General features: G+C 38.6%; 8 protein-coding genes and 1 long non-coding RNA gene across 11 annotated transcripts; 5 read left to right on the top strand and 4 right to left on the bottom strand.

Moving 5' to 3' along the window:
- The first annotated feature begins 4,827 nt into the window (after nucleotides 1-4,827).
- Nucleotides 4,828-19,679, top strand: LOC129359045 (uncharacterized). Its single transcript, XR_008605859.1, has 2 exons — nucleotides 4,828-6,043; nucleotides 18,899-19,679. It is a non-coding gene; the product is annotated as an uncharacterized LOC129359045 (long non-coding RNA).
- A 15,932-nt stretch (nucleotides 19,680-35,611) lies between these two features.
- On the top strand, nucleotides 35,612-43,359 carry aipl1 (aryl hydrocarbon receptor interacting protein-like 1). Of its 2 annotated transcripts, none has more exons than XM_055028407.1 (6): nucleotides 35,612-35,684; nucleotides 38,999-39,178; nucleotides 41,125-41,313; nucleotides 41,427-41,603; nucleotides 41,687-41,828; nucleotides 42,870-43,359. In XM_055028407.1, the coding sequence occupies exons 2-6, from the start codon at nucleotides 39,077-39,079 to the stop codon at nucleotides 43,067-43,069; spliced, it is 810 nt and encodes a 269-aa protein (XP_054884382.1). In that variant the 5' UTR covers nucleotides 35,612-35,684; nucleotides 38,999-39,076; the 3' UTR covers nucleotides 43,070-43,359. The 2 variants fall into 2 exon arrangements, with proteins under 2 accessions (XP_054884382.1, XP_054884381.1); XM_055028406.1 differs by lacking the exon at nucleotides 35,612-35,684 and adding an exon at nucleotides 38,080-38,282.
- Nucleotides 43,360-45,450: 2,091 nt separating this feature from the next.
- On the top strand, nucleotides 45,451-59,811 carry trarg1a (trafficking regulator of GLUT4 (SLC2A4) 1a). Its single transcript, XM_055028408.1, has 3 exons — nucleotides 45,451-46,396; nucleotides 56,911-57,043; nucleotides 57,968-59,811. Exons 1-3 carry the CDS (start codon nucleotides 45,986-45,988, stop codon nucleotides 57,976-57,978), a joined length of 555 nt encoding a protein of 184 aa, XP_054884383.1. The 5' UTR covers nucleotides 45,451-45,985; the 3' UTR covers nucleotides 57,979-59,811.
- Nucleotides 59,812-62,336: 2,525 nt separating this feature from the next.
- gosr1 (golgi SNAP receptor complex member 1) lies at nucleotides 62,337-75,828 on the bottom strand. The gene is made up of 9 exons (XM_055028916.1): nucleotides 75,763-75,828; nucleotides 75,084-75,195; nucleotides 74,103-74,190; nucleotides 73,872-73,979; nucleotides 73,047-73,138; nucleotides 68,856-68,930; nucleotides 64,788-64,817; nucleotides 63,153-63,235; nucleotides 62,337-62,960 (listed from the first exon to the last, which is right to left on the bottom strand). The coding sequence occupies exons 1-9, from the start codon at nucleotides 75,794-75,796 to the stop codon at nucleotides 62,836-62,838; spliced, it is 747 nt and encodes a 248-aa protein (XP_054884891.1). The 5' UTR covers nucleotides 75,797-75,828; the 3' UTR covers nucleotides 62,337-62,835.
- A 1,266-nt stretch (nucleotides 75,829-77,094) lies between these two features.
- Nucleotides 77,095-97,227, bottom strand: cpda (carboxypeptidase D, a). Its single transcript, XM_055028099.1, has 21 exons — nucleotides 96,437-97,227; nucleotides 95,151-95,398; nucleotides 90,781-90,923; nucleotides 90,501-90,670; nucleotides 89,708-90,108; nucleotides 89,400-89,591; nucleotides 87,953-88,120; nucleotides 87,689-87,798; nucleotides 87,265-87,367; nucleotides 86,793-86,935; nucleotides 86,535-86,704; nucleotides 86,147-86,443; nucleotides 85,563-85,758; nucleotides 85,096-85,231; nucleotides 84,828-84,974; nucleotides 84,539-84,637; nucleotides 84,376-84,440; nucleotides 83,706-83,837; nucleotides 82,669-82,854; nucleotides 80,691-80,793; nucleotides 77,095-79,609 (listed from the first exon to the last, which is right to left on the bottom strand). Exons 1-21 carry the CDS (start codon nucleotides 97,075-97,077, stop codon nucleotides 79,383-79,385), a joined length of 4,077 nt encoding a protein of 1,358 aa, XP_054884074.1. The 5' UTR covers nucleotides 97,078-97,227; the 3' UTR covers nucleotides 77,095-79,382.
- Nucleotides 97,228-99,197: 1,970 nt separating this feature from the next.
- cryba1a (crystallin, beta A1a) lies at nucleotides 99,198-102,027 on the bottom strand. Its single transcript, XM_055028102.1, has 6 exons — nucleotides 101,821-102,027; nucleotides 101,394-101,460; nucleotides 101,155-101,273; nucleotides 100,907-101,048; nucleotides 100,550-100,692; nucleotides 99,198-99,734 (listed from the first exon to the last, which is right to left on the bottom strand). Exons 2-6 carry the CDS (start codon nucleotides 101,430-101,432, stop codon nucleotides 99,587-99,589), a joined length of 591 nt encoding a protein of 196 aa, XP_054884077.1. The 5' UTR covers nucleotides 101,433-101,460; nucleotides 101,821-102,027; the 3' UTR covers nucleotides 99,198-99,586.
- Nucleotides 102,028-103,666: 1,639 nt separating this feature from the next.
- Nucleotides 103,667-108,430, top strand: crybb1l3 (crystallin, beta B1, like 3). Its single transcript, XM_055028100.1, has 6 exons — nucleotides 103,667-103,793; nucleotides 104,959-105,032; nucleotides 105,106-105,224; nucleotides 106,102-106,234; nucleotides 106,502-106,644; nucleotides 107,552-108,430. The coding sequence occupies exons 1-6, from the start codon at nucleotides 103,667-103,669 to the stop codon at nucleotides 107,718-107,720; spliced, it is 765 nt and encodes a 254-aa protein (XP_054884075.1). The 3' UTR covers nucleotides 107,721-108,430.
- Nucleotides 108,431-109,669: 1,239 nt separating this feature from the next.
- On the top strand, nucleotides 109,670-126,272 carry unc119a (unc-119 homolog a (C. elegans)). Its single transcript, XM_055028479.1, has 5 exons — nucleotides 109,670-110,194; nucleotides 121,154-121,267; nucleotides 121,376-121,466; nucleotides 122,605-122,777; nucleotides 122,911-126,272. Exons 1-5 carry the CDS (start codon nucleotides 110,071-110,073, stop codon nucleotides 123,021-123,023), a joined length of 615 nt encoding a protein of 204 aa, XP_054884454.1. The 5' UTR covers nucleotides 109,670-110,070; the 3' UTR covers nucleotides 123,024-126,272.
- Nucleotides 126,273-127,271: 999 nt separating this feature from the next.
- On the bottom strand, nucleotides 127,272-138,702 carry foxn1 (forkhead box N1). Of its 2 annotated transcripts, XM_055028477.1 has the most exons (10): nucleotides 138,562-138,594; nucleotides 136,786-136,910; nucleotides 134,202-134,343; nucleotides 132,010-132,306; nucleotides 131,748-131,843; nucleotides 131,539-131,669; nucleotides 131,301-131,397; nucleotides 129,115-129,322; nucleotides 128,551-129,015; nucleotides 127,272-128,140 (listed from the first exon to the last, which is right to left on the bottom strand). In XM_055028477.1, the coding sequence occupies exons 3-10, from the start codon at nucleotides 134,322-134,324 to the stop codon at nucleotides 127,851-127,853; spliced, it is 1,707 nt and encodes a 568-aa protein (XP_054884452.1). In that variant the 5' UTR covers nucleotides 134,325-134,343; nucleotides 136,786-136,910; nucleotides 138,562-138,594; the 3' UTR covers nucleotides 127,272-127,850. The 2 variants fall into 2 exon arrangements, with proteins under 2 accessions (XP_054884452.1, XP_054884453.1); XM_055028478.1 differs by lacking the exon at nucleotides 136,786-136,910 and having other exon boundaries at nucleotides 138,562-138,702.
- Nucleotides 138,703-143,158: the final 4,456 nt, after the last annotated feature.

The following is a 143,158-nucleotide window of genomic DNA, read 5'->3' as shown; positions in this document are numbered from 1 at the left end:
ATTGCAGTGAAAAGATGATAATTGTACACTATGTGCACAATTATTAGGCAAGTGCGTATTTTGGCCATGTGATCATTTTTAGCTCCAAACTTGATAAGCTTACATGAATTTAAGCATGGCAGGTGATGTGTGTAATGGAAGAGGATGTGGCCCAAGTAGGTCAACATATCATATAAAGGTGTGCACAATTTGGGCAAAATTATGCACACCAAACAAGAGATTCCACTGATTGATTCATCAAAAATGACCAAAACCCTCTCAGAAGGATGTGTCGCACACTCTTGAATATGCTCAGACATTGAGGCTTGATCACAGAGCCATCAAAGGTTTTGTCACAAGGAGGTAATGAGGTTGCAAGAAAATGCTGACAAAAAAACAACAACAAGGATTTGAGAAGAATCTGGCATGAAGTTACTAGGAACCCATTATTCTCCAGCTTTTAACTGCAAGATAATATTGTAGTAATTCTAGACATCACTTGGAGCATCTACAAGTACAAGATGTTCAGTGCTCAGAGACGTAGCCAAGGTAAGGAGGGCAGAAACCCAACTACCACTGAACAAATATACAGGCTGAAGTTTCTAGACTGGACCAAGAAATATCTGAAAACAGATTTTGAAAGGTTTCCACAAGGCGGAAGAGGGGTAATGGTATGGGCTGGTACTATACAATTTTAGCTGATAAGGCATTTTTGGGTTGAAGATGGATTCAAAATGAACTCCAAAACCTACTGCCTAGTTTTTAGGAACCTTAAGTAGTTTCTAAAAAAACTACTGCCAGTTTTTAGAAAACACTTGAAGAAAGTATTCCTGCTTCCTGAAGTCTGTTTCTTTAAAAAAACACAATGATGTAAAACATAAACTATGTTTTTGTGGAGCAAAAGGAATTGCTGAAAAAAATTACTATTCACAAAGTAATAGAGAATAGTTTGAATATTTGCAAGCAAAGAAACAGTTAGGTACTGTAACTAAGTGATATTTTCTAATCTCCTAAATGTTAGGCACCCACACAGATATTTGAAGGCAAAGGATCTGCTATGTTGTGGTAACTGATATCAATTATTGTTGACTTCGAGATTGTAAGATCAGAAATGTAAGCCTCTGCAAAAATATTTCCTTTACTATTACTGAAGTATTATAGTGTGGTCTGATGACAACATTAACTCACAGGAGCCACCATGTCATGAGAAATGCAGGCCAAGGCTTCACTGATATATTTGTAGAGTACGGTATGGCCTGCTTTAGGCTAGGAAGTGTAAGACATCTCGCTTGCAGTTTGATCGTGAGAAAACACTGGACGTCAAGCTTCGAAACTTACCAACATCCCAAGGTTTAAACTGTGTGTTTGTCTTGCATCTCCAATCCACTTCCAGGAATTAAAGCACCTTAACCAAAGACAACACAGGCTTAAAAGGATCGAGTGGTATCCTTTAAGTGGGGTTGTCTGAGGCCAATGTAAAACTACTGTGAAGAAGAGTTTTGAAAACTGTTTATTAAACAGAAAAAGACAAGATATTATCTTAAGTGTGACTGACCATCAGTTGGACTTTATCAGTTCAATATATTCAGTTTATGGTTTTATGTTTTTATCGTAACATCACAGTGATGTTGCTCCAGTGTAATATAAAAAGATTGCTTCCAACTTTTGTCTTTTAAAAAACGCTACACTCAGTAAGTCGTGGAAAACTTTAGCGTAGTTGTGATTCAAAACAAACTGTTTAATCTTGTCTGTAGTAATCTAATAATATAACTCAAATGTTTCAGGAAAGAAGCTGTAAGAAATTAGTTCAGCTAAATTCAAAATGAACTTATCTTGCTTCTGACCTCTTCTTCTCTTACTGTTAAAGTAGCAACATTGCAGAGGCACATCCAGTTCTTGAAAATGAAAGTAAGTACAATTTGAGTCATTCAAAAATGTGTTAATCTATTCCTGGCATTTTTCTTTGAATTTAAATGCATTTATTCTTTGGTGAGATATGATGTACTGTTGTACAGTTGAGTATCTTTGAAACAATTTTCACATATGTAAAATGCGAGTGTAAACATTGACTTGGGGGCATGGCCAGCAGTAATTTATTTGGATTTATAGTAACAACAGGCTCTAAAATAGCTTATTCTGAAAGGAAGTCGAAATAGGCCAAACTGAGCAGGTGAAAGTTCATTATTTGAGAATAATGTTGTGCAAAAAATATAATTAACATATTTTTTTACAGTTGATAGACCTAGCCCATATTATCCTAGGAAGCATGATAACCTTTAAGCCACGTACCATCCCAGCAACAAAATATTTTGGTCAAAGAGACGAAATGTATTTTTCAGCATTTACTAAAATGTACAATGATGAAGTCAAACTTGGGCACGAATAATCACCACTACAGGGTCACTTGAAAAAAAATCTATACATTTGTAAATTTGAGCTTTGGGACAAATCTACTTTTCCAACAGGGCTACACAATAACTTCCCTTTAGCGATAGAGCTAAAGATGAGCAATTCATTTCTAGTTTGACTTTTCTCTAAGTTAGTTGACCAAAGCTATGTGTTCAAAGTGAGCTCAAATCTATACAGTCAAAGACAGAGGGCACAGACACAGTGTACTTGTGGAGGGAACAGTCAGCTCACAGTATGAACCTGGTCTGTACAAACCAGTTGAGAACAGGAAGGTTTGGTTTCCTGAATGCTGTGTGCTTGTGCTAACATTCCTGTCCAATTCCATAAAAGCAACAAACCATACATTTACGCAATAAAGAAAGCTGTATCACGATGACAAGGCTGTGATTCTGCTGTTCTTTAAAACACAAGTTTTGACAAGTTACTGAATTTTAAGTACTCACTGTATTAGCTGCAGAGGTTTAAAGCGTTTAAATCCAATGTTATAAAAAAGATGGGTTGTCAGTATTAAAGATCACATACTTTAAGTATCAGTGAAACCCTGCTTTCAGGCTCTGTTGCTACCGTATGCTGAATGTAGAGTGCAACACATCATGTAAATCTTTATATCAACTTCAGTTCCCAAGAGAGAGCTACATTCACAGCTGGTGAACAAATGTTTCTTTTTTTGCTGGGATTTAAAAGAAAAATGCAGCACATTCCAGTCTCTTTTCCAAATGTAGAATTGTGACTTCAACAAGCTAGCCTCCAATTGAGGTTTCCACCCATAAGAAGGAGCAGTCACTTTGTGGTGGTAAAGTCTGACTCTAACTCTACTCCAGACCACAGAAATGTGGTGTTTGTTTAAAAAGAATGGAAAGTTGAACCCTGAAAAACAACTGAAATGCTTAAGGGGTTTTAGTTACTCACATACCAGAGTTACATATTTGGGGTTTATTTTGCAATGGAACCCACAATTTCCCTGATGTAGAAGTAAAAATAAAAGATCAGGTAAACCAGTGTGGTTCCTTACCTGTGGAATCACAATCAATTCATATCAGAAAGCGATATGTCTGAATTTGCTCATAGACATCAGTCCATTTGTGTTCTGTGATGTTGAAAAGCTAGACTAATTCATAACAAGTTTAACATAAAACAATTTTGAAGTAAGTTCAATGGCAGAAAAATACAATATAATTTATTAAAACTAATTAAATGCATTTAAATTAATTCCAAATTCAGTTCAGACCACTAGACAAGAAGTCAATTGCTAAAACTACAGGCACACTACAATTGTAGAACAGAGCAGAAAATCATCTGACCAACACCAGCAGGGAAGGTGGAAAGTGTCTCGCCCAAGGACGCAAACAATGAGGGCAGGCGGAGCACCGATTGTCATTTATTGATTGGCCCTGTTGAAATTTTAACAGAGAAATCAAGATAAATAGGAGAAATCTCAGACAGAAGATAAAGAGACATGAGAATAGAGAGGAATTTCATATAAGCTAATGACCAGGCTAACAACAACTAGTAAAGAATCCTCAAGGAATATGTCCAACAAGTTGTAGAACAGAGCAGTTGTTATAGGCATTCAATAATTTAATGTTATGGAAGTACTTAGTAAAAATCTGGACTTAAATCTAACTGAACTGCTGGGATGTGACTTTATATGAGGAGTTTATGCTGAAAAACGTTTGATTGTTGTTGAATTAAAACAATCTTTCAAAGATGATCGGCCCAGAATTCCTCCAATATAAGAGACTCACTGAGAGTTATTGCAAATGCTGGAGGGGAGCTGCTCCCCATGGTGGTTCAACCAGTTATTAGTAAGAGATAAGGAAGTCTTTAGCAGCACTGTACTGCAGGAGACAAATGGTTTTTAGAAAAACTATGAAAGCTGATACCTGAAATCAGAAAACTAGAGCTCAGGTGGCTTATCAGTTTCTAAGATCTAATCTAACAAAGAGGCTTGCCTCTGACATTTGTGTAACACACTGGATTAAAAAATAGGAGCCTTTGTGGAATTTATATATCTATATATTCCACAAAGGTTTCATTGCATTTATTTTTAAATAAATATATTCAATACCTATAATATCAATAGCTTTTAATTCTTCAATTATGTTGTATTTTTAATTTGATCTGTTTTCCAAAAAAAAAAAAAAAAAAAAAAAAAGTTATTTCTGAGTACTTACCAATACCTAATTGGCCCACGGAAAAGACGCCTGCTTTGGGCGGGGGTACAATCATTGGCTTAGACTTCTTAGACCCGCCTTAGTGTTGAAGTGATCTTAAATTCAATTGGTCGGTTCAGCTGATCGTCATCGTGCGTGTAGAGCGAAGCTCAGTGACGCTGTTTTCACTTCGTCTCTGATTGGTCGCAGGGTGTGCAGACGTCAGGCCGCTGCCAGCTGATCGGAGTGAGAAGCCGGTTTGAAGAGAGGAGTTGGGTCGAGGAGAGAGACCCGGGAGGAACGTCGAGCGGTGGAGAGGAGCCCGGGGTGGGACCATACAACCGGATACACACGCACACACCGGAACGCTTTTTTACCTGACGTTTTTACAGGTTTTAAACGTGAACGTCGAAGAGTGTAAGGGGGGCAAAGCGGCTGTCTCGTTGGGGTTAAAGCTGTGTGTCGTCGAAACCTCTGGAACTGACAGAGAAAATGATTGAGAGTTAAGGTGTGGCTGAGGATTTTTTTTTTCCCCCTAAAGGTTACAGGACTGAAAATGTTACCAAACCCAGCTGGCTTCTAAAAATGCATTCATTATGTAATAGCCTAATAATTTTTAAAAAACCACGCATAACAGATTTCAGGGACTGAGATACATGTTGATATGCGCACCTCTTTATCGCTCAAGTCCCGCACGGCAGCTGTGATTAACCGGGACTGTTGCGTAGTTAAGAAGTGTGTGTCCTGTCATTTGCTTCGGACTGCTGCGTTTGCAAGTGAGATGTGTGACAGACGTGGCAACTTTTCTGCTGTCAACCCCGCTCAATATGACTAACTTGGCAGCACGAATTTCGCATTTTATTACAACAGTAGGACTTGTGTGCGCCACGGACGAACTAATGGTCTGACCTGTGTTAAAAGTAAGTGCGTCTGTCCAGAAGATTTGAGAGACTTTTTAATGAATATGTGGAATTGATAATCAGAAGGCTAATTAAAGAACATTTAATTTGTGTATTTTCTACTATTGAAATCCCCCCTCAAAAAATGCTAAAAAAAAAATACATGTATTTTTTGTGCCTTTTTTTCCTACTGTCAAGAGACACGAACCGGGTGTATCCCGAACAAGGCTCGCTGCTGATTACAGCCACAGAGGAAGTAGAAGTTGCTCTATTTGACAGTTGTCCTGTGAGAGCCTCGGCAGTGCACAGGTCCGGCTGACCCCGCGTTAGTCGTGTGGGAAGCACACAGAGTGCATTCCTCAAGGCCCCACCCTTTGCAGCGCAACATGGATGTGAAGAGTTGCCCCCACCGCCTCCCTCTCTTCCTCCTCCTGGTTTCTCTCTCACTCCCCTCCGCGCCATTCATTTCCTCTTTTCAAGCTTGTCTTCTGCTGATTTTTTTTTTTTTTCCCCTCAGTATCTCCAGGTGCCCGCTGCAGACCTCAACCAGGCACAGTCCCGGATCCTCTTCCAGAAATCTACAGTTGTATTTGACTGATGAAGGTAAGAGTGGTATTGTATTTGTTTTTAAATCTGCTCTATTGAGAATGTTTTGTGAATATGGAAACTTTTAAAATTTGCCTCTCCCTTTCTATCTTTTTACATGCCTCATGATAATAACTCTGTTGAACCTGTTGCAAGTTTTTTTAAACTCGCTGTACTGTGTGACCCATTTTCTATAAATTCTTGAGCCAGGGATTATGTAATTTTTAAAGGCCTTCTTCGTAGCCCTCCTACTCTGCCTTATGCAAGCTTGATTTGAAAGTTTGCACATTAAGACAGGCAACAGGGTGAAATATGACAACTTGCCTATTTCACATTTTAGAACTCAAATTCCTCAGCCAGTGTAGATGTATTTCCTCCCACCTGTATACCATCTGTGCAGTTCAGAACTTGTTCTGGACAGATTGTTGCTTAGAGGCAAATTTTAGGAACCCACTCGCATCCGATAAGAATTTTGTGTTAAAATACCACACGGCAAAAAAAAGATGAAAACAGAAGTTGTTTAGTTGCTTTTATTTGAGATAGAAAAGCTACAGTTATTAATATTTATTCATGATTATTAATATCAGTAGGATGCTATCTATAAAATGTATTTATCATGTTGATTTTACAGAATGTCACACTTTTTTAAGTCATAATACAAGTGATGAATTAGTCAAACTGTCTGCCCATATAGTCAGATATGCTCCGCAAAGCTTAACAAGTGCGATTTTTAAAGCCATTGTATTGTAAAAATTGTGACCAGTAGCGCTCTTTTGCTTATTCTCTTTCCACATTTTGTCTGTCCGTTGAAAATGCTCCCAAATGCATTAATCTGAGTTACTACTTGGTGAGAAAACGTTGGAGGAGAGTCTTCTTCCAGCCAGTTGACAAGCAGTCTGCAGCAACAAGTGCAGGCGGGGGGAGGGAGTGGCAACGATCTGCTCTATACTGTGTATATCTTTCCTTCCAGTACTTTCTCTGGCATCTCATTATACGAGTTCTGTACCTGAAAATTTAAGCAGTTTTAAAAACTTAACTTTATAATACCTTACTGTAAGGTGACTCCTTTTGTTTGACTCTGTTTTTGTGATAAGAAATATATTCAGTGAGCCTCATGTGTAAAGCGAGATAAAGTGTCATATCCGTCTTTCAGCCAGCTGACCTGTGTGTAAAGTAAGAAATAAGGGAGGGGCATCATTGCTAGTCCCACTCGGCCTGAGAAACGGGCCATCACTTTCTCTGGCAGCTCTGTAAAAATGTTTGAACTGTAGGAAAGGCATGATGGAAAAATCCTATTCATTTCACTGTCAACCTCATGCAGTGCTTTTATAAAATGTCTTATTGACATCGATTCACTCCTCAGCTGTGTAAGACTCATGTCTGATTTTTAACCTGCTGCAGTCGGCTTTCACTGACCTGCGAAGCATGAAATATGCATTATTTTGATGGGCTGGACATGCCATCCATGCCCAGGGTGATATTTTTAAAAGATTTAGCCGTGCTGTTAATAGAGCCGGTTCAATTCCCACCCACACATCAATCAGGAAGTGCGGCGTTAAGAGGTAGTTCCAGTTATATGGGTGTAAGAATGTAATTATAAAGTCTGGTTGACTTAAGTAGCAGATTAAACTCTTACGTGAAATAGATTCGTTGTTTTTTCCTCATGTGCTATGGATTTTCCAATTGGTCTGTCTTGTAGGAGTGTTTTATAAATCATCTTCTTGCCTTTGGTCTCTTACGTTTGACATCATGCATTAATATTTGCTTGGTTTAGATGCTCCTTGTTCAGAATTACCAACCTGTCTATCTGTGTGTGTGTGTCAGCAATTATTTGGCAGGGACATTATCGCTGTAACGCTGGATTTGATTAATGCAGCCGTCCAGCGGTGACGTCCGTAGCACCACTCCCCTGACACAGACACACACGGAGAGAACATGTGAGGGAAACCTTGCGTTTGATGTTCCGATCTGTAATCTGCAGTGAAATGTCAACCAAAATGCCACAGTTTTGATGTAATTCTCTAAACATATATTTAATTATCTTTGTGCATGGAGGGAGTTTTGGCACATTTTAGTCAAAAATGATGAGAAATTGAATGTCAGGCAATCAGCTGATTAATCAGCTTTTCAAAATTATAATGTGCTAGTTCTGTAGCTGTCCTGCCTCATCGGTGTTGCCGATTTATGAAATACAGATGTATTTTTATTAACTTGCACTCCTGAATCATCTGTGCATTAATGAACTTGGGGTAAACTGTGCAGGCTTGAACACTGACCGTCACCTACAGCCCATTGATGAGGGGATGATCTGCGGTGGAAATGCAGTAGCTGCAGTGAGGTTGCACAATCCTAAGGCCACACCCAGCCAGCTTCATGGAGCAAACTTTTGAGCAGATCTGTTTTTTTGGGGGTTTTTTATTTTTCATTTGTTTTTTGTTTTGTTTTTTTGCAACTGATCTCTGCATTTTTGCTTTAATTATAATTTCCTAGTCAAAATAATGCCTGCCACTGAACTGGTATTATGACACTACATGTTAAGAGGTATAGCACAAAAATATAGAAATTTGCATAAAAGGTGCTGTTGATGCAGAACTAACAGTGTGGGCTAGTGCAGGGTAAAGTAAGTGTCACTTCAAAACTTCAGTTTTTAATACTAATCATGATTAGTATTCAATGTTGGGTTTACCGAGCAAACTTAAAATACTTGTAGAGCAGGTGTTGCAGTTATGCTCACCTGCTCCAAGAGATATTATAGCTTTAGAAAATAAGATGGATAATTGGTAAACGCTGATCGAGTGGTATTGGTACGCAGCAGGCTAGACTAGACAGGTTGAATGCTTCACCCATGTTCTGAATAATTCTCCTCAGAACTGGAATGTCAATTTATTTTTTACACTTTTTACTGAACATGACAAAAGTTTTTCTTTTTACACATAAAGTCATTTCTACACACTGGGAACATGCTCAATCAGCCTGAATGGAAAGAAAGAGAGCTCCTCAACCTGGTTAGTTTAGATCTGCAGGCTTTAATACGGCAACCTTATCATGCAGCCGCTGCCTGAAGTATATTAGAAGACTGAAGAAGTCAGTAGCATGCTCAGCTTTGAGCTGGTCTCTGCAGGGTCGGGCTGGCGGCTAGGAGCGCTGGGCCTCTCATCAGCCCGGCAGGAATGTGCACCATATGTAAGAAGCATCCCAGGAATGTAACTCGGCCTCGCTGAACTGACCAACCTAAAGACACGGAGCTGGATAAGAGGGAGAAAATGAAGGCAGCGTAGGAGAGATGATGTAAATGGACAAAGTGAATCATTGCAGGTAAAACAAAGGCATAAAGACAGTAGACAGTGAACTGCAGTCCAAGGAAGCGCTTGTCTCACAAAGAGGAAATGAGGAGAAATATAGAGAGGGAAAAATCTATTTACTTTGTGCTGTTGAAATCATTTTTTGTGTGTGTCGTCCAGAACTAGTGTTTGTGTGGGATGCGGTTTGTATTTTTTAACTTAAATAATTGAATAGAAACTGAAGGATAAGCCAGGAAGCTGCTAAAGTTTTGAGTTTGTTGCAGAAAATGGATATTTTGGGAAGAAAAAGAAATTGTCTCAAGCTTGCTGGCTTTTGTCTGAGTAAATGTGTCAGTAATTACAGTCTAGTCATGAGGCTTCCTACGCCTTCAGCACAGGCTTAATTCCAGACTAAAAGAGGTTGGAGACCAACACCATGTCATGTCTCATCTATTCAGTACACACCTGCAGTGTCTGTAGGTAATGAAACATGAACTGCATCACAGCTTTGCATCAGAAGTTACTTTTGAGCGAATCATAGATTTCGTTCTATCCTCCTTTGGCTTTTGGGTGTAACTAAGATCAAATAACACAATTTTAAATTAATTTCCCCTATTTAAACAAAATACAATAATTTAAACTAATATCCGGTGTATAGACCTACCTACGTTTTCATAGTAATTATTGGGTGCAAAAACATTTTGTTCTTGTAAAAACATCTACCAAATGTCACAATATTTCTTCTTAAAGTAAAGTAGCTTTTACGAAAAGTAATTTCGAGCCAGTTGTTTTCAGCAAGTGATTCAAGGTGGTCCTAGATATGAGTAAGGGCTCCACATATAACAGAGCTTTAAGTGTTTTACCCTGTTGGACATGTGGTTGACAGATTTTTCTAAGTAAGAAAGGAAGTAGTTCTGTTGTAAAGCAGGGTCAATGAAGAACCTCATCTCATTGGGCTCTCAACATTCTGCTGGATACGAATGTTGCTGACCAAAGGTACATTTTTAAAAATTAAGAAACTGTGATAGTGTCAGAGCAAATGATTCATAAGCACCGCATGAGCACAGCCACTGGCTAATTGTTTTCCTCCAGAGTTGGTGTTTTTCTTTGTAGCCTCTTATTATTGGTAAACTAAGGCTGGACTAACGATTAAAATGTAATAAGATTGGATTGTAAAAACCTGAAAAGGATAATCCTGCTAAAAAGAAAATAAATTGGAGAATGAATGTTAAATGAATGAAATTGTTATTCTATTGGCAAAATCTAAATGGAAACATTTTATTTGGCATAAGGACCACCATAGACTCAAACAAGGATAAACATCATTGTAAGGACTACCTATATTACATGCTACAAACTCTTAAAAGCATTTTTTCCTCTTCATAATAGTAAAATATATCCCCCAAAAATCCTGCAAAATTTTGTAAACCTAATACCTCGTGTTAGATGTGTCCTTTGACCCTGTGTAGTACAGTGTTGACAATTAACTGTTGATGCAAATTTGCCTCAGACATCCACACAACTAAAAAGAATATCACAATATGCCTCCAATATGTTTCTTCATATTGGAGGCAATGTCACATTGTTTACTGGTCTGACTTATGTCTAATTTCACAAATTGGCATAATTGCCTTTATTTATCTCTGTGTGTGTTAAATTGAAATTAGGAATCTCTAATTTAACAACTTTTTCCAACAGCAAAGCAAGTTAAAAAAATAATAATTCTATCATTAAGCTCTGGTTTTTGTGGTTAACTGTGAAAATTGCCCTGAAACAGTCACTGCATGTTATGAATTTAATTTTAAAGAAGAGAAGTGTTGAGATAAATTGGTCCAGGCCAGCAGGACGTTGATATAGGTCACTTTATCCCTCTACCCCACGTTGGAGGGATGACGAGCAGAAAAGGCCAATGGTCCATCTGCTGAACATATTTACTTCAGGTATCCAGCAGAACATAATGACTTTGACTTTTTTGTTTGTTTATTTGGAAAAACCAATATATTCCTCATATTTAAATGTCTCTAAGAAATAATCTTAGCATGAATTACAGCTTGATATTTTCACGTGAATTAAAGTAGAAGGAATTGAAATGTAGCCCTGCCTACCCTTCATTTGAGAGAGGAAGCCGCTTCATGCTTCCCATCTAAAGATCGTAAATGTTGGTCTCTTCGTCAAGAGTGCGCCTGCAGGCAGAGGTTGTGAGGGCCATATTTACATTTCACCAATCACAGCTCAGCAGTGATTTATCTTTCAAATTATAATTTTTTTACAGTATATTTATTTGTATTTGAAGTATTTATTCACCAAAGGAAAATTAGAGTGATTATTGGAGATATGTCTGATCTGTTTGTGTCACACTCTCTGGTCCTTCAGAGGCCGTGCAGTCGGAGGTGAAGGGGCGATTCTGTGGGGATACTCTGGATTCGTACCATGCATGGGCAGCTGCCACTTCTTATTCATTCTCCCGACAGGCATTTCCTGTCTTTCTGCATTCTAGCTAAACTGCTAGTTTGAGGGGGAGGGAGTACGTATATTCTGAGGGAGAGAGGAAGGATGTATTCATGGGGACCAGAGAGGCATTAAAGCTGAGCATAAACAGGGATGGGCATAAACAGATACATGGCGAGGAACAATGTACTCTTTGACACACTTCTTCCCAGTGGTGGGAAGGAAGATGACGGCCGGAGGAAGCACACAAATCTTTTCTTTATGTAGCTCTTTATCCAGTGTTCACACTCCAGCTTCCACTCATTTGTGTCAGGGTCTCGCTTCCTTGGCCTCTACATTGTCTTCAGTGGGAGAATTTTTTAATTTAATCTCTGTGTTTTGTGTCATCTCGTTTCAAACACCTGAAGAAGGTTCCTGTGAGATGACATCACGAAGGCAGACACACCTTTCCCAGCTCACATGCCAAACTGTTCCCGTTCATTTCTAGCTGCAGATGCTTTGGATTGAATCCCCATAGAAGCTCCGCAAGACTTTAATGAAAATACAGCTTCCTCTTCCTCGTTCCCACCTGTCGGTTTCCTGCTACCTGACGTCATTGTCTTCCTTCAGCAAACAACACGGTTCTTTTGAAGAAAGTCAAGCTGTGCACTCCGGATGAAAGTTTTACTCTAGTGCGAGTCATGTCTGTGGCATAATTGTTGTCAGGTTGCATTCTTGGAGCAAAAATGCCCAGTTTAATCTGTGGCTTTGTGTGTGCAGTTTGTACCTTCTTGATCTCCAAGCTTAACCCCCTAAAGAGAGAGACCTCTTATTATTGCTGTTTGGATCTTGCCTAAATGTTTACTGAATGTGAACCAGAGAAAACGTCTTATACAATCTTGGTATTTTATGGGGTCTGCTCTAATGAAGGCCTGTTTTCTACTCTTCTCATGATTTCCACACAGCTTGAAATTTTTGCATCTTCTAGTTATTTTCTATTCTGTTATTTAAAAGATGAAAAAAAAAAACATAAACTTCAGAAAAATTGTATTGCATTTTGCTTTGATATGTGTGTTCATATTTTGGTCTTGATATTGGATATGTTCACCACAATTTTACTTTTTGCCAAAACTGTTGATCATTTTGATATTTTTTTTTAATTATCAAAAGATAAATGCATTTATCTGCTGATAAATGCACAGATAAAAAAATAAAATTAAAAAGGAACTTCAATCCACTTTCCCAGAGGTCTTAAATTGAACTCAAGTTCATTAATATTGTCATTTGAAACTGACTGAAACATTAGCAATTGATTCTTATTGAACACTAACTAAAAAATAGCAATAATCTTGTGTTTTGCAGTTGGATGAATATTTCAGCTGCTGCTAATTTCAGTTTAAATCATTAATTCAAATGTGAATAAATGACAGCCGCCGGGTACAGTATGTAATATGTTCGAGCACAAGGACAAGCTGCTCTTTTGTTCACTTTTTACTGTGTTTAGTTGTATGTTAATACTTCTACATGTGGATTCTATAGGGAACAAGCTGGTCACTCATCCATATAACTGTGCAGTAAAACAATGCATATATTTGGTCACTGGGTGTCTCATGAATAAGGGTCCAGGTGACAATCCGCTTATTCAACTTACAGAGCAAAGAATGTAAATGATAAATCTTCTAAGACAAGGTGTTAATGTTTGCATGCATTCCTGCAGGTTAAGTTCTTGGAACCTGAAAGGTTTTGGCAGAACTGATATTTATTGAGTTTCTATTTTTTTTCCCCTGAAAAGCAGCCTGTTCAGGGGAACAGGGGATTGGAAAGTTGTATTCTAATATGTGATTAATTGCCAAGCTGGCTCACAGTGACTTCTGGACATCACTTATTCCAGTAATGCGTATATGAGTGTATATTAGTGTGCATTTTGGAGGATTTCAAAGCATCTTTTTGTGCATTTTAGTTTCATTTGTCATCCAACCTGATTAAGGTAAAGATACACGACTGAAATGACATGAAGCATGAAGTAGAGCTTTGTTCATAAGAAACCCGTTTTGAATGGCCTCCTCTAATCTATTGCAAAGGTGACAAAATTAGCTTTAACAGATGGCCTGACTTATTTAACTAACTTAAGTTCAATATATAAAACCTCACAAAGATCTGGTATCTGTATTTTTGTGTCTTGATAAGTTTGGCTCATGCCAAGCTTTGCAAGTACTTGGACATTTCGGGCTTCATGCAACTTAAATTGATGTACATGAACTTGATCAGGTTTGATTCAACGGCTTTTCACCAGAAAGAACAAGCAGCTCAATGATTTAGACTTCCAGATGTGTTGAATAAAAAAACTTGTCTGAGGTGATTCAACGATCTTATTCAAGATGATGGAATGAAACGAGAGCTTGGTTTTAACTCATAACTGGTTAAAACCAAGTTATGAGGAATGGCATCTCAAAACCCAACACCTCAAAACACAAAGCAAGTACACGATGGCAGCTGGTTTCTTGGCGCCCAATAACAATGGACCATTGTTTAAGCAACTCAGGATTTGCTGAACTATCAATACTCAGTCTTCTGATGGCTACTTAATGCAAAATGAAGCACATTTTTCTTTAACATGGTAGTAAGTTCATCTCACTAGATCTCAATCCAACAGAAGAACCCTTGGGATGTTACGGACTGGAAGATTTACATTATGGATTTGCGGCAACAACTCTTTGGCGATTGTTTGTTACACCTTGTGGAATTTTTTTAGAAATTAAGGCATGTCTACTAGATTCAATGTATGACTAGATTAAATGTCATACTTTGAATCTAGTAGGTTGGATGCTTAACTAAGAACTCAACTTGTTTTAAACTCTACAATAACTCACATATTGCAATTACCTTTTTTTTATCACCATTTCTTGATAACCGCTTTCTTGCAGTGACTCATGGGGCTTCCCATGCTGCTGATGTGGCAAGTCATTCCCTGCACAAGCCTGTGTGCTATACTGTTACTGGAAAGCTTTTGTAAATGTGAAGCAGTCGATGTGTAAGATCTGCCAGAAAAGAAGATTAGGCCCAAACCAAGTCCTCATCTTTCTTGGAACAAGTTGGGTGTTAAGAATGAGTTCCTTTGAGATCATCTGACAGAAAACCTGACCGTAATGCCTTGATTTAAAGACGGTAGGCCACATCCTGCTGGATTTAAATTTGCTGTGCCTGAATCACTTGCAAACACAAGCGTGCTGTTTGAGTGTTTGTCCGTAGACGTTGCACGAAGCCATTTTCAGCCTGTTGCTCAGGCTGGCTGTAATTGTCCTGGGAATCTTCAGCACTGTGTAGTAAATCAGCCCTCTGGTACACTCTGTTCTCCGCTGTGGGATGGCCTCAGTGTACGTGTTGTGTGCATGCTTAACATAATGTGAGCTGAGAGGGAACATAGCTAAGAAATAATAGGGGTTGGAAATTATGTTTGGAGGGAAGGAAACGACAGCTCTCTGTGACATCAAGCTTTTCATTTGCCAGAAGCAAAGCACTTTCTTTAAAGATGTAAAGAAAAAAAAAATTACTCATGCATAGAACTGGTGACATTGATCGTCTTTCTTCAACTTTTTTCTTGTTTGTAAATATGAGATGGCTCTTTCTTCCTCTCCAGAGTCACATTGCAAGTTAATGCTAGAACTCAGAACGAGAGTCACTTTCTTTCGCCTTATTTCTGTTTTAATCTGATCTGACAAGCTGTTAGGTTTTAGCTTGTTGCCAGAGGGAGACTTGTCTCATTCTGTGTCATATTAGGGTCACTCCGTGGTCACCAGTGTGTTTGCTTTTAGCAGCACTGACCTCTGAACCTGGAGAACTTGCTGCTCTCTTTTCACTGTGACACTTTTTATTCCTTTTTTTTTCCATTGCAGTATTCTACTCCATTTTCTGTTTCACCTTGTTTAATTTTTTTTTTCTTGAAACACATAGCTTTTTTGGTTCAAACAAATCCTCTAGACTTTACACACTTTAGCTGCTTAGGGTACTCTAATCTGAGCCCACTTGCAAATCAACCTCAAATCTTTTAAAATCTTATTCCAATCTATAATGTGTAAAATGTGGTTTCATTAAAGTTTTATATATACAATTTGGCTAAACTGAAATTCTAAATATTTTTTTTTCAAATACAAACTGCATTTCATATTGAATTAACAAAGCAGTAAACAACTTAAAGCCTCAATAATATTCCAACTATGACTACTTGCTACGATTTGCACCTTAATCAAATAATCAAACTTTTATTTAATAGTATTTTTTACTATTTTATCCACTTTTTTTTTTTGGGTGAGGAGAGAAATTTAATTCTTTTTAGTAAGATATCGATCCAAGAGGTGCAAGTCTGTTCCAGTTTGCTCAGTAACAGTAAAGTCAGTGTATTCATATGTATTAGCATATGGGCTTAGCTTACCAAACAGAGGGCACGGCTTTTAAACCCAGAGCATGAGTTTCCACTGAGCTGTCTTGTTTTCTCTCTGCCTCTAGACAGATTTCAAGTATTAGACCTATGCGAGTGCGATGCTTCTTTAAGCTGTTCTTGTACACCTAAACTTTTCTGCTTTGAATTAAGGCAAAATCGCCTTTTGAATTTAGTTTCACAGACACAATATTGTTGTTTGCAGAACTTTACATGTTGGTGTTGAACAGAATTATGTGTATTATTGAACTGATCAAAAAAAAGCTTTAGAATGAATTAAACTTCATTTGACTTAATATGGTAGAAAGTTCCTGTGGAGGTTGGAAAAGTTAAGAATTTTTTTGGGTTTGATTTAAGTGTGGAAAAACAAAATGTAAATATGTTTTTACAGGTTTATTCATCCACAGTGAACATCTGTTTAATTTTTAAAATGGGCTAAGGACCAATGAATTTGGTGCATTAGTTTTAATTTTTGCCCTCGACTGTCATGACTCGCCAGGCTTCCCACTGACGTTTCCTTTATTTGAGGAAGTGCTGAAATATTCGATTAACAAAAGCACATGTTGGTGTCAGGTGCTCTTAGTGTAAATTTACTCAGTGAGCACAAAGAAGGCCTTTGCCCTGGATCTCATCTCCAACGCTGCAAACTCACAATGGATCCCTCTGGATTCAGTACAAGATCAAGGCCAACAGCCCCATTCACAATTCTTCCTCAAACCAGTCTAAGTAGAAGAGGACCATGTGGTCACATTGTTTGTGTGTGTGTTCTTGCTGTCCAGAGCTTTCCAGCGTTGCTCAGAGCAGCGTGGGGTTCGTTGAGTTTCTAGGGGTTGCTGGGTTCGCTGTGCTGCTCAGAGCTAGCTTGCCTAAAGTCCTGTCCTTGAACTGAGAGAGAATATGCTGCTAGGGAAAGGCTTTTCAGACAGACTGACTGCAATAGTTGAAGTCAAGCCAGCTGAATTGAAGCCAGGCAAGACAAATCCTGGACTAGTAATCCTTCCACAGTAGCCAGCTGATAGTTGACGTTATAGCGGCATATCATAATAAGGATTTTCTTGTCACTTTGAATCTCTGAGACCATAATAGTATATTCAGAATTTCTCCTGCTTTCCAGCACCATTTCTGATTACATTTGATGCTAATTGACTTGGTTTTCCCTAGGTGAAATAAGATAATACTTGACATGCTGGTGGAACAACCACCCACCCAGGGGAATGGAAATGTCTAAACTGCAAAGAAAATGTCTACATTCAGCCCTTTATGACAGCTGTAAACCAAACTTCCCTGAAGGACCGGAGCTGTTTTCTATCAGGGGTTCCAGGCTGAAAGCCGGGGCCAGCACATACTTCTGTCTTCAATTAGAGCAAAAAACTTAAAAACAGTAAGCTGTGATTCTGAGTGTAGGCCAGTTTTATGGGGTTTCATAAGCACAACATGCTTGTTTATGCCTGCATTAATCTTGAAGCTCAGTTTAAAATGGTAAAAGTTATTTCTGCTGCTGCTGCTAGAAAAATCTAGCATGTTGATCATTCCAGTTCTAATATTCATCTGTTTCATTGTTTTGGTGTATTAAACTTAAAATTTTAAATGAAAAAGTGCCAAATTCAGTAATTAACAGAAGTCTTATAAAGTCTGTGCATATAATATGGGATCCACAATAACACACTCCACTCCATTTGCTCTCTATAGTGGAAAAACTGTATCTCAACCTGATATACAGGTTAACGATATCAAGCACATAGGCTGGGCTATGTGCTTGTGTGGCCAAGTTTTGGACGTGTTGCTTTAGTCAGAGTAATGTGTTGACAATATTTATCTTCCACATCATGACCGTTTCTATTTTTTAAATCTGTAAATATTTCCATTAAGCTTACGTAAAAGTGTAAATGACTTCTGTTAGTCAGCAGTATAGCAGGCAACAGAAAAAAAAACCACAGGGCTGATGCAAGGCCTTGGAAAAAAAAAAAAGCTAAATCTTCAAGGTCCTACATACTGGTACATTTCTGGTACAATCATGAATACAACATGCAAACGGTGTACAACAAAGCTGCTTCAAGGGATTTTTGTATCAAAAATGATCAAATAATTATGTATTCAGAATTAGTTAGCACCAACTTGTATGCTAGTTGTGCTAAAATGAGCTAGTCTATCACCAAAGCTATTCAAGCCTAAAATAGCATCTCTTTTTGTTTCTAAAAATGATTAAGGGTTCCTGAAACACTTGAATGTTGAATAAAATAGCACTTTACATCAATCTGATCATCGCATAACCTAAATGACAGATTAAAAATAACACGTTTGTTGTTGGACTTACATATACACTTATTCAATAATTTATCAACAAAAAGGAGTTTTGAAGAAGATTGTTGCTTTTTTTTTTGTCTATATGGTGTTCAATTACAATGTGATTAATGACAGACTCTGCAGTTAACCTGGTTAAATTTTTTTGTTTTTATCTATCTGCCTTCAAGCTGTCAGAAAACAGACACTTACTGCCAAAGTCAACCCCAAATGTCTTATGATGCTTCAGTCTCGCACAGCACATTTTAGCTCACCAGTTTTAAATGCCTAAAAAAAATTACTGCTGCATTTCTCAGGAAGTTTACTTTTTTAATAACTGATATCCTGTTGGCTTTTCTTGTCTGTCACAGCATCCAGATATTGGATTTAAAGTTAGTAAGAAAAACAATAATTTAACTGCACTAATCTGTTCTACACATGTCTTCTCAGGTTCTGAGACACGTTGCTGCTCGCTGGAAGCTCTGCGCTCATTGGCTGACCCACAGCAGTTCTTCACTGGCAAGCTTTATGTTCTCATGTACCAGCTAAAGCTGCCAGCTGAAGAACTGTTGTGGTCAGCTGTTCCCCTGCCTCCAAGATCGGCACGTTTCCAGGAGCGAAACGGAGATAATGACAGAATAAAATCTCAGCACCGAGTCAGAGAACCATGTCACTTATGCAGCATGTTCACGTGCTCAAATTCGCACCGTGACACCTGCTGTATCATGTAACGAAAGTATTGCATCACGGAAGACCTCTGTCACTCTGGGTTAGTTTTCTATTTCTTTTTTTTTCTTTTTTTTTGCTGGGCATGAGCTTCATAGGGTTTTTATTTTTTAATGAAATGTTTTTTTACATCTACCTATAAAATATCGAGATTAATTGCAACTAGCTTGCATCATCATGCTGTCGTATGTGCCTCTTTTTTTTTCCCTGGATAAGGTTAGGTTGCAATTTGAAATTCCAATGTGTAGATTTTTATTCAGAATTTTACTTGTGAAATGTTTTAATTTGTTTATTGTGGAAGATATATGGCATCTCTGAAGAATCAAAGCTCAAGTAACTAACATTTATGCTTACAATGGTGATTAACTCAGAAATACTTGTGCTAACTTCTGAAGTAGTTTCAGTTTCGATGGGACAATTGTATAACTTTCCTTGAATCATTTCTGCTTTGAAAGCTGTAAAATGCAAAGGAATGCATAGAAAATAAAGACTGAGTGGTGTCTTGCTTGTGGCCTCCAGCAGCCATAAATTGAACTTCAATAGAGCGGGCAGCGCTCGGAGCAGGATGTGAGAGGGAACACGTCCCTTTAAAAGCTGCCAGCCAGTGTGGAACACAGGGAAGGAATGTTCTGATACCTTAACAAAACCAGATGCTTCGGCTTTGCTTTCCCTTCGCACACTTGCTCTCCCTCCTCAAGCTTTCACCAACACCACAGATGGAAGCAAGAACCGGCCAGGCTTCCTTTCAGCATCTCTGACGTACATTTTCCTCTTCATCAGCTACCTTAATGTGGTCTAGCTCCTTTGCTCTGAGTGTGTGGCCCAATCTCTTTATCTGCTTGTCTGTGCCTCTTTACCTACACATCCTTTATATTGGCAAGCCTTTTCCTCATCCTCTCTCTACCCCAGCAATCCTTTACTTGCTGGCACAAACGCAGGAGACGGCGACAGGATTATTGCAGTCTGTCTCCTGTACATCCTCCTTAGGTAGCCCTGCCAGCATCTTGCATTCATACGTTATAAAACTGTATAAAAGGGTTACTTTGTGACCTTGTATGTTGCTTAGGTTTGTTTCAACTCTATGGTGCAGCTCCCTAAGGCTGCTCCCAGGGAATTGGACTGAATGTATTAGGAGGTTGCATGTGGAACACAGCAGCACCAAGATGGATCCACCTGATTTAACTGGCTAAAACTGGTTTGTTGCTGTATTTATTTTTTTTTCTTAACAGATGCTGGCGCAGTGCTAAAGAAAGGGTTTACTATCTAGTTTTGAGTACTTTGAAGTGAAGCTCTGTTGAAAGGTTATAAGTCCTCATAACTTGCCTGCGACTGATGATTCTCTTTAATGTAAATTGTAATTAGTTGATCCCAGAAGCTGAGGGGCATTTCTTGAATTTTTATGTCATCCTCTTGTTTGCATTTTTGTGGTTTTTGATGCTGAAGATATGAGTAGAAACTTAAAGTAGGAGGAAGTTTTCTAAAAAAATGATCCTACCGTGTGAAGCACATAGAACACAGAACTGTGCTTTATGCAGTCTGAATTTAAAAAAAATCTGGAAATTGACTTAACTATTTTTCCAGGTCCAGATTCATGTGAAAAAAGAAAAATCATGAACATTTGGATTTCCAGGTTTTCATTGTTCTGTTGTCTAAACGTCTGTCTTTAAATCTGAGCATCTTCACTTCTATTTTATTGAGGTTTTGTGGTTATTATTTGAAAATTGGCTCAGAACTTTGAAACTGTGTCTTGAAAATACTGATATTTTAACAGTACAAATCTGTCAACTCTGCCAAAATCCAGCAGTTTCTGACTGGAAACACTGAATCTCTTCCATTCATAGATTACTGGTGGTACACCATTAGTTACCTCCATTTCCTCTCTAAATAATCACTGTCTTCTCTGTAAATTTTGTACATTTTCTTAAAAGGGCCATCAGTGGCATTTATGTAAACCACAATGTCATTTTGACATTAGAGTGAGTGGTTTTGGGATGGTAAAAACCCACTTTGCAAACAAGCAATTAGCTGAGGCCTCTGGGATTTATTTAACTGGATTTATACACAACAAAACAGCAGAAAATGTCTTTAATTTTGTTTCTAATTTTAACAGGACTTGAACTGAAACTTTTGAATTATCTCTGGCATTTTCTCAGCCAACATGTACATTTGGGGCCCATATGGGTCAAAAATAGGATGAGTAATGAACCTCAGATGGGATTGTACATGCTTAACCTAATGGGCCCACGTTATTTGCCTCAATGAGTTTGCTGCAGGGCAACTCTGGGTAATAAAAATAAAGGGGAGGGGAGATTTTTACAGATCCTTATGTTGCACATTTTGCACTTTTCATGTACAGGATAATTTTGCCAATGTGGACTGAATCTGCAAACCAAATGGATCCCACACAAAAAAGGCACACTTATTGCCACTCACTCACATGTTGGGAGTTGCTGTGCAGCACATGGCTGTCCCTGTCTCCAGGCTTATGGACTTAGCTAGCACACTTTCTGCTGGAGACATACATTACACTGCCAGGGGCAACATAAATAATAATCTGCTTAAGGTATGAGCTGCTCTGTTGGCAGTAATAGCAAACCCTTAGGAAAGCAAATCACAGTATCTGTACCTGAGACATTAATGAGCACACTATACCAGAGTGTGGCTGTCAGAGCTCTACTGTCTGTAATCAACATAAACTAAACTTTACTGATTACTATGTACTGATGAGACCACAGATTTAGTTCTGATGGCATAAAGCAAAAAAGGTAAAGGCTGCTCTAAGCGTTCCTTAAATGCTTTCACACAGAGATCCGTGAACATCTTGGATCGCAACTGTAAGAATTATTCTCCATGATACCTGACAGAGGTGTCGGCCATCTTTCTAAGACTTCTGATCGCTGTGTTTTAATCAACCTCAGACAGGCTTCTGCTAATGATTTGTTTTCAGACAAACAGCTTGTAATCTGTTTTACTTATTTAAAGGCTTTCAGAAACATTCAGCGACGTGGTGAAAGCCAGGAGGTCAGGAAAGAGAAAGGAATGTGAATGCTTAGGCCATCTATGCTGGCAGTGATTGTTCTTGTTTCCTTTTCATGTTTTTCAAAGTTGATCTGCAAATACTTGGCTGTAAATAGTATTTTAATTATATCACATTATATCAACACTATCCAGCTCCAAATCCTGATAAAATCTGAAAAGAGTGAATACCACTGTTTTTCATTGGCATTATTTTCAGAGCTTTGTATGCAGACAGAAAAAAAATCACTAAAAGTTTTATCTTAAAGCTTAGGGTTGCCTTTGCACTTTGAAAAGTGTTCCACATGTCACATTCTTGCGCAGCGTGTACAGACCTCTGGCCACTGACTTTGACCCCTCGCTGTTAGTAGATTAACTTCAATTCATCTGCCTCTTGCAGAGAAGGTCGCAGAAACTTCCTATCATCTTTGCCAGCACTTAAATCTCACTCTCCTCTTTCTGCTGCACAGATAACATCCCTCTTGACACTTTATTTAATTTACTTAGGATCTAATCTACGTTCTTTATCATTTCCTTTCTTGTGGTCCCCTGAGTGTAATGGCCAGTAGAGACGTTTGGCAGCCTTAAATAATAAATAAACTCAAAGAGCTAATGGAAAATATGTGCAGATAAGCCACCAGTGTTTCTGTATGCACATCGATGATCAGACTTCTTTTGTGGCCACTGTTTTCAGTTGTGGTGTCTTCCCTCTATCCCCTGTTCACCTCTTAAGTCAAAGCAGGAAGAGGATCCAAGGCCAGGTCTGAAGAGGTTTACAAACTCCCCTAAATTCTTCCCTGTGGATGAAATCATGTGAAAGCTGCTTAGGCAGATTATCCCTGCCTCGACGGCAGCTGGCAGCGAGATCCTTGGAAGTGCACCTGACTCAATAGCCGACTCGTGGTGACGCAAACACAGCCTGCGGTGCAGCGTGCTTCCACAATCCCCCCATGACCTTTAGCCTGGAGATGGAGAAGTGAATCCTGTCACCAAAAGCATGCGGGGACTGAACTGATGCATGGGGCAGCACACGATGATGGGATTATGCGCTGTTTAGACATTTAAATTAGCCATAAATTAGTAATTGCAGTAAGCAGGTATTTGTTCCACTTTGGATTTTAGTCTATTCGATTTGTTTGCTTGAGATGGTTATTCCTAAAAAGCAGCTGCACAGAATCCAAGCTGATTGAGATCCAGTGTTGATGGTGAATGTGGTGGCCATGTGTTGGTTTGCTGTGTTTTTATTGGTCTTGTTGAATCACAGAAGTAAATAAACCCTTTGACTATTATGTGCCTGGGGTGTGATGATCTAGCTCCTTGACTTGTTCCATCACTTGACTTTTGGTTTATGTAAACAAGATCATACATCTGTTGTCTTTTACCCCACCTGTGTTGCTTTTCACAAGTTAGAGATGCAGAGCTAATTGAGCCAATGGAGGCCATCCTGTTTGGTGCCTGCCTGGGAGATTACATGAGCCACAGATACAAATGAAATTTCTCAAAACCAAAGCTATGACTGAGAAAACGTCTAGGACACTTTTTGAACAACAGCCACACAGAAAATATAATGATCAAGTAAGATCCTTTCACTTTTAGCCACTCTCAGCATATTGCTTCACACTGGAGTTTGATTAAAGCCAGGAAAAGGTCAAAGTTTATGGTCACAGTAATGCATCTTTTTGTTGTTGTTGTTGATTACTTCTTTTCAAATGTGCTCTTGAATTTCCAGAGATCATTTGTGATGTGTTGCTTTTTCAGACCTTTTAGCCTACTTCATGCTGTCAGAAAGGTTCCGTCGAAGAATTTCTTGTTTAATCAGGACCAGGACGTGTTTTGGAAAACTGAATTAAATGTGAAAAAAATATGTATTTTATTCAATTTAATTGTGCAAAAAATTGACATCAGCGTATTTCATTATTGTCTCTCTTAATATTTGTTCACTCCTGGTGTGTGTGTTTCTCTTAAGTGATAAAATCGCTCTGTCCCCAAATCCTGCCTGCTCGACTCTCAATAGTCGCTGCTGAATCTAGTCCTGCACTGTCATCCAACAATGCGATGAGACGTACTGACCTTTTCTGCCGAGCCAGTGGGGACATGAAAAGGGGAAGTGGGACGCTGAATGTGACTGAAGCGCAGCCGACAGAAAGCGACAGGACCGACCTGAGTATTTCCCGGAGAAAAATACGGCCTAATCTGCTGGTTAGACCAGGTCAAGGGATTAAACTCCGCTGCTTGCCGACCGTCCCGTCTGACCTCCACAGAATTAACCTGGCTCTGTCCTTAAGACAAATTGTCTGCATCTTTTTGAAGCAGTTAAAGCTCTGACGGACTTTCACATTTAAGCTGAATTTTAGATTTCGGGCACAGCAGAAAACTACAAATCATGAGGCTGCACTTTCTCACGTGTTTCAAAAACGGAGCGGCGACTACATTGCTTTGGGAGCTAATCCAAGTTATGTGAATAATGCATCAATAGCAGCCTTACAGTATCACAGTTCACCGGTCAGGTCTGCATGACTGAACACAAACCCAGTGAACTCAGTAGGCTCTGCAGACCCACCCCGGGAGAGATTATCCACACAGAAGTCCTGTTTCAAACCGAATGTCATTTCCTGGCCAAGGAGAATCAGTGGAACAGCCAGACGTTTGACCGGAGAGCCTGATGGCGGCGACGCACGCTCCTGTCCTGTGAGAAGCTCACAAACCTTAACGCGGACCATGTGGTCGGGGAGCAAGCCGGACCGAGCTCTTCCTGGTCCTCGCGAGCAACTATTGACAATTTCCTCAAATATGCAAGAGATGCATACAGAAAAGAGAAGAGGCAGCCCCAGATCCACAAGCACACCTTCACTTTGAGCTCCATTTCAGGAACTCAAAGTGAAGGCTGCTCCCGTGCGAACGCTGCTCGCACATGTAGCTGTTACTGCCTGAACCTTTTCACAGACCAAGGAACTGCCTCCGGTGACTGACAGCTGGCCAAGACATGGCACCAAGGAATGCATCCAGCTTTTACTCTGATGAGCATAATTAGACGGATATGTGGAGGCGGCCTACATTAACTGCTAAGACGATGGAATGATATCGATATCTTCATTAAATAACCTTTATGATCAAATGTTGCAGTCAATTCATTCATCAACAATGAAGAGAGGAATGGCCCATGTTACAACACCGATTAGTTGCTTGTATTTGTTATTATTATAAATATTATTTTGGATGCAGTGAGAAAATGTATACCACTCTCAGAACAAAGAACGCACACAGAGAGGGTAAAAAGAAAAAAAAAGAAAGGAAGATTTAAACTTCCTGTGAGGCGACACTGTAAAATACAAACTATGAAGAGATCCTTTATTGAGCATTAAGGAGGAAAATAAATACACGTTTTAAATCAAGCCAATTATTTTGGAGCTATTTCATTTCTTTCTTTTCTAAAAGTAGAAAACTTGTGAGGCTTCCTAAAATTAAAAGTCTGTTTTTCCCAGACTTTGCTCAGACACACACACGTTTTATGTTTACAGTTCTGCAGAAATTCATCCACCAACAGGGATCCCATGTTCATTTAGATTGTTTCCAAGATGGAATCTCTAGAAAATGTACAACCTCAATTATTAGTTTTAAAACTAAATTAAATGCACATCAAGTCATTCTGTAATTTAAGTTGCGCATATTACAGCACAGGTTTTGTCAGATTTAGTGAATATTTCTGAAAAGGCTTGTTTTAGGAGGAGTGAGTGACTTCACTCATATACATATAAACCTTTATTAACAACAACAGCAGGTCTCATCACACAATATATGAGAGATGATTTGCTGACCAATATTTTATATTTGAGAAAATACTATATTTGCAAAGTTGAAAGGCATTTAGATTAGAAAGAGGTCTTTAGAAAAAAATAAAATAAAAAGCATAGGAGCCAGTGTTGCTCCTTGGTGAAAATGTGCAAAAGTAGCAGGGAAATCTGAGACAGCCCTGCATTCACTGGTCTGCCTCCATCCCTCTTTGTCTTACAAGGGATTAAGTTGTCAGGTTACAATGAACTCTGAACGGCCTGCACCCAGACAAAACCGTCTTAAGGTGTAGACCATTCAGTTATTTATAACTCGGCCGGGTGAGCCCAGGCTCTCTTACGGCCCACCTCTGTGAGTACGCCGACACGGGTCTCTGTTTATAACCGGTTGTGAAAGTGGCGCTAAATTAAAATAAGAAACTGTGTGATGCTGAACTTGTGCATTTTTAATCTGCTTGTGTCTGTCTGCTTCCAGTTCACAGCCATGTAACGAGATTGTCTGGTTAAAGCACTCTGGTCAGACTTTCCAAAGAATTACGTAATGGACTTTCAGTGAAGAACAGCAAACTGACAGGAGCACCAGTCCTGACGTCACCACACACACTTACACACACACACACACACAAGTTTGTATGTCTCTCCTTGTATGGGCATTGCGTTCCTTTCATTTATGCACCCAAATCTGAACCCAGATCACACCTCAGTCTTAAAACATAAAAATAATGTTCCACTGTTTAAGGTCCAGGGTTTGGTTCTTTAGAGAACTATTAGTTCCTACAAGGCGGGTGATTATTCCAGGTAAAGTACTAAAGAGGCAACAAAAGCCAGGTACACACTCACTCCTGCACACAGAAAATTAGGACTGAAGAGTGGAGACTGCAGAGACAGAATCCTCATCCTCTCATCCTTTGTGAAACTATCACACATCCCACACTTCCATCCTCTCTTCCCCCTCACAGTCCACCTATCTGGAACTACCGGCTATTTTGGGAAGCTTGGCTTCAGCCAAGTATCGGCTGAAATGTGCAGAACACATCCTGAGCACCGGCTCCCATGAGACGGGCCGAGATCTGAGTTTGGTGCAGCACTAAGTAGGCAACTTTGTGTTTCCTCAATTTCTGATTGAATGTCAGTTTAGATTGGATCACATGACTACTTCTCATTTACTGTAACACACAAAAGACTTTCAATAGAAATCGTTTTACATCCTCATGCAGTTTAGCTGTTTGTCAAACTGTATTTTAGGCCAAATTGTACTTCTGCAAAAAATAATAAATTAAATGGTGCTATGAATGCCATAGCCTTGTTTGTGCTTTCTGAGCTGGCAGATTTCCCAAGAAAGTCATTCTTTAAAGACTACCTCGGGTCACACTTTATAACATTACTCCATGCTTTTTTATATGCCTACAATGACCCAACATGAACTATAGAGGAAGGACAATATTCTGAACTTTTACCCAAATGATGGAGAGAGCTTGTACAAATATAGGGAAGTGCTACTATTTATCTAGTGTCTTGCAAATTGTTTTCTGTCCACTGAACTTATTCACAGTTCAATGGGCAGAGCTGGGAAAAGGTTCAATCTATTTTGTGAGGGACAAATTAGTGCAGAATAGTTAATCGAATGAAAAATTACATGTTTTGAAAACTTTTCTTTAGTACAAATACTTTACTCTTTCGCACCTTTGTATTCAGTCCCTTTTATTTTGTTAACCCTTGTTAAAATCCTGCACAAAAAATTGCCTTCAGATGTCAACTAATTAACGAGCTCAGATAACCTGTATGTGATTAAATCTCAGTATAAATCCAGCTGTTCTTTGAATGCCTCAGAGGTCTCTTAGAGAACATCAGTAGATAAATAAAATTGTGAAGACCAAGGAGCATGGCAGAAAGGGCAGAGCGAAAGTTGTGGAGAGATTCAGAGCAGACCAGTGTGTCAGAACAATATCTCAAGCTTTGAACATCTCGCAGATCCATCATCCGAAAATGGCGAGAGTGTGACACAATCGCAAACTTACCAATAAATGACTGTCCACTTGAACTGAGAGAGCAAGTAAGAAGAACATTAATCAGAGAAGCAGCTGTGACACAGCAGAGGTTAGAGCAGCCATAAATCTGGTGGAGCTCCAGAGATCTACAGCTGAGGAGGTGAAATCTTTTGACAGTCATACACTGCAAAAATCTCGTCCATATGGAAATGTGCAGGAAGAAGAAGCCATAAAACGGTAAATGTAGTCAGATGAAACCTTGTGGGACAGAAAACACCCTAGATTGTGGCAAAATATGGTAATAGTAGCATCATGCTATGGGGAAACCATTGAAGATGATGATTTTAACAGGACAAAAAGTGGAAAAAGTTCCAGTCGAGAATATTTTTGTTAAGCGGTGTACTTGCTTATTTGGCTCACGAGAGAGAATTTTGCCTGGTTTCTGCACCTCAGGTAACACTTTGAACTATTTAGCTACGGTATTTGACAGAAGAATGTGTAGCGATGCAGAAGTGCACTATTTTTCTGACGCTGTGCATTTCCTTTTTTTTTCATTAGTTAATAAATGAAATCATCTCTTGAAGGCTGCATTTTCTCTTTGTTGAAGTTATCTGTATTTCAGGGTAGAATTGGCTTGATAGCATGAAATATTTAAGTGTATCAAAAAAAAAATCTGTATGGAGGGAAATACGTTTATTTTACAGCTCTGAAAATAACTTTCTGCCTCTCTTGTTTTAAAGGTCTCATCGATTCAGGAAATCAAAAAGTTCAGTTTTATTATAATTCACTCAGTCACAGTGTCAAGACCGAAGGGTGTTTTTGTCACTGAAAACCTGTAGAGCCCAGTGTGGTCTGCTCACTGATCAAAATAAAATTGGATTTGCTGGTTTCCAACAGGCCAGTCATCAAACACTTGGATCAAACCAGTTTCTCAAATTACTTTAAAATAAGTGGATAAGTTATAGATTCTGCTCCAAAGGCTTTATGTCAGATGCTATAATAAACTAATTTGTTCCATGTTTTTACACCTTTGCTAAAACTCTCTTCTACTATGCAGTTATATAATCATTCCTGTGAATGAGGAGGAGCTGTGCCCTGTGCACACTCCTACTGCCTCACATCACTAAATCAACACCAGTAAAGTCTATTTACTTTACTGGGCAACATATCAACCAAAGGATAAGAAGAGGGTCAGCAGGTAAAAGCTCTCCATCTTGTATGGAATACCTTCAGTTAGATAAAGAAGGCATTAGAGAAGTTAGAATATTAACATTTATTTCGGCACAAACCGTGGTTCCTGGGCAGAACAGAAATCGGTCCATCCATGCATGTCAGATTAGGCCTGTCGCGATAAACAATAAATCAATTTACCACACAATAAATGAAAATGAGTATGATAATAAAATGAGGGTGATAATATTGCTTGTTTGTTCTCATTGTGTCTCCCTCGCTTTCTACCAAAGACCATGGATGACAAAAAGCTCAACTCCGGTCTCTCCTATCTCATTTTCTTCGTAACAGCTCAACACACAGGGAGTTAAAAGCATCAGTTTTCCTCCACTCGGGCCGAACCCAACACCCGGGACATGACAGCGAAAACAGTGATGAAAGTTGAACAATTTTTAACTTTCTTGAGAGGCCCGAAGCCCGCGTGTGCACGTCTGCATGTAGGAGCTCAACATTTCACATGAACGACTTTGCGGTGTTCTCCTAAGTGGATTTTGCGTAAATCAGCTTAAAATGGTAATTCTGTAAATGTTAGGTTTCAAAAGTAAGTTTAAAAAGACTACAGTCTAAAGAACACGTTTGAAATCTGAAAAACTGCTGCTTGCCCAACATAATTTGATCTGTAATTTCTCCAAAATCACCAAGTCATCGGTTAATCCGAACTGCAAAGATGCAAATTCAGATATATTATTTTATTTAGTTGTACACAAACTATCCTTTCTGCTTCCTGTCAAACTATCTGCTACAGACTTCAACAGAGCTCTATCATAGCATGCATATGACAGCATGTCTTGAAAAAGAACTTAATAAATATTCAAACTATAATACTTGTATTTTGCCCTAATTTCACCTATAGGATTAACATCTGATTCATTTTGTTGTTCACTTTTAAATCATTTAAAAATGTTACCTTCTCTTGCATCGTCATACTTCTCATCCCATCCTGTCAAATCTGCAGACCAGCTGTTCCTCTCCATCCCGAGGGCAAGATTTAGGCCAGAAGGTGGTTTATGCATTTACCGTACTTGAGAGAATTCATTTTATTCTTTTTTTTTGTCTTCATGAAATGAAGAAATAAAATAATTTCATATTATGTCCTTAGTTTATATACACTTTCTAGTTTGTCTCATTTTGGATGTACAGATATGTTTAACAATTATCCACGAGTTTTCTGGGCCAATTAATTTGTCACAGTTAGGATTACCTGTGCATTTTAATTATTACATAAAGACCAAAGACCCTGTGCATGTGTGCTTATGTGTCATGTGCATTTTGCCCTTTGTCCCTGCTGCTATGTGTTCTGGTATGTAGCTAAAGGTCGAGGCCAGGCAGTGAGGAGGACGGCAGGGGCCCGGTCAGGGAGAGCCGAGGCTGAGAAGAGCTGCAGAGCCAAAGTCCAGCGGCTCTAACAAGAGGAGAGATTAGAGCGGAGGCACGAATGTCTTAACAAAACAATACACATCCTTGTGCAAAGGCTCAAGGATCGCAAGCTTTAGAAAGTGTGAGGAAATAATCAGTTACAGAGCAATAAATACTTAAAATCCCATGCAGATAGTGCAATAAGTAATTCATGAGTGTAATTTAAGCGCATCTATTTGTGGACACAACTCAGGAATCTGAGCTAATGTGTCATTCCAGGAATCTCTTACTTGCTGTCACCTCATGCAAGATGTTCCTGAGAATTATGCAAGTTGGGAAACGCTAATGCACAAGAATGCACAAACACTCACACAATCATTTCACAAGCTCTTTGCTGGCTTCCTGTTGGCTGGAAAAGGTACTGCAGCAAAAATGGGTGTCTTAAAGACGCAGTGTTTTATGTATTTTCCAGGCACGTAAATCCATTTTATAGCACAACCAAGCAACTATGTTACCTTCGATTGTTATGAAAATGTTGTAGTTGCAAAACACAACTTGAAACCAATTTTGCAATCTGGAAATTGGCCCTCTGTCTCTTTTAGAAGCTCCTGCTCTTCCTGACTCTCCCCTTTCAGGACATCATCACAATATTTGTCCATTATGCTGTTTAGCATTCAATAGTTCATGTGATGAATTCAGCAAACTCAGTTCCACCAGATGTTTTCTTATGGCTATGCTGTGGAGATAAATAATGCTAAATACTGTATCAGTGTCTCTCACTTGTGTAGCAAATCAAAAATCAAAATAACTTTTCATTTCATATCCAAATTATAGTCACTGAATTCCTGAGAGCGTCTCTAAAATGAGAATGCAATTTTCCACACTGTTCAGATTTACATTTTTTTATTGTCCATATTAAGGGGGTTCTATAATTACACTTAAAAAATTTTTATTTATGTTTGTCTGCAAAAACAGATTCCTCAAACTTTGTGTTTTTGGGAAAGTCTTAAAACAGCTTCAGAGTTGGCTGTGTCCACGCGTATAAATACCACATCAGCCGGTAAACGTTTGTGTGACTCCCTGTGGGTTCCAACTTCTGAGCTCTGCAAACTACGTAAAAACAAAGCATCAAAGTTTTGGTGTTATGCATTGTTTCGGGAAAAGAGGTTTTTCAAGAAATGCAAATAATAAAAACGATAAAGGACAGAAAAGATTTTTGTCAAGCATTAGGTTGAAGTTTTGCTTAATTTTTACCTTTTAAATCAGAGAAGGCATTCTTCTTGTCAACAGCTTAACACACAGCATATTTTCACCATCTTTCCATTTGTTTATGAAGTTTCTGACTTCACGCTGTCAAAGATCACGCTGTCAAAACCCGGGTCTTTGACAGCGTGTTGCTTCCAAAAGGGAAGTGTAGGTGGTCAAACATCAGTGATTCACCGTGTAATGCCTCATCATGTCACTTCCTATTGATGAATATTTGAGGCATGGCATCGTGGCCTTCGGCTGTAAAGTGTGGGTCAGCAGAAATGCATTCAGAACAGATGTGAATTATAATTTTCGGAACAACGTAAACTTTTAAACAGGTGAAATAAAAACCCAGTGTACGAGCTTTAATGTTCTGCTATTGTATAAACTGCTTTGAATGATTTTGCAGTCATGCTCACAGCCGGGATTAACAGTGAAACTGCTGCAGGTGATGATATCTTAACCGAACTTCTCTCCCTGATTTCGTCCGCCCATCAGAAAGACGTCTGATCTGTGTGGACTTATGTTGATTTGTATTGTTGTTGACTTCACATCAGGTAATTTATTAACACTTTCTTTCCATGCTGTGTGGTTGAAGTTTCGCTTCCAAGCAAAGGTTTCAGTGAACTAACTTGATTGTGTCTTTCAAGCGGGGCTGTCAAATTGTCAATCAGCCACACCGAGACCCGGTGTCAGTGGGAGAACCAGTGGGGGGGTCGGACCCTGCCATTCAGGTATCGGTGAACAAGACAGATTACAGAGCCCGTGTAACAATTGCAACCATGCAGCGCCTGCACCCAGGTGAGTCAGAGCTGGAGTCACAAGCAATTTGTTCTGTTTTTTGTGTCGTTCTCAGAGTTGTATGTGCTCCAAAAACGTTGTACCCTTTGCTGCATATGTCTATTTTATGTGGATGATTCCTGTTTTGTTTTACCTACACCATGTAATTGTCTCGTCTTTGTCAGTGACTGTCATATGCCAGTAATTCATCTTGTATTGCAAAGCAGTCTCCGGAGTAGAAATGTTCATACATCATTTTTTTCCCAGTCCAAATCAGGTCTCAAGTCGTCCAGGGGCAGATCAAGTCTATATTGTTCTTAAATTTAATATATAATATTTGCCCCTTTAGAAGTATGATTTGGTCTTGATGCACTTAGGAAAACAATGTTGAATTTCTGAGTGAATCAAAAACTTTATTTTCTTTTGTACCAATGCCGCTTCTCCACCGGTGTGTCTTTAACCGGTTTTGCCCCAGTTCATCCCAGCCAGATTCATCTCAATTAGCAGATCCTTCAGGGGGAGCCATGTGCTGCATGCAAGCGACTGACAGCAGACTGCATCCCTCGATTGGCCCATGATTTAGGTCACTGCATGAGCGAAGGCTGAACCTTGCAAACTCCAACTCCCCGTTTCAACCATCGCACCGGACCGGCGGACACGCAGTCTGCTATCAGGCGGCTGCTCAGTGTGGAGGAGCGTAATTGTGACTTTAATCTTGAGCAGCACCAGGAACACACGCGTCAACCTTTGGAGCGGAATCACTGTGATTTCGCAGCCCTGCTGTGAGCAGGACGTCTCTGTGAAGAATAGCAGTCCAATAAGGAAACAGTGGAGCTCTGGTCAGCGTTGGACACACAGACTACATAATATTAAAGTGGCTCAACATGCATTTTATTCTTTGTTTGGAATTTTCTTTTGAATAAAGTTGATGCATGGATATTGGTGTCCATCGTTCGACTGCGTGACCTAAGTGACTTTGCATTTTTTGTGTGTTTTTACGATGTAAAGCACTTTGAACAGCCTTGCTACTGATTCATGTGCCATACAAATACACTTATTTGCATGATTTATTAAGTCTTCAAGGTTTCCAATTTAATAAAAATAAAATTGACCCAACATATAGATTTGTATATAGAGCAATTGATTTTAGTATATGTGGATCAGCGATTCATTTTTATAAGACAAAATTAAATGCCTGAGCTACCTGAGATTTTTCCATTGCAATTTGTTGCTGCAAGCAGCATCACAGCATTGACCACAGTTCCTGCTCATATTTACGCCCAAAATAGTGAGCAACAGGCTGCAGTGGAGACGCTCTGAACTGGGCTAGAACCAAACCAGACATCAGGTAAGACTTCTCAAAGACTGTATTCATGTTGTTCAGTCTTTCTTTATGTTTTGCACTAAATAGGATGTGATGGGTTTTCTTCTCTGCAATCTGAACTGGAGAATTTATTGCAATATTGTGGAATATTTCCCTAAATCTGCATTTAAAACCCTTGCTCTCAATTTTAAACGCTAAAGATGTTTAAATTTAAGACATAAATTACAACACAATGAAGGATTACGAGTATAGTAAGTAGACAAGTGAGTGTTGAATTTCTGACACAGAAAGTGCTTTCATTTTAATTACTTGTTTTATTGGAGTTAGTATAGACATTAGAGAATGACAATAGAACGCTATATTTATATTGTTCTGAAATTAGCCAAGGGAATTTAGTGCAGGTTCTATTTGGAGACACAAATGGTGCGGAGTAATTATTTTGAAGCTAGAGCTAACCTCAACAGACTGGTATGAGTCATTAATAACCCACCATTTACCAACGTCATTGACCAATAATCAAACAAAGCCATCACAGAAAAATAAGCATAGTAGCTGTGGCCTTTACTTCAACCTTTCAGGTTTTATTTCAGTGAAATAAAAGCTTTTACTTACATGTGAGTCTCAGACCAAGAGTCCAAGTCAAGTATCAAGTCTTTAGCTAACAATTCGAGTCTGTATCATTTACTTTTGACACGAGTGGCAACTTCAAGTCGCCATCTGCTCATCGACGTGTAGATGAGAAAAGTACCACCTGTAGTTTTGAGTGAATAACTTTTAGAGCCAAAGTTGATGATTCCTCTACTTGTGAGAGAGACTAAGATCGCAGAAATCTGAATCGCAGCAAAAGCGATGAGCAAAACACTTTCTGTTCCACAACCTTCACACTAATAAACATGACCTATTTGAAATGAGAGAGCAGCTGAGATGACATGCATGGACTTAGTGTTTTACAAAACTTTCTTCCTTTTCCAGGCAAATATAAAACACTAAATTAAATTAAAGGTTTTTGAGTTAAGATTGTTAGATGCCATGGACTTCAAACCCTCAAGTTCATAATTAAACATCGATAATAAAAACAATAAATTTCAGTGAGTTGTGTGTTGTTGTTTTTTTGCAGGGTGTTAAACATCAGTATATAATGTTTTATATGATGTCCAAAATCTGCTGTAAATGTCTGCCTTGAATTAAAGAATTAAATCAAAAGTTCTAAAAAGATCGCATAAGACTCTATGTACTAAAAGTATTTTTTTTTATTTCCCATTCTGATTATTGTTCATCTTAGGGAACTATTTTTTTAGTTTTTAGAAATTGTGTTACATTTTTATTTACATAATAGAAGTTAAACTGAAAAACCTAACAGTGCTCAGATGTTATAAATATATATTTTTTCAGCTCTTTGTACTGATTCAACAAACTCATCTTCTGTTTAGGTTTAAACACTTGATCAGCTTGAAATGACAATCTAAAAGAGAGAAGCATTTTCTCCACCTCTGTGCTCGCTTTGTTCACTAAAAAGTAAAAATGGTTTACACATCTATAAACATTATTCTATGTGCGTATAAACCCTGCGTCATGGAAGAAGTTCTCCGCTGTGTGCTATGTATATGAATGAATTGCTTTGCTTTAACACGGTGACTGGCTCCTCCCCAGGAAACCCATGACTGTGCCTTCCACAAATAGAATATTACTCACTTAAAGTGGAACCAGTACATCAACCATTCCTTTATGAAAAATGGACGACATGCATGTATATGTCCATGGTCACCAGATAGCACATTCAGGTAAGCAAAATTAGTTTAAGCTGAACCTATTCTCAGAAATTAGTGTCTTTTTGTGTGTGTGGGTGTGAGTGTGTATATGTGTGTGTGTGTGTGGATGAGGTTAGGCCAACTGGACCATTTAATTTCCCACGGTACATTGTAAATGCACACAGTAATGAGCTATGCACACACGCATGCACCCGCGCATACAGTCAAACACACGCAAAGCACCTCGACTTGCATCGGCGGTAAAGCAATAAGGAAACGTGTAGGCGGTGTGACGCAAGAAATGTGAGTCATTCACGCACAAACCAGTTACAACATACATCAGCGTCACAAGGGTGACCTTTCCGACAGGTCGGACAGATTGCCGCTCCGCTCAAGTATTGGTCGGGGTCACTTAAAGCCACCAGTCTCTGGGACAGTCATCCTTTTCAAATCTCTCTCTCAGGTTTATAAATAAAGGTAGAGGTCCAGACATGCAGGCTGATAAGCTCTTTTTCATTGTTCTTCGGAGATATGATGATGCAAAAGGCTGTAACTATAGCAACTCAAACATGTCATCTGAGAAAAGGACCCTGCTGCATGCTGCTGTTGCAATTATTTTTGCAGTCTCAGGAATCACAGATTTATATGTCAAAATACTCAAAAAGAAAGATTACATGTTTCAAATTATAATGCCTCAGGTCTCTTTAGGGATTTTTGATGTGACAGGTGAAATGTTCAGCTTTATCAACTCATCTACATTTGAAGAAGAGCCACTTCAACCTGAGACTCCTCAAGGGACCATTTGCAAGCGTTTTTAAATCAATAGGATTAGAAAAGGGCCTTTTATATTACCAATCACGGCCACGAGAGGGTGCTAAATCTGCTTCCGCTGTGGAGAGGTTCAAAGAATCGCATGGCCAACTGTTGTCTGACCCTGCTTATTAGATGAGTGGAATATAAAGGAAGGCAAAACGTTGTTATGTTGCAGCATATTTCAGGGATTAAGAGGTTTTATTTGATAGATTGTAAAACAGCAGGCTTACTTCATAATTTATGGAAAAATGTTGATTCTTCCATGTTCTTGCACAGACAGAACGTACAGTTGTGAAAGATACACAATTCGAAGTGCGGATATGGTGCTATTATAGGTTTGTCTTTTTCTGCAAATAGTAAAGAATAAGTTAGTAATAATAATTAATTTGTATGAAAAATTCCAAAAATAAAAAATAAAAAACTGCAGATTTGCCAACAATCTCTGCTGAAGCTGTGCAGTACAACATGTGCACAAACACACACACGCACACACGCACGCGCACACACACACACACACACACACACGCGCGCACACACCCCCCTCCCCACACACACACACACGCACACACACACACACACACACATTAACCAGATGGAAGACAGATGTTTGATAGAAAAGGTCACAGAGTCCATGCAGTAATTGTCTCCTCTGCCATCTTTCAGTATTCCCTGCATTGTTTTACCACATCCACTTAAATCCAGGAAATTTCCTCTGGAATGGAAACCATGTCCGACTCTCCCAGACCTATTTGTGTTTCTTGCCCTGCTTTCTCTCCTGAACTCGCACACATGTTCCAGTGCTGGTACACTGGAACATATTTTAACTCCTAACACATGCACACACGCACACACACAACCACACACACACACGCACACACACACACCCACACGCACAGAGACGTGTCTATTTAAACATACACAGAATATTTGTTTTGCAACGATGTATTTATTTCTCTTCTCTCTTTTCCTTATTCTTTAAAATATCCTAGCTTTGTTTTTTTCATTGTGTGATTTCATAGAAATATATGAGTTTGATGGAACCAAATTAAATCAGCAGTTTAATTGAACAGTTACTTTTTTAGTATATACTTCTTTACATTTTCTTGAATCGTTTTTTTTTTTTTTTTTTTTTTTTGACAAATTGTTAGAAAAGTACAAAGTAACAATACAAACATCTCAGTGTAGTGAGAAATGGGGCAGACTTTCCTCAGTGTGGTGTCAGAGAAAGGAATGAAACGGCTCAGTGTTGTTGCTTAAACCGTAAATAAATCATTTGCTTTGTTAGAGATAAAATCAAATGCATTTGTATGTCTGTAAATTAATACTATTTAGTAGCGCTTTTATTAGCTCTAACTGTGAAGAGGACAAACAGTGAATATTCAAATAATTTTAAAGCAACATATCTCAGTTGTATTGAGATATGGACTTTGAGGAACTGTAACATGAATCTGCAGATCCGTCTCAGTGTCGTTTGGCTTTCTAGATTTTTCCTTAACATTCAGAGAAGCCAATCTGAAGCAGTAAGTAAACAGAGGCCTGCTGGAACAATTGATGAGGAGACGTTTCTAATCCTATTATCTTTGTCTAAACTAATCCATTAGAGGTAATACCTCCGAGACATAGATGTGCATTTGCAGGTTTTAAATAATACATGCAATATATCTGCTCAGTAATTTAACGTGCTTAAATCCAGGGTATACAAACAAAAAAAACATGTCAGATATGCGAGATACAATGCTGACTGGATCAGAGGGAATTAAGAAGACTATTTTGCACGGAGGAACGGGAGATCTCCCCAAATTTATTACTGGAACGAAGGTAGTGTTTGTCTTGAGAACTTTATTGACACATTTCTGAGCAATGCAATTGTGTTGTATCTTGTTTTTCTTGTTTTTCTTATCTCTATGAGGATTTTTCCATTTTCATCACAGACAGTGAAAATGTATCATATTGCTACCTTTTTAAAATAATGGCTTACATCAATTTTTAGAAGTGAAAAAAAGGAAAACACACCACTTCTCTTTTTCACAAAAGAGTGAAAAAGAAAAAAATTATCTTTCTTGCCTAAAGATGATTTAGGCAAGTAAAACAAAAAAAAACACTTTTGGCAGAAAATGACTGAAAATGTTTAGTAAGTTAACATTATCAGGGTTGATAATATCTCAATTTCCTGAGCAGTTTTTAAATTAAATGAGATTCAGGACAATTCAGTTTAATACAATTCAGGACAGAATAATCTTATGAAATCAAAATTAAATCCAGTTTTCTATATTAACAATTGATGAAACAACAGAAAATCTTCAGTCGTAAAAATAAACTTGTTTGCTGGATTATTTATTTTTAACAACAAAAAGCTTGTTTTAGACTACCTAATGTAACCCAATTTTCTCTTTTCCTCTTTAATGTTACATAAGTGTGTTGTTTTACATTTTTCTTCATATTTTCTTTTGCTGACTCCTTATGTCTAATAAATCCCTGCAGGTTTGACTAATGATCATTTCCCCTGAATTTGTTGCTGCTTCCTGTGGGTCTAGGTGACGTTCCACTTCCGCACACAGCTGTGTGATGATGAACGCACGGTGTTAGACGACAGCAAAAAGGTGGGGACGCCTATGGAGATAGTGATTGGCAACATGTTTAAGCTGGACATCTGGGAGACCCTGCTGTCGTCCATGAGGATCGGTGAAGTGTCAGAGTTTTGGTGTGACACCATTGTAAGTGAGGAAAAAAGTCAAGGATGTTTGGGTTTTCTTTTTTTTGTTTTTTAATATCAACATTTGACGAACAGATTCTAAAATGTTTGATGTCATAATGTAGATATATTAAAGTTATATCTACCATTTTCAATTACAGCGAAGAAAAAATAAGAATAATAAGACGATTATGATGTATGTCACTTTTACAACAAGGCCTGAAGAGACAGAGTAAAATGTGTCATCTGGAAAACACGAGCAGCGTCTTAAACTGATTTCACTGCATTATGCTATAAGTTAGGTGTAACTCTAACGGAGAACTGAACTTTTCTCTCTATGCGACTGTATTTAAATTGTATCTTTTCTTTTTTCCCCTCATTCAAACGAGTTTCAAATTATTCTTGTAATTAATTGGCACAATAAGAAAAAAAATAAGCTACACTGAACTGGAACATATTGTGCTTCACACTCAAAACATAAAACCGGTGTCTAAGTGAGAGGACAGGATTCAGAGAGTTTTTCTGTGTGTCGATTAAATTTTCTTTATTTATCCCTACATCATGTTTTATCCTTAATAGTGAGCCACTTATGAATGCTGCCACCTCCCTTTACATGATCTGAAATTCTGCTAGAAATTTGGGCTTCGGTGAACCACTCCAAAATGATCAGCTCCTTCCCGCCTCCCGTTTCTTCTTCTTCTGGTGTGTTTTTTGCATGTGTGCTGCACTCTGCTCGAGACAGATGGGTTCTGGCATCCTGTCATTAATCCACAACGATCTCACTCTCTAATCGGCTCCGACTCCTGCTGAATCAGCTCTACTGACCCTCCTTCCCTCTGATTAGATTTGATGGAGCTTAAAGCATCTTTTTCACTTTAAATAACATGCCTGCTCCATGCATACTGCTGGATATGTTGTGCACTATCTTAGCCATCTGACCGAGGGTTGTGTTAACACTATGAAGAGCAGAAGTAAACTTTAAACAAAATTGGATTTAATCCTTGTTTCATATTATTACACATTATGTTATTATTTCTTATTCCTCTTTAATTCCTGTTTTGGAATGAAAAATACCATTGGATTCACAGCCTTACTTTCTTATTTACTTTTGGTTTCATTTCATTAAAAAAAATGTCAAATAAAATAACCACTGTTTGTAACTTGGTATTACCTACTAGTATTTGTCTGTGTGTCATGAATGGATTGTTGCCGGTTGCTGGTGCCCCTTTTCCTTTTCCTCACACTTCTTCCTTCCACTACATTTTCCATTAACATGCTTGGGTGCAGAACTCTATGAACATTCACCTTCTTCAGCAATGACATTTTGTGTCCTATACTCCTAGAGAAATGTGTTGATGACTGTCTTCTGGACATGATGGTGTGGCCTACTGACCCAGAGTAAGAGACTGTTCAGAGGCTCAGGAAACCTTTGCAGTTGTTTTGATTGACTGGTTGTGACATCCCGAGTTTTCATTAGTGATCTTCTTCACAGTATTCTAATTGTCTGAGACACTTGGGGTTTTTATTTTCTGCAAGCCATGAACACCAAAATTACAAGAAACAGTTGCATCATCATATATCTGATGATTGTACATAATGTGAGGATTTTACTTTCAGAGATGGTTGGCAAAAAAATTGCACTTTCTTACAATATTAAAATTTTTCACTTTCACTTCGTTCACAAAGCAGTATTGCCCATGTCACCGTCATTTAGGAAATATTGTATAATGACCCTTGTGACCTTTCCCTTTTGAATTTACAAAAGCGTTTTTTGTTTGTTTTGATCGTGATGCATGACCAAAAACAAAAGCAAAACTTTAATCCCAAAATGTTTTTGCAGACATATTTTCAGGAGCAAAGTGTTGACCAGTAAAATAGAAAGCTGTTATGCGGTCAATGTTGTTGAGCTAACGCTGAAAATCTGGAAACTCTCACAGGGTCTATCTTGTAATCGTCTCTCCTCTCTAGCACACTGGTGTTTACCCACTGGTGTCCAAAAGCATGCGACGCATCGCCGAGGGCAAAGACCCAGTAGAGTGGCAGGTCCACACGTGTGGTATGGCCAACATGTTTGCATACCACAGCCTGGGCTATGATGACCTGGATGAGCTGATGAAGGAGCCAAAGCCACTCTACTTTGTCCTGGAGCTGCTGAGGGTCAGAAAATAATGATTACTGTGCTGAATCCATTACCTAACAAAATAAAAAAGATTCATTTTTATTGTATTAAATCAGAAATGAAACTTCCTGTGTGTGTACGTGATGGGCAGGTGCAGCAGCCCAGTGAGTACAACAGGGAGACATGGGCCCTGAGCGACGAGGAGAGGCTGAAGGTCGTCCCTGTGCTGCACGGCCAAGGAAACAAGCTGTACAAACAGGGACACTACCAGGAGGCCACGCAGAAATACAAAGAAGCTATAATCTGCATCAAGAATGTGCAGACCAAGGTAGCCACCCCTAACAAATATCAAGTCAGTTTTGTTACTTTCATAAATCTGAGTTTCCACTGCCATCATGTTTTTCTCTTCAGGAAAAAGCATGGGATGTTCCATGGCTGAAGCTTGAGAAGATGGCAAACACTTTAACGCTCAACTACTGCCAGTGTCTGCATCGCATGGAGGAGTACTACGAGGTCATCGAGCACACCACGGATATCATCAACCAGCATCCAGGTTTGAAATGACAAAAGTCTCCCATGGAGCAGTCAGAGGTGTACAGTTTTTTTGACTATACTTACAAAATCAACCCTGTTTCTGAAAGTTTACTCCCACTGCTGCCTTGTGGGAAAGCTTTTTATATAGGTTTGTACATGGACACAGCTGTGAGCAGAAATACATGAACTTCTGTAACATTTTGTCACATTTTATTGGTATTTTATGTGAAAAACTGAAATCAACAGCAAAATGTTGTGGTTCAGGGAGAATAATGATTTCAAAAGATTTTTTACAATAACAAAAAAAAAATCTTAAAAATATTACATTTGTACTTTTTCATTTAATACAAGAAAATGAAATCTAGTTCAACCAGTTTCCTTCATAGAACCACAACAAACAAACTCCACCTGTGTGTGATGTAATCTCTGTATGAAGCCATTTGTTCTGTGAAGTTGTCAGAAATTTGAAAGAGAACATAACTGAACAAAACAGCATCATTAAAACCAAGAAAGTTGTGGAGTAACTTTAGGTTATAGGCGCCAAACTGCAAAGTTGAAACTTAGTGATGGGTTCACAGCTTTGAGGAAACTGTAAATACAGGAAACTATCATTCATTATGTGTCTAACTTTACCTTATTAAGAACAAAAAGAGAAAACCTGTTTTCCAGTGTTACAGTTCAGTATTCCAAACTTAAAAAAAAAAAAAAAACAGAGCTTTGCACAATCGACCATCTGAAAAGATTATACCAGAGCTACAAACGTATCAAGACCTGGCAGCCCATCTAAACTGAAGAATCAGGCAAGCTGGGCATTAATCAGAGAAACTTCCGAAAGGTATTGACTCAGAGACGCCACACTTTCAGATCTATATTTACAAAAGGTGCTGAAAACAACAAACATTACTTCCACTTTCCAATAATGTGTCACTTGTCCAAGTCACTGCAATGCTACCACAAATGTCAAACTCAAGAAGTATAAAAATGTCATAGGGGAAGGTTTTATTCCAACTTTTTATGTACTTTGTGTGCCAAATTCTACCTGTGCCTGATTGCCCTGCAGGCGTCGCAAAGGCATTCTACCTGCGAGGGAAAGCTCACAAGGAAGTATGGAACGAGGCAGAGGCCCGGCAGGACTTCAGCAGGGTGCTGGACCTCGACCCTGGCATGAAGAAGTCAGTGAAGAAAGAGCTGGCAGTGCTCAACATGCGCATGGAGGAGAAGAACCAGGAGGACAGGAACAAGTACAAAGGCATGTTTTGACCCAGAGACTAAAAAGGCAACTGTTTTCATAAAAAAGTGAACACTGACCTCAGCACCACAGGAGCTCTGTAGGTCTGCAGGTACCGACTATTTAAGAAAAAAAAAAAGTTGTTTCTATTTTTGTGTCCAGGGAGATTTAAACATATATACCAAATGCTACAGTTAAAAAGCCCTGAGCGACGAGGGCTCATCTTATATAAGATGAGTAACACAATCTGTGTTAGAAAGTGTGTATTTCTCAAACTGTTGTGCAATACCTCAAAAACTCAATAAATAATACCACACTTTGATATCTGAGATGTTTTATTGCTTTATAAAAAAAAATGTTTATAAACAAATTGAAATTTAAGAGAAGCGTTAAAAATTTAGATGTAAGGTTTCACAAAAACTATAAAATCACAGGCACAGTTCAAACTAACCATAAACAAGATCTGGGAATGAACTCCTGACCTCTGTGGGTCAGATGTATTTCAAACGACAACATAAATGATGTTTCAAAACATGGATTTGGATTAGTCAGATTCATCTTTCAACTTCAACTGAGAGCAATCGTCTCAATTTAGGGGTGAGTCCAGGTTATTTTTTACTTAGGGTTACGAAAACCTAAAAGACAATCACACTTGGGGTATGAGGTAAATTGAATAACCAAATCGGTTTCCTTTACAAAGAGAGTAATGTAACATCCTGCAAAAGATGTCTTAAATCTACCTGTAAATAGGTAGATCATACATCTATCCAGACAAATCTTTGTCTTGGAGTTGCACATACGTTGCCTCACCACAAGAGGGCGCCATGGCTGCAAATCAAACCCATGTCCACCTGAACTTTGGGTGAGAGATTTTCCGGACAGTCGGCCGCTTTTCTTTTTGTCTTACAAAGAACCGGCGGCTGGCGGAGCTTCAGCGACGAGCTGCTTGATCCGTCGCTGTTCTGCGATCACATCCACATCACAACAACGCCATCGTTGTGATGCAGCAAGCTCGATGGAAAACTAGTTCCACAATTTCTGTGGTAAAAAAAAAATAAAAAAATAAAAAAATAAATAAAATGTGTTCGTTTAAACATTCGACAGTCAACTGAGAGCCGAGTTTCATTTGGGGAATCCCCTTTCATCTAAAGGGAGGAGTGCGCCATGCACCCTGAGAAATAAAGCGGGTGATCATGCTGCGTCGTGCGTCGTAATCTGTTGGTGCAGGCATTAAAAAGGAGCGCGTCGTCACCACGCACCAAGTCAATGCAAGCACAGACAAAAGGAGGAATGAGACAACGCTTTTCGGCATGACATGCGGGTCAAGGTTCAGTTAGTCTAATCTAAATACCCTTTTCGTCTTCAGCAGCACATATATGTTGTAGAATCACAACATCGTTTACGTCAATTTCTCGGGGGCCGTTTCTAAAGTCCACTTAGAACAAGCTGATTGATGACACGGGGGTCCAGCCTGTCTGCTGGCGAGCTGGCCGGAACATTGAACTGCAGGAGAGAACTGCATAGCAGCACAATCCTGCTGCTGGCCTCCCTCCATAAACCAGTGGTGCTGATGCTGAGAGGGAGAGGAGAAAGGGAGGAGGAGGAAGAGGAAGAGAGGAGATGGGGGGCCGAGGGGTAGCCCCCCCTTCCGCCCCCTCCTGCGTCTTCCCTTCTTTCTACGGAAGACAAGTTGGCGAGAAAGTACGAGGTCCACACCGGAAAACAGACAATTAATGGGTCCAGAATAAAAGCAACATGAGCCTGAAACGCTTCATTCTTTTTGTTCAGTTTTAAGAGGAAACTAAGAGAATCTTATAGGAACAATACAATTATTAACACTCTCTATCTATCCATCTATCTATCTATCTATCTATCTATCTATCTATCTATCTATCTATCTATCTATCTATCTATCTATCTATCTATCCATCTATCTATCTATCTATCTATCTATCTATCTATCTATCTATCTATCTATCGAAGTAAAAATCTATCTAAGTAAACATATCAATAACTTAGTCACTATAGTTGTCTAAATTAAAATTTCATTTAGAAAAATAAATGCATTTATTTATGCATGCTTGTGTGCATGTATTAACTAGTTAGTTATCTAGTTGGCTTATTATTTTATAAAATACGCTTTTAAAAACACTTTATCTGCTTCACACTTCACAGTAAGTTCAAAGTCCGACTCGGTGGCGAACTGAAACTATGCACGCATCATTTTGAGTCAAAACATTGCGAAATGTCGTTTATAAATAAATAAATAAATAAATAAATAAATAAATAAATAAATAAATAAATAAATAAATAAATAAATAAATAAATAAATAAATAAATAAATAAATAAATCTTTTATTTTGAACTCATCTCCCGGAAGTCTTCAGAACAAACGCAGGAAGTTGACCAGGTCCCGAGTGGAGTAAAGCGCCTCTGCAGCAGAGAGAGAGAGCAGGACAGGGACTCTCTGGGACTGGTCTGAGATAAACATCTGGAAAGGAAAAAGAAGAGAAAGGACAGAAAGAAAAAAAAGACTTAGAAGCACTTTAAAAGAATAAAGTAAATAAATAAACAAACAAATTGAGGCGTCGTAGTGGGACTGGATCAAAGCGGGATAGGTGGATGTATCAGAGAGAAGAGGAGACAAGAGGAGGCTCTTTGGAAATAACTCCAACAACGAATGGTGATGAAGGAGAAGGATGCTGGTTTAGGAGGAGGAATCATTTGCTTTCATCTGATTGATTTCATTCGTGGCGGCTGTCACACCTGAGCTCATAAAGCCCAGATACACCAGGAGGAATCCCTTGTTTAAAGTCAAGGGATCAGTCTATCTATCAAAGCCTGGTTCCTATTGAGAAACGTGGACGCGCTACGACTCATCACAAGCTTCCAGTCTGCTTATCACGTTTCCTCTCATAATTCCTTGACATAAAAACCGGGAGTGGATCATGGCCATCAACACCGACACCGACTTCCTGAAGTCCACCCTGGGCAGTGAGGGCGGAGGAGGCGCCCCGCCCGCGGACCTACAGGAGACGGAGAAACTCCTGACGGTGACCACCGAGCCCGGGGCCGCCGGCATGAAAATGTCCACCTCCTTCACAGCCAACGCGGCCGGGGCCAAGGCCCTGGAGGCCGATCAGAACGGCCACGGCGTCGCCATGAGGTCGGGCTCCATCGGGCAGCTGTCCGCCGCCGCCCCCCTCTCCCCGTCCAGGGCCAGCCTGAGCCGCTCCTCCACCGGGAACGCCACCGTGCCGGAGACCCCCAAGCCCAAGGATTACCTCATCCTGGTCATCCTGTCCTGCTTCTGCCCCGTGTGGCCCGTCAGCATTGTCGCGTTGGTGTACTCTGTTATGGTGAGTTGGAATTTTTTTTTTTTACGGCCAAACACTCCCACAGAAATGAAGCTGAACCTTTACTGATCTTGGAGTAGCTGACCAATTCTTGATATTGTTGAGTCTTCATTCAGAAAGTCTTGGAGTCACCTTCTCAGATTTAAGTTTCTTTATGTGAAACAATGTGTTTAATAATAAAAAAAGTGAGAAAAGCTGAGAAAAGTGAGACTACAATGTTTCCTTAACACCTTCACATGCATTACGAACTGCATGTGAAGAAATCAGAACGTGAACAAATATTTACTTAGTGCTTTTAATAAACTTGTAGAAAGAAAAAATAGCTCTATAGTCTTAGCCATCTGAAACACTTAGTGTATCTGATGAAAAGCCATTAATTTCTATTGAATGATTAACTAACATCTGGTTGTTACCGGCTTTTGGCTCAAGGTCACTGAACAAGTTACAAAAAATGTATCTGTTTTATCCCAGAAACAACATTTGTGATGCCAGCCCACAAGTTTATTTAATGATTAGGTTCAAAGGTCAGTCTGCCCGCCCCCATATCATTGGTCTGACATTAAACCAGGTGCTTCTGGTTTATTGATGGAAACACCTGTTTCAATGAAAGTTTCCATTCAGCATATCGTTGGTCTTTTAATGTGTGTCAGCTGCGGATGTTCCAGATGTTCTTGTGAGCCGATGAGAGAATTCACAAACTCTGAAACAATCTTCCTCTTTTTGTAAATATAACACTTTGAACGGTTTTAAGTCTCTTCTTATTATTAAGCCTTTTCGCTTGACTCTTTTTAGCAATTCTTTACATTTTGTCAATTTTCTTTATTGTACTTGTGTGTGTCTTTTTGTTCATGTTTTGATTGATTGATTGATTGATTGATTGATTGATTGATTGATTGATTGATTGATTGATTGATTGATTGATTGATTGATTGATTGACTGACTGACTCTGGGGAAATAAATAGGTCACACACTGATGTGCCACCATCTTTCTCATTTCTATTGTTTCTGTTTGAAGTTCCAACTTTACAGTCTGGCCATAGAAGAACAATTGCAACCTCTTCAGGAAATGTATTTGTAGCAATGCGACTTTGCCATCTTGACTTTTCATCTAATCATCTGACATGCATTTCTATGTTCTATTTTATGTTATTTCTTTTATTTGATTGATTATTTTGGTTGTTTAAAAAATGCCAACCTGCTCTCACAGCTTTCACAGCAGGTCTAGGAAAACACTTGTGAGTGAAAGAGAATGGCAGAGAAACCTAAAACAAGAATTGGAAGTAGTGAAGGAGTGTAAATACCTCAGTGCTTGTTCCATTTATTACAGTAAAGACCAGGTGTACAAATCTCAGCAGCATGAGTTCATCATCACCTTAAGTTACCAGTTTAGTTTATTATAGTTAGTATATTCCTCTCTTCTCCAGATGTTTTCACTTGAAATCTCTGCATGATGCAGTCAGTCTTATTTTTTAGAACAACTTTTTATTTTGTAATCGTCTATGCATGACACGTAAAAGAATCGGGGTTTTCCAGCATTAGCCGTATGTGTGAAATTTCCTTATGTAAACAAGATATTGCCGGGGGTCTATATTTGTAAATCTGATTATGATTAAGTCAGTGCTTCACCAGATATGAACCCTCTACCTTTCATGAGTGTCATTTATGTGCAATTCCTTAGCCATCTCCATTTTGTAAGCTACTGATAGAAAAACCAACAAGCTCAATTAGATGTAAAATTCAGGTTTGCAGGTAAAAAATACATCTTAGAACTGATATCAGTTCATATGAGCTACTGATGGATGGATGAATGGATGGATGGATGGATGGATGATGGATGGATGGATGGATGGATGGATGGATGGATGGATGGATGGATGGATGGATGGATGGATGGATGGATGGATGGATGGATGGATGGATGGATGGATGGATGGATGGATGGATGGATGGATGGATGCCTTTAGAAAGGTACATTTGTGGAGTATTTAACACAGAAATTACTGATGCTAATGAATTTAGTAAGTCTGGACATGTAATCAGCTCTTAGATTTTTTTTCTTGCTTTACTTGAAATCATGGAATAAATTGTTATGTATCAGAGGACTTAGCAATCCGAGCCATTAGCTTTAGCTTCCATGGGAGTCAATAGTCACTCAACATGAAAAGGAAAAACTGACCCAAACACCAATTCCAGTTTTGCTTTCCATTCAAGCTTTCTGGATTCCCACAAACACACATTTCACACGGCCATCTGTCGTAATTCTGTCACGTTGAAGCTGCTTAACAGCATCTTTCTTTTTACTTCTCAGACTGTGGTAAAGCCAAATTCAGATGCATGGAAGAACAAAGCAAAATCAATGGAGGAAACCCATTAGTTCCTTAATGTCACTCATGTGGCCACTACACACTAAAGCAATATTAGGCAGTGTTCACTGCATTTCCCCAAGCCGTCATGACAAACCTACTGACATTTACAAGTCTGTTACACAGGGAAAGTACTGAGAAGGAGAAGCTTTGACAAAGGGCAAGAGTAAGGAAAAGCGAAGGAGGTAGAAACTGGAGATGGCCGCTAACTCAATTGATGGTGAGAGAAGTCAATTTAGTTTCTGTGCAGAGGGCAGATTGCTGCAGTTAGCCAGCTCTGTGGCTGCCATCAGCATCCTCTCTTTTCTGGGGGAATGAGAAAGGAGATACAGGCTTCCCAAGGAAGATCAAAACATCAAGGGCAGATGGGTGTGAGAGAGACAGCAAATGGCCATAAAGTAGTTTCTATCACTTGATTAGAAAAAACAAAACCTGACTGAGAAATTGCACTGATGTCAGATATAAGAGCAAGTGAGTCAGAGTAGGCTAACAGATCAAATGAACAGTAATGTGGCCGAAACCACAAGGTAAAGCCTCATAATGTAAGTTCACCGCTTTGTTTTGAAATTCCCGTGGCTGAAGAGGAACAGATGCCTCAGAGAAGCATTATAATAGTAGCAATGAAGGGAAGTCAAAGGAACGTGTCTGGACTCTAAAACAGTAAAAAAAAAAAAAAAAAGAATAACGAATGAAGAACCAGGTGCTTTTATAGAGCTGATTTGAAATGCTCTGCTAGTACAATGAGCTGTCTTGGATCCTGCTTAAAGTCATGCTAAGAGGTTTTCTGTTGCGTTAGATGTAGATAATTACAGATGAAACTAGATTCTTATGTGCGCTTTTTAAAAAGACACAAAGCCCTTTGTTTATTCCACATATTGACATTAACACACACTGAACATTTCCTTTTTGGGTCAGCTAGGTATACCAAAATCAATTCTAATTATTTGGCATTGTCGTTTGCTGAAACCCATAATAGTGAGAGATTTCAACATTTTTTTCCAACTTTCTTTACAGCCACTTGTTCGAGTCCTGTCTTTTCCTTCGAATAAAGACCAAAAGAGACAAAAAATTCCTGAAATAAAAATTCAAATCACGATTAAAAAAAATATATATATTGTTTAGAATAATTGGAACATTAATTAATTAACTAACTGATGTATATTTGATTATGGCACTTGACAAAACACAGTGTTTGTTGCTTGTTTCATTATTGGTCATTGCTTGTTTTTATCAAGTAAAGCATTTTGATCTGCCTTGTTGCTGATTCATGTGCTCTACAAAGACATTTAGCTTGACTAGCTGAGGAAAATATTATTTGTTTAAAACTTAAGTTCAAAATTGACCTATCTTGACCATATCTGCCATTTTCATTCATTGCGTTATTTGTTTTTCTAATATCCACCCTGTTGTATCAAACCAGTTTCCTGCAAAGCTCATCAATCTTGCAGGTCATCATCAGTATAATGCTGTCATCAGCATTAACGGGAGCCGGTAGGGGAGGGACTTTTCTTTCATTGCCAGGTTTATTGTATTGACTCACAGACTCGTTAACAACTTACTAAATTTAACAGAGGAATACGAGGAGTAAACACACTCAGAGTATCTACTAAATAGGGAGTAAGTTTAAACATTTAGTTTCAAGGAATCCAACAAAAACAAACATGGTTGAATTTCAGTGTTTTTCAGAAATTCTGAAAGAAAGAAATGTAAATGCTGGTGTCTTATGAAATGACATTCTAGACTCCTGAAAGATGCTCTGGTGCGGAAAGCCAAGCCTGGGAGACACGCAGCCAATTACAGAGGCAGAGATGATAGGTTTTCTTTTTTTTTTCTTTTTTTTTTTTTTACAGCCGAAACTAGACCATCCCGATAATGTAAATGTCTTAACTGCAGCAAGATTATTGCATGCTCTGCAGATTTGCCTGTAAAATATGGACTTGCATATGTTGCACCAGAGAAGTGACTGTGTTTGCGCATAATGCATGTGTGGGTAGGTAAATTACTTCTTATTAGCAGATGCAAAATGGCAGCTTTGCAAAGCAGTATGCGGTGCAGATTTTGAGCTCCACAAAGTGAAAAGCCAAATGAAGAAACAAGTTAAATTCTTTTTTTTTTAAGCTTTTTTGTACGATTTGTACTCATTCTGTCACAAATGAAAAACAAGATATTTGCATCTTCTGTAAATAAAACATGGGTAGCATATTTTTACTGGTTCATGGCTGTTACAATTTCTGATATGATTTCTTTTAAAAAAAAAAAAGCAGATTAAGGAGAGATTTTTTTTTCATTCCTTTATTTACCATTTGGTAGAAAAACTTTTTAAACTCTGACTTTGGTAAAACATTTGAGCATCCTTCCTGCAAACAGAACATCTGTAACTGAGTCATGTTTGTATGGTGACTCTGTCGCTTGCTTTTCTATTGGACAGAAAAGAACTCTACAAGCACGAAATGCACTTTTTGGCTGTGCTCCAACAAAATATCTAAGGCACTGTATTTAAATGAATATTTCACATACTTGTCAATAATATTAAATCACAGTCATTTATTTGACCAGGATGCGTAATTGTGCACTCGTAAATTCAAACTATCAATGGGCTCAAAGTAAAGCCACATCTGCTGAATTTAAATGTCTACACTTTGTGGTGGAAGATTTTGTTATAACGTATCATAAAATATTCTAAATGCTTATGAACTATCATCAAATGAACCTCTGTGAGTTACACACATAAAGCTTCCTTCCTTTCTCGCTTCCTTTTAAACTAAATGTAAAGGGACAATAGATTCCTCTAAAATCCTCTGCAATATTTATGCACTAAATGGAAAACGGGAATAATGTAACATGTAAACGTTTCTGGAGAATTAGTAACATAAAAGTGAAGTGGTGTGAAAAGTTCAAAGATTACAGAAGTTTAAATAAACTCTACTTTATACAGGCTGTCCGTTTACACTGCCTTAGGTTATATTGGTTAATCTGATCTGAAAGTTTTAATGTGTTTTTCAGTACATGTTTAAGCATATCAGAGGTGCAAGCCTCCAATCTCCATGTCCCATGTATATAAGAATTTGTTGCAACATAAATCACCACCCATTTCAAAAGTGATAACAGTTTAAAGATAATAAAATTGTTTGAACAAACTTAAGTTACATTTGTGGGGTTGGGGCAGTTTAAATACAGCAGGAGTCTGCTGGTCTTGGCTTCAGCCTTGGAAGTAAGTCAGTCTGGATATATTCTAAAGAAGGATGCCAACAGAGAAATCTCCTGCCTTTCAAAATCCCAAACTCTTTTCCTAAAAAATGTTGTATGTTGACCTCAGAAGCTAAACCACAGGAGCAAAGTAAATGTACAAGCTTTTTCAGCAGCAACAAGGCATCTTACAGCTGCAGCAATAAGAGCAGTGCCTTTACGGATCTGACACATTTGATCATCTGACCGTGTTAAGAGGTTTAAAACTTTAATGGTGAGTCTAGTGTAAAAAGGCAGAAGTGAAAAAAAAAGAAGAAAAACCTCCTGTTAGCAGTTCAGAGATCTTCCAGACCCAAATAACCAGATAAAAATGTTTTAAACAAAAAAGATCAACACATTATACAGGCTCAATTTCTCTATAAGAACTATACTTACAGTGCAATTCACCATAAACATTAAAAAACATTATATACTCAATGTAAAGTTTATGTTCTACTGTAAAAATATGCAAATAAATCATATTTTATACCAAATAATGATTCCACATGGAGATGTGCTGTGTGACATTGTCATATAATCAAGAAGGGTTTCTTTTGTACGGTTTTCCTTCTCACAGGGCTGCTGGTAGTTCTTCATTATTCATGATGAGAGACAGAAAAAACAGAGCACTTACTGCCTCACCAGCCTCCACCTTCCTGCGCTTGAACGCGAGAGACTGTGGAGTGCGCTGAGTGTGAACACACAGGGAGAAATCGAGGCATTTTAAGGGCAGGATTTCACATCGTGAAAACCAATATCCCCAGTTGTGCCTTTATTTTAATCAATAAAGATATTAATCAAGCAGGAAAACATATATCCTAAATAAGAATGCTTAGACAAAAGCCTTCCCTTGTGTTTTTTTTCTGCATTTTGTCACAGCCGAGAGGAAGTGTTACTGTGTTCGTAAATCTTCCTTATTCCATTGACGTGTTTTCTCTAAGCAGGATGAATAAGCAGCGTTTTCTGAAAGAGACTTGCATTGATTCAAGGTGCTGATGCTGCTCTCCTTTGTGATGCGAGTCCAGATCAATACCGGTTCTGCCAGGAGTTTGTACCGTAGCTTCACAGTCATAGAGGTGAGACACGAGCGTGTCTCTGCATGCAAAGGATGGGAGAAAAAAAAGAAAACACTCACGCACACACACACAGACACACACACACACTTTGGAGTTGATCTATAAAGTATACACAGTCCTGTTCAAATTTCATACAGTCAGGAATGAGTGTAATACATCATTTTCAGGGGTTTTTTTTTGTGTGTGTTTTTTTACATTTTATGTGGTATCATTTACATTTCAAACAAAAAAACATTAATTGGGGAAAATTAATCAAATAAAACAGTAGGGATATTTATTTTTGGTCTGTTAACATCTTGGCACTTTATGCCGTCACATGGACAAAATAGGACACCCTGTGATGGGGAGCCAAAACGTGAATATATCATAGGAAAGTGAACACAATGGTAATAACGTCGGAGCTCAAGTGCCAACATACCGAGGTCGAATAGAATAGAATAGAATAGAATAGAATAGAATAGAATAGAATAGAATAGAATAGAATAGAATAGAAATTCCTCTATTGTCACACAACAGTGACAAGTCACAGGCAACCAAATGAAATAGAATCACACAAAGGTAGAATATAAAAGATATAAAAACAGAATAAAGAATAAAAATACTGCAGAGTTAGCGCAGATTTTCAACATGAATACTGTGCAGTTATTCAAAATAGCTGCTCTGTTCCAAAGAAGTGTGACAGTGGACAGGTTGATTTAAAAGTGTTCAAACTGTGTGCGTGCGTGTGTGTATTTGATTATTAAAAGATAGGCTATTAAAAGACAATCCATTCTGAGAGCCGACTGCAAGATACTAAAAGAAGTTACCAAAAATCCTAAGAACCTGCAGATGCAACACAGCAGTTTGTGTGTTGCATCTACAATCAGAAAGAGGAACCCTTTGGTCTCTAAGAAAACTTGACGGCCAATTTGTCAACATTAGCGCAGAAAAAGACTTTTGCCTTATGTTCTTTACATAGACATCTAAAACTGAATAATTTGGACACCAGAACAGAGGATGTGTTTGACTTAAACCAAATATATCACTGCAGGGTGACGAAGGGAAGGCTTCCAAGATTTGGAAACCTCGGAGTCTGCATCAGAGGCTGTATGTTGGAAATGTTGACCCATCTGTAAAAAAAACAAAAAAAAACAAATAAAACTGAAACAGAGCTGAAATCTGTGACATGACAATGACCTAAAACATACTTTTAAATCCACTAAGAACTGTATGAGAAATAAGAAGTAGAAAATTTTGGGAGTGTTTCCTCCATTTGCTATTTGCACTTTAATGCATTCCTTCTCCTGACTGCTTCCTCTGAGCAACGAGGTCATTTTAATTATTTGTTACAACTCAGCAAACTGTGGCTTTAGATAAAAAGATGCTAAAAAGAACATTTGAAGAAAATCTCACTGGGACAATTGATTTTTATTTCAGCATCATCAGACTCACTATTGTTGGTAGCAAGAAGAAAACATAGAATTGAAAGGTGTTCAAATAAAGCATGTGCAAAACAATGGTAAATGTACAACTTTTAATTGAAAATAGCTGAAGGCATAAACACCGGTCAGCATTTCCAGTGCAGTGATTTATGATTTATGATGGCTTGCCAGCATCGTCAGAGAGGTGGGAACCCCCACCTCCAGAGGCCTGCAGGAGCTACTTCATCAAGCTCTTTTATCTCCCTGTCCTTCTGTAATCCTATCTAACACTGAGCCAATCCCAGCTCTGTAGATTCAAGTGTCAATTAACTGAAGAGAGGCAACACTCACACTCTTGAGTCATTAAGAAAAGCAAAAAAAAAAGGGTTTTCTTAAACTGAAAGAGGCAAAGGCGAAACATGCATTACTGTTCAACCAGTGTTTTAATAGCACTTTATCTTTGAAATTGACTTACAAAAAAAAAAGCTGTGTAATTTAATAAAGATGAGGGGGAGGAACAGCTCTGTTTCCTGATGTGTTGCAAAGACAAGCCTGCATGAGCCGTTCCTAAGAATTGATCAGAGAAGAAAGTCTTCATGTGGAAGCTCTGAAAAGTGACATTTCATGTTTAATTTAACCTCATGACTTTGCTCTGTGGTCTGGTGCTTCAATTGACTAAATGTTGAAGTGACACTTTTCTGTTGTTGTAAACTCCAAAAGCTGTAGCCCACCAGAGTCCATTTTTAATATGCATCGCCTAAGTTGGCTTTTAGTTGTTGTTGAAGGAAAGAGACGTAAAAGGACTGGATTGTGCGAAGTGGAATGGTTCCTGATGTGGGGATGGACCATTCCACATCATGATTGTTACCTTGTGAAATGTTATAAAAGTTTATGTTCTGACCCGACTGTAGAAAGTATTAACAGCAGTGGTGCTAATTAATGAAACACATGATTTTATGCAAAAATGATTCATTTTTGCATGAATCTGGTGAAGAAAAAAAATCAATTATTTTTTCTTGCAAAAAAAGAATCGATTTACTCCACGGCGACAGTGATAAGCGTTCGCCCTGCAATTAGAGGGTTGCCGGTTCAATTCCCTTTCTCTTGTTGTGTCTTTCTGTCTTACTGCCCCAGGGCAGCTGTGGCTACAAACCTATAGCTTATCAGCATGTGAATGGAAATAACTGATTTCATTGTAAAGCACCTTTGAGGGTTGAAAAGTGCTACATAAGTTTTATTTTATAAGGCTTTTTATACATCTTCACCGGAGATGCAAGTAAATCTTCAGAGCAGTATTGTTTATGATTTTCTTTCATGATAATTTCTTTTTTTATTTTCATTTATTGTTTTTTGTGACTATTTTCATGATTTCATATTATTTCAAAAGGTCCATGGGATTATTTTATGTGAATTTAATGTTGATTTAATGGTAAGCTAATAATAGATTAAAAACAGTTGCGAATGAAAGCGTGCATCCATTTACAAGTGACATGAGCATGCATGAGATTAATGCATTTCATTTGAAATGAACATGGTATTTCTGACTCTACAGCTCATGAAACCAGCAGACGATACAATAAGAAGGAAATAAAGGCAGAGAAATTACGCATGCAAGCTTTTCTGTTTTAAGACTCCCAAATGAAACTGCAGAGCGAGGACTTGAGGCTTCCCATTCATCATGTCTCACAAGCATACACATAAATCACCCTGTCTCCGCGTCTGTGGTGAAAATAAAGCGATATACATACAGCATAAAAATGAATTACAGCACCTTCGCAGTGTTGTGCTCTCTTCTGTTCCGATTGGCCCGGCAAGGCACAATCCTCCATCAATCCCGAAATGCCAATCTGAAAAAGAGCATTTCACCAGTGACAGCTGGGAATAGTTTTTTATTGGCATTGCACCCTTAAAGGGTAGTGGACGAATTAAACAGCTCAACAGTGTTGCACTTGTTCTCTTGTTCTCTAAAGATTGAAATTGACGTGCTTAATACTTTAATGTGAAACTATTGAAGAGAAGGTGTAGTTAAGCTGGAACAGTCCCTGGATTTTACAAAGGTAAACTCTAGGTGATTTTTAGCTTGTCGAAAGACTCCAACATGTAAACAAAATGTGTGCAGTGTCTAGCAAATGCATGAATAATCCTACCGTGTCGGGGTTTTCTGGCCAATCAGAGATCATCAATCTTTAAAAAGCCCGACCTGTTGATTTCAGTTTTGGCCGATACCGATTTTTTTCTCCCGAAATGTTGCTAAACATAGCACGTAATTCACCAATTGGTAATAGCGGGGTGACTGCTGTTTACTGTGAGCATGTCGATATGACCTTGTGGGTTGGTCTGTCAGTCAAACTTTATTCATATTTCATTTGTTCTGAAAGTTTCGTGTCAACAACCAGACTGATAAATCGAGGATATTGTTGGATTGAAAGTTTTTTTCTTTTGTGTGTCCCAGTCCAGAAACAGTCTTCAGAACGGGGACGTCGACGGGGCCAGGAGGCTGGGTCGACTGGCTCGCCTGCTGAGCATCGTCTCCATTTTCCTGGGAGTGCTCATCATTGTCGTCTACACCACAGTTCACTTTTCAGGTACACAAACATCGCTGACCCGATATTTCAGAGCCTAATAGCACTCCAACACAATCTAATCATTGCATGAGATTCACTTAGCACAATTTAAAGACACCAACAGGCAACACTTTTTCTATCAAGAAAAGCCCATCTAATTGCATTGATTTGGATAAACATTACATGTGAAATCTTTTCCCAAGTGTGCTTGACATTTGCATACAACTATGTAAGATCCAAATCATGTGTTTACATGTTGAAACGCAATATGATTCCCACCCATGAGTACAACTGGAAGGTTTTACATGTAACGGCACAATGTCATTTCCTTCCTTGGAGTAGTATAAGAACATTTCACATCAAGGTTTTCTAATTTGCTTTTCATGTTTCTGATAAATTAAATTGCGAGATCTGAAACATTATATTATTTCCACAAATGAAAGAGATTATTTGTTGTCTTTTTTAACTTGGATGCCTCACACTGAGTCACACATTTAAAATGTTGTTGTTCTTTTGTAGAAAGTGACAAGGACAATGACGACTCGATCTATATGTTTTAACATGTTGCTCCACAATATAGTTTCCACATACTACACATTAGTTTGCAAATTATCACATGTGAAGTAATATGGGAAACCATTTCAGATGTGGAAGAATGACTCTTCATAAAATAGTTTTTCTGTAATGTTAAGACTAAACAAAAAGAAAAGTTAGCAAAAAGGCAACAAAAAAACATCAACGAAAAAGACCATAAGAGAGCCTTTAAGTAGCCGGCTTGAAAAGATCACAAGACCATGTGACTCAAAAGTTGCATCAAATAAAAAATAAAAAGTAGTTTAGAGCTTCAGCAGATTACTGTATATACATCTCCTGCTCCTCTATAGCACATAGTACGAACTGACTTAACACTCCTTTCTCTTTTCACCCTCTTCCTTTCTTTTCCAGCTCTTAACTGACAACCGTGAGGAACTCTGAGAAAATAAAAACACGACGTCAAAGCCAAACCACAGATATGGAGTATGGTTCCGTACTCTATGCCATGAAGTTACAGCATCAAGATTAACTTCAGTTAGCAAAAAATGTAGACAAGTCATGAATGACTGTCATGCAACAAGTAAACCAATAAAAGTATATATATATCACTGAAAGATGCATGCATTAGATCCCATTATCATTTGCCTGACAGAATATTCTGCTTTTGAATTGTTCGAGTTTGAAAAAGAGAGGAAGGAGTGAATGCAGATTTGTGTGATTATTAAAGGAGGATGGTTTCTCCTGTTTGGACAATGGACTTCTGAACATGAAGAGGATGATTTGTAAATGTGAAGCAGATGAATGATGGACTTTTCTGTGTCTGCGAGGGGGCTTCTTTAAAATACAGTCTTTGAACTTCAGACGGCTCATTTAATCTCCATATATCCGAAATGAACGTCTTGCACTCGAAGTATACACAAGAAAAAAATATATATATATTTGAGGTAAGGGGATCTATAAATGAATAAATAGTTTTGATTTTATAAAATGTTTGTATCCCAAGTGTTGCTGGGCTTGTTGATGTCGACTGGATGACTGCTTCGTCAGCAATTGGAAAGAAGGGGGGGGGGAAAATCGATGTAAATTTTAAGGGTTTGTGAAAGAAAAACATTTTTTTTGTCTTGAATCATTTTGTTTTCCAACTTAAGAAAAATGAGACCAACTGCATGCCTGAATGTAGACATCCCAATACTCTGCCTTCTTTTAGACTGTTATTGTTTGTTTCCTATCCTTAAGGGACGGACAGGTTTGCGCATTGAACCGTGTTTGTGTATTTTGTCCTTGTGGACAGTTAAAAGCACGTCTTGCACCATATATGAATCAAGCCTTTATTACAAACACTCTTCTCCCCCAGTTTCATCCGACCTTTCATCTTTGCAGAGTCTTTTTCACATTTCCAAACTTTTAACACATTTTACATCGCTATACTTTGACTGTTAGGAACCATCCTTTTACCGGACGTGTTACCATTCTTCTTGTATGGCTATGTAATGTATTTATATGGAAAACTATATATGCAATACCTTCGCATGTAAAAGGCCAAGCAGCCTGACACGCACTTATTTTTGTAAAAGAGCAAGTCTACGAGTTTGCCTAAGAATAAATAGCATTTAAAAAGACTTACTCAAAATCATGGCACGACACGTTGTCTGGGTTCGTCACTTTAAGAGAAAACTCATTACTGTGTTTAGACTCATGTAGATGTTGTATTGACATATGACAAGGCTTATGCTCCAAAGCTCAGATAAAAATCCATGAATCATGATGCATTATTCAATAGAGTTGTTTTTCTTTTGCTGTTAAAGTGTCTTTTTTTTTTTTTTTTACCCCATTAAAACTAAAATGCATTTAACTGGATGCCATTTGCTGAATTCTAATGGTCATTTAAGGGCTTTTTACAATTGAAACAATACAGCAAATACAATCCAAAGTCCTTGAGTGAACATCAGCAATGTAAGTTGCAGACTTGAGTCATAGCTGTGCAGAAAAAATAATAATTATTATAATAATACTCCATATGAACATCCAGAAGCAGCAAAAGTCCAAAGACTCCCCATGTTTACTGACCGCAGCTCCCGATTCACTTGAATTTTCTTCTTCTGTGGTGCTGGTGTTTAGGAACCAGCTGTTCACCTTTCACCTCTATTATCACTGTTTGGGTTTTTTTGTTTTTTTTATATTATACTGTATGTGATGGTTTTCACCTCTGTGGTGTACTTTTTGCATGTGAGGAATAAATGTTACCATGCATGGTCTGAGTTTTGTGCTTTGATGATAACTTCCAGATTTAAAAGATGCCTGGACTGCCTGTAAGTTTAAATGTCAAATGCTATATGCATACAGCTCCCTATGCAGTCACTGGAACCCCTGGTGGAGATTTAAAAAGCTGTAAAATAAAAATAAAATATTTCTTGTTGCAGTACCATAATATCACACGAGACAGTTCAGAAAATCACAACTTTAATTTGCAGACATTTAATTATTGAGAAAATGTTTTTTACAACCTCACCACCAGTGGCTCACTTCCTGACTCCTGAACGTTTCATTAATAATAAAGGATTGAGACAACAAAACTGGAGCATTTTTTTTAAGTTTGTACTTTAATCAGATCATTAGAATGTGTTGGAACTCATATTTTAATGGGGTTTTATGTGACAGACCAACACAAAGTAGTGCATAATTGTGAAGTGGAATAAAAAAATAGCACATATTTTAAAACCTTTCCTGAAAATGGACCTCAAAGCTACATTTTCCTTCAGTTCCAGCTTTAATCCTTTAGGGGTTTGTTTCTACCAGCTTTGGATATTTTTGCCCATTTTTACCTTTTGTGGACCTAGATTTTGGTATGGACTTTGACTGGACCATTTTAGCACCTCAACATGCCTTGATCTAAACCATTTCATTGTGTCTAATTTCCTTGTCCTGTTGAAAGGTGGACCTCTGTTCCACTCAGATTAGTTTCAGCCTCGCTCAGATTTTTCCGTCCCTGATGAAGTACGGCTTTCCCACAACATTGTTCTCCTACCACTATGTGCTGCAGGAGTGTCAGAAAATTGAAAAATATAGATGTGAATGTTTTACATTTATGAAAAACTGAAATTCAACTTTATCTTTTAATTTGATCAAAGCATTATGAATATCCAACAAAACCTTGAAGCCACAAAAACATTTTTTTCACCTAGCTGCCCGATCCATTGTTACAAAACACATCACTACTTTTAATATTTTCATGGTAATTTTTCAGACTCAGAACGAAAGGTGCAAGAGGGTTTTTTTGTGCTAAATCCAATATATTTCCATTGCAGACTACTTTAGCTGCAGTCCCGATCCTATGGATTGGAGTACAGCACAAAGCTGCTGCGTTTATTGCATATAACCCTGAACACAAAGCAGTTTCTGATAAACAATATTTATCATGACTGCAAAAGATTCAGATGGCAGAAGAAAGTGAAGTAGAGAAAAATATAATTCATGGCTGTCCCATGAGGGACAGGAGTGGCCTGATTGTCCACCTGTACATAAAACGTCCCCCTTGCTCCACAAAGACACTGACCAATAAATATCGCCTTGGACAAGTGACGAAAGCCACAAAACCAGAAATGCTTCAGGTAAATATCTTCTCTGGAGCTGGCGGGGCAGAACCCGTGCAGGAGCCCGGATACATTCAAATATTTAAGAGCTGCACCTCCGCCGTCATCTTACATCCATGTATAAAAGTCAAAGCTGGCTTTAGTACACGGTTTGCCTCTTAAGAGCACCGTCACGATGTGAATGACATCTAAAGAGTGAAAACCTTTCATAATCCCTCAGCTCGTCTATGTACAAAGAATCTGATGGAGGTGAATAGAAGAATATTTCATTGGTGTTTTATCTAATATACCAACACAAATTCAAGCAACTCATGAGGTAACAACTTAAAAATAAACTTGTTTTAAATATAGAAATCTGAAAAGTGTGGCGTATTCTTACATTCAGCCCTCTTTAATCTACATGTCTACATATAGAGCCCTCTTCTGTTTAAAATTATAGCTGCAACTCTTGGTACATGCAGTAGAGTTCACATGCATTCACACTGAATAGAGAATGTCAGTGAGATAGGCTTGCTTTTAATAAGGAGGGGAAAAAAACAACATAACCAGAAACAATAAGACCGGGTAGCGTGCCATGGTTTCTGAATTGTAACCATGTACCAGAAAGTTATGCGGTAATTCAAATCAAATTTCCTTTTCAGCAACATTATCATTAATAAAATCAGCTACATTCTAGAAAAGCACTGAGTATTTGTTATATTATCAAAAAGCTAAATTCAGCCTAATGTTGCCAGTCAGCATCATACCAAGATTTACATTTGAATTGCCAATTTAATTAACTTAGCATCTGCTTGTCAGAAAAAAAATACATTTCATAAAGAACTGCCAATAACTTTAGGCAGGAAAGGTTAAGAGTCCGTGCTAACTTTTTAGCATTACATGTTTTTAAAGCTCAAATAGAACATTTTGTACATTTTTATACACAGTTGCACAGTCCTTCGGTTCAAAGACTGCTACCTTTTAATAACTGAAAATCTTTTTTGTTGTGTAGTCTATAGTATGACATTCTTAATTGTTTTTATACTTTTATCTTTGTGTGAACCAACAGGCTTTCATTACGACCAGGTTGAGTCATAATGAACAGTATTGAATGTGTTTGTACCTACTGGTACTAAACCTTTGTCAGAAACGGCTCATCTTAAAACAACAAAATAACAATTAACTCACTCCACAGTTTTTAAAACACATACTGATATGAATAATTTATTAATTCACATTTTACAGTTTACAATGAATTATGACTCCCCAAAATTATTAAAAATAACAGAAAAAGAAAAAAAAGAAATCCTTCAACCTCCTTACAAGACAGCTTCAGTCTCTGATCTTATTAGAAAAAAAAGCACAAAGCTTGTCCACAAACAAAAATTAACTGGTCTCACTTGTACTTTTGGTCTCCATTTCCTTGTGGGTAAAAGAAGAAGAAGAAGCGACTACCAGCCCTAAATCGGTCTCGTTGTTAAATGCTGGCTCAGTGGGAACTTGTTGGCCAAATTTGGTCCTGTCCTAGAACAGGACCAGCGAAATGTCTCTCTGCTCTGGATCCTCCGTGGTCCTTCGATCACTAGGCGTGATTGAAGGACACGCCCAGTCCTTCGAATCCTCACCTCTTCTCTGGGGAAGAGGTGAGGATTCATATGCTACAAAGAGCAGAGGAGTCCTGCCTTGTTAGAAATCATCTGACCGGGGAGGTTAATGGGAAGCATAGAGCAGGAGGAGAATGGTGCAGACGCCGATCACAGTGCCGAGGATGAGGGAGTCCCTTCTCTTTCGCAGATTGATTCGCTGGATGAGACTGTTGATAGTTGGGAAACGATCTGAGAGTCAAAATGTCAAAGAAAATATCAAATGAAAACCCACTGTACTACCAGTGCATAATGTCGCTCAATACATTTGATCAAGTCTACTTTTCTGTTAAAACGACAAACAAAAAAACAGGTTGTTAAATAGCAGCAGCAACTTTGTGTTCCTGCACACACAGGGAGACCCGTGTGGAGTGTAAAGGATACTGGCCAGAGTGTTCACCCTGCTGTGTATGGATTTCAGCATGCCCCTCTGTGAGGTCATGTTCTCCTTGGTCGCCATTGCAATGCTGAAGAAAGAGACAAGATAAATGAGCAAGAGGCAATACTGCAACATTTTAATAAAGTGCCATTTTACTGCAAACAACACAAAATTGAATTCCAGTGTGAATTTTTGCCTTTAGAGATGTAAAAGAAAATGTATTATCCTTGATACAAGGAAATCTTTGACCTACCAAAGCACATCTTACATGATTCTGAGGTTCTTTTAAGAAATATAGATACTAATATTTGCATAATATCAAAACCCTTCATGCACTTCTCCTTTAGCTTTTCTGTTCTGAAAATGCTGCTCCCTCTTCCAGCTTGAATGGACATAAATGATCATTTGAAAAGGATCAGAAGTCTCATTTATAAAACTTCTTCTATCGTAGAAGAGATAGTGGAAGTGTACATTGGCGTACACCAAAAAACAAATCCAGATTTCTAAAACAATTAACACCAAAAAGCAATTTTCCCTTTCAACCACAATTGGTCAAAGTAAAGTACTTCATGAATATTGAGGTATATTTAAATGATTCAGCCGATCAACGTTATTTAATGGTCATCAACAAAATGAGCGTATGTATAGGTCAGAGAATGCGTGAGGGAACGCACATTCTCCCATCAAGTTTTGTTTTTTTTTCTTAAAACACAACCTTTGCATGGAAAATAACATACAACTATGTCTTGTCCACACACCACGCATAGAAAGGAGACAGCAGATCTTTTAGTTTCCACCACACCGGTCAATGGTGAAGCCCGATCAAGCATTAATTCTCTGATTTCTTAATGAATCTCCAAACTTTGGAGTTCCACTGCTATTTTGGGCCCCTCTTGCTCTCAAATCTGGACTTCAGCAAGTTTCAAAGGACGAAAGTGCAACTGAGGAAAAGTTTCAGCCAGAGTCTTTGGCATCTGATAGACACACCAATCAATAGAAGACACTGAGCCAGTCTTTGAATCCTTAACTAATGCATTAGAGTTTGGTGGACCAGCCTTGATAAATATTACAATTATATTTATCAGCTATTATTAATTACTTTGGACATGGCTAAATATTTCAGTATTTTCAGGATAAAAATCTACCTCTCCCACCGCAGGAAGACAGATTCATAGAAGATAAGCCCAATGACATCACTGCAGTTGTTTACCTGAAATATTTGTTGTAACCGAGTGACATAAAAAAAACACAGTCAGCATAAATTTTCAGCGTGCAGAAGGAGATATGAGTAGGAGTACGGGTGGGCGAGGTCCCGGCCCCTCCTGTGACTGCAGACTGCTGAAGGTACGGTCCGCAGCGTTGGCCTAGAGGTGTGTTTTAGGGATCATGTTCCCCTAAGTCAGGAGGAAACGCTTTGCTGACTCCAGCAACCTCGATCAGCCCTGATCTGTGTGTAAACCACCTCATGAGAATAGTGACTCAGAATAAGGATACACTATCAAGACTTTTTGCAAAAAAATCAGCCTAACCCTAGCAGCAAAATATATTAACTGTGCAATATTAGTCAAAGCTCATGGAAGATGGGAGAGGTTTTTAAAGCAAAATACAAATTCACACATAAGACAGATGCTGAGGTTTACCTTATTGTGTCATCCATCAGCCGGTCTGAGCTGCAGTTTGGAGGCAGAGCAGAGAGAACGACACTGATTAGATATCATTTTTCTAAAGTAAAAAAATGTAAATTGGCCATACAAATAGCTTTGTGTTTGTGGTCAGAAACTTTGAAGATAACGTCATTATTACTGGATTTTTACCAGTTTGTGATATAAACACAGATGTTATTGGGCGCCCATGACATGATTACAGTGTCTCACTGCTTCCTTTGTAAAACAGATCTGAGTGAAGATGAGGAGAAAATGAAAGCAGTCGACAAATCAGATGACCCAAAATTGATTATGTTTTCCCGATGGCTTATGAAATGGATGAAAATACTTATGTTTTGTCTCCTTAACCATCTCTTTTGCCGTTGTGCTCATTCAAATGGGAATTTCTGTGGTTTTAGCTGTAAGTGGGCTCCATCCGTTTTTACCTCACTAGTTGTGACTGTTTTGCTGCAGTCATTAAACTGCTCATTAGTTTCAAGCTAATTGCCTTTCCCAGCATGATGAATGAACCCAGGACAACCACATGCTTTCCCATCTTTTTCTGCACACAAGCAACAAACTCATGGAAAGATTTTTTTTCTTTTCAAGAACCATTATGGTCAGAGATTTTCATTTTCTTTATTTATTTATTTTTTTGAGTTCTGAAACCAACACAGTTCAGTGACTGCGAGACAGAAAAATGTCACTGCTTGGAACAAGAACGAGAAATGCTTATGTGGCACATTTGTCATCCACGCTATGTCGAGCGGTTGGGTTTAAGCCCGCCTGTGATTGTGTACACACAGGCCCAAAACCCTCCAACAGGACAGAAGAAACAATGGAAACAGGATTTTACAGATTGGCAACCAGAACATCTCAAACTTACTTGAACCAATTAGAAAATAACTTTCAGCTAATAACAAACCAATTATTATGAACATTTTTACAATATCTTACTGGGAAATGCAACTCAGCTGATCATAATGGACAGTTTGCTTTTAGTGCATTAACATAGGATGCCTTTTAGAGCGTTTACATCCTTTTTCAAAACTGAAATGTGTTGGTTTTATGTCAATGCATGTGGAGCACTGACTCCAGCCAACGCTGTGCAAAGTCTGTTTGGAAGTGAAATCAGTGTTGGGATTGTGATGTGACGCACTTCACTGACAGGCTTTTTTCCATAATTTTATAATTATCATCACCACCCATATTTACACCGTCTGGCTTCTTTAGACACAGAATCACAATAAATGTCTGAAGTCCATAAAGGTCAAATGTAATGAGACAAGACCGGTCGGGCTGGAGCCCAGGACAGAAGATGTAACAGGATCAAGAAAAACCCAGATGGAGAAGATTTTTACACCTTCAATGTTTAGTCCCCGACAGTCATGGTAAAATTAATGAATATAGGATCTGTGGTGTTTTAAACACCTCTAGTGGATAAAATTTACATCTGCTATCCTAAAGAGCAGATTGGATGTAAATTCCTGAAGGTAACAGAGGGTTTCTGATCCAATTACATCCACAATACGTAACTTTAGACCAAAACATTTGAACTCATCAAGGCTGTGCCTTGAGAAAGTCTTTAGACATCAGCTCAGATTGTTTTCCTTCAGTCCCTGTTGAATGTTTACAGCCCTAAACCAATCATGTGTAATTTTACCCTCTTCTTCAATCTCCCTTCCATCCTTCCCATACATTATGGGTGGTGGCTTAAATGTATAATTTCACGATCAATATCTTGATGTGTCTGATGGGTTAACAAGAAAGACTAAGTGCCTTCCTTGTGAAAAGGGAGTGTTTAGCACAAAATAGGCTTCGTGTTAAAATATAGTTCATGTTTTTTGAGACTGCTAATTAAACCACAATGTTCACTTTTAGGTTTTAGATGTCAATTTGAATTATACAGAAAATGTTGCCAATTATTTCAACCATGACAGGAAACAACCCAAACAGCTCGAGTCCAAAATAAGCGAACCCAGCATGGTAGTCTTTAAGCATGCAGGTTCATATTGATACATTCCAATAATTTTTTATGTTTCATTTTTTTGCTATTTAGTTCAATTACTACATTTTTCATTTTACTAAATGTTCTTGTTTTAAATTACAACATAAGACCAAAAAAAAAAAGCTTGCAAAGTACAGTATAGTGTGCAGTATATGGCATTGTTTACACTTTGTAAATCAATTTGTGTAATCAATTTCTAAATATGCATCCCTTTTATAATTGTTTTGCTGGAATAGATAAATCAAAATTTGATGGAATTATATTTTGCTGAGATGAACTGCTATTTTCAAATGACCTTCTTTTAAGTTTTTATATTACCATCTTGTTCTTGGGTTTGAGAGTCTAAAAAACAGAAACTTGTAACTAAGATCAATAATTCTGATTAAAAATACAGATTTACTACCATCCAGTGGCTATAAAAACAAAGTCGAGTAAATCTTTTACTCAGTATTCCTCATCACTCCCACACATCAAGCTAAATAATCTTCTTAAGTGTAGATAATATAGGATGTGTGCTTCCCAATATTTCAGATGTACTTAAGGGTGTTTAAGGCTGTAGAAATTTGGAGGAGTGTGTTTATTTAAATCAAGTAAACTCTTTCCCAAATTATGTTTGCACCAAAAGCAAGTCTGTCTAACAAAATTAAGACTTTGGTGGGATGTTTCTTCAGTTTTAGTTTTTAAGACCTGGAAACAAAAACTTTGAAAAAGAACAGACTTTAATTTCATTGTTTTGTAAAAACTCCAATTGACTAGAAGTCTGATCAGAAAACCATTGGTGGTTTATTTGCTTTCTGTTTGAACTTGTGTGCACAGAGGTGTGTGTCCTGCTGATATTTCATTTTCCTTTCCACACAGGGCGCATCTCACACCTCTCAAACGCAGAGAGACAGAGATTTCACAAAGCACACGCTGTTGACAGTTCTACATGCTCTGCCAAATAACAGCAAGAAAACACTTGATGACGATTATGATTTGACCTTCTGCGTCATAAGAAATGAAGCTTAACAGTTTCAGGATGCAAGGTGAATGAAAAACTGATATCATCAATGAAAGATTCTGTCATAAAAGCGATGTGTTGCTTCTGTATAATTACATTGCAAGTGTTACAATACTAAACATGAAACAATCTGAAGCATTTGTTTAAATGAATGTGGATGTAGTTTTAGGCAACACTTAAACTGAGAGATATAATGGAAAAACTGAAAGAAATGATCCAAGACATCAAGAGAACCATGGTCTGTCATAAGTCTGGTTTATTCTTGGAAACAATTTTCAGATGCCCAAAGTTTCCATGCCATCTGGTCATTCAATTATATGCAAATATAAACAAAATGGGAAAATCCAACCAGTATTGTTCAGGAAGGAGACGGGTTCTGTGTCCCAGTTATAAATGAGTTATTTATATATATACAGTTTATATAGCCATTGCTCCAGTTTGGGGGTTACTGCCCCGATAGCCCCGATGACCACAGGCACTACTGTGGTCTTCACCTTCCAGGCCCTCTCCAGTTCCTCCCTGAGGCCCTGGTATTTCTCCACCAGTGGTGGGTGAGAAGGGAATTTTATGTGTGTGTGAATCATAGGAAGACAAAAGGAGTGAAGAAGCTGACTGCAGCAGTAAACGTGTTATTTTCAACAGATGGCTTTGTTTTCAGACACAGCACTGCGTGCGTGCGTTTGCATACGTGTGTAAACAAAACGGACTCAGTTACTGCCGTTCTGTCAAGACGACTGGGCCAAAACTCCTGTCTGATGTTTGTGGATGGACACACAGAACGTTGGACAAAAGTCATGCAGTTGAAAAGGCGATTCTATAAAATACTCAGAAAATGTACGTAACCTTCTAAGTTTCGGGAAAGTGTAAAACAAAAAGAAAATCTCTGAAGAAATTATTGATTGTTTATTTGGCATTATCAAATAGCAACAAGTCCAACTGGAAGGGGAAAAGGGCTGTGTGTTTGTATAGTTCATTTTATCTACTGCTAAAGCTCCACAAAAACATTTAAATTTGAGCTGCCTTGAGTAATCAGCCAGGTAAACTGCTGTGGACTTACTTTCTAAGATGCTCATGCTCCTTTAGAAACAGCTCTGTTCTTCTGTTGTTGACTCCTGAACCACTCTTATACGTTCTGAAATGACAAAAGGAAAAAATAAATACATCATCTAATTAAACCATGTCTTTTAATGTGGTGTGTCACAATATTTATCGATTCAACACTTGTGCAAGTATTGCTTAAAATATTTAAAAGTCAGGATTTGACAAATATCAACAAACCACTGTTCTTTTAAAAGGAAAATCACCCAGAGAGGGAAAGATCACCCAAATTTACCAGTGAAGCTTTTTCTAATTGTTCTGATTTTTTGTGGTGAACTGACTGAATACATCAGAAAGTAATTTGATCCACGGACATGAGGCACTAACATAACTATAGAGCAGAAGGGTTACAGTCTAGAGCAACTGAAAGTTTTGATACAAGAAAAAATTAAACAGGCAAATGAAATTAGGCAAAATGGAATAAAAACTTGAAAGCAGGATAAGTTGTCAAATTAACAAAGAAGCCAAAACAAGAAGCTGCTCCTGACTCTTTTATTACGAGACCAAACTCTATGCATAAACTCATCGCTCTCATTCACATCTGCTTGATGTAGCTCCAGTCAACAGCATGTGAACAGCTGAAAACGCCACACTCTCCTGGGTTTCTGTCCATTTAACACAGCCACACCTTCCTGTTGGGCGAGAACCAGATAAAGAGCACAGAGGGATGGAGGGAGAACTGGGCGCACATATATAGCATTACCACCCTACCCCACCCTTCTTACAGGAAGCAAACCGAGAATAAATGAGTTTTCTCCATCTCAAGCACAGTGTTGAAAGCCAGGGGCAGAGAACAGACATGTAGTGCATGGAGTGTTGCCTTGGGCTCCAGCTGGCTCCCCCATCAGCAGGGCTGATGTATTCGTAGGGTTGGAACTGCCAGTACTGACAGCCCGCTGCATCACTCCAGCAAGGCTTTTTAAAAGGGCACCAATGTAAATCACAGACGAGCTGTCATTTTCGCTGCTGACATTTAGAGTGAAAGGAGCAGCACAGGAAATGTTGCTGCTACACTCAGCGCACACAGTCGCTGCAGCTATTATGAACGGCACAATGTGAGTGTAGGTTTGGAAATACTATGCATGAAACACAAAAGGAATATGTTCATAGTTGCGTGGGAGAACTGCACTGTGCCTTATTCGTCTTTTAATCAGTATTCATGCTGGTATTCCTGCAGCATAAACAACCTTCATTGTGGGCAAACCTAAATCACCACCAAGATCTTTACTGCCCCCTACATGACGCAAAGTTCAGATGCAGCAGATTTTCCATTTTGTTTTACAGAAAGATTTAACCACAGTATAGCTTACAAAAGTAACCCGAGCAAGAAAAATAATTAATATAATGCATAAAATAGTATTTATCAAACTTTTTATGCTGAGACCCCCTTTAAAGGAATACAATTGTTGATTCTGTAAAGACTTTAAAAAAATTGTCAAATAAAATTTTAATTTGAGGAAAAACCAAATGTACATTATTTGTTTACATTTCCTCTGGTCGTCAATAAAATAGCAAGACAGTTTTCTTATAACTGTGTTTTCTCCTCAATAAACAAGCAATCAGTCCACCTTCACATAAATATCTGATTAGCATCACAATGCTTCAGAAACAAATAATTTCTCCTCTTTCAGCCTCAAAAGGTTTAACAGTGACTAGTCTGATTGGAAGAACATCATTTGCTTCTTTCCTACAACACGTCATAATCTTAATACACAACACTGCTGGAGAACATGTCTGAGAAATGTAGCAAATACAGCCTTTCTGGGTTTCAATTTTCAACACCCATTTTCTACATCTCAAAAAACATTCTTAATATTAATATTCAGGAAGATCATTCTTTGGGACGAGAATGGGATGCACTTAAAAAGAGGGATTTGTATTATTTCAAAATGTTATGACATGAAGGCAATGCAAAGAAATTCCTTCTTCAGCATATCCTCAGAAAAAGAGCTCTACGTGATTAAAAAGAAAATATAAACATGATGAAAATGGTGACAGGTTGAAAAACACTGCAGTTCATGATGTTGTTCCAGTAGCTTTTATTCAAAGGCAGCCATAACGAAATGGGTTTTTATAGCATCTATAGTTTCACTTCCGGTCTCCTCAGGCTTCTGTTTGCTGCTTGAGTCGGGTTTAAACAATCCGATAAATCAGACATCCCAGAGAAGAAAATTAAAGTCCAAAGCAAGCCCTCATCTTCCTCTGAACAATTTGTGTGTTGGTAAGAATGAGTTCTGGATTCATTCGTCTCCACTGCATAAGAATGTTTGGTATTTGTAGGTGTTTAAAGGAGCTCATCAGTTTTGCAGTTTTCTCTAGCTTTGTGGTGAACAGAAGCTGAATGCTGCTTCTCCATGTTATATTCTGGTTCTGGAGATGAAGAGCAGACCCAGGAGACCTGAGAGGTCAGGAAGGTTGATACAACAGGTTGCTAATGTATAGTGGTGTTAAGCCGTGACAGGCTTATCACCACTTTATAAACTTACGGAAGTGTTTTATAGTCTATCTCTGAGCTACAGGGAGTCATGTAAGACTTTAGAACAGGGATGATCTGCTCTCTCTTCCAAGTTTTAGTGAGAATATGATCAGCAGCGTTCTGTTTCAGCTCAGTGAAATTCTTATTTATTATTGGAGTAATTAATGCAACGAAAGATAAACACATTAAACCAGCGGTTGGAAAATTGATTGCTTGATAAAAACAGAATACAACATATTTATCTGAAAAACTAATGCCCCAAAATGTTTTTAAAAGAATGTTTTAGCTGCTATGTTTGTCTTGGCGTATGTAAGCATTTTGAGAGCTAACTGCCTCAACATTTAATTTAGGAACTCTGTAACAGTCTGTAGTCCTACTGAAAATCTATTATTTTCTTTTAATATCATGCAGAAAAGTTCATCTGGCTACAAGGGCAAACTCACCAGAAACAAAAAGTATGACACTTTCAATAGTAAAAGGAGAAGTGAGACAAGCTCTTCTGAGGAGGTCCATATGTTAAAACTACTTTAAATATGGAATAAAGTGACCTAATGGCTTATGGTGGATGTGTGCCTGAATGAAGCGTCCGCAGATGTCTTCATCTTAGATGGAGTGGGATAATTAGGAAACCTGCAGTGCTCACTGTAAGCTTACTGCAGCATCTCACAAATCAATACACTATTACAAAAAGAGGCTGTAAGATTCATGGTCTGAAGGGGGTTCCAGCTCGTTTTAATACACTCACTCAGAAATCAGTCAATCTGAAGAAAAGGTGCACCTTCTCAACGCAAAGCCAAGCATGCTATGAATCTTCAAAGGCTTCAATACCAAACATTTTCCAAGAGCGAGTCAGGTCGGAGTCTTGGCTCATCTTCCTATCCAGTAAACAATCTGAACAACATCTGAGCTCTGTGAAAAAGAGTTCACTTGCTGACACTCAGGACAGGAGAGACAGATGGATCTGAATATCAATAATAAAATAGCTATATGTAATTTATCTACAATCAAATGTAACTTGCTCTCTTAAAACTGTAAAATTACTTGCAAGGACCTATGTCTGTGATTTATTTTTCATTGAACCTTGTGTTTGCAATCCATCTTTATATTATTGAGTCGGCACATATCTCAAGCAGTCACACAATGGACAGATCACCAGTCCATCACTGGGTAACATAGTCATATAGGACTAACAACTTAGCACACTGTAAGTTTACTTACAGCTACCCGAGGGCAATTTTGTGTCACCAATTAACCTGAGAGTTATCTTTCTGGTCAGAGAGGAAACTGGAGTACCCAGAGAGAATCCATCCATGCACAGGGAGAACATGCATATTTCACACAGTTGCTGCAAGGCAGCAGTGGGTATAATGTTCAGGTGTGATAAATATTAAGTGTGATATCTGAATGCTAATGGACACAAATAAAGGTCTATGATCATTTGAAAAACCAACCAGTATTCAAAATAAAATGATTTGCAAATGAAATAAACATATGTGCATCTTGTTATATTCTGACCTATAAGACATAAACGGAGAGTGAAACTGCTCATTCGTCCATTCCTTCTGTTTGTACGAAACTGAGTGTACTCAGCATCCAAGTTGGATCTAGTTGCCATTATAATTTTGCACCTCCCAAGTTAAATGTAGGTGAATGAACAGAGGATTGAGTACTCACTCAATGTCTTTCCTGACAGATCCTAAAAGATCTTCCCTTTCCCGGATGGCCAGAAAGTTGCCTTTGGTTTTGTGAAATTCGTGAGTGTAGTCCTGAACAGAAACAAGTAAAAGTAAAATATCTGTGTCAAAATAAAAAAAAATAAAAACATCACAGAATATTTTAATTCCAACTAAAATTATTCATCCCTCATTTCAAGTTAGGTTTTCTGATAGGATAGGATAGAGAAGCTGGAGAATTTACAGATAATAAAGAGTCTTTCATTATTAAGTACATGCCTTATATTAGAAATTACAATCTGCATTCTCATTAATCTGATGGCACCTCAATTTTACATTGATATTCAGATATGACTTTAACTTTAAACTTGTGAAGAATGTTTTCAACTCTAGTGACATTACATAAAGCTGTTTTTGCTTTATGTATCCTTTTGCTTGTTTGTTTGAGGCAATGATTTGTTTTTTCATAACGTTTTTTTTTTTTTTACAACTGTCTTCACCTCATCTTACTTCAAATATGCACATGTATAAGGATTTCTATCTCAGTTAGAGCCTGTATATGATAAACAAATGTGAACTCTTACAAAGACTTCCACTCGTGGCTCTGAATATTGTTGAGATTGTAGCATCCTGTCTGAATTTGGATAGAATCATGTTATTAGTTTTATAAGTAGTTCATATGTAACATGCTTGTAGAAAACACCTAAACAATATTCCTACTTGCAGTGAAGGTTTAATTTATTTGTAGATGGATTGCTTTGGAAGAAGAAAAATGAATTCAATGGAAATCTTGAACATAAAGATGACAACAAAGAATTTGGTTAACCTGTAGAATATCCCTATGTCTCTGGAGCGTGTGCATGAGTGCAGCATTGAGAGAAGCTGTTCCCGGGGTGTTGGTGTACTCTGCCATCTTGTCGTTCACTCCTGTTAGCTGAAAAAGACAAGAAAGGGGATAATCTAGTGAAAAACAAAGAAATTCTGACATAAGGCAGACTGTATCCAAGATTGAGCCTCTTCTTTTTTAATGTCCCATCACTAAAGAGGGAAGACTTACTTTTGCCAGTAGCTGTTCAATCTCAACAGACATGGTGTCAAACATCCTGTCCTGGGTTGAGTTATTTAGCAGGGGTGTGGTGTCCGAACTTTAAGTAAACAAGGCATTGAGAGCTGTTAGAAAGTCTACTTAGAACAATCTTATTTGCAATATACATTTCCGAGGCATAATTATACCATGACAAACCAAAAATATTCAAAACTGATAATATCAAAGAATTGAGTTACGGATAATTGAGTGATCATTAGTCTCATCATGTCAGTAGGAGTCAATAGGTCAATTAAAAGAATAATTTACCATTTACTTAAAGAATACCACATTTAAACTGTGTTAAATCACACTTATACACAGCACATCTCAGTGAATTGTTTACATATTTGTGTCAAAAGGCATCCAAGAATTTCTATATGCATAAATCTAGAAAACAAGCCTAAATCATCACATATCCACCACAGTGCTTAAGAGTTGACGTATACAATCCTCTATTTAAGTAGGTAAAAAAATATCTTGAGACTCATTGTCTCATTTAATGTTGCATCCACTGCATAAAACAATTACACAACTTGCTTAACATTTCTATAAATCAATACCATACACTGTCAACAGGAGCATATAGACAAATTTTCAAAAAAACTTTGCTAATTTTCTTTATTTAATTTTGCTTTTACTGTGACATTATATGACAACTCTATGGCAGCTACTCTTTACCATTAAAATGCTGAAAATAATTAAAAGAAATCAGTTTTAAGTTATAGTAACTCAAACTTTCATATACCATTGAACTTTCATATACCATTGAACATTCATATACCAGTCAGTTTCTTTTAAAATCAGTAAACAAAAGATCTGACACGTAGAGGTCAACAGTAGTTTGTCCTGGAAAGGTTTTATTTTCTATCAGTTAGTCAACTGTGAAACTTGGGATGATAAATTGTGAATTGTAACAAAACATAATGAAAGTGGACTTGTGGCTGTGCTTACGTCTCTCCTCGACGTCCATCCCTGGAGCTGCTGTAGCTGGTGCACAGTTTGCTGAAGGAGACCAGCTTCAGGTCAAGTTCATTCTCCAGCTGCCTGGCCTGCTTTCGCAGATCTGTAACACAAGAATCAGCAAAACATTAAGAAAAACAAACAGCTTGACACATTAGCTATGGTTAAAGAACAGTTCAGTCATCAACTGTAGGTATCCACACAATGTGATTATACTGAGGTAACTGTTTTATCTTGTAAACGGTTTTATTGTTTTCTGATTCAGTGAAGCGGGAACATTTGCCCCGTTTGATAATAGCCCGTTTCTGTTTCACACTAAAGTGAAAGAGCCTCACTAACGTTCTTCCGGCTAACTACGTGTGATTTTTGTCGTCCTTTTGTTTTCAAACAAACACACCAAACAACACGTGCCTTCGTGTCAAGTTGGTAAGCCGTTTAAAGTACCGTCTCCGATTTAACAGCTTAGGGAGCAACACTGGCTTCAGTTACATGGCGATGTGCGTTAGCTTGTTGGGAGCTAACTAATTGTTGTATGACGTGTACATGTTTCAATAACACAGGTTATGACGCGCCAAAACGCGCACCCTGCCTCCTGACATTACCTGGATGAAAGTAGATGTTGTTGTGTGAAACATGTATTTAAAACTAGTTAAAGCCGCAGGCTCCTTACCTTCCCAGTAGTTGCTGCTTCCTATCCCTGCCATCTTTGTTTTCCTGCGACGTCACCAACTTCAAGTCAGCAGAGAGGACGTAAGGCGTGGGATTTTGTCGCCCTCAACTCAGACTGTCAGGCATGCAGACTGTGATAAATTATTGGTGATCTCATATTGCTTTTTATAAATTGTATAGTTTTATTAAAAATATATTATATAATATTTATATTGTAATTTTACTTTTTAACCATGTTTTTTGTTGTAGGTTAGTGTTTGTGCCAACAGGGCCTTACCAACTTTTGATTTGAAATCAATATCTTCATATTTTGTTAATATTATGTCTTCTGTCTCTTCTCAAATACCCTATTTAAAAGCAAAGCCAGGATTTAAAACAATTTAAAATTTTTCTAATCAAGTATACTACCTATTCTACTTGTATGAGAGAAAGATGATAATGTTCAATGTGTGGCTGTTCAGCTGTTTTTGCTAAATTAATTTATCCCCCTGGTGAAGGAATATTGCCTGCTCACCCTTTTTGTAAAATATGTTTTTAAAAACCCAAACAGACACTTCCTGCACTGCGCAATGAAAAGGGGAAATGGCTAAAAGGATTTGTAAAGGCTTTAAAAAGTCCCTGGTACAGCTCTTGAGCAGTGCCTTACAACAATATTCTTAACTCTTGAACTTTTCAAGATTGTTCACATTACAACAATAACATTAACTATATTACCATATTTTGTGTTAGAGAAACAAAGTGGAGCAATGAGCTTTTGAAAGTAAAATCTGAAAACTGTGATGTGCATTTGGTTTATCGCAATTCTTTAAAGCTGATAAACAATGTTGTTTTTGTGTGTGTGTGTTTTAATGTATCTAAATAAATATAAATCTCAAGTACATCTCTACCTGTGGTGTGCAGTTCTATTTCTCATATATAAACAGGACTTTACATTTGTGTTCATTTTGACTACACAGAATTAGGTTTTCAGTCAACTACCAAACACCAGTATTTATATAGATTTACCGGATATAAACCAATTACCAACACGTGCAATTGTGTAGGATGCCTTGTTCACAACATATTTGCAAGAATATCAATTAAAGATGAGCTCTTCAAATAAAAAGCCAAAACAATTTTTTTCTGTTTTCAGTGAACTTTGAGAAACACCTCAATGTGACAAAACCTGTTATTAGATTTAAAGGCCAATAAACAGGACACCATGTCGCTTTTACTAAAATAATTGCCACCGCCTTCTTAATTACATATCTCTAATTAAGTTAGGTTTTCCTCTCTTTCATGGCCTGCTAGTTTACAATGCAATATCTGGAAAAAAAATAACTGAAGCAAGACATGTGGCTGTCAGGTGTTTTATTGTGTAGTTTTGCATGTTTGTTGTGCATGCTAGCATATTAAGATCACATCAAGGCTCTGGTGAAATGTTCTGCTGTGTGTGGATTCACAAGAAGCACCAAGCACAATTGGCAAACAATATTTACAGTTCCAGTTTCTTTATATAACATCTTCACACCCAGACTGTGTGACACTTTCCAAAGCTCATAGAGAATTCAAAGGGGCTTCACAAACATAGCATGAGAAAAGTAATTTACAAAACTGTCTCCCAACGCAAGTTTAAGAAATAATCTCTTGTGAAAATCGCTAGAGGTCAGGGTATACGTGGGAGCGAGCAAGAGTATGTTGCTGCTAAACCGTGCATTTGCCTTTCCCAATGCGCTTCCAGTGATTTCATAGCAACCAACAGCAGTTGAGCTTTTCAAAGTTGAGCAAATCTATCCCGTTTTTGATTTTGGTGATTTATCTGGCTTGTTTTGAAATGCTTTTGATTACATTTATGAAGCCAGAAAACCTAAAAGAGACACAAAATACCCATATTTTCAACCATTTTAAAGCTTTCCATATGACTCCCAATGTCTTTGGAGAAACTTGCCTCTCACAGAATGAGTCAGCGAGAAACAACTTTTGTAACTTCAAGTTAAAGTTACAACCTGAAGATAACTGAGGAGCATATTACCTGGATAATATCAGAGGTTTGAGAGCTACAATTTTAATTTGTAGGGCACAAATACATTTTATGTATTTTATTAATTAATTGGCAAACAAACCAGGTTTTACATGAAAGTATTTTGCCATCAAAAATGTTAGAAAACAAAGTATAGCTAAAAATAAAAGGTTATGATGCAAATAACGGGACAACTAAAAGCCAGCAGTAACTTTCCATATACAGAACAAAATTATACTGAAACATAAATTTATCAAAAAAGGGAATGATAAATACAATCACTACATATCTCTAGCTTCTTTTTTCCCCCCATTCAGCAGTGATATCAGACAGTGTTTGCTTTCCAGTTCTGGGGTTGTTCCACCAAAGTGGTTCCAGTGGTGCTAGAGGCAGTTCTTAACTGGTATCAAAAGAACTGGTCACTTTTCCACAGCCATGGAGCCATCTTGATGCCACATCATTGCATCACCATGAACATCTTAACCAGTAAATAGTAGATCTCCTGGGAGAGAACCGGCTTATGCAAATCCTGTTATCTATGAATGAAGGCTCTAATTTCAACAGCTTATCAATTAAATCAAACTTAAAAAATAAAATTAAAAAAACACAGGGAGACAAAAAGCTAGTCTTATTCAACTGATTATGAAACTCTTAATAATTTATCCAGAGTTTCTACCTTTTTTATTTTACTTAAATTAGCTCAAAAACTAAACTAAGTTTTTAAACATGGCACTCACGGTAGTGTTGTTGCTCTATAAGAACCAGACTTCAGCAAATACTCTGACCATTTTAGAACTGGAACCGCTCTGGTGGAGTAAAAGCCCTTAGTTCAGGTGAACTTTCCTGATGCATTTACCAGTACAGGGCAAATGTCATTTAAGCCTGAAAAATAAAAACTGATAAGCGCTCAGGCAAGTCACCTTAAAATTGTGCCAAAAAGTTAACGAGAAAGATTTTTCATCCTTTCTCCTCAGCAGACTACTGGATGAATCAATTCTAAGCATAAACTCAGTTTATTGAAAGCAAATGGAGCTTTGTCTCATCTATTTCAGTCTGACTGGACAGATAAACCTACAGAAGCCAAACCACGGAGTTGGAGTCGTTCTCCCAAAGGCTCGCACACTTTCAGTGCAGCTATTCTACTTTGGATCAACAAATAAAAATTAAAAATTAAATAAAACTGGATTACCAGGATTATTAAATTGTTGCTTATTTCAAAGATCCATTTTGGGCCAAACAGAACTTCTTGTTAGATTTGTTTTCAGGAGTTCACTTGGACTTGACAGCTTGGCCTTTAAACTGGGCAGAACAAGCAGAGGCCTTTTTGAACGCCTCAGAAAACAAAGAAGCCACTGCAAACAATCAATGAGGCTGGAGAGGAATTTCTTCATTCACTCTGTGTTCATCATCATTGTTGTCGTCCTCCATCCCCCCCTGCTGGTCAGCCAGGAGTCCACCAGCAGAATAACTGATGTAACAAAGAAAATGCTTATGTCACTCATTCAGAAAGAGAGACGGTGAAACTGTAATATGAAGAGTTCAATGAGATCCTTAAGGATTTAAATCAAGAGCAAAATACAAAAAAAAAAGCAAAATCACTGAATCAAACTAGTGCAAATCTTTCAGATTTTGTTCGCATAAAGTGTCTCTTCATCGCTTTCGCTTTCATCCTGAAACTCGTGGGCGAGCAGGGACTTTTTGGAGCCCATGGAGTTGAGATGGATTTCATCGTCGTATTCGTCGCGGTGCTGCCGCAACAGGTGGAAGCCGTCCTTCTGATAGTCGGACTTCGCTGAGCACACGCACCAAATGATGCACGCCGTCAACACCAGTGCTGTCATAGTGGCAGCTGCAAATACAAAATGAGAGACGCACTGTTACACATTTTCATCTGCATAAAAAAAAAAACTAATTTTACTAGAGAAAACATTATTCACCTAGAACAAAACAGCTTTTAAGTTAACTGTAAATGAAATGATGACTTCAGGACAGTTCTGGTCAGAAGTTTACATACATTCCTCTTTGCTGATATTCTGATTTTGTGGGATTTTAATGCTTTCAACTGTTCTTCCCCAGCATGCAGTGATGATAAAAACAAACAGCTATAATGACTTTTAAACACTGTAATCCACTTTGAATAAAAAAAAACAATAAAAAAAAACATTCTAAGGCTTTTAACCACAGATTGTACATTTTCAGTACAACTAAGGTAATTTCAGAGGCTTAAAGCTTGTTTTATCTTTCACAAAAAGTTGGAAGTTTGTTTGGTCACAGTGTTGTCAGTGACTTGCGTGTCAAAACAAACTAATCCAAAAGTATTAAAGTACCTTTTTAACAATACCAATATGATGGATGTAGGTTCAAACTCTGCAGAGTTTTAAAAACTCAACTTCTAGGTGTGAGTTTGTATCTTCTTACACACAAAAACTCATTGTTTTTCAATTTGTTTTGAGTCAATAATTGTCCTGAGACATTTATAATATGCTTTTCTCCGTTTACAGAATGCATTTTAAAAGTGCCAGATAATAGTATCAGATTTTTTCATTAAAATTTTATTAAAGAAGACAAAACCTGACATATTAGTTCCTAAGAAAAATAACATTGTGCCTTATTGAAAACCTTTGACAAGTTAATATTTTGATTCTACATTTACAACATACACAAATGAATCCCTTTATGGTAAAGCTTAATTTTCAAGAATTAGCAATTAAGTTTTAACTTTTCTGTTTGTCCACCAGGTGGCGCTACTAGTCTTATTAGGCAAACTTGACTTAAGTAAAAAAAAAAAAAGACAACCATACATTTTGTCAGAAACCAAAGTTTTGAATGTTAAAGGAGTTGTTACAGTAAAAATATTGACACCCAAGAACATGATGGATGAAATCTTGCATAAAAACTCTCCATCTACATAAGGCTCTTCTGATAACTACCTGCACAGGCCACAACAAACTCCCTTTGAAATCCAAATATGCTCTTGTCTACATCAAACTCTATCAGGACAAAAGCAGCAGCTTCATGGGAAGTGACCACAACCTGGAAAACAGAAAAAAACAAAAGCAAATAGTTAACATTACCAAACATTCCTTTATCATATATAATTCATATTGGAGCAATGAACAAAATGTGTTACTGTTTAAGTTTGTGGAGTGGCCTTTTTTTCCAACCTGAAGTGAACGCTGATACAGGGTTATTGAAACTTCACTTTTGAAAGTTTTAATGGTAACTGTATTGGTCTATTCACATCTGATCAAGCGCTGAGGAATTCAAAGTAAAGCAAATATTAAATGCACTGGTTTCATGCTCTCATACTTTACGGTTTGAAGGAGAGAAATTAAAAGGTCACATCTTTGTATCCAATCAGGATGTTGTTTTTTAAATAAGGTAAATAGAAACATCTCCATCTCTCAAAGCTTCTTTGACAACAGAGCCGGTTATCATCTAATCATCTAATCAGCTGATTCCTTCTGCAGGTGTGTCTGTTTAGTATAACCTGCTGCAGGTTTGTAACTCTAAAAAAAAGTGTTGGAGAGAAAAAAAAATCCTAATATATTCAGCTGAAAGGTAACTTACAAAATCACATGAAGGATGAAGTTGCTGGATTACAACAAGGCAGATGCATTTTAGTAAAATGATTTGAACCCAAACAGAGATTGGCTGCAGAGTAGAAGCTCTCTGTGTCTTCTTCTACTGTTAGGACATTTTTGTACTGTTTTCTGATAACAGCAGAATCTTTGACACTAACGTTATTTCTCTCTTCAGGTAAATGAGATGCTCCCCTATGAGTTGAGACAGAGCATTCGATGCCCTAAAAAGTATGGACAGACTGTTAAGGAGAGGAACTTCTTGTTGGCTCCGCCATTTAGTTCGCAGCTTATGTTTGAGGAGCACGACCCCGAGAAACCGCTGGATGAGAGGTATATCAGGAACGCTGCAGTCATTCCAGATTTCTCTGATCAGTTGCGCAGCTCCGAAGCCGTCAAGACGGAGGAGACCTCAGGTGCTCCTCTGATGATCCATGGTTATTCAGTGGAAGACTTCCAGAAGACCTATCACTCTGTGGTGGATCCCCTACTCTACAGGCCCTGTGGGAAGCAGAGGCATTACAGCCTGGAGATGGGGTTTGTCATCAAGGAACGCCTGCTGGACGAGATGGCCTATCCGACACTGGAGATTTCAGAGCGCCCAGATGGAAAGATGGAAGTGACGGAGAGGTTCTGTGTGCTTCGTTCAACACCTTCTATAGATATGGACTGCAAAGGGGAACTGTGGTAAAATTCCTCCAAAGACTTTCAATAATAAGCATGGGGTTTCTCACTGTTAAACGTATTACTGTATACTTCTATTGGCTGTCGTTTCGTTTTTCAGCCACATCTGTACAATTTGAAATGTGTTATAATCCTCATTGTGAATTTTTGTGAGACATATTGGCTTGCAGGTAAAAAGTTTTTATATCCATCTCGTTCCAAAATGATGTTGTACACTAATGGTTAAATACATGAACATATTAGAGGTTCCACTGATAAAGAGAAGTCATTTCTAAACTAAAAATCCTCAATTTAAAAGAAAACATTTTGAGGTTTGTATTTTTCCAAACGCTCCAGTGAGTCAGTCATTAGAATCGAGAGATGCGTTAAGAAAGTAAAACCTTCATTTCAGTTATTAAACACAAACAAAAAAAGTAATATTACACAGATTTATGGCAGAGGGTTTCAGGCAAATATCTTGGTACGTTCTCACCAAGCGCGTGTTGAGCATCAGGTGCGTCTGGTTTACATTGAAAGTCTATGCTTCGAGGTGCTTCGAGGGCCGTTGCAGCCAGATGCAGACATTCCATACATAACTGTATGTTATTCTAAGTTCTGACTTCTATGCTATATATAAAGTATTTGCACGTAAAACACATCGTACCTGTTTATGGTGACTTTGATAGCCGTCAGCGATGGCGTCAATACTATGGGTGCCCGGGGAGACGAGGATGTGGAAGTAGCCGCCCCCATTAGTAGAGACTTTCAGGATCGTGTTCAGAAAAATGGTCGCTCCGACAATTGGTTTCCCGCTTTTGTCCCTCGCTACGCCACGCACCCCTTTATGGACCTGAGCACAAACATCCATGGTTTGTGACACACCTCTAATACTATGCCATTAGACTATGGAAATATTTAATACATCAATACAATTTCATAAAATTTACTCAGATGATAAGATTACACAACAGAAAAAAGGACATTTTCAAGTGACATTTATTTTTTAACAATTGTAGAATTCTTAATCTCAGAATTTATCAATAGATCTAAAAAAAATTTTTTTTGTCGAAGAAAACTTGATGGTTTCATAGTTTTTAGCCAATTTCTAAATACAAACGTGAACTAATAATGGGGAATATTTTTAGATTAGGGATGGATAGTTCATGTGTTGGTTGTTGTATTACCAATTTCTACTGTCCTAAAACAATTGCTTGTAACGTTTGCATAATAGAAATACAAAAATATTTGTATTTATAGATACAGATATTTTTTATATCCAGATCTGAAAATGCTTTTCTAAGAATTTTGCTTTGGTCATAAATCCAAACTTTTAGAAAGTCGTCCTTTAGAATGTGCTTTTCTTAATAAGACTCCTCTGTTAGTTACTTTTTTTCTTGAGGGCAGTGTCTGTAGATATTACCCATACGAGGAACAAAGACCTGGGAGTTAAACATTTACATAATTCAGATTGTTGGAGGATTTAAAGGTAAATCAATAAAAAAGAAAATCTGAGAAGACTCAAGTAAATAGCAACCTGAAAGTGAATGACAATCTTAAACTGAATTTAAAAACAACAACAAAAAAATAGGAATACTAAAATATTTTCTTAGAAATTAAAAAAAAAAATCTAAATGCTAAACAAAACATTTTAATATAAAAGTACTTTATTAAAAATCATAGATATTCAGAATAAAATCTTACCTCCACCAGCATGCTGAGGAGAGCCTTTTTGTTCTCAGCCCAGAGTGTGCTCAGCTGATTAGCAGCAGGAAACAAACAGCAGCCAGTATACACTGTGATTTCTGGGCAGTGTCCGAAATCCATGCTGAAGTCCTGGAATGACATGAGAATGAAATGTGACATGAGATAACAGATAAAAGAAAGTAAAAGATGAAATAACACTTTGTGAGTGAATACAGTTCAGAGATGTTCCTGATTCCCTTCCTAACTGCCCCACAGCTCAAAGCATTGCCCAGAAGGACACGAATGAGCAAGTTTGGTTTAAAAGGACTGGGCCAGCCACCATATGTTCCAAACCAAAACCTAATGGAAAATGTTTTGGGATGAATTTGAGATTTTGAGCCAGACCTTCTCATCCAACATCAGTGTTTGACCTGACAAATGCTTGGGAGAATGGGAGAAAATTTCCAAAAATCCCACTTTAAAACCTAGCAATAATCATTCCCAAAATAACTTCATATTAAGTCATAAGGATTAACAATGGGATATAAATCAAGGGGTATAAATCAAGTTTATATGTGTCTCTATACACATATTGTGTATATTTTCCAAACAACCCAATCACAATAAAAAAGTACTTTGTTGTTAAATCTTCCATTAAAAAACTTTTATTGCAGTTGAAAAGTTTTACCTTCATGCTCCCCATGTGACTGTGCAGCTCTGCTGCTTTCATCACTCCATCTGGGACATTTCCCACTGAGTACAGTGAAAGCAGACAGTTTACAAACATGATTATCTTAACTCACAGATATAAATGACAGACATGACATCCATTAATAAAAATCAAGTCATACTTTGCCCGTTGTTGGAACATGCAGTATCACCGGGGTGCATCTTGGGATGGTTCTTGGCGTACACTTTCGCCAAGTTCTTCAAAGTTGCTTCATTATTAACTACAAAAACAAAAATTAACATTTAATTTCATCCAGTTTGGTGATAATAAAGAGAGGATTATCATGAAAACTTGAAAATCAAACATCATCACCGTGGGAAAGTTTTGTCTTAAAGTAAAGAGGCATAATAGGTTACAAAGCACAAGAGAAATAATGAGACAAAATGTTTAGCTATACAAAGAGGTGTTACCAGTCTGAACAGGTTTGTCATAAGGGTAGGTGACAACCAGAGCGCCTCCATCCAGGGCGACAGACAGACTGAAGTCATTGCTTTGAATAAAATTCATCATTGCTTTGGTCTCTGGTTCTGGCTTCATCAATTGCTGCGATGAGTTACCTGTTAAAAGCAGGAAAGGAAAATGGATCTTTTAATCAAGTCTAATGTAATTCAGCTGCATTTTATTCCAAACAAGTTTTTGACGGAAATGTAGCAATAAATACGTATCCAAATAACAGACCGAAAAACGTCTTGTCAAGATCTTTGTCATTGGAGTTGGTCAGGCCGCGGCTGGATGAGCATTTCTTCTCCGCTGCCTGTTCCCGTCCGTCAGGGTTGATGGAGGGCACAATGAAAATGCGGGTCTCGTTGATTAGCTGGAGAATAGAAAACGTACAGAAGTCAAATTAACGCGCATAAAAATGCATGCAAAGTATTCAGACCCCTTGAACTTGTTCACATTCTGTCTGGTTGTATTTTAATAGAATCTTATGTGACAGACCCTCAGAAAGTAGAGAACAAATATAACATGGTAAAAATACATGAATTTGAGCATTCTTTGCAAATACAAGCCTGAAGTGTGCCATGCATTTGAACTTTACTATTTTGAAAACACATGTTTTAGGGTGGACTGTTGCAGTTTGTCTGTGCCGGCTGACATAAAATGTTTGCAGGGCTCCGTGTATTTAGGGCGATACCGACGCTAACCTTGGTAATGGCGGGGTTCTTGCCATAATTGATGCACAGACAGGCGGCAAACTCCAGCAGCAGCTCCGTGCCCACAGGAGCGTTGCCATGAATACCCGCCACGAAGCGGATCTTTGGTTCAGACGGCTCTGGTTTTTCTGGATTGTTGGAGATTTCCAGGGCCAAAATGTTTCTAAACTCTACACTTTCACCCAGTCTAAACACAAGAAACACAAAATCACATGAATGGTTAGAAATACATTGATGCGTTGACGCCCAACTCAGTCAACAGCAGATGAAGCTAAACCTTGCAGCAACCTTGCTTAACAACTTTGAGATCAATTCAAAGATGAATGCTTATTCTAAAAACTACAAGGTAACACAATGCTGGGAAGTAAGGCTTAAAATTAAAATCTCTGGGAGGCCTGAGCTTGCTCTCACCACTCTGAGCTATGAAAACTAAAGATGCCTATTGATGAAAACAAAAAAATACAGATTTTCCAATAATAAAATCTTCAGAAACCAAATATTTGACAAATCAGTAAAGTCGATTTAGCACCCAGACCCTGTAAGTCAGTGGTTTTGAATATTAACAGCATACCCACATGTGTAAAGATGTAATTTGGGGGAAGTTCAGTGTGAGGCCCCTCAAGAAAGCTTCCAGGTCTTTTGGGCGTCGGTAGCGAAAGTTGTTATCGGTGGCTGTGCTCTTGACCAGCTGCTCCAAACCTTGGTCCAGGGACAGCTCCTTTATCAAGCTGTAGAGCTCCCTGTCCGATGGGCTCTGGGTCAGCTGGGGAACAGTTTGACCGGTATTTTCCGAGTTTAAGCGGGTCAGCCTGAAGTCCACTACCTCTGCCTGGTCCTTTGAGACTGTAGCGTAGGTCGTCAAGGGCTTATATCTTTACAGATAAAAATAAAAAAGGGTATTTTAGGTAGTGGAAGGGAACCCTTTTCTCTGGTGAGTTTCACTTTCTGAAATAAAAACGTTACCCATCAGCAGAGGCAGTGACTGCATAAGTCCCAGGAACCAGCAGTCTCCAGTAGTCTCCAGTATGACCTGTAGTGATGTTGTGGTCTATTACCCCCACACTGATGGTGGCATTGGGAATTCCCACTTTATCCTGGTCATCAGAAACTGTGCCTTTTATTCCCGTGTGAACCTGCAGTGACAAACAACAAAACAAACAGGAGTAAGTAGAAAATAGTGAAAGTGAAGTACATGCTATCGTTAACTCCTGCTTTTTGTACCTGGTGCATAAACTGCAGCAGAGCTCTCCAGTTTTGTTCCCAGTATTTTGGCAGCTCTTTTGCCAGCGGGTACTTGACGCAGCCCAGCTCGATGGTCACCTCAAAGCAGTTTGTGTTGACGTAATTCCAGTCCTGCATCCCACCTGGGAAAAATGAAGTCTTAATCATTTTTGGCACTGGCACTGAGTTCACTTCTCTGACTAAAGCCATAATTAAAGCCAGGGCAGACAAACTTTGACCTTCATTTTACCAACTGTCCAGCAGCGGACTCTTCTAGTTTGAAGATAAGTAACAAGAGGAGTCTACAATACTGGAAAAAAGTATTTGTCTCTTTACTCCTCATTTCTATTTTTATTTTTTTAAGACATTCAAAGCAGGAATGAGAAAAGCACATTTCAAATCTTGAAAAGAAAATACTATTTATTTATGTAAATAGTTGGCTTTCAATGAGAACTGAGCAATGAAGGCCTACCAGGAACAGTGTACCAGTTGGCTCCATTAGTGATGCCATCCTCAAAATAGTCCTCTGGATACAGGTTATCACAAGGGTGACCTTTGTGCATGAGAGGATTCTCCTGCACACAAATTCAATACAAAACAACTAAATGACTTCAATTGTTTTGATGTTCAAAGCCAAATTTCTCCACAGATTGAACAGGCAAGAGTGAGCCTGTCTTTTTCAACTTTTGCTTCATTGCAAAAAATAATCTGATAAATGTGTATTATTTTCTTTCCATTTTGTGGTTGTATGTAATTTATCAGGTTTTTAAAAAGGCAAAACAAGAAAAGGTTGAAGAGGTATTAATAATTCTGTGAGGCACGGTATATGATGATAGTTTATAAACACATGAATGAAACTATGAGCAGATATTTTACCCAGGAAGAGATTAATTTACCTGTGAGTATGCTTTGGCCACCTGCTTAAATACTTCATCATCAGGTGACCTGCTGTAATGACTAAGGCCTTCTTTGTCATCATCGAAGGGGTAGTTGACCACTAAGGAGCCTGTATTTCACAAAAACATTGCATTTCGTTGCTTTTTTTAGTGTAATTAACAAGCATCTGTGGTGCTAAATAATAAGGTGTTTAGTGGATGAAATAGAAAATGTATGTATAAATCTAATTAAATGACAACATTTACACTGAAGGACGTATTTACCTCCGTGAAGGTTTGCAGACAAAACAAACGGGGTGCTCTTTAACCACCTCATGACGGCTATTGTCTCTGGCTGCCTGGGTTCGGTGATGGTGATAAACTGGTCTGGGAAGTTGCGATTCAGATCATAATCATTGCTGTTGTTCCGTCCTCTGTAGCCCTTCACGTCACCTACAGGGAAGCAGATTCAGGTGATGAGTCACTGCTATGCAACAGTCACTGAAGCATGTTCCTGTTTGAAGGTTTGTGCTTTAAATTTTGCTTCCTTTTGTACTTCTGCAATAATTATTGACTAAACGGTGTCACACAGAAAAGCAGCTCAAAAGTTAAACACAGAAGTTGAAGGAGGGCACATGAATTTCACAATAAAAAGGGAGATGGTGACATAAAAACAGCTACTACACTTACTAGTGAACGTCTGCTAAAGCTGCTTTGAATCATTCCATAAATCAACCTATTTTTGGGCATAGGTTTGAAGAAACCTGTGCCCATGCATGAACAGTCATCATGCATGGGCAAAAGGAAGCATAATTATTTTAAAAGGGTTTTTTTGTTTTTGTAGGACAGGTTTAAAAAACGGTTGACAGATATCCAGAAAAAGCATAAAAGACTTGACACAAATACACATATATTTAATGGTTTGTAATTGAATGGTATAAATATGTTGAAACAGTCAAATGAAAAAATGACTTGTGAAATATTGCTTTAAGGTGTCTGAATATGTGCATCTCAGAAAACATCTAGTTCTGTTAGGAAGTGTGTTTGCGTTGTTTATGCTTAAATTGATGTTACTGTGCATGAAGAACTGTATAACAAAGGGATATACAGCTAAAGAGTATATCCCTTTGTTCCATGGTGTTGACCTTTTGTCTTCTTTTCTTAAATAACCTCTTGACTATCTTGCGCTAACAGTATTAAATACCATAAAAAGGATATAGGTGCCTTCAAGAGTTCAAATAACTAGTTGCTGTGTCACTAAAAAGACTTTTCCAAGTGCCCTGCACTATCAAAAGGTGAATGAATTTTTATCAGTGAAGACAGAGTATATGCATAGTGTAGCATGAGATTATTATTTGGACATTCCAATAGCATTTGTGTAGCAATTATTTAATTATTTCATAGCAGGGCATTTATTTATGCAATATGCAGCATCTCTAAGTAGCAGCCCTAAATCACAGATTTATTTTTTCCACATGTCTTAATTGGAGAGTTGACATCTGGAAGCTACAGTATCAAAAACACCAGATCCATTACTATAGATATACTACACTTTGCAAAGCAATGAAATTGCTCGCAGTTTTGCAGTGCAAGCATAACTCATCCTCGAATACGAGGATGAAAGCCATATATTTACCAAAAGCTACATCTTAAAAAAGTCTTAAATTAAAGAAAACATATGATTTCAGTCTCCAGGAGGCTGAAATTGTATGCCTGTAAATATTTCTCTTACCTTCGACAGCCACCTCGTAGCCATCGGGGTTCATGGAGGGCATGATGTGAATCCTAGTGTTGTTGACCAGCTGAGTGACCTCAGGGTCGGTACCATAGTTGCGACACAGATATTCAATGAGGTTGAGCAGCAATTCTCTTCCCACCACCTCATTTCCATGCATGTTGCCCACATACTTGAACTCCGGCTCCCCTGAAAGAGATAAAGAGAAACATGTCAATGCTTTAACAATATACATACACATCCTGTATAAAAGACCTTAAAAAACGGGCAGCTGCTCTCATTGTGTTGTGCAGTTTGCCGCTCACCATGCTCGTGAACTTTAGGGTTGTCCGAGATTATCATCACATACAGCTCCCGGTCTTGTACAGAGCTGCCGATGGAGTGAAGATGGGTGATGGACGAAAACTCACTGCTGTACTTTCGTAAGAAGAGCTCCATGTCTGCATAGTTGTGGTGACGAAACTCTTTTGGATGGATGGGCTCATGACGAGGTGGGACGAATGGAGGGGTGGTGGGAACTGTGTGAGCTTGGCTGCTGTTGGAAGCCTTCGTGGAGGATGTAACGGGGTGACTGGTGGGTGGAGCTGAGGTTGTAGTTTGGGGGGTTTTACCTGCAGCCTCACTGACAACAGGCTGCAGGGTGAAGTTAATCTCTGTGGGTTTGCCATCAATAACCTGAACATTGTTGAATGTCTCTGGTAGGTACCTGCATACACAGAGAAAGACACATTGAGAACAATTAGGCTTTAATATCAAAATTACAAAAAGCGACACCCCAACTGTGTCATTATTCTGGTTTTTGCTTTACCAGAACGTTCTCCACTAGATTGATGAGGCATTTTCTTTTAAATATTGGGTGAAAAATCACCAAATTGACACAAAATAGTGCAGAACTGTGAAGTAAAAGAAAGAACATGCAAAGAGTTTTTAATAAAATACTAAGAAGTGTGGAAGGAATTTGTATTTAGCCCCTTTATTCTGAGAACGCTAAAATTACCTAGCGATGTGACATAATGAATAAATAAAGTGCCACTATGCTTTAAAGGCGGTTGCTTAATAAATAGCTTCACTTTGAACCAAATGTGTAGAGAAACTCACCCTGGAGCCACAGCTGTGATATTGTAGGTTCCCGGCAGCAGAAGGCGGTAGTAGTCTCCAAATTTTGCTGTGGTCAGGTTGTGGCGGATTCCAGCAACCACAATGCTGACATTGCTGAGGGCAGCACCGCTAACTGCATCTTTCACAAAGCCACGAACTCCCATGTGTACCTGGAAGAAAATAGCACTGTGAGTTTAGAAAGGATTCGTACTGAGAGACGCATGATGACAGAGAGATGCTTTAGTTTCTAAAGGATAAACTTATTCTTAGTGAGCTTTACCTTTTCCATGTAGGCCAGAAGGGACTCCCTGTTCAGATCCCATTCCTCATGCAGCTTAGAGGCATTAGGGTGCTTGCAGCAGCTCAGCTCCATGGTGATTTCCAGGCAGTTTCCATACAGGTAGTTGTAGTCCTGCATTCCTCCTGAATAACACAGCATCATCATAAACATCACACACTACAACGGTCTAATTTCACATCTAAAATTTGTCATACTCTACAATATAACTGGATACTCTCTTAAGCTACCAGACAATATTTCTTATGGTAAGGTCAGGGTTTGACTTTACACTTGAATACTTCTGGTGAGAGATTATTTACTGCGACTAAAAGTCCAATGAAGCATCTGCAGTTCACAAGTCACTGAACCTTCTGGTAAAGTCAACACACATAGGAGAGCAGGCTGACCATCTCTGTGGAGCAGTTCTGGGCAGTCAGAAGTCCCATCGGTTAAGAGCAGCCATGACTGCACGCTTGGTGGCCACAGAAACCAAGTCAAACAGTTACAACCTTATTAAGCAGTCGGAGTAAATGGGGTCAAGAACTGTGCACAGAAAAATAACTTGTTCAATGGCACCAGCTCACTCCATTCTCAATTACAGAGGAAAAACGTTTTTTCTAAATAAAAAAACTCCAGGATTCCTTCTAATTTTAGAGCTCTTGACTTAAGACTTTGAGACTCTTTGAAGACTCTTCCAAAGTACATTTTAGAATAGCAAAACACGACTTCATAATTATACTTTTTGAAGTAATCCAGCTAGCTAAGTGTAAATGTATCAGAATGGCATAGCATTTGTCAGCACTGGGTTACAACTCAGTGCTTTTATAAGTAGAATAACTAACTTTCCGCTGTCAGCGTGTTTTGATTTTAAAAGTTATGGACAACAGATTTTAATCAATTATTATTTTCTATTTCTGCAAATTTATGCCAGGGTTTCTCTTGCAAATCAGATCTGGATCTCAACGGGAGTTTTCCTGGTTATTCAAGGCAACACCTAGAAAACAGTTCTCCAATTACTACACGCCAGTGTAAAACATTCATCGTTTTTTATTGGTTTTGTTTTTTTGCTGAACCGTTTAACTCAAATTTTTTTCATTAATGCTGACACAAGCTTAATGGAACCACTTCGCAGCATGACAGCAGGGCTCCTGCCATGCTGCTGGAGGTCACACGCCCAACTCGCTGCTGCTGCCACAAAGGAGGCTTGGCCCAATCAGAAGTGCTTCCAGCTAAGTTGTGTGCCTGCTGAGAGGTTGGCTGCAGGTCTACCTAACAGAAGTGTTCATGTGCTCTGTCAGCTGTTGAAAAAGGACTGTCATCCTTCTTGCTGTTGAACGAAAATGACAAACATAACCTGCTTGCAAACCCACCAGTTATAAAAACCAGCCCACAACATAAAGAAACACGGCCTCGGCGTTTATTTGAAGGAGGAGCGTACTCAAATTTGCCTTCAGGGCACCTTTGAGACTTTAAGCTCTGAGGAAAGAGACAGAGCTGGGTAACATGGCAACCAAACTATATGTAAAATATTTTAAAATATCTCACCTATGAAGAATGAGTAATATGAGGGTCTACATTCAGTAATGACAGAAAATTATTAGCAACCTGCCACAACATAAAAGCTATAGAGCATAAAACTGACCAGAAGACATAAGCCTTTGTCTCTGGCTACATCTGCTTAAACTGTCACTGAAGCAAAGCACTAAAGTAAACACCCTGCACCCGCAAAGTCTAACAAACGCACAGACCTGCAGACCTGGGCTTAAATATCCTGTTGAAGTAGGAGATTGTCACACCCTGAATGCAGCAGGAAACCACTGAACAGACAATCAAGTCAAAACCTGAGTTAGACCAGGATGCACTTTACTGCAGGATGTCTGCAGTGGTTGAGCTATAAAAATCAAACACCAAGGAGAAGCACCTGTTTTTCTAAGTAGACCTGTCGGCTGTTCACAGAAACAAAGACAAGCGGCACAGATTCAGGGACTGCAGTGACCTCAGACTCCTCTAGGGTTTCAGTTCTGGAACAATTATCCTATAAACTACTTGGTTTTTGAAATAGTCGTTAGTCGGAAAAAAAACTTAAATTGAAAAGTCAAAACTTAAATCCAGTTTCAGGTTATTGTACGGTTAAAGAAGCAGCAGAGCTCTTGATTAGATTACAGTGAATCATTGTGAAACATGACGATGGATTATTATTTCAGGCTCTGTCTGCCAAACAGAACCGTCCTCTGTTCCTCACTCTCCCTCCTGCCAGTTTGCCTCGGCTTCTCATGATCTCACTCCATGTCCTCCAGACAATGTTTCCATCCAGTGCCGGTGAGTCCAAATTTAGGTGACATTTTGGACAGTGGCGTCCCTTTATTTAACTATTTCTCACTAAGTGGTGCTTATCTTGAATCATATGAAGAGCAGAATCTGTCTCTACTTGATGGTGGGTTAATTTTTTTCGACAGCCAAGAGCCAAGATAAGCCTGGTCAAAAAGTAACAATTTAATAAACAAGTAAGTCATTAAATAACTATTTAAATGTGTGAACATAAAAAAAAAAACACTGGACCATAAAAAAAAAAACACTGGACCACAAATCTGACTAAAAATATTAATACAATCGGGAAATAAAAATGATAATTTGGGGATAAAATAATACATCATATCTCATACAATAAACTTGGTAAGAATAATAGGGAGAACGACAGGCAAACTGGGTCCAGGAACCCATGTTTTCATGAAGGCAACTAAATCAGGCTGAGCTGATGCATAAGGAGTTCCCTCCTGATGGGCTCTCATTATAAAACTTGTTACAACGCAGAGCGTCGCCACAGGAAACCTGAGCCGAAACCCGAAGCTACAGACTCGCACAGCACTATCCTCAGCCCCGAGAAAAGTCAACCAAAGAAGTAACATATGACGCTTGACCCAATTTCAGGTTTCAGACCCACAATTGTTACTGTACCTGAAAGTATCCCAAAAAGTAGAAACAAAAAGAAAACAGAATGGTATTTGTTCCAGGTTGTCTGTGCATCGGTACCAATAATAAGGGCCACACAATACGACTCTAAAATGTCGTCATTGAGTGACTGCGACGAATTATTAACACAAATGCAAATTTTGTTGGCTGTTGTTTTCCAAGTGACAGGAATTCTCCTTTTGCATTGGCAGCAACATATTGAGCTTACTGGTGTTCAAGAGGTTAAGGGTTGCAGGAACTGTTTGAAACATCATGTCATATGCAAAGAAAGTATTCCAGCCTCTATTGTCTTTACATTGCTTGTAAAGATCATAAATTAGTTGTAATATCAGTCATACCATAATTATGACTGATTTACTAAAAACTACTTAAGTTCAGGACGGAGGGGATTGAATTTAATGTTGAATTAATGACCTCAGAGAAGAATACTGTATATTTTCATGTTTAGGAAGCAGAAAAAGTACAAATATTTAAAGAATGACTGATGAAAAGACCAGATTCTAAATTATTGTCTTTCAAAGCAAAATAGTACATTTTCTTGCCACAAAAATGCCTTTTGAGCCAAGAGCAATAAAACAAGAAGTGCTTCCAGATATGCATGATGACAAATATTTGTCCCTTAAGGCTGTTTGACTACAAACAATGGAAATACTTTTGGAACAAAGATAATCTATATTCTGGAAATGATTGATTTGTCTTTATTTGCCAAGTTTAACAGTCTATCTCTTAGTAGAAACACTTTTATGTGAGAATTATGGAACCAGTACAATCTTTAATTTAAAGCTAGAGTATGTAACTTTTATAAAAATATATGTCTTTTACATATTTGTTAAATCTGTTATAGGATATGTCACAAAAAAAAACTTTTCCAGAATGTAGATTATACTGAAGAGAAAAACAGACATAAAATCCTGCCATGTTTCTGATAAAAGAATAAAGTCCCACCTTCAATTAAATAAACTGAAACAACTTGAATCTAATTCATCCTCAACATGCTGCAGCTTGTGCACCAAAACATTCCTGAATGAGCTGCAGACAATCCGACAATCAGAAACATTCTTAGTTTTTAGACAGACGGTCCCTGCGCAGCCACTTTAAGGGAGAGATTTATGTCCACAAATGACAGACTTACGCCAACGTCAAAAACAACAGCAGGCCATCTGTAATTGAGACGTTTCTTGGACAGCACAAAGAATGTGATCCATAAAACTGAACTCAGTCTAAATCAGCTGACTGTGGCTGTAAAAACATGACTAAGATTATAAGGGCTTGAAGCAATCTCTAACTGAACTATTTTTTTTAATTTCCCGACATCACATTGATCATACTGCAGAGGACTTTCACCGTCACATTTATTTTTAGCATTTTAACATGAACAGCTGAACCGCTTAACCACTCACCTGGCACATCATACCACTTGGCTCCATTGGTGATCCCGTCTTTAAAGGTTTCTCCGGAAGAGCCGGGACAGTCAGGCTGACCCGTCTTCATCACAGGGTGATTTTGGGAATACACCAGGGCCAGGTAGCGAAACAGACCGTCATCCTCCGACTGGCTGTAGAAGCCCTCTTGCATGTGGGAGGCAGAGTCGTCGAAAGGGTAACTGGCCACCACAGTGCCGCCGTGCAGGTTCCCAGACAGAACAAACCTGTGGACACGAGAGCAGCAATTTATGTAAGCTAGTGCGATAATTAAACAATTCAAAACGACTACAACTCAGAAAGAGTAACAGTTTATTTCGTCAGCACGCACCCTAGAGCTAACTTCCAATCTGAGATTGTAAGACACATTGATTTTAAAGTTTTTACACATTTTTACTGGCACTTCCCAAATTACACAGTGTTTTCTTGCCAGTAGCAAGAATATCTGTTCAGCCTAAAAAGATGGATGCTCCTGTCTGCATCCCAGCTGCTGATGATGTGAAGCACTCTGTTCATTTTTAAAAACAAATTTTTTTTATGAAAACAGAAATATAACTGCTCATTAAATGCTATTGTACTTTCACAATGCCGTTTTGTTTGTCTTGAGTCTCCTTTGTTACTTGAGTCATAAGTCAACGTATGTTGTCACATGTGAACTACACATCTATTAAATGATGATGTAAGTTAATAGCAGATCTCTCTAAATAACTGGCTTCAGGCCTTTGAAAATACAATAAAATGTGAATTCATCTGGCAACATTCTTGATCTAAAATAGAAAAGCATGAGAAAAGCATTCCACTAAGCAGGTATGAGAACAGTTATGTAAAGTGAAGGTGCTACCAAAATTGTTTTTCTGAGTCACTGGCAACAAAACTTTTACACAACTAAACTTTGAATGTGAATGTCAGCTGACATCTTTTTGACTTAGTCACATAATAAGAAATAAATAAACAACGCAGTAAACATGAGACAAGTATCCACTGCTTTAGGCCAGCCATAGAAGATACTTCCTCTGACAAACCCTAATAAGTATGATCCAAAAAAATAGCCCCGACCTCAAGAACTGGAAGCTTAAATGGTCACAAAGAACATAACCACAAAAAGATGAGTACTGAGGAATAACCTCATGAATAGAACTACATTAAGGAGGTCTTATTCCATATGTTTGCCTTAGAAATACACATTTTGCTTACAAATAAGATAATCGGCCATTGTTGTGGCGACCAGGACCACTTTTTCATGACATCTGTACAGTAGAACTCACTTCTTCTCCTTGATCCATTTGATCACTGCCACGACCTCTGGGATGACGTCTGGACTCACTCTTGTCCCGTCAAACTGATCGGGAAAACTTCTGTTCAGGTCCTTGTTTCTGGCATTATTTCGACCCCCGTTTTCACCTTCGCAGTCCCCTTCCTTTGACCTCTCGAAGCCGTCGGGGTTCATGCTGGGCATGATGTAAATGTCCGTGCTGTTCACCAGCTGCGTGATCCGGTCCTCCTCCCCGTACTTAGCCAGCAGGTACTCCACCAGGTAGACCAACACCTGTCTGGACACGGTCTCGTCTCCGTGCATGTTCCCCACGTACTTGAATTTGGGTTTCCCCGGCGTGTCTTTGTCGGGCTCCACGGTGATCCGCATCACCCACAGCTCCCTGCCCTCCACAGACCGACCGATGCTCGACAGGTTCGCGATGTGGGGGTAGGTCTGCGCCAAAGCCTGCAGGCGTCTCGTTAGCTCAACATGATTGTAGTAGTGGCTGTAAGTCTCTATCGTGTCCGAAGCACCGGCGCTTCGTCGCCACTGCTTCTCGCCTTCACCCTGAGACACAACCAGACGAAACAAGGCGGAAAGTAACACCAGCTGCTTCAACGTCTTCCAAAGAGGCTCCCAGGTGAGCGCCATGTTGAAGCTAATATCTACTTCCGCAACGTCCGGTTTCCTCAACTGAAGACCCGAAGCGAATGTTTTTCTTTCCTTATTTCTTTAAGGTCTTTCTTCGCGTCACAGCTGTTTTTCCTCTGTTAGGGCCGCTCTGGCCTGCCTGTTTCCTTTCACTTCCGTTCACCTCCCAATGGGCGGAGCTACAATGTGACGTAACCTTTTCTTAAGGTGGTCCAGGAGAGTTAGCCTGGAGCGCAATGAAATAAATTGATGTTTCGCGCATACTTGAGAGATTTCGGGTGTGAAATACAGCCGTCTTTTTTTTTTTTTTTTTTTATTTTACTCATATAGCTACAGTGAGGAAACTTTATGACTTAAAAAAAAAAAACTACGTATGTCTGCTTTATGCGGTGTACTTGCTTTATATCTGCAAGTTCAGAAAATGCACAAAAATATCATCCCCTGGTATATGAGAGTATTTTCCAATTGGAAGAGTCTTTTTTTTTCCTGCAAATTCTTTGTGTGTAATGATGGTAGCATATTTTTAATTCTGCAAAAAGAACTAAACATAAAAGTAAATGTAACAACAGTTTGTGGACGTGTATGACCTAATTTAGAAAATCAAAAGAAAAGCTGAGACATTGCTTAATTTTGTCCAAGTTGAAGCGCTGTTTTTCAATGGATTCAGCAATTATGATGATGGAAGTTGTGCACACAAATAACCAGCTGTGCATCTCACTGTCTGCCTAAAGCTATTCTCCTCACCAATGTGTCTAAAAAGAATATCTGAATTATGCAAAGAAAACCTTTGGTTAAGCCAGGGACAAAAGCATTAATGTGAAGAGATAATTAAAGCTTCTGGGAAATGGAGCCTTAGTTTACTGCTGGCTGTGAAGCTTTCAGGAGCCATTATCAGAACATTTAGCCATTGGAAGACACATTTACTTACATATAAAGCTGGTTAACCTAATACTTTATGTCAACTCAAGTTATACATTAACTGTTTCATGACATTGTATTCATTTTGTTAGTTCCTGATCAGTCCTGCTTCAAACTTGAAACATTTTGTATTCAAAGATTTGCTTTCTAAAGACGTTCTTTTGACAAGCTAATGCAAGTTTCTCTAATCTTAATGGATGGGATGGTATATCAGCATCTATCATATTTTGTTTGACAAATATTATCTCAGCCTGTTTAAGGTGAAAGACTTCACTCTACCCTGATTTTTATTGGATCATGGCTCTTTTTCCAATAAATTGCCAGCGCAAAAATGAGTTTAAACTAATATTACATCCACAGACTCTTGAAAAATGTCCCGAATGTGACAATTTCTGCATATTATTGTTAGCAAAAAAAATCTGTATTTTTTTTTTCTTTTTTTTTTTCTACAGCTAAATCAAAAACACTTTGTGTCCATGCTTCTATTGGAAACAAACTAACTTTGAGTTATGTAATAAATTGATCTTGTTTTGGAAAAATACTGTCATAAAGAGATATAAACTCTTCCACTTCCTTATTTTCCTTTCTCATACATTAAAGCTGAACAATTATCTTAGTACTATAGATGACAAATCTTTTTAATGCATTCAAAAACAACAGAAAAAAAAAACATTTCCAGCTTCCCACTGAGGAAACATCAAAACATGGACATATGTAATAAAACATTTGAATTTAGAAACACAGTGTTGAGAATTTTGCAAAGTTCTGGTGTCAGCTTCTTTTTTTCAGTTCCTGCTTATCAACAAAAGTGTAGCTTGCATTGGGTGGTCATAGGGTAATACTGGCCAGGCTATTATATTCTGAACCAGATGGCTGCCGTATTTTGAGACCCACTGTGCTCTATCAAGAATTTTAAATTAGAAGTGTTGTGCACCTCAGGTAAAACCATTTAGTTCTTGATTTACAGGTGCATGTCTTAATCACTCGCAGTGTGACTAATGCGCTCCAGGTCCCACCAGTAATATTGGCTGCATTTTATTTTCACCCAATGTCTGTTTTTTGGCGGCTTTAAAAGAAAATAAAAGATTAACCCTCTTCATTCAAGTTCACAATCAACTGAAGGTTTCAAGAAAAAAGGCAGAGAAGCTCAAACCTTTATGGAAGCAACAGTTAAAGAAAAGAAATCCCCTGCAGGTTGGAAGCAGACTGTTTGAGTTTGTGTTTATTTTAAGTTGCCCATTCTTTCTTTTTTCATCACCGGCATCACCATAGTGACCCACAAACATCTGAAGTTACACAGCAATGCCTGAGTGACTCCGCTGCTCTGTTGCCACTGTGAGGCTTTTTACTTCCCTTTTCTTCTTTCCTCCTGGGGCATCAGTCCAGAGCTTCTCAGCATCAGTTTTTATTTTCTCCTCTCCATCCCTTGTAAGTGCTTTTTATTCGGCAACAAAACAAACACTGTGTCAACTTCTCAATTGGGAATCCCCAAAAGGTGCAGGAATGACTGGGTGAATGGAGGAATATGAATAAGGGGAGAAGGAAGAAGAGGAGGCGAAGAGTGACTGGTAGGGAGAGGCGGCTGCAGGCCTCATTGCTGGATCCGACGCAGCGACTGCACCTGGAAGGACTGAGCATGGGAGCCCCACTCTCTGTAGTGTTTGTATTCGCCACCATGGCGGTCGCATTCCAGGATGTATTGGTAACCACGATAACCTGGGAATTGGTAGCAAACCCAGCTGCAGGAAGAAAGAAAAACCAAAACCAAAAAGATCAAGCAATATTTTGCATTGGATAAGATAGAAATTAAAAGTGACTCCACTACCAACATCGCTCTTTAAGATCAGAACATCCAAACCCTATTGAGTTTTTTTTTTCCTATGGGTTTGTCCTGGGTGGCATTAGAAATGTAGGTGAACAAGCACCAAACACAAAATTATAACTCAGCTGACAACTGCGCCACTTTCTGATTATATTTGAGATGGAAAGCTGTGTGTTAAGTAGGTGATCATGTGCTTTGTGCAGGTTTGTGCCACATCTTATTGCACCCCAGAATCTCAGCTAATTTCCTCAGTTTAAGCGTGTGCCTGTATGTGGGTGCAGTCACTGTCCCACAGCACATATCTGGGGCCTCACTGGAGGCTTTAAGTCAGAATGGTGTTGTCAAACACAGCAAGGCCAGCAAGTTGAAAAAGATATATCATGCAGCTCTTTAATTCATTTGTTTGTTAATTACCAAATGCACCAAGTAACATTAAGAATGTTTCATTTAGCAAAATGTCTTTATGCAGTCTTTATAAATCTACTATTTAAAATGTTTTAACTTTACTTAATACATTTTAAGAAAATGAACTTTTATTTATATTCCAGACTCCGTTATTTACCACACACCCTTTGGATCCCTCATGACTAAGCAGAGAAAAGATTCTTGAGATTGCCCAGCTTGATTTCAATGTTTGTCCCCTCCAGCACAATGCTGCTGCACAACATGGGCTGTCAGTCATGTCTTTAGTTGCCATGATCGCATTGTGTGCATTTAGAAATGAAGACTTACGCTCCGCTCTGAACTTGCATAGATCCGATCTCATTGTTGCTCCAGCCCATTGCCTGCAGGGAGGGGTAGTCATCGTTTATCTCCCACTGGCGACCTATGAAGTTCTCTCTCTCAAACAGCACCATCTTGGACTCCTTGTGGTTCTGCTTGCACACAAAACAGTCAGCTTAGCTACGTTTATGGTAAAACGCTGCTACATTTTACAAACTGGTGATTGCATTTTTACTTTTGTTCACATTTGTCTTAGTTTTTAGTCATTTGAGTTCAATTTTGGATGTTTTGCGACTCTTTCATCACATAGTCATTGCTGAAGATCTGAGAGCAAGCTAACGCTGTCGATTTGGGAGAGAAACTCACAGCGGAGCAGATGGGCCGGAAGGACATCATCCGCTCAATGTGGTAGGCGTTGCTGCCACTCCACGACTCCCAGTGAGGATACTCTCCTCTCTCCAGCACAAACTGTTGTCCACAGAAGCTGGAGTGCTCATATCCTGCCCAGCTGTTCGCCGACAAGCACACAGTCATACAAACATCTCAAATAAATCATTTTACAAAAAGGCTAAAGGAGACTATTAATCAACATTTCTTGTTTTTGTCTCACTTACGCCCCACACTCCACCTTGAGGGAGCGGACGTTGTCGATGCTGCACTCCATGATGTTCTGGCAGGCTGAGGTGAACTCAAGACGTTTTCCCTGGAAGTTTTCCTGGTCATAAACTGTGATCTAGAGAGAGAGAGTAATCATGTGCATGCACCATGGTGGCTTTTATTAAATTAGGCATGAAATTAAAAAAAAAATGAAATCCACTTTTGGCAATCTCCAGTGACGAATGAGCTCACTCACCTTCCATGGTCCCAGCGGGGTGGGATTGTTTAGAGCCATGCTACTGTGGATTTCAGTGAAGATTTGCCTTTAGGACAAAAAATATGCAAGGAAAGCTTATAGCGAGGTCATACTTTAATATTCATTTATGCCACCTACATTTTATGTTTCATGTTTATTTAAGAGATTTCACATCAATGCAGTTTCAACAAAAAATACTTCTTCGGACATAAATCTAAACCCACATGTTGTGATTTAAACTTCATCCTCATGCTTGCAGGTTGGATGGAAACTGTATGTCTAAGTGTGCAGCTGGTGCATAGTTCATATGTGTGCATCTTCCTCACTGCCTTCAGTCTACATGACTCAGCGGAGTGATTGTGCAGAAAAGGTGCAAAAAACAAAATGGCACATGTCTGCAGATTAAGAACTAAGATAGAAGGCTTACCTGACTGTTCAACAAAGATTGGCGCTCAGTTCTCACAGGGAGTTCACAAAAAACGACGTCCTGACCCCAAACTGAACGGACCTATTTATACATGCTGGTGCTGAGATGTAACTGTACCGGTATGGGTCGGGGCAGGAGTCAGCACATTGCTGGTCCAATTCATTGTTCGGTACTGAGCTGTTGGGCTTTAGTGAGCTGCAGCTGGACTGAACGGAGGGCACTGTGCCCAGTGCAAATAAGCAGAAGTTCCAAGTGTTTCGTGTCCAATGGGCCGGGCCGAGTTCTGGCACAGCAGAGCTCAGGAAAAAGATCATTACAGTTTGGTCATGACAAGAAAAGTCCATCTCGCGCTGTGGTTGTCACCGATCATAGCATCACACCCCACCAAAGACAGTCCTTTCACCTCTCAATGCACACATGCTCTGTCATCCACTCACTCCCACATGGGAGGATACACACACAGTCACACGCATTTAATCCCTGTTCAGACATTTACACACAAACCACAGACACTTTCACTGTCAAGCATGGCAACATGTCAACCAGCTGTGTCCAAACTCTGATGTAAATTTCTTTGTCCAGCAGTGAAATAATATGATTCAGGACAAAACAGAACAATAACGAACCTTAACCATGATCACTATGTTCTATTTCATGATCCGGAGGGTTTGGAGTTTAGTTAATCCTGTGGTTTACGATATGTATTTGTTACTTTTTATGTGTTTTTTTTTCCCCTCAGTCCTAAGTACTCCCAAAACGTCTTCCCTTTCTGGTAATTTGACTCTAATTTCTCAGTGGATCCTGCCTGTGATACCTCTGAAATGATTGGCAGTCAGATTACATTTTGTCATCAATTTATGTGAACCAAATGAATTGTGATGATGAGCAGTTTAATCCCTTTGTTACTAATGTGTACTAAAAGGGTTGAAAAGTATCTATGGTGTTTTAATATTGAATGTATTGCTTTCTGAGATCTTTTAGCCTACTTCATGTTGTAAGAAAAGCTGCTATTTATGAATTTTATGATTCTACAGATGTGTTAGGACAGACTGTGTGACAACAAAAGTTGTATTTAGCAGACCAACCGTTAGTCGCAAATCAAGTGTGAAAAATCTAGGTCCTCTAGAGGCCTGTTCAGTAAGTGCTCTCTAAAGAATAGGTAGCATTTATTTTATGCTGTTATTCTCTGGAACCAGTTTGTCTAAAACCTGGATGTTTTAATTTGTCAATTCAACTTGACCATGTCTCAGCTACTCATTTGTTTTCAGTTTACATTTTAAAACATCTTTCTTTTTAAATATCTTTCATACATTTAAAGTATGTTTCAAAGTAAGCATACTTGTAAATGTAAGCTTTTAAAGTATGCTTACATTTTTTCATTGCTCTCTGAATATTTTTTGTATGTGAGTTTAATATAGGCCTAACAGGGGCACTTCAGAACCGTGACCAGCAGTCCCGGTTCTGTCTGAACAAAAACACAGATGCCAATCTTATCGTCAGCACATTTACCATCCCAGGGCTGAAAGGCTTAGCAGCAAACATGAAAGAAAAAAAGAAAAAAGATAATGTGGTGGAAAAAAGCCATAAAATATATACATAATAGCTGTTGGAAGTGGCAGGAGGTTAAGTTCAACAATGGAAAAATGTGGTTCAAAACCTGAAAGTTGACGGTTCAGTGTGGGTTTGTGTGTCACCAACTTTCTGCTGATGGCAGTGACTGTCCTCAGCCCCCAACAATGGGGCTACACAATACAAACCCTGCTGCTGACTGAGCACAGATCACCAATGGATTAACAACGTGACCTTTGACCCATCACCTTTCTCCCAGCAGCTCTGAGCCAATGAGATGTCAGAATTTGGCTTTTATCGATTCGCTCTGGAGGTGAATGTCTATATATATATATCCCCAGTCAAAAGGCCTCCGTCCATCACTGTCTTCAAAGATCGCTCCATTTCAGCCTTCAGCTGTGACTGTAAGTGTCCACACCGAGGTCTTCTGTCTGGTAGAAATGCAAGGATGCTAGGAAGGATTTTCTGGTTTGCTCATTCAGCGGACTGAAACAACCAAGCCAGACTATTTCTCATGCTATAACTTTGGACTGAGGAGGTGGATGACTTAGACAAAATACATTAGTGTATTATTTAATACTAATCTGCCACCATAGGATAAAATCAACAGGGACGAGTGAGAAGAAATTGGATCTAGACGTGACAAATTTGTTTCTATTGCTCTTGCTAAGAAAAAACGTCAAGGAATGTCAAGAATGTTTTCAAGAAATAATGTCACTTTTTGGAGCAGAAAATGGAAGTTTTCTAATAATGGGGTTATTGTAATGATTCTGACCAAATAAAATATGTGGAAGAGATCGATTATACCCTCTTTCAAAGGAGTGCACAGGCAGTTTTCGCAGGCCGCCTTTTGTTTGAGTTTCAGGCCTTGTAAGCGAATGCAAGAACAGAAAAGGCTTTTTCAGGGTTCTTTATTGTATTGATTTAAGGTCACTTAATTTTAATTATCAGATTCTTTCTATTACTCACCACAAATGTTTCAGTTGCAAAAATTTCACTCCAGTAGATATTTAAAGACGTGTCCAGTGTAACATAATTCGGGAAGAAAAGAGCAACTTTCTCAGCTTTATACGTCTTCACTTTCTTAAACACAAGAGGAGAGATACAAAACCATATTTAATGACATATTTTATTTCTGCAGGTGCAGCAGGGCAACATGAGCGGCCAGAGTTACAGGAAAACAGCAGTTCTGTGCAGACATTTGTAGTAATTTCGGTATAACTTAAAAAAAGCAGAATTATAAATATGATAGGATTTTAAATGCATGCATGTGTGCACAGACAAAACATATTTCAGTTTTTGAGCACTTTGTTGGTTGCATAAAGAATTTTCACCATCCTTACATCCAAAAAGGCATCTTGATGAGTTAGATCAGGGGACCCCAGGCTGTAGGCCGACCGTTTGTTTGTACCTAAACAGCCTGATCATATTTACGAGGTTCAGCAGCTTTGCAGCCTCTCAGTTTCAACACACATTGATTTGAAGAAAACAGCTTCAGTAGACTGTGACACACTTCCTAACTCTCCTTGTTGCATGTAATGGTGATTTATATTATCACTTTCTCTTCAGATTTCATCATGTCTCACTCGGGTGTTCAGGGCAGCATCGGCAGTCACCCTGCCATTGGCCTGCGCAATCACAAGGTACTTCAAAAACCAGGAAATAGTTCAAGAAAGCAAATTAAAAAAATCTAAATTGACATTTTTTTCTGACCAGATATACCTCTATGAATATGAAAACTTCCAAGGCCGCAGGATGGACCTGTTCGGAGAGTGCCCTAATCTGTGTGAGAAGGGTTTCGACAGAATTGGCTCCATCAGGGTGGAGTGTGGACCGTAAGTCACCAAACTGTATCACAGACTACGCCTCAATGTGATATAAAGTCACCAAATGCTTCGTTCGGTACACTTTTTGAGAACTGCTCTGGAGCCCCATTTGCCTGCAGAACTTCCCTCGTTCTTTAAGCATAGATTGTCCAGTTTTGGTGAATGTGGCAGTGAGTTTGTGTTAGTGAGCTCACTGGGCGAGCGACCGTGTGGTCTGCGAGGCGAGCAGCGGGGCACAGTCAGATGAATGGAGGAAGAGGATCTGAGCTGTAAAAATCAGAAAAACATCAGAGAGATATATGGAGGCGTGAGGTTGTGGACAGCTTTGAAGTTAAGGAGTAGTTGATGTTAATGAGACACCAATGGAGCTCCAATGGAGAAGAGGTGTGATTAATGGCTTCATGTGATGATACAACCTGCTGAATTAAATAAAACCCTAATTTTCAAAGGGTTTTATGTGGAAGGCCACACACATTTTTAGTTCTTGGCTGACAATGGTGATGCAGGTTTGTTCTTTAGCCCCTCTGCTTAATGGTTCACTGTGTAGTTATATATTCAAGATTCAGTTATTGCAACAGCTGGTTATTTCATCTAATGTTGGCATCCTGTCACCTTGAGAAAGTCTGCCAGTTCTCCTCTGCCCTCTGGCATCAACAAGGCATTTCTATCCACAAAACTGCTGCTTGAAGAAAATTTTTTTTGTTTTTCAGACAATTCTGTGTGAATGTAATTGATGGTTGTGCGTAAGAATCAGAACAGTCTTGGAAATACTCAGACCGTGACATTACATAACAACCATCATGCCGGTCCTTTGCTGAGATGCTTCCTAGTGAAGTGTACATTATCCCCAACATATGCTAACATACCTGTCTTTCTGACCATCCAGCTGGGTTGGCTATGAGCAGCAGAACATGACTGGTGAGATGTTCATGCTCGAGAAGGGCGAGTACCCCCGCTGGGATACCTGGTCCAACAGCTACCGGTGTGACCGCATGATGTCAGTCAGGCCCGTTCGAATGGTGTGTTGTCACCGTACTATTTTTATCACATCACCACCATCACTTTTTCTTTTTCTTCTATCCAACTTTCATTTGATGCATTATGCTTTTGATTAGATGTTTTCAAGAGTGTATTTTTAGGCTTGAGATTATTTTTACTTAGATGGTTTATGTTTTTTGTTTTTTTTAGGTGATATTTTAAAATGTACAGCCTTGCTTTCTATTTAAAGGATCAAACATATCTATAGCAAAGAGGTAACTCACTGAAAGGCGAATGTATTTTTTTAGGATCCACAAGACCACAAGATTTGTCTGTATGAATGTGCGAACTTTGAAGGCCGTAAGATGGAGGTGTGTGATGAGGATATTCCAAGCTTGTGGTCCTATGGTTTCCAGGATCGTGTCGCCAGCATTCAGGTCACCGGTGGAACGTAAGTCGTTACCAATCTTCTCCTTAATGCCACTTTTGTCTATTTGGTTTACCAGTTATCTGTGCCACAATGTTAACACTTGCTCTTGCACTGATACATAGTAAAAGGATTTGGCAAAGAAGAGCCAAGGAAACTAGTGTATAATTGTAAAATGAACAGAAAATTACTTGTCGGTTTCTATTCTTTACAATTTTAAAGTTTCACAAAGAGTCTAGCCCACCATCTGTTTTGGTGCACCACCTTGTCTTGTAGGTTTATCAGCAACACTTTTCCAATTTGAGATTTTATTTTATCACCTAAACCCACTTTAAACATCTCCATAGCTGTATCTGTCTATTTATATTAGCAATTCTGTCTTTTCACTCAAGTTTTCTAACTAAGCTTTGAGGCTTTAAAAAAACAGCTGGATTAAAACAGAGATTAAATTACACACAGATAAGCTCTGTTTAATGATTACATGAGTTGGGAAGAAGATGATTGAACTCGTATTTAGGACTATCAGAGTCAACGTTATGCAAGTGTCAGATTACACACAGATGTTCTCTATTTTATTAATTAGATGATTGTAAAGGAAAAGCTTTGAACTTGAATTAAGATTTTCAGGGTTAAGAGGTTTAAATATAAATGCACATCACTCTTTTCAGACTTTTAATTATAAAACATTTGGAAACCCATATAAAATTTATGTTCAAATTCACATTTATTCAAACCTTCATGTTGGTCAGTCATATAAAATCCCAATAAAATGCTATGATGAGTGAAATTTGTTGTTTTAATGATATAAAACTGGAAAAAGTGCAACGTGCAAAATTGCTTTTGCAATGCACCATATTACATCCATTGAAATTGATCATAAACCTAAGCATGAATGTAAGTATCATCTGTTTCTCTTTGCTTCTTCACACAGGTGGGTGGGTTATCAGCATCCTGGCTACCGTGGCTACCAGTACGTGTTAGAACTGGGACCTTTCAAGCACTGGAACGATTGGGGAGCCCACCACCCCCAGATCCAGTCCATCCGCAGGGTGAGAGACATGCAGACGCACCGCCGGGGCTGCTTTGAGCTGAGCGCATAGAAGAGTGAGACGGACTGGAAGTTAACAGGAGAAATGCAGCGAAAGCTGGGATCTGTCTCTGGAGGTTCTTCTAAAGGACAATTAAACATGTTTTGTTTCTTTTATTACGCTCAACGAAACAATTGAAAGTATGAAGGTCAGTGAATCACTCTGTGAGAAAAACCCCAGAAGGAACACTCACCCATAAGACAGCGAAAATAAAAAAAAAACATATTTTGTCCTGTGTCTGAATTGGGGATGATAGAGTATTAATAGCATGTGTTACAAGGTTGTTGTTGTTTTGTTTTTTTTTGCATTAAAATTACTTGATTAAAATTTTTACCTGCTTGCTTATGCTATCCAAGCTGAAATGACGCCAATGATGCCTGTGCAGCAGGATATTTCCCCCTCTCTGAGGATCCACTATTATTCAAAAGAAAGGTTAATCACAGAGCACTACCATGGACAGCTCTCAGATCCGCACTGCAGTAAGTTTGCAAGGCAGGGGGAGGCACTATCTCCTCATCTCCAAGAATTAACCAGTGTCTCACAGGTAAGAAGAAAGCTTCACAAAGGTTGTGATTGCTTGGACTTGAAACTTTTTTCCAGCTTGTTTCCTCCCACATGAATGAAGCTGTCCCGAAGTTTTGCATTTTACATTTTCTCAGGGATGCTGGCATCTGAAAACTTTCCAATGGAAACCAAATAAATAAATAAATATCTCAAAACTAGTGTTTTGTTTTGTTTTGTTGTTGTTGTTGTTGTTTTCCATTTTTCTTAACTGTTTTAAAGTTTGTATTTAAAGGCAAGAGGCCAAGATGTTATTTTGCAAGCTGAGTTGATACAATTCATCAGTATTTTGGTTACATCTATATCTGTGTTTATATTTTTGAATAAATTGACTGCATCGGAATATATATACCTTACATAAGCAAAACATTGCATAATTATTTTCATATATTTACTTTGTACTATCAAAGAGTAACTGTGGACAAAGGCAGTTTTTAAAATTTCAATGTGAAGCCTCAAAATGATCAATTCCATATAAACCAATTCCTGTATTTCAGCTGAAAGGTTTAATTTCCCATTGAACTAACTAACTAACTAACTAACTAACTAACTAACTAACTAACTAACTAACTAACTAACTAACTAACTAAATTTCTTCTTGTGAGCTCTCTTTAAGTATTGTGTTATCATCTCAAAAGCACTGAGTCCTGCAGCTCACTTGCTAAAACAGCATTGCATTTAAATTAAAAGCTGTCATAAATCAGAGGAAAACAGTAAAATGTCTCCTGTAAATAAGATGTCACCTATAAGGCTGTACGTCTGCAGCCTTATAGTATCTAAATGTAAAGATGACTTACTGTCTTTTTCATCCAGAACAAATGAAATGCAAAAAGCGCTTATTGAAGGGTGGGGGTCATTTCATTGCACAATCAAGTCTATGCTAACTTCAGGTGTTGTAAAAATATCACTTAAAAGAAATTTGACTTTGCAATTAATACCTTGAAATTGGGCCCCTGTGTCTTTGAGAGGCTCATCACAACAATAGTCCTCAATTATGTTGTTTCTAGCTGTTTTGAGGCGCATAGGACTGAGAGGTAGTTCCTATAATGACCTCAGCAGATGCACCATCCCACCAGGTATTTGCTAATTGCTGCTGAGGTGGAAGCTTGGCTGGATTCTGCAGCTCCGGGGAGGAGCCTTGTGGCAGTAGGTGGCGCTTTGGGAGAGCAATTTGTTTAGACAGTCTTGAATGGCTGCAGAAGGAGATTCAAGGATCTCTCAGACATGCAGTAAGGAATCAAAGCAATGTGTGGTTTTGATGAGGAAATAACTATGTAGCATAACATAAAGGTGGGGGGGAAAAGTGCCTATTTTATTCTATTTTGGCACATTTAAAACTTTGGGGGTGGGGGCAGGGAGGGAGAAATTGGACTTGGGTGAACATTTGATAAATTAGAAGAACAGAGAAAGAACATTGTGATGTTTCACTTCACCCACTCTGTTGAGTGCGGCCATGACGCAAAGTCAAGAAGAGAAAAGACTCCCGGCAGGCAGCGTTGGTGGTGAAGTGGAGCAGCAGCGCACCGCGCTCGCTTTAAAACGGGATTTGGATTAAATAGCTTGTGAAAGAGCCGATGAGCCCGGGAGGAGAGGAAGGAGGGAGGGAGCAGAGAGCTGATTTTTATTTCCTACTGGATCGTGGAGGGGAGGAGGAGGCATGGGGAACGAGTTATTCTGGTAACAGCGCAGAGCTTGCTCGACATCGCGCCTCTGAAGGCTTCCGGCGCAAAGTGAATCTGTTCGTGCGCCGAGAGGAAGAGAGCCTCGGTCAGTTCCCGGCTGCGATCCTCGTCGGCTGGACATGAAAGTGCAGCAGGGCTGCAACTCATCAGACATGGGCATCCCGGTTAGAACCGAAGAGGAGCTGCGCAAGAACACAGTGATAACACCAGAGGATGTGCTGGGGCTGCAGAAGATCACAGAGAGTGAGTAACCGGCTGTGGGAATGCTTTCAGGAAAACCAAGGGTTTAACTGCTGCTGCTCCTCTAGGAGCCTGATTATATGCTTACTGCCTGCCTCTCTTGGGGAAGGTTGCTACCATGGACAGCGACAGCTTTCGATAAGACTGAGGCGTTTGAAGCAGTCTGCACAGTGAGCAGGTGGATCTTCACCGTCAGTTTCTGTGCACTGCAAGTTTCCCCGCTGGTAATGATAAGTGTGCATTGTTTGTTGAAATTATTGCTGCTTTTTGAGAGCTGAGTAGGTTTCCCTCCCAGACTAAACTCGAGCTCACCTTACCACACCTGCAGCTCTGAGGTAACAGGTGGCCTGAGATGTGATCTACTAATTATAGCTGATAGTGCAGACAGCTCCCAGATGGAGCAGAAAAACAAGAACTGTGCGTGTGTGTGTGTGTGTGTGTGTGTGTGTGTGTGTGTGTGTGTGTGGTGGTGTGTGTGTGTGTGTGTGTGTGGGCGCCACTGCTCTGCTGTTTCTTATATCATGGAAATATGTCAACATTTCATAACAGGGCTGGACCTTCACAATTCCAAACCAAGAGAATCTTTCCTCATTTGGGTGGTTAGAAACTTAAGTTGTTCTGTGCATATGCTTCATTTACAGATTTTATCAAATTCTAGTAGAACTAGGAAATATAGTCAAATCATTCCAGGTATGATACAGATTCAAATTCAGCTACACACAGTTCAGTTTGATCCATGCTATAATGCAATGAAGTCATCTTCAGTTTGAAATACTAACATTATCTAAGAAAATCCAGCCACCTGCATGGAGTCACAATCTTTTGTCTGGAGCAGGCATGTGGTGACAGTGGAAAGGAACAACTTTCTTTTTACAAGACGGAACCGGCAGTGTGCAGGATGCGTTTGGGCCTCCATCTGCTGCAGCTGACTTAGTGTTTGAGAAGTTTGAGCAGACAGAAAGAAAACACAGATTCCTAGTTTGGAGTTTCAGTCAGTTGCAAATCAGGATTGAGAGATGGCAGATGGGTGTGTGGAAAGAAAGGCAAATGTTGGAGTCCACTTTCTTTAGCTCATGTCAGAAAAAATGTAAAATGTAACACCACAGAAAAGTCATAAAGTCAAAATTTAATCCTATCTTCTGAGGCCCATCATTGAAGCTACATATGTATATATAAGCTTATATATTAAGCTCGTATATTGAGTTAAATACTATCATGGCTTAATATTGAAGCTCTGATATTAAATTGTATAATTTCAGGAGAATGTTTTATTTTCGTAAAGAATATGTTAGTGTCACATTAGGATCTCAAGAAACAAAAAAAATACACACATTTTTGCATCGGAGTTGTGACCCAAACTTGATTTAAACATTTCATAAAAATATTTGAAACAAAACCATTCTTAACTTTTGTTTTTGTCTTCAAAAATTTATTTAAAGCACAGAAAATTGGAAGCGTGTGTAATTTTTTGTGTATTAATTTATCATATTAGTTTATATGAATTGATCCTTGTGAGCAGCAGGAAGTGATGTTTGGATTCGGAGCCAAACTCACTTCAGTGTAAAGGTTTAACCCTCAGATCGTCACCTCTGTCTGCGTTTTACCACCTCTGAGTGGAGAAGAAACACCAGCGTCTCATCAGTGTGATAAATCCTAAATCACTCGTGATGGTGTGGTAATCTCTGCTCTCCACTGACATGTAATCTGGATTATGTCAGGATGGCTGTAACACAGCATTGCGCAATGAAGCAGGTAGTTATTAATTACGGTTCAAGATAAGGTATAAAGATACAGCATTAATTCAGCATTTTTCAAGAATTTAATCAACAGGTAAAACTGGAATTTAGTTTGATCTTAATTTGTCAAAGGGTGCTGCTCCGCTTCCTACATTCATTTTTATTTGTATTGTGAACATCCAAGAACATTTATTACCACCATTTTTAATGACCACACAAAAAACAGACACTTAGCAAGTTTTTTTTTTATTGTTGTTTGATGAGAGAGATCATCAAGAATCAGGAGATTCCTGACATAAATGGCATCATTTTGGAGCAGCACTGTCATAATGTGCTTGAATGGATCCAAATACAGAGCAGCAGAGGCGCTGAAGAATAGTAGTTTAATGAAAAAATTATGAAAAACAAACATTATAGGTAGGCAAGGCAGAACTAAAGATTCATAGGAAAACATCCAGCAGGGAGACATGAGTAGGACATACGGAAAAGAAGGGAGTAGATGAGAGGAATCGGCAAGGAGCGACTGAGAATGAAGTATTTAAATACTCTGGAGGTAGAACGCTGAGCAAAAGACCGAGGCTGATGGAAAGGGAAGAAAAGTGTCTCCAGGTGTGTGTGAAGGGATCAGGAGGCAAACTGAGTGGCACCGGGGGGCGAGGGAGAAGACACAGAAAATTAAATTAACCTAAACACTGCAGAATGACTGAAGAAACATAATTAAACTTGAGTGGCAAAGAATGACGACAACAATAAATAAACACGACTAGATTCACTTAGGAAGAACTGAAGTGGAAATGGAAACAAAGCAGAACTAATTTTTAAAAAAGCAGAGGAACACAAACACTGATCAAACAAACAAATAAAAAACTAACACAGCCAACCCCAGACCCTGACAGGCCCAGCTTCAAACCTCATCAACCCACAGCCTGCCGAGAAAACAAATATACATCAGAGCAGCAAATTCATGGTATGTCCACATCACAGATAGCTACTTCAATGGCAAAAAATGTAAAATAATCATCCGAGAGCCATGCATTCAGAATCTTCATGTCTGAACTGAAGTTGGTGGGATTTGTTGTTTAAAAGCACAACAAATCTGTGCAGTCCCTTCCTGTAACCTCTCATGTTTACATGATGCATAATTAATGATGTCCTTGCAGTCAGCAAAGAGTTGTAGTGCTGATTTTTAATTTTTTTAGCAGATTCAATTCATAATTGTTATTATCTTATTTTACTACATTGTCTTTCCAGCATCATTCTGTTTGGCATTGGAAGATGTTCGTGTTGCATCCATCATCTTCTCCTCCGCCAACTGTGAATAGCTTTTTATGTGTGAGTGCACATGAACACAGACTGAGTCGGTCATCTGTCAGTTTCCACCTGGATTTAAACAGCATGTGGTGTTGAAAGGAGACAGACAGAATACTATAGACAGCAGAAAGGAGCTGGCTATGTGGGTGAAGACAGGGCAGCATCACCTGTTATTGGTTGTTGATGCTACAGCATTTCTGGAACTACCACTTGAAGGATTTGAGCAACTATGCAAAGATTTAGTGGTTTACTTTGCTAACTCCAGGATTTTCAGTATATTGAATCATTTTGCACCACAATCTGCAACCATAGTTCTCTTTCTGCTTTTCATGATACTTCCACCTCTGTGCTTTCTGATGACCTCAGACAACTGTTTCAACCTGTTCATAGAGAGTAGTGTGAAAAGGAGAAAATATCCAATGGGGTGAGATGATTTTTAAAAAAGCAGAGATCAAATAACCACTCATTAAAATGAAGGTATTGTCATATTGGGAAAGTATTGTGCTTAAGCACCCAAGAGCAGAGATCCACTAGAGTAAATTAATTAAGTTTTTTTTATGGAAACAAAGGAGACATACAATACTTTGGAGGGAACCAGGGACTAAATCTATGGGGTTTGCAGATTTGCACAGAGGAATCGGGACGACAACGGTAAAATCCATCAGTGAGTAAAGAGAATGAGGAGCTTAAATACTGAGGGTGAGGCGGCAGAGACAAGGAAACATGAAGAGCTCATCAGAGGTGAGTAGCAGGGGGAGAGGGACAGCATAGGAAATGAGAAGAGAAACAACTGGGAAGAGATGCATACTGGCAAACTGAGGAAGGCAGAAAGCCCTGAAACTTAAAAAAAACACTAACAGAAAGAAACATCCAAAGAACATTATGCTAAATACACAATAAATAATAATTAGTGAGCAAAATCTAAGTGAATGATCAGCAAGGAATTAACAAAAATATAACCATAAATGAAAACCAAACTGAGCCAATGAGGCACAGAAAGAAACTAAGAACCAAATCTAAGGGATGAACTGAGACCTGTGACATCATAACAGCGCATAAATAAAAAAAATAGAGATGGATTATTAATATTAGGACGACAGAGGGTCAGTCATATTAAAAGTCCCGGTGTGTTGTCTATCTCATGCAGTTTTTCTCAAGTTTTTTTCATAACTTTTTCCATAGTTAGAAGTTCACAGTAATTAGGATTAAACATTTTGGGAAAACTCAAAAAGGACAACATAGTGTGAGCTTCAGATAGATTACTTCACAATATTTGACTTTGCTAAAGTCACACATGTAGATATACTTTATGTTCTAATTGCTCAGATGAATACAACTAAATCAGGGGTCATATGAGGAAAACCTCTGCAAATCTGGTTCGATGGTTTCTGGAGTCGGTGCCCGTCTCCAGAAAAGTGTCACAGACAAACAAAACCCCAGACCAGGTGTAGCTTCTGACATAAAGTTAACAGTTTTAAAAGCTAATGATCCAATTTGAACAGTATAGAAGAAGAAAGGGAAGAAAAGTGTGCACAGCAGCTTAAGCCTGTAGCAGTATAACTAGATAGCCAAGGATAATCTGACCCCTTAGAATGAGACACGAGGGAGACAAAGTTCTCAGAGGTTTTTTGTTTTGTTTAGTTTTTTTCAAATTAAAGACTTAGCAGGTTATCAGTAGAGTAATAGATACTTAACAGCTGATGATTTATCAAATTATTGAAGAATATCTGTGAATAGTGATGTTCAACTCCTAACCCAGAGTGACCCAGACCAAAAAAATTTAAGTCTGGACATTTCCAACAAACGAAGGAATTGTCCTCCGTTTATCTCCGGTCTTGCAGCTTTATAGCCTAACTCTGCGTCAAACTCCTCCATAGCTTTATCTCTGACCTGATTCGTGTGTTCCTTGGTTTTTATGATGCTCTTTGTTCATCAATGTTCTCCAACAAACATACTAGCTGGATTTACACTGAGATTGCTATTTATTACACACCAATGGACAGCATTTGGTAATCATATGACTCTGAAAAAAGATGGTTGAATACACATGCCACCTTTTTAAGGGATTTAAAATAAGACCCATGTGTCATTAACCTTCTACTTTGCAATAATTCTCTACTTTGTGTCATTATGCAAGGAAATCACAGTTTTCTCTCTCCTTTGTAACGTTTTTTGGAGAAAGATGAGAAGAAAGAATCTCATCTGCATTCAGGTGCACAGAGTGCAACCCCTCCATGAACCTCACTGTTTGCCAATTTGCCCACAGGTGCTTTTAACTGAGAGACATGAAACAGCCTGTCAGTCACAGGTGCACCGTACATCATCGTCATCGTACAAACAGCCACATTCCGTCGGATGCTCTCTCAGCTTCAGGTTATTTTAAAACCACACGCTTGCATTGTCCTTCCTCATGTTCTGACTTCAACACAAGGACTCGGCATCACTCAGAGGCCTCGGAGTCAGATGGAAAGAATAAGGCATGTGAAGTCAATCCCTGAGGCTAAAAGTCTGTTACTCCAGGCTAATCTGAGGGATTAAGGAGCTATAGATGGCAGCTGGCCTGCTCTGTGAGACTGCCACTTTGGTTTCAGACAGACTCTGTTTCTGAGCACAGAATGGCTCCAGACGTGCAGCTGAGTTTACTTTAATAAGAGCAATTTCAGCAAAGAAAGACTGCACTGATTTATGCTGATAGACAATATGTCTAACAAAAGCCTTGTTTTGTTACTTTGTCTTTACAGTTATTGAACTGCAAAACAATATCAAAGACAATTGTCATGCAAAAGGATCAGTACCTCTTGAACTTTTTACATTTAGTCAGATTACAGAAACTTCACTTATTTGGGATTTTATGTATCAGACTAACAAAGGTAGAGCATAAATGTGAAGTACACTGAAAAGTTGTGTATGTTTTCTGATCCCTTTTATAAAAGAAAATCCAAAAACTGTGCTTTTCCACTTTTCATCCAGTACACTGCAAAAACACAAAATCTTACCAAGTATTATTTTTGATCTTGTTTCTAGTGCAAATATATTAGTACACTTGAAATAAGACAAAACTAACTTACAGCCAACTTTTCAGCAGCATAGGACATTGTCTTAAAATAATAATTCCTTAACATTGATGGAAAAGTCCTAGTTACATGTGAAATGATCAGTCAGTGGAACAAGACATTTTTCCCATGTACACAACTCCTCCAGTATGAAATGTTGGGGTGACAGCATGAGGCTCAACATGATAAGAGTTAAAGTGCAGAAGGACTGAGCCAATTACAGGACAGTAAAAACCTTGCAAAAGTACAAACTTTGTCAACTTGTTGCACAGTTTTTCATTTCATGAGATCGTCGCAGTAGAGCAACCCTGAACTTCCACCCAGAGCTACAACTGAATGGTTTTGGTCAAAGTCTATTCATGGCCAGATGTAAACCAAACTGAGAATCTGGATGAATAAGAATGTGCACAATATGCTGTACGTTGTTGGGATTTTTTTTTTTGTTTTTCACAATGTAAAGCACTTTGAACTACTTTGTTACTGAGATGTGTTATGCAAACAGACTTGAGTGATTTGTTGATTGAGCAAAGACCTTCTGGTAGAGAGACGCCTCACGCTGGAGGTTTGCAGTTGTGACGTGACAAATAGTGAAAAGGTCCAGATACTCCGACCAGGCACTATCAGGAAATCTCATGCCGGAACTTTGATGTAGCTGCAGCAGTGCTGGAAACAAATCCCTCATTGCCAAGTGCTCTTTTCCCCCTCGGGCTTCAGTGTTGCAAAATAAAAACACTGAATTTGATTTGCATGCAGCGATTGCCTCATATCAGATAATCTGCTCTGATTTATTGCTGCTCCTGCTTGTTGACCTGGGAGGTGAATAATGGGGAAGAGAGACAGAAATGCTCTCTTTTTTCTGTTGTAGAGAAATTCACAACAGAGATGATTTTGTCAGACATTTTCATCATCTTTCAGGTGTTGCAGAAAATGTTTCTCCACGTTATATCTGTCTGTTGGGAGGACAATGACTTAAGAAAAAGTATAAAGCTGTTCTTTTTAGTGGCATGCATCATTCCCATTCTTTACCTCGAGGTGCGATATGGAGCCTTTTAATAAAAATAAAGTTATATTTCACAATACGATAGGGTGGCAGCAACAGGTTCTTTCATGAACAAAAGAATAACAAACTGATAATAGATGGGTAACTAGTCAGACTATAAATCCTGCAGTTGTCTGCTCAACAACTGCAGCACTACCTCAATGTGAGTCACTGATTGCTCTTCATAGTTCACATCATCATCCAAAACTGGAAAAATGTTCAAGTGGCCTAAATTGTCTTAGTTATTGGAAGGGGAAAATGCAACAGCTAAAGGAGAGTGTGCAGCAATGGGTTGGGGAGGGGAGGTGCCAACACTTTCATTGGGATCTTGTTGAGTTTAAAATGTAACAATATAATGCACAATTTGTGAAATGTTGAAAATCAGAAAACATCAAAGTCAACATCATTATAGCTTTACTTAAGTTTTATGAGTTGATAAAACATTTTTTAATGGTTTCCATTGTAACCAGCATACTATGATCCTGCTTTTTGTTCACCCATGGTGCAAAAAACAGACGCGCTCCAGACTGGACTTTGCCAGTCTGAGAGGAAACCGTCTATGTCACAATGTGAGCAGCTATTAGTTATAGATGACTCACGTTGTTATTTTTATCTCTGTTTCTGAAAAATCCTGAGCAGTTTGAGTCAGCCACTGTTCTGTTATTAATCCAATAATCATCTGTTTTCGTCCCACACTGATGTTACCCTTACATGAATGATTTTCAGAGGAAAAAAGAAATTTTGTACCAGATAAAATCCACAAGATTCTGTTGAGTCTATGTAGGCCAACCTCTGATTTCTCTGTGGAAGAATTAGATGAAAAACAGTCTATAAACTGTGTCGTGTTTATATGTTCATTCAGTTAACTGTTTATGGCTCTGTCTTTTGAAAGACTTGCTGAATGATGTTTTTCATCATCAGACAACATTTTTAAATCTCATCTCAGGCAGTTTATTTTGGTCTGCTTAACCCTCTGTGCTCACATACATTGAAAAAAAGCCCTAAGTCAGAATTCATTTCAGTTCAAGGAAATTATGATTTATCATATTTGCTTAGTATGCAAAAAAAAAAAGAGTGAGCCACACATTCACAAAACAATAAAGTGAACATCATTATCCGTTCCCTTACGTAAGAACAAGAATCAAAACAAAATGTATAGTTTTTAGTGCAAAAAGAGCTATAGATAGAAAAATCAGCATTCTCCTAACATAGCGGTAGAGATCTTTGAGATAAGTTGGGTCATGTTAAGTTTTAAGTATGCATTTGATTAGAAAATGTACATTTGTGAGTAATTTTGTCCTTTGCGTATTTGTTGGCAAACTAAGTAAATTATCAATTAACAAACTCCTACAAAATAAATAGTGAATTGTTCACCCTAATATCTTAAGAGCCATAAAGTTAATTTGTGTAAGCAAACACTTAATAAAAACTTTAGATTTTGGGGTTTCATTTGCTGCATAGAAAAAACACTACAGTATTTCTTAACAAAATTATAAAAACATCAGGGAAAGATGCTACAATATTATAATTTTACTATATTAACAGTTTGATGCTCTTTTATTTATTTACTTTTCACCACAAACTGTTAGTTTAGTCATTTTGCATTTCTTTTTATCTCTTTCTTTCTTGTCTTTTACTAGGTTAACATGTAAGAAATATCAAACATGTAGATGTAATTATTAATTAACTCAGATAGGCCTTTTCCCCTCATTTAAAGCAACATTTTCAATGTCTATTCCCTCCCTGGGAAAGGTTATTCAGGGATGCTGAAAATACGGCACAGTGATTCTCCTGAATCAAACCTCAGATTCAGGAGAATCACTGTGGCTTTTATCCCCTCAACCACTTCTTTACTCTCACAGAACTGCTGAGAGGGTCATTTGTTGATTTGGGAAAAGGTGGACTGTTTCCACCTTTAGCAGGAAAATCCAAGCATCTTCACGCCTTATTCAAGAGTCACGGTGGGATGAAGTGGGAGGTGGACAGATGAACCTGGAGCCTCGTCTGCCGTAATCTGGTCATTTTTCTGGTCTGTCACGGCGAAGAAAGAGCTGAGGGAACAAACGACCTACGTTCTGACTCCTAGCTGCCATCATGAATTATGCCGTTTAATTATTAGTAGTAGTAATGAGATTTTTAAATAATTTTCAGTGCTAGCAAGACTGAAGGACTTTAATGTTGTTGATTTATAGTCAGAAAGATGAACGTTTGGGTTTTTTTACACTGACCTGTGTAAAAAAAGACAAAAGGAAAAAAAACAATTAGCCAGTGGAATAGTGACAGCAAACAACTTCAGAAACGAACGTCAAGTTTTAATTATTTTTGGTCACAATTATGATGAAAATATCTTTTATTTTTGACACAATAGTCTTTAGTGACCTACAAAAAATGTTTTGTATTTTTTGAGGCTTAATTCAATAATGTAGCTCAATATTTAAATTTATTTTAGATAACATTTCTAGGCAGTACAGGGATACTTTTAAAGACGAAGAAGGCAAAAATAAGATTTGCATTTTCATGTTTATATGGAGTCCCAACAGGGTCAAACTAGGGGAACTCAACAGACCTTTGACTTTGATTGGCAAGTTATTGGAAACTTATTTCATAGTAAATCTGCAGGAACAAGAACCATGAAAAAATTAAACATGTGTTTAATTAACAGCCCTAAGTTTATGGCTGTTAAACAAATTATTTATACATTCAAATAATCATTGATTTATTTCGAAGTGCATTTAATTAATGACCAATTTGGCCCTTTTGGTCTTCCACAGGTTCTTACGTGTTATGCAGAAATACAAAAAAAAAAAAAAAAACTAAACAAAAAGGGAGATCTAAAAAAACTGTAACAATTCCCTCAGACTCATGCTCAGCACATCCTGTCAGCGCTTAACTATTTTTCAGTGTTCAATGCTCTGCCATGCTGGCCATTACATCAAACAGAAGGCTCTAAATAGTCATGTTTTGCGAGGAGGATATTTTCAGACAAGGTGTTAGCTGTTGTGTACTGTACTTTATGAAAAGGTTTATAAATATCTCTGAGCAGGTGGCTAAAGCCTGAGCTGCCCATCTGCTCCTTAACCCTCAGAAATACAAGAGGATGCAGGAGCGCGACTCTGTCTGATTGTATTGATGTTTTAATATTTTCACAGCGAACTTTAACAGAAACCCGCAACACGAAACCTACAAAAATTTCTGCAGCATCGACTTCTGAAGCTGGCATTCCGAACTTTAAGAGAAATGGTGTGTCTTTGTGTGTGTACGTATGCGAGTGCTTTAAAACCAGTTGGTCCATGTGATGATAAAACACAATAAGCCTCTTAGGTCTAATCCAGGCCCGTTGGGTAGGGAATGTCTCACACATGATCACGCGCACACACACACACACACACACACACCACACACACACACACACCCCCACACACACACACATACACACACACACACACTACCATGCAGAGTTAACATAATCATTAGATGCAGTTGGAGAAAATCAGCAAAAAAAAGCCTGAATGTGTCAAGATGGATTGTTGAGAAGTGACCTTTCACCTGATGGAGGATGGAAAAAGATTTGTGTTTTTTCAAAGGACTCATAATTTACACAAATAGTCAACCATTGAAGTTCATTTGGTTTGTACATTAGTGAGCAACATCATCATGCAGCTCTGCTCAAAACACCATTGAAAAATTAAAAGAGTGTAGCCCAACTTCAGACCAACTAACATGCCCATCAGCCTGTTTTAGCAGATGGACATGTTAGAAACATCTGTTTCATTCACGTATTTTAAATTTGCTTGCTTTGGCTGTGTGTAAATTTTTTTTCCAGATTACCTTTGTGCTCCAGAGGAAAATGTCCACATGATTGACTTCACCCGGTTTAAAATCCGTGACATGGAAACAGGAACCGTCCTGTTTGAGATCACCAAACCTCCAACACCAGGTCGGAGCCAAGCCCCAGAGACCGAAACTGCCATCTTTAAAGTGAAGAAAAATACATTTTTTACATGATTCTGAATATTTTTTTTTTTGTTCACCTGTTTGTGTCCAGGTGGTTTAAAGCAATGTGACCCCAACACCGGCCGTTTTGTTCGATACCAGTTCACTCCAGCTTTCCTCCAACTACGACAAGTTGGAGCCACGTAAGTGAGAATGTGGAGAGTGTGTATGATAAGAATTTATAGAAAACAAAAGAGTGCTCTGAAGCAATGGAAAACATGCAGCGGTCCCTGCTGCCGCTGCCGCCGCTGCTGAAGAGCAGAGGTAGGAGGCATGAAGGGTTCAGTTCGGGACAACAGACTCATGGTGATCCGTGACAACAGCTCAGACAGACCGCATTAAAGGTCTTCATCATTTCAGTCCCGCTCCGTGACTTCTTCAGATTTTGAATTCAATGAAGCAGCTTTATCATAGAGATACAAATTCATATTACACTGTGCATATAATCATTACTTCTATTTCATTTTTATCAGAAAAAAACAAATGTTTGTGCTGACCATTAGTTCCAGCCAAAACCATAATACATGATCTGTTATTACACCGTCAGTATCTCTTTTTACCACTTCTCCGATTATTATTACACACAAAAAGCATGGTTTAATAGCAGGGAGCATTTTTATATACTTACATTTAAAACTGTACTCCTTTCCCACTCTTTCTCCCAGTTCACCAATCATTGTTAGAAGAACACATTGAATCTTGAATTAGGTTTGGCTGCAAAGGACACCTCAGACCCGACCTTCAAATCCGGTAAAAGGAAAAGGCAGCTGAGGGTCAAACTTAGAGAACCGTTTGAATTTGAACTGCCTTCGCTGCATCGCTGTGACATAATCTGCCTTCAAAATCAGCCTTCAAACATGAACATACCCACAGTACCTCTGCAGCACTGCTAGCTGCAATAGGAAGTTAGAAAAATAGCACAAATGCATTAATATAACAATCATCACTGGAATGATAGTAGTAAAAACTTTATTCTGGTGTTGATTCAGATGCAAAGCTGTTCCCTTTTGCCTGTTGCATGCTTCACCACAGAATGTTTGAAGCTTTAAACTCTAACTGCAAGCTTGTGAAACCGAAAAGGTGTTCAAAGAAAGATTAGGATTGTTAAAACTATTGACGTATTTTGATCTGAAAGTAGTATGAACAAAAAATGTAAAGGAAACCGAATGTAACCCTTTCATCCACTTTCCAGATGTTAAACAAAAAAGGCCCAGTCATCTTTAGAGCATCAACGAGCAGCAGCACATTCGGTGAGTCTGTTTTGTCCTTGTGTCGCCACAGAGTGGAGTTCACAGTAGGAGACACCCCCATCAACAACTTCCGTATGATCGAGAGACACTACTTCCGCGACAAGCTGCTGAAGAGCTTCGACTTCGAGTTCGGCTTCTGCATGCCCAGCAGCAAGAACACCTGCGAACACATTTACGAGTTCCCCACGTTGTCCGAGGAAACCAGTGAGTGTTTCGCATACAGGGGACGCCGTGACACATCACCGAAAGAGGCAACAACACTCGCACAGCTGGAACGGATTTAATGTACCAAAATCCTGATCGTGGTGTGGCTTTCCTCTCTGTGTCTCTCTTTCAGTGCGCGAGATGATCCAGCACCCTTACGAGACACAATCCGACAGCTTCTACTTTGTGGACAACAAGCTGGTGATGCACAACAAAGCAGATTATTCCTACTGCGGAGGGCCGTAGGAAGACCATCTCCGCTCCTCTGATTCAAGACATTTTCAGGACCAGAAACACATGAACTGATGGACAAATCGCTGGCTTTAGATGCTCATTTATCACCCCTGTTAGCTCTGCACATTCCCACTCAGGCACTTAGCTGCCTGGACAACGAGCAGCAAAGTCTACCAGTTTGCATCAGAGTACATGGATGGAAGCGTGTGGGCAGCACAAACGGGCCACTGATTTCAGTCTGCATATGTGGGCTCAGCTTCATCAGGAAAAGAGAGGACTTTTTTTTTTCTTTTCTTGTTTTTATTTTTTGTGTTAGTTGGTGGCCGGAAAATAATCAAAACCCCACTATGCAAGCCCAAGAAATAACATGGATCATTTTTATGGGATTTTACAAATTTACTGCATTTCTATAAGATTCAGCATCAGCAATAGCACATGAAATGGACTGAAGAGAGGGACAAAAATAAAACAAGCATTACAGTGATAGAATCAGGTTTCAAAATATATTTAAGTTGTTCCAATCTTTTAAAAGTTATGATGTCTGATGCAACACAAGATGCTCTCATATTTTGTGAAAGAACTTCCTTCTTCCTCCAGGACAGGACCAATTCTTCTCATCAACCGGTTTCTGAATTTAAGTAAAACCTACAGCAGTAAAAATACAATCTCTGTTTCAGTTTAAGAGCATTTTCCCAGTAGTTTTGCAATATAAGGAAAAACCCATTCACAGTGGAAACAATTGAGTCTGACCAGGAAACGTTTTTATCAGCCTCCTGAGCAGGAATAAGCTTTTTCCTTATTCCTGCTGTAGATGTTTAGGCTTTAAGACAAACCTTTTTCTCAGTCACCTTCATAAAGAGTACAAAAGTATTTACACCTGTTTAATGCTGTATGCTGTCACATTAAAACCACAGACTTTGGTGTATTTTATAAGGAATTTATGTGGCAGAAAAACACAAAGTAGTGCAAAATGTCATGGGTTTAAACATTTTCTAATGGATACATGTCTTCTACATGTGCATGCATTTATGTTTATGTTTGGTCTCAGATTGACCAGCATCCATTTTCTCATCATCTCTGCCTAGCGTCCCTGTCCCTGCTAAAGGAAAACACCCCACAGTGGGATTTTGCCACCGCCATGTTTCACTGCAAGGTCCGATTTTCATTTATAAAACTAAAAAACATGAAAAGCATGCATGCTTTCCTTCTCATTTTAAAACATGCGCTACTTTGCGTCGCTCTGTCGTATGAATCCAAATAAAAGACAAGAAAGTTTTCAGTTGCCGTCCGTCCATCCATTAGCTTCCACTTGATCCGGGTTGGGTCAGAAGCAGACGTTTTGTTCTCCCTTTCCAGCCACTTGGTCCAGCTCCAGGGTGTCCTGTGTCTCCCTCTGCGTCTCCTACTGGTGGACATGTCCAGAACACGTCATCACGGAGGCCAGAGACGCCACCTGAACTGATTTTTCTGAGTGTGGAAGAGCATCGGCTTCACTGTGGGCCCTGATCTGCTCACCGCAGCTGTGCGTACGGGGCAGAAACCCTGCAGACATCACTCATTACTAAAGTTTTCAACTGTGACATAAAAAAATGTGAAAGATGTGAATACCTTTGCAAGGCACTTCTCATGCTCTCTTCAATATCAAGCTAAATTGTAAACCTAGGTTTTTTTTTTTTATCATACAACATCCATATAGTTTCTTTGTGTGTGTGGTAATGGAGGCATTGATATTTTCTGCTGGTGTTTAGATAAAATAGAATGTTTTATTTGCAACTATTTAAAAACTTTTTTTTGTTATAACTGATTATATGTAGGAAAACTACAATATACAGAAAGAAAGACACAAAGTTTTATAGAATTAAACGCATATTTACAGTTTATAGCTTTATGGCACTTTTACTCTTATAGTTACTTAAAATTGTATTAGCAGACATATCTAAGTGACTCTGTCTTCCGCCTGTGTTTTGTTGCTGTCCAGATGACTGAGTCCTTTGTCTTTGTGAGAATTTGATTCGATCCATGTCTTCAGGTTGACTTTGCCGCCACGGCAGGGATATTTTTAAGAGCCAGGAAAAATCCAGTTCCAGTCAGAGGCTAACATACACTCATCAAGTTTGGTTTAAGCTCTTCTTTTTCTAGGGCTGAATCATTATACCCAAGGAACTAAATTCAATATAAAAAAATTTTAAAAAAAACTGGGTGTATCAATTTTAATTTGTCACAGATTTTCTCTGAAATAAAGAGTCATAGTCGTAAATAAAGGCTGTGTATGCATTACCTGAAAAGATTGAATAAGTGGTGTTGAAAGCTCTGGAATGTTTTACTTGACAAAACCGAGGCCTGTTTATGTAGCGACCATATTCGGTTCTGGGTGGTGGGTTTCTCTTTGCTGGTTTAAAATGGAGTTGTTTGAAAACAATCTGCAAGTCCAACAAACTCAGTGAGGATCTAAGAAGGAGGATGTAGATTTACAGTGGTGGGGAAAGTTTTTTTTTCTAGACGAAAGGTGATTGGTTTGGATGTTTTGCATTTATTGTCCACAGAGAGGCACTAGACAGAAAGAAATGAACACATTCACACTGAAAGGAGGTAAAGGAAAGAAGAAAAAAAAAAAGAAAAGCTTTGCTGGTTTTATCTTTTTGGTCGCAATGACCCAAACCAACATCAGAAGTTAAGGCTTTCAGGCCTGCTGCACGGTAGCAGCATCATGCTGTGGGGCGCCTTTGCAGCTGTGGTACTGATTCATAGCAGGAAGTTTCTGTAATAGTGGAGGGTCTGATATCTTCAAGTTTGCCTCTGATCAGAGGCTGCGTGATTTAAACTTGGAGACTGGTAGATGCTAGAAGTTTACAGATGGTACAAAAATCTACAGACACATTTAACCAAATATCAGAGAAGGGGAATTGCATATGTTCAAGCCTGTATATATACTCTACAATGGATAAATGATAAATTCTTATTAGCGCACTCCATTGTTATTTTGGATTTACTTGAAGTTGGTAAAAGAACAACTTAAATGAATCATTAAAAGCTCCAACTTTATTTGACATTGATGCACACGGTGAATGAATGTATGTAAACTTCAGACCACAACTGTCTATAACTAGCCACAGATCAGAGAGCAGTTCTGATATCTGATACCTTCTGTCTCACTGAACACTGTTAACTTTGACGCTGATAAATGTTTTCAATCAACATGGAAAATTGTAAAAGTTTTGTCTTTAATTTTGTCAAAGAAATAAAACTGGGATTTTCACAAAATCTTGCAATGCGTTTATCTCCAGACTTGAGGAATGACTGAAACAATAAAATTTTATAGTCTTAAAACAGGACATTAACAGAAAAATACAACTTTTAGATACACACATAGTATGTTGTTGTGACATTTCCATTCCAATAACAGTTTCACAAAAGTGTAAAAGTTCAGAGGAGCATACCGACACACTACAGTTCTCAGCGGCTGGAGTTTTTTTCTGAATAAATCTAAATACTTACATTTAAGAGAAAACTAAAAGGTTTGACAGAAGTACCTTGTTGCATGAAACAAAAACAGCAGAACCATGTGGGGGCTGTTGCTGCCACCTGCTCTTGAAACAGCGTTATTGCACTGTTTCCATGGACCATCCAAAAGACCAGTACCTGGAGAGCGGTGATGTTTTGACTGCATCATGTTAAAAGTAGCATTTAGGGCGCAGATGATTTTTGGTGCACGGTTGTATGTCAGGAGTTGGGCTCGGCTTCTCCTGTTTCTGCTCCAACATGGCGGTTATTAACAAGGCCATGGATGAATGAGTTTCCCATCATTCAATATAAGAGACGAGTTGACATTAGGAGAGTTTTCCTTCAGTTTAGATAGTTGAAGATTCCAACTGAGTAGTTTGCAAATAGGTACAACTCACGCGTTTAGACGTTTAAAAACATTTGTTTTGCTTAGAACAGGGTGGATCTTCTTCTTTATAAGCCTACAGTGACTCTGGCTGTATAGAAAGTCATAAATAGAGCCCAGCAAATGGACTGTTTAGTCTTTAAATACTTTATGAAATTACTCCTTTAAAAAGAAGTAAAGAACTCTACCATCATATAACTTTTCCCTTCTTCTGTTTTTTCTGCTTTTTTTCTGTTTGTTTGTTTGTATTATTGGGACGGTCTGCAAATAATGGTACCAAAACCACCTGGTTTGAGGTATGGTTTATCGTTTGAGTTGCATTGCAGCACAGCATATGAAGAAAAGTGGCTTAGATTTTGAGTATCGAGTGTGAGTAATTGATTCTGAATGCGTTTATTGAATACCAATATAAGACGTCAATGCAAATGGTTGCTCTTTTTTATATATAATTAAGTTTTGTGAAAACTGAACAACATCTAACTTTTTAGGCACATTAAACCTTCCATAGGATTAATAAAATGAGATGGTGAATGCTAAAAAAAAAAATGTTGAGAAGAGTACATGTTCATGTTTTCATTTATGAACTGATAAATTTTTTTTAATTTTCACCTTAATAATCAAACTAATACATGTTAGGGAATAATTTGCAAACTTGCCTGCAGTTAAAACTGATGATGCCGACTAAAGAGGTGAAACCATAACAACAAAATGAAACGCTTTGAATCTTTAAGTGACAGTACAAACAAGATAGATCGAAATTGAAGCACATTTGACTCAAAGTAAATAAATAAACAGCTTTGCAACCAAATATATGAATCACATTCAGTAAAGATACACCAGGTATGTCTCAGTTTGACAATGTTTTCAAGCCGGTTAAGATTATAAGCAAAAAACATGAACGCGAGGAGAAATCTTTATTAGTTTGCAAAGTCTCAGAGGGAGTGGAGAGTCGTTTACATCAGGGAAATAGAGGTGGTACAGGAGGTCAGATATCCTGCCAAACTCTCCAGTCCTGAATATCCGACAGGATGCAGTCCACTCCAGCAGCTTCTGTCTGCGCCCTCGTCCTCATATGCTGCTTTACAGCAAGGTCCAGCATTCCCCTCGAACATGGGACTGAAAGCCTGCAGGCAGCTGGTCTGTTGGTGGTGATCCTGCTGGGGAAAGGAGGTGGAGAGGTGTGTGGCCGGACCATGTGGCTCTGACACCAGGCTGTCCTTCCTCAACTCTTCCCACAGGTTTCCTGCAGTAGTAATGAAATCAGACATGTGGGTTGAATCTGGACATCGGTGATTGATGGAGCTAAATGCAGAGCAAAACTGGGAGAAAACCTGTTAGGCTGAATTCAAACCATGCCTTAGAACGGCCCAGTCAAAGTCCAAATTTAAGTCAAATTTAAGAATTTATGGCAAGTAATAGCTGTTCTTGGCTGTTTGTACAATTTGTTTGAGTTTGAGCTATTCAGTCTCTGGACAGCAAAAATGTCCCTGTGGGATTTGCAACTGTAATTGCAGCAAAAGTTGGTTCTACAAAGTACTTTCTCACCAAAACGAGCAGTAGATTGTGTTCTTCCACGCTGAAGTATGTGGTTTGTGACTAACAAAAGTTCCACAGGCATAAAAACCTTGACATCCTGCAATACGACATGCTCACCTTGCAGCTGAAGGTCCGTCAGACTGGGGTTGAGTGTGTCAATGTCATAGCTGGTGTCTCCGTCTTGAGGTAACTCATGCATTCCCCTCAGGTCAACGTTGTACTCGAAGGGCAGACCAACCCTGTAAACAGGTGGCATTTTCCCAGCCACGGGTGAGTTCAGACATCCAGAGGGTGACGGGATGCCGGCTGCAGGCTGTTGTCCGCAGGGTGAGTACAGGGCAAATGAGCTGCTGGGTTGGAGCGTCGTGTGGGGGAGGTAGCTGGGCTGGTGGGGCTGCATCTGAGCGTACTCTGATTGTGGAATGGGTCGACATGCCAGTGGAGGCTGCGTAGGGTTCAGAGGTAAAGGGCCTGGGCTGTAAGTAGGGGCCACTCTTTTTGATGTGGTCGTGTTTGTGCCTGGGTAAGGTGGAAAAGGTCTCGGTCTGTCTGGCTTCTCTCCCAACAGACGGTCAAAGTCTTCTGTAAAAGAAGATGGAACAAGACGACTTTAAAAGATGTTGACTTTAAATGAAAACATCCATAAGCTCAGTTGTCTTCATCACCTTCTCTCTTCCTCACCTGGCTTTGCCATGCTCCTGCGGATAGTCTGGGGGTCTTTGCGGCGCCATTTGTGCAGCTCTTCCTGCATTTTCTCCACCTTGGCTGGATTTAGACCCCAAAGGCAGCCTTTGCGAGAAGTGTTGCCGTTTTTGTTCTCCACCTTTTCAAAGCATTTGTTCAGGGAAAGGTTGTGCCTTACAGAGTTTTTCCAACCATCAGGGGCATTCTGAACAGAGACAGAGAGGCGAAGTGTTAGGAAATCATTTTTCTTACACTTTATGACCTTGAACTCGAGGCCTGGAATTTGAAGTGCACCATGAACGTTTAGTGCCAACCTTTTATACTTTCTAGCTGTGGTGAAATTGTTAGAAAAGAGAATCCTGCTGATATCCCTGGATTCAGGGCTGATGACACACTTTCTGCTTCCTCGCTGCTACATTGTAGCTAAAAGTGCATAATCTTAAAAGCGGAAAAAATGTGTTCATTATATGGATTTATACTTGCAGTAAATTAACTTTAACTGTTTCGGGAAAATTATAAAAGCATGCTTTTCAGTTACTGTTAGCAATTCTCCAATTAATGCAGGGACATCAATCTCCTCCCTGCAGGGTTCATTTTTGCCAACATCTGCTCTTCTCTTTGATTTGATCTGCATGCCATAACAAGTGCCCACTGAGCCGAACGTAAGTGAAACATACTTGGCAACATGGAGCAGGGTTTTTTTTCTTTAAAATTCATTCAGTGAACATGGCTTTTTCACTGAGGTTTCATTTTTATTTATCCTCCTGAACCTTCTGACCCCACAGCTTGGGTTTTAGCCACCTGTTTGGAAATCAGCCATCAGTGTAGAGATTTTAATAAATAGATAACAGTGTGCTTCGCCAGATCATAGCCGATGGGCTCAGTAATTGTGTATAAGGCACCTTTTTAATATGTATGGTGGAAAACGTTTGAGCTCTTTCCAGATCCGAGTGTCAACGCATCTGAAAATCCGGGTTCGAACTGAGCTCTGACCCCACGAGTGCCGAATGTGTTTAATATTAATGCAACAGGAAGCAGTTTTACAATCCACTCACATCTGTATGCTACTTCCTTCACATTAAACCCTGTGGCAGGCATTTATGGGCATCATTATTATTAACTTTAGCACAAAAACCTGAGCAAATCCTGCAGAATTACATGAACCATTAGTGGCAAATTGTGCACAAATGTTATGTTTCACCTGGATTTATTTAAAAAGTCACCTATTGTTATAAGTTGATGAGCAAACATGTAATTACCCAACAATTAAATGATCCATAGTATCTTCTATGAGGTAATGTTTTACCTTTTAACTGATCCAAGAAGTTGTTGCACTTAAATGAAGTTTAAAAAAAAAAGAGAAGAAAGAAAGTCAGTTCTCTTCTAAGTTTTAAGATTTTCATCTTTTCCATCCATTATTTATTTTGGGGTTTATCCAAACCTTCTGTTTTTGCCATGTTTTTGTGTATTAATAGCGCAACATAAAAACATGTCTCCATTATCCAGGGAAGGACAGGCAGATGGATGGATTCTTTACTAAGGCTTAATTTTACTGTAACTTTTATCTTCTTGCATCTGACCTCATCTTTGAAAACTTGCTATCAAATGTTCTTCCTTCTTCTCTGCTGAAAAGCAAAGCATTACGCTGATGCGAACAAACTTTTTGGTCAGAAACAGGAACAGGTCTTTGTGCATTTTAGTTATTACATGTTTATGCACTAAAATAAAACAGAAGTCCAAGTTTGGTGGCGGCTTTGTTGATTCCTCAATCAAATACTGTCCTTTGGTTGCACTGCTTGTTCTTGCTTTGGTGTTTACGATATTTTAAAAAAATATATATAGGTCCCAAACCCAACACTATGTGAAAGTAATTTTGTTTAATGAACTGTCCGTATCAAGAAATGTGAAGTCAATAATCTTTGACAGTTCACTTTTGTGGCAAATTAGCTAAATTGACTCTATTTGACTTCGAGTCGCTGTTTCCGAAACACAAAGTGTGACAACATGCTCACAGAAATAGCAGATGTGTTTAAATAAAACAAACAAATGACTTACTTCCATAAGTATCAAAAGAGTACATTTCCATTCGTGAAAGTCACATGTTGAAAGATGTTGCACATTCACATTGCATGAGCCTTATATTCCCTTAAACTATGATCTGAAATGCAGTGGGCATGTAATACCTTGAAATATGGGAAGTGTTCAGTCATGAAGCTGTAGATCTCACTGACCGGCAGACTTCCTGTTTTGCTGTTCTTCAAAGCCATAAAAATCAAGATGCTGCAGCAATTAAAAGGAAACAGGCCTTCAGATTACACTTACACTTGACACAACATAGCATTTATGTTTAATACCGCCCAACCACATGCATCTGTGCTTTAGAACTACATTTCCCAGCAGTGAGATGTGATGCTGTGTTACCTGTAGGAGTAAATGGGTTTGGGGAAGAGGCCTTCTGCTGACCTCTCCTGGTGTGGCTGGATGGAGAGACTCTGAAGGGGATGTTTGGTGCCGTCTGGCTGATCGGCATTAGAAAACAGTTTAGCTGAAACCTGTGGAGCACACACACAACAAACGATGAACCACTGCATCGTGTGCCGTTGTCAAGGCGGTCATTTAAAGCGCACTACCTGCTGCGTGGAGCTCATGGAGTCATAGGACGGATAACTTTGAGACACAGAGCCGTAAGGTTCCACTGGTACAGCCGGTAGCTCTGGGTATAAATTCTGAACATATGCAGAGTTTCAGGGACCCATGAGTAACAAAAATGACAGAAATGCTTCCCCTGTTAAAGTTCATTAATATGTGCTGCAGAATATGCACCAGTTGATAGTGAAAAGCTTTTGATAGATTTATGATTGAACTGACAGACTGTGTGGTAAATTCAGGAACCTGAATGCTGTCGCTGTATTCGCCCCAGGTTGTTTGTACATCTCTGCTGCATGAATCAGTGTCGAGAACGTGCACTTCCTGCAGGCTGCTGAGGGAAGAGGAGCTCTGAAGGAGGCAATCTGAAGCGTCCACCGCTCCGTCGCTGAACTGTCGACGGTACGGGTGGAAGCGGTCAGCCGGGGCGCGTTCTGAGCTGATGGTCCCGTCAGCGCTGTGTCTCCTGCTCAGGGCTGAAGTCCTCAGGCCGGAGTGGTTGCTCCCTTGTTGGGGGAAGCAGATGTCCTCGCCCTCTTTAATCTGCAGTGTAAAAGAAGATGCACGGAACATAATGTACTTGCAACAGTCTACACCCAGATTTCAGAGACCTTTTTTCTATTTTATTTATGAGCTAAATAGCAAAAGCAATTCCAAGAGACCTCCTGAGAATTCCCTGAAACAAATCCAGGAATTTTCTCCTGCACATGCACATAAATCAGAGAGAACAGGCTGAACATGCTAACCTTCAGTTTGCCTTCAAGGAATCATTACCTTCACATTGACAACTGCATAATCTCAGTTTGGAAACTTCTGATAGGACAAGTTAAGCAGAAGCTCAGGAACAACTTAACTTTCGATGAGTGCAATATTTTCCAGGAGTCTTCTGCATATTCAATCAATGTCAAATATTAATGCGATGTGATCTTACTATTAAAACTGTTGCTATGCCCCAGATTTTGTGTACGAAATGCAGGTTGCAGGATGTTATGTAGGAACATATAATCATTTAAGGACAATTTTATCCAAAATAAAAAGTCGGAGCTTCTTGGGTTTTGGATCTGGTTCAGTGCACCTTTTTTCTTCTGCATTCATCAAAAGATTAAGTTACTGAGCAAAACCATAACAATGAAAATACAAATAGCAGAACTGGTTGTTTTTTGTGTGCGTGTCCTTTTCAATTCCTCTCAAGAATCAGGTAAAAAAAAAAAAAGCAATAAAAGTAAATATATTAATACAAAAAAATACATATGTGCAACTTTGGTAAAATATTTTCGTAAGAATAATAAAAAAGAGCATGCTTCAGGACCAATATCTTTTTACATGACACACAAAGGCATATTAGATCATTCATGAGGACGAGGAATGAGTGAGAACTGATATTACCGTCACAAAGGAGTGTCCCGTTTCTAAGGGGAATATTTTAACCACTACCTGAATTAAATAACAGACGGGAGGAGCTGAAATGTGGGTTGGCAGTGGTTTTTACATGAATAATGCCCAGTGCGAGCCCTTCCATCTGCACAAACATTCAACTTGATAGACCAAGATATGCAGGACTATATGTAGGTTGTATATATTTTGAAATGAATATAAAAACATATATTTTAACAGAAATCAAACAAAATTTATGATAAATCCTAGCTCAGAAAATCTCAAATTGTTTGAAAGACTATTGAGTGAAGAATGACCCAGATCAGATTTTTCCAGTTTAAGTACTTTTTGAATCAAATGGAAATCAGATTAGCCCCAAAACAAGGAAGTTATCCTTGAACTTAAGACAAATCAAATAACGTGAATCAGATTCCAACCTCAGCATCATCAGCTGCTACCAGAGAGGAGGAAGTAGCAATATTTTCTCACACTGTTCGCAACAAAAGCAGACAAAACCTTCCTGCTTGTCAAATAGAAAACTTGTTGAAATACAACAGAGACATGAGTGTTTTGTTTTTTTGGGGGGGTGGGTTGTCCTAAAAGGCCACGGTTGTGCCGCCCTGGGAGTTGAGCCACATTGCCGACTTTAAAAAAATATCACTAAATAAAGGTGTGGATGACCCCAGAAGATAAGAATCAGCTTTGCTATTACAGATCATCAACAACATAGGAAATTTGCACAAGTGGGTGCAGCAGAAAGCAATCTCACAGCCACAAAACATTTATAAGAAACATTACATTTATTTAAACCTAATTTAATTATTCCAATAATACAAAGGACACATTTCCTTACATGGTTGGAAAGATGGCCATATTGGTTGTTTTGCCAAGTCAGATAACCAGAAAATCCCATCAATATTCTTAATAACAGCTTTTTGGTTTTCCAAACTGAGATCATTTCGACAGCTGCCTAATCCAGGTGACTCATAACAACTCCAATTACTACATCTAAAATTTTTCTTTCTTAAAGCAAACCTGCCAAAAGAAATATGGCAGCGGCAAACCTGACGGGTCGCCATCTGCTGGCAGGTTGTCCTGCAGGGTTCACAGGTGTGCAGGCCGACCTCAAGAGTTACGGCTTCAGACCTGCTGCTGTTGTGGAAGGAAAACTTTGGGGAGTTTGACATCCTGCTGTGAAATCTGTTTCTGTGGAGACAAAATAAGGCAAAAGTAACAACTTGATTTGTGTGCAAAGATAAGCGCAAAGGTTACAAATGATTGCCTCATGATTTCATTTCTCTGATTAAATTAAATAAACTTAATCTTGTGAAGAAGGATTTATTCCATTTAAGATTTTTTTTTGGTTGTTTTTGTTTCAGAATTAAAGAAATAAGTTATACAAACCAATCTGGCTCTCTACAAGAATAGGTATAACCAGCAACAACCCTTTTACCTTGCTGCGTAAGGATTATGGCCCTCTCTTTTTGCAGAACTGTTTTGTGTGTGTGTGTGTGGGGGTGGGGGGGTGTTGTTGTTTTGCAGAATTGCTTTAATTCACCCAAATGGATGGTTTTCAAGCATGAATTGCCCATTTAATATCATATCATGTAATTTCAACTGGATATTTGTCCATGTTTTTGGACGATGCCGATGATGCAATAGTTTTGTTTTTGTTAGGTATTCAGAGATGAACCTGGTTAGTTTTGGATCACCTTCTTGGTTGAGTCTGTTTGAGCTTAGGGCTATAAACTGACCATGAGCTCAGGTCAAAGATTATGATTCGATAAATTAGAGGAAGTTGTCCAGATCCTGAGGCATACCTTCATTTCGTCACCATGTTTCACCGAGGCTGATGTCATTTTTTTCTGAAATGCTGCATTAACGAAGTCAGGCTCATTTCAAAAAGTCTAACTTTTGTCCCGTCAGTATACAGAATATTTTCCTAAAAGTTTTGGGACCCATCAACATATTTTCTGACAAATGTCACAAGGTTTTTATTTCAATTATTGCTATTATTTCCTTGGTCAGCAGTGGTTTTCGGCGTTGGACCCAAAGTGAGCAACTCATATAACAAGTCATGGCCCATTGATCCTGTCAACCCCTCACTCACAACCCACTTTATTGCCATCCATCTCAGTGTTGACTTTAATAACTTTAAAGCTTTTATAATATTAAAGGCCACTGCAAACAAAAAAACTAAACAAAACATTTAAGTAGGAGAAAAAAAAGACACCTGTAAGTATGCAAACACTTTTTTATGATCTTAGGCATCCATGGTGCCACAAGCACTTAGCAGGAAGCGATCTGTGTTTTAAGAAGGTACCTGAGTCCACTGTTCCTCTGAGATTGTATCTCCTGAGTCATTACCCTGCTTTAAACCTGTCAGACATAATCCTGCTGTCAACATGACCTCAGAAGTGGCTACACTCATTTTCAGAGATAATACATCACACAGTGATCGTACATGTGTCAGAGATTCATCCGCCGGAGTGCGAAGAAGTGTAAAATGATCCCAACAGAGGCGCGCGACACGTGGGCCCCATTTCCAGTAAAGGTAACCTCAAACCCGCCTCGGACCAAGCTCATTAAAAGTGCCAGCAAACCATGATGGCTGTCAGGTCACGTAAAGCTGCACAGTGCTGAGGCAGACAAGGTGCACAGAGTGTCTAAGAAGAGGAAAGTAGCAAATGAAAGTTCCCTCTGCTGGAATCTAACGAGGCTTAAGTGACAAGGAGAAAGTTGAGCAATTGTCTCTTTCATCATCCATGGCAACAAATCCTCTCATCTGTTTGATGAGCAGGCTGCCACCGACCAGAGCCAGCAAGCTCACAGATGCAGACAGGGAACTTAAGCTTTAGTGATGAGGTTTAATGTTCCAAAAGATCAACCAACTGATCGCTTTTAATCATGAATGAAAGCAATATTTGATTTGTCTGTGCTTCAAACTCAGCACTAAGCCAATAGGGATGCTGGGCTTCGCTGAGGACCCATCATGTCAGGAGCAGCAGGGATCTACTGAGAGAATAACTTTAACCAACTCTTGACGTGAGCAGTGTGTTTCAGTATCATTTCGTTTGTATTACCAGAAGCTATGGAATATTTAAAATTGAAAACGTGACGATCTCTGAATGTAATTTGATAAAGTAGCAAGACAAGCAAATCCGTGCATGCAGTTAACTGTCAACACTGACAAATTTGGGGGGGTTTTCCTATGGCTATTCTAAGCGTGTAAAACACAATTTTGCTTAGTTAACAGAGTTATGACACGTATGAAGAAGATTTACATAACCTCCTACTCATTAATGTTTTATTCAAACTTAAATTTACTCATCTTCTTTGACTTTTATAATCATTTGTCTGATTTATTCTAATTGAAGTAGAATTTACCATCAAACATGACAATAATCCAAAAGATACCATCACAGTTGGACTGTGAAGAAATACCAGATGTTCATGCTGTTGAGAAACAATAATAATAATAAAGAAAGAAACAGCATTTCTTAATAGAGAACTAAATAGCTTGTGGCTTGTTCTAATTCTTCAGGACTCTAATTTAAATCTGCTACTTGCCAGGCGAGTTGTTCAGTATGTCTCCTCTGCTGCCATGTGTGAGTGAGAACATGAACTGTAGACAACAGTTTTATTAACCTGTTACTGTATTTTAAAGCAACCTTAAACCAGCTGGCAGATGCTGATGACTTTCTCCTCTATATACTGGATCTTGATGCGTTGTTCCCAAGATGATGGATTTCCGTCATTAGTGTTTTACATTTCTGAAAAACAAATTATGTCCAACATAATAAAAACCTTTTTACATTTCTACATTCGGCAAATGGAAAACCAGAACGTTCTGTTCAATTCCTATGATTTATTAATATTTTATTTGTTGCTTTAAAACTTTCTGAACATTGATTTCACCAAAGGTAAAAAGTAACTTTATTTATCTAGCACATTTTCAGCAGCAAGGCGATTCAAAGTGATTTATAGGAATTAAAAGGAACAAAATAAACCAAAGGAAAAAGCAAAGGAAGAAAATAATCTAATAATGTTAATAAACTAAATACTCCTGTTCAGGGTTGCTAAATAAGTATAAATAAGTATCTAATCCTATTCTTGCTTGGAAGAATAGGAGTCTAAAAAGTAGTTGCTAACATAGTTTTTCTGGATTCTAGGTTTGTTCTAATCCCTAACAGCCCTGTTTAACTAATTTATTTGGCTTATTTAACATTTAATTTAAAAAATACAGAATTAAATGTTTGGATATTAATCTATCCATCAATTCTAGATTACTATCTAGAATTGATAGTTAGGGGTGTCGGTCAATCTCCAGTGGTTATTGGGCAAGAGAGAGGGAACATGCTGGACATCGTCACCAGTCCATCACAAGACAACATAGGAAAAACAACCATGTGTATACACACACACACGCACACACACACACACATGCAAGGGCCATTCAGAGAGACCAAATAACTTTGCAGTCATGATTTTGAACAGTGAGAGGAAGCCAGAGTACCCAGAGAGACTCACACATGCAGAGGGAGAACATGCAACAAGATCCCAGACTGCACCAAATTATTCCAAATTGCTAATTTTTTGCTATAGACTCTGCTGAAAGTCAGGTGTAATTTCAACACCTGGCCATATTCTTTTATTATCCAAAAATGTGATCTTCTGTGTTATTCTGGAGTTGGAAATCTATGCCAAAACCTTTTCATGTACAGTGAAAATAAATCAATACTCACTCAACACAGCTGTTTCATTTTTATCTGTCTTTTTAAGTAATTAAAATCTGCTTCTTGTTTGGATCAAGAGATATTCTGTTCACTGTTTATAGTTCCACATAGAAAGCCAGATCTACAAGCTGCAAGTGAATGAGTCATCTGGTGGGGGGAAAGAGCGATGTGAATGAACTGATTCTGCTTAGATTCAATGTTTTGTGTTAAATGAAAAAAATAAATGAATAAGAATCACAGGAAAGTTAGAGCGAGCAGAACAAACTGGAAGACTAACAGGAGCAGAAATGAAACAGCTGAAATCCAACTTTGAAAATATTTATCCATGGGTTTGAAAGACATCACTAAAATCTGTGAAAGTGCAAAGAGGTGCTGAGAGAACACGTCATCACGCAGCTGTCAGAATCAGTGGGGGCATCAGCGCATTTCCTCTTTGTCACCACCACAAGCGTCACACAAATATTCATCTAAAAATAATTGCTTTATTCATGTTGCCAGACACGAATTGCTGCTAATGTTCAGCACAGACCGAAGAGTTACAAACACACGTGAATTTGTGTTGACACAAACCTGCCATTCAAAGTTCCTCAATGTAAGACATTCTCTGCTCACAGCAGTTACATGAAAAACAATGCAGCACTGTTTTAGCAAAGTAAGAAAATGCGCCTTAAAAGTCACATTAACTCACCTCACTTGGGAATTCAACAGCTGCTCTGTGTTCCTGTTTTTATTTTGCGTCAGATTTTTTCGAGCAGACCCGTAGTCTTTGCTGAGTCCATTTTTCTTCCGGAGCTGCGCTCCTCTCAAAGCCTTCACCCTGACACTGAGCAACTTTGATCAGATTGACTGACTAAATGTGTATGGAAATAGTTGATGGGTTGGTTTCAGTTTTTGGCAGCTCATAATATCATCTTCTTGCTGTGTGTGTGGGTGCGTGTGTGCGCGCGAGTGTGTTTCTGGCACTCGTCCAGGCTCGTCCAGCCATAAGATATACAGAAGGAAAAACCTGTTGCAACAGGTTCCCAAAGATCTCCAGGTTCAGCCACTGGCAGCTCCCAGTCCTCTTTCCACCCCTTCATCAGTCTTTCTTTACACTGAATGGTTACCTGTCTGAAATGGGACACAAGATACACCCACGATCATAGCCACTGGCAAAGAGCGGGCGCCTTGCCCTGCTTTCTGAGCATGCCTATGGCACAGGCTGACATAAATGTGTTCTGGTTTCACATTACTGTTGAGTATTCAAATGAACACGCACAGAAAAAAACACAAGCGAGATCATTTGGGGACTCAAAGGGTGAAGGAGTACATGCAAAACCCCAGGTGCAGCACAAGAAAGAATTCAACGTGAAACAGATAAAGTCAGTCTGCATGCTTTAGTTTTCATGTTTTGCAGAAAGAGTGGCTGCTGGTCATTTCATCTCGTACTTTTACCTTTTGGTCACAGGTAAAAGTACCTCAGGGGGATGTTTTGTATAACCACAGATTAGTTTGGACCTGCTTGAGGGGTGTCTTAAAGTCTTTGTTTTGTCTCATCTAGGTTTTGGTCTGCCCATTGACAAATTTGTACCTGTCAGGGAGGGGCCTCTTCCCACCTATTTTAAACCGCAGATGGTTTGAAATACATACCAAGTGTCATTTCACACTGGACTGGCTCAGACATAAAACAGTGCAGTTTACCACAGGATCCACATCTGGATCCACATCTGACCTGGAGTATGTCTCTGTCAAATGTTGAGATACTGACCATGGGGAACTCTGCTCAAACTTGAATTATACACTGAACTCCAGGAATGGAGAAGGTAGAGAATAATTTGAGGCAGTGAACAGAGCTGTCCCACAACAGGTAGATTCTTATCCTATCCTCCAAATGAACCAGGAATTTCAGCAGCCCCAGCTCATAGCTATACCTTAAACAAACCTCATCCTGACTCAAGAGGGTGAGGCAGAATAACAGAGAGCGACAGAAGATTAATTTCAGATAGAATAAACTCTTGTGTTACAGAGCAAAGCTGCAGCCGGCGGCTCGTTCTGCCAAGGTAGCAGTTCTTGAGAAGGGTGTGAAGCGATTCCACGTGGGGATAATCAGTCCAAATTTTACTGCCCTATGAAGGGCAATTTCATTCTCAAACTTATGTAATGTTTGTGTTTTTCAAAAATTGACATGATGAAACAGCTTTACAGGTTGATACTGTTCAGAAACACGGAACAGATTTAATAATTGGACTTGATTCCTATTTGTCAGTCTTAAACATCGAAGCACAGTGACAGGTTCATTTCTGTCTGTGGGCGGGATTTATTTTCTGTTACATGCAAATCCTCATGGTGTCAACTAAATGGAATTTTAACCTGTTTGCTCCACTTGGGGAAAATAGGGAGTGACATTAGAAGTGTTTTCTGCACCCAGGTTACATAATGAACCATTAGTGAAGACTGCACTGAAAACAGAGAATAGAACGGTGGGGATGTGAAATCAAGCCCAAGATTATTCATATCCCTGCCAAAATATGTTAAATTGTCATCGTTCGACCAAGGAATTTGATTTTGGTTGCAATGCAAAAGGTGTCTCTTCAAAGAAATTGAAACAATTATTAAACATTTTACAGGTTGTCTGCCTTTCATTGAAAACTGGCATGTTGAAAATAATAATAAAAACAATAGCTGGAAAAAGTTTTATTGGCTTTACAACAATCAAACTCTTCTTATAATTCATTGTTGACCAGTTTTGGGGATTATTTTCTACCTTTCAAGTCAGGACTCAGCCTCTCCAAAACGTTGACATCACTTCCAGTAAGAAGAAACATGTTCGTTGAATTATTATTATTATTATTTAGAGAGCTTCAGAGCTAAATCTAAATTTATGGTGACCAGATGATGAGTCCACATATTACAGCGTGCAACAAATAATGTGCCCAAATATCCACATATTTGGTGGCATATTTAATTCCCAACAGGAAGTTGTAGTTGTTTTGAAGGATTCTGGTTGGCCGGCAAAAGCTGTGCAACACTGACCCCAACGCTCAGGTGTATTCATGTGGATGAATACTTTCCAAAGCTGATCCTGTGTGTTCGATATTATTGGGGGGTTTTTGCTTGTTTTTCAGCGTGCCGATATCTGGTTTTCTAAAAACAGCATTTATACAGAAATGTAGTTTTGTATAAATTAATAAATTATCAGTAAAAGAGGATTTGATAAAGCAAAAAATTTAAAGAAACGATTTAAATAGGGTAGTGTACCATAATCACAAACTGAAAGACTAACAAATAGTATCTCAATTCACTTTCACTGAATAAATACTTAAATGTTTTGTTTGTATGTTTTAAATGACAATATATTTGTGTAAGCTACAATCTTGACATCAAACTTTATGTGCTCAAAATAAGAAAAAAATATATTGTTTGCTCACAAAGTATATAGTTAAAAAAGTAGTGCTTTAAGCAAACTAAAAGTGAATGAACAAGCAACAGAAACTTGAACCAGTGACATTCTAGCTGGAAGGAAACATTTGTTAAACACTTTTCATCATACACCCTGCCTCAAAAACATTTTTCTAACTTGATGGTATGTCTGATCTGTCACCATGCTTATAAAGAGCTCTTTGATACAAAATTCAACATGGTTGATTGCATATACATACAAAAAAAACATTCATTACAACACATTTTTGTCTTTATTACCTTCATAACAACTGTGATGATTTTCAACCGATAAAATTTTACATGCAAATCAAAAGGTTGCTTCAACGGCTCAAAATAAAAGTCAGATTAATCACTGTAAACATTCTGAAACGGTAATTTATGAATGTCTAAAGAAAATATTCACATATCCTGAGGCAGTGAGCTCCATCACAGAATACTTGACTCTTTTTGGCTCAAGGTGAGGTTATATAAAGCTAATAATTACTTTTCCTGTCCCAAGGATATTTCAAATAAAAATGTGCAGCTGTCTCCTCTGATGACGGCTCTTAACGTGGTATATTACCGTTTAATGAAGAAATACTGAAATGAAAAGCAGAGCTGCGTGGAAAAGCTGCACATCATTTTAACATCCCTGTTATGGGTTTGGGCTTGGCTAACAGAAAAGCACATCTCAATGTTAGGTAATGTTGTTGCAAAAAAAAAAAAAAAAAGAAACATCAAATCATAAATATCCTACCTCTGATAGAAACCATCCAACGTGCTTTTGTGAATTTCCATAACTCCAAGAGCCAATTTATTGCAAAAAAAAAAGTGTGATAGATATTCCTGCAAGCAGTGTCGTTATTCTGTCTTTCCCTGAGGCACGTTCCCTGGATTAAAGGAAAATGGTTTGAATTTCATAACTACTTATACTTTTGACCTCTTTGCCCTGCGGTTCCAGATTTTATTATTTTTTTCTAATCACGTTTTCGCTCCAGGCCTCAATGTACAGAAGAGACATGGCCCTTGGTCAGGTTCCTCAGTAAAATATTTAAATGAAACAGATTTAAGCTGCTATTGGTTTAGATTTTGACCTTCTTGACCCTTTGAGCGGGAATGCCTTCCGTCCCTATGGCCGAATGTTTTTTCTAATCCCATTGATGACAATGAGATTTCAGCTGAGCTATAAAATGAACCGGGAAGCCTTTAATTTGCTGTCTCTCTATTGTACAGGACACATTTACTGGTATCCTCCAATAAAATGTATAAAACAACCTTAAAATAAATGAATCTTTCATTGTGGGAATGTAACTCATATACAAAACTTTAATCCAACTTTTAATGTGAACTATTAATTTAAAAAAAAAAGTTTTATCCTTTTTCCAAAATAACAGACTGCATCTTATTCTCCAGTTTTTAATAAGTTTGAACATACAGACAGAGAACAATCAATGGCCACTTTCATTTCACAGTCTCTTTGGATAATCCTAGATCCTCTCTGTTGGTCTCTTTTCTTCACAAATGTGGAGGCCGTGGAAGAACGTTGATTCTGTGCCTTTCGGAGAGAAATTGTTGCATAACATCACCAGTCATCCATCTACTGTAGTTAACATTAGAATATGCATTCATCTTTTCACACCAAACGCAACTGGAGCATTTTTTTGCAGATGTCACTCAATTTTAGTCTATAAGTGCCGTTTGCTTTCATAATCCCTTGTGTACATATCATGCAGGGTTTAAACAAAGTAAATCCCAGACAGAAATGACATGTTTGTTCATAAAAGCATTAACTTCTGATCCGCTGTGTGGACTGTCTCTAAATGAATGGAAATTGATTTTGTCAAAGCATGAGCAAACAGCTCGGCTCCATTCAAATCCATCCGTGA

The sequence above is a fragment of the Poeciliopsis prolifica genome, unplaced genomic scaffold (assembly GCF_027474105.1).
Source record: "Poeciliopsis prolifica strain line A6 unplaced genomic scaffold, Auburn_PproV2 SCAFFOLD004, whole genome shotgun sequence".
NCBI lineage: Eukaryota > Metazoa > Chordata > Actinopteri > Cyprinodontiformes > Poeciliidae > Poeciliopsis > Poeciliopsis prolifica.
The sequence above is the reverse complement of the archived record's forward strand: the minus strand, read 5'-3'. Positions and strand labels throughout refer to the sequence as shown.

Bases quoted from the DNA above. Each gene is read 5' to 3' on its own strand.
- aipl1 (XM_055028406.1), top strand. From the start codon at position 38,178: ATGTCAGATATGCGAGATACAATGCTGACTGGATCAGAGGGAATTAAG. The intron at 38,283-38,998 runs GTAGTGTTTGTC...CTGTGGGTCTAG, and splicing joins AATTTATTACTGGAACGAAG to GTGACGTTCCACTTCCGCAC. The intron at 39,179-41,124 runs GTAAGTGAGGAA...TCTCCTCTCTAG, and splicing joins AGTTTTGGTGTGACACCATT to CACACTGGTGTTTACCCACT.
- trarg1a (XM_055028408.1), top strand. From the start codon at position 45,986: ATGGCCATCAACACCGACACCGACTTCCTGAAGTCCACCCTGGGCAGT. The intron at 46,397-56,910 runs GTGAGTTGGAAT...TGTGTGTCCCAG, and splicing joins CGTTGGTGTACTCTGTTATG to TCCAGAAACAGTCTTCAGAA.
- gosr1 (XM_055028916.1), bottom strand. From the start codon at position 75,796: ATGGCAGGGATAGGAAGCAGCAACTACTGGGAAG. The intron at 75,196-75,762 runs GTAAGGAGCCTG...CTTGTGTTACAG, and splicing joins AAGCAGCAACTACTGGGAAG to ATCTGCGAAAGCAGGCCAGG. The intron at 63,236-64,787 runs GTAAACCTCAGC...CTCTTTCTTCAG, and splicing joins CTGATGGATGACACAATAAG to CATTGCAATGGCGACCAAGG.
- cpda (XM_055028099.1), bottom strand. From the start codon at position 97,077: ATGGCGCTCACCTGGGAGCCTCTTTGGAAGACGTTGAAGCAGCTGGTG. The intron at 90,109-90,500 runs GTGAGTTTCTCT...CTGTGTATGCAG, and splicing joins ATCACAGCTGTGGCTCCAGG to GTACCTACCAGAGACATTCA. The intron at 87,799-87,952 runs GTAAATACGTCC...TGTGAAATACAG, and splicing joins GTCTGCAAACCTTCACGGAG to GCTCCTTAGTGGTCAACTAC.
- cryba1a (XM_055028102.1), bottom strand. From the start codon at position 101,432: ATGGCTCTAAACAATCCCACCCCGCTGGGACCATGGAAG. The intron at 101,274-101,393 runs GTGAGTGAGCTC...CTCTCTCTCTAG, and splicing joins CCCCGCTGGGACCATGGAAG to ATCACAGTTTATGACCAGGA. The intron at 99,735-100,549 runs GTAAGTCTTCAT...TTCTTCCTGCAG, and splicing joins ATGCAAGTTCAGAGCGGAGC to CTGGGTTTGCTACCAATTCC.
- crybb1l3 (XM_055028100.1), top strand. From the start codon at position 103,667: ATGTCAGAATTTGGCTTTTATCGATTCGCTCTGGAGGTGAATGTCTAT. The intron at 103,794-104,958 runs GTAAGTGTCCAC...CTTTCTCTTCAG, and splicing joins TTCAGCCTTCAGCTGTGACT to ATTTCATCATGTCTCACTCG. The intron at 105,033-105,105 runs GTACTTCAAAAA...TTTTCTGACCAG, and splicing joins TTGGCCTGCGCAATCACAAG to ATATACCTCTATGAATATGA.
- unc119a (XM_055028479.1), top strand. From the start codon at position 110,071: ATGAAAGTGCAGCAGGGCTGCAACTCATCAGACATGGGCATCCCGGTT. The intron at 121,268-121,375 runs GTCGGAGCCAAG...GTTTGTGTCCAG, and splicing joins CACCAAACCTCCAACACCAG to GTGGTTTAAAGCAATGTGAC. The intron at 122,778-122,910 runs GTGAGTGTTTCG...TCTCTCTTTCAG, and splicing joins CACGTTGTCCGAGGAAACCA to TGCGCGAGATGATCCAGCAC.
- foxn1 (XM_055028478.1), bottom strand. From the start codon at position 134,324: ATGTCAAACTCCCCAAAGTTTTCCTTCCACAACAGCAGCAGGTCTGAA. The intron at 131,844-132,009 runs GTTCCTGAATTT...GCATATGTTCAG, and splicing joins AATACAGCGACAGCATTCAG to AATTTATACCCAGAGCTACC. The intron at 128,141-128,550 runs GTGAGCATGTCG...TTACTACTGCAG, and splicing joins GACGGACCTTCAGCTGCAAG to GAAACCTGTGGGAAGAGTTG.